Here is a 144,179-nt window from a genome sequence, read left to right on the forward strand (position 1 = left end):
TCCTCTGAACACGCCAGTGATCAAGAACTCACCAATGACCCGTCCATATTTAGTCCCATACCAAAAGTATTAGTGCCATTATAATGTTTGCTAGTGGGTTGATGAGATGGTTCTCCATCCTCACACTAAATGAAGACAATATTGCTCCTCTCTTGGGCCATATAAGGAATCTAGATCTTGTTTTGCTTGAATATTTTTGAACTCCCTTAAGCTACAATCTATTCTGTTGCAAAAAGTCCTGGAGATCTTCCTAAAACTACATCAAGCCATTTCTCTTCTCAAAACCCACACAAAGTCCCACTGCACTGGAAAACACAGAAAACTTCTTACTCCACCCTACAACTTTACATTTGAATCTGTTGTTTACCTCTGAATCCCAGAATGTCACTCTTCTACTTGTAATTTTCTTTTACCACACATGTGTTCCTTTGTTCCTAAGCTTTTTTTTTCATTTCACTTCCCACTTGGCACTTAACCGATACTGAACCAATAATCATGAATTATTCTAAAAACACTTTCATAGCTACTTTCTCCCTATCATATATGACTCAGCTTAGAAAATCTACCCTGATTAACCCATCGACGGTGACTACTTTGAAGCAAAAAGAAAAAAAAAAGTTTGTATTGTACTGGCTTGTTCTACGTGCTCTTATCATACTTGAAATATCATGTTTATTTGTGGGAATTTGTATCTGTTTTTCTGTAGTAGAATTCAAGGTCCACAGGAAGACCTCACATGGCTCGAACACTATGTGGTGCAGATTTTTTGATTTGTGTGTATTAGTTGAAAAGATAACTACTGCTTTTCTCTTTGACCTTTTTCCTCCTTCAGACTGTATGTTCCTGTTCTATCAAATACTTAGCAAAAAGTGCTCTGTAAAGGGAGTGTGAGTTGGTTAACTATTCTGTGTTCCCTGGTAACCCACAATCCATTTTAGCCAACTTTCTATAATTTCCAATTGCAAGAGCTGGTCCTCACCTTCCTTGGAAAGCACTCTGAGCGTTTAGTGCAATATTGTGTACATAGCGGGTATTGAATAGATGTTGATGAATGGGCTATATAATGGGTTTTGGGCTCCATAGATCAAGATTTTCTTGAAGGGCAGATAATTACTTCTACTTTATATCTGACATTTTAATATAACTGGTTATGGTCATTATCCTTTAGAATTGCATCCTAGTCAATTCTTTCAAAAAAGAGAAGAAAATAAGGCAAAATTACACTGTGAGCAACCCACAATCGGATTTGCATTTAAAAACTGCTGAGTGAGCACTCCTGCCTGATGAAATTAATCTCTCGTAACTCAAGGTCTCATCTATTCAGAGAGTGAGTGGAGCTTAGTGTAAGGCACGCTGCTGGTTTCTAAGTGGTGGAGGCCATCACTCTCATTTATATTCACACGGCGCCTACAGTCTTCTCTCTCACTTTGTAGAAAGTGGGATTGCAGAAACATTTAAAATAGCATCCAGGTTCTGGAGCCCGATAAATTAAAATAAACTCTAATTTATGTGGTCAAGATCCCTGTCCAGGCGGAATACCACTTCTTCCCTGTTCCTCAGAGTCCTCTTGAAGCGCAAAGTCAGGTATCTGTGATGTTCATCTACTCCCTCTCCTAGACATAGGTTGTTGAGCTACAGCTAGACATATGGACAGCTGGCCTAGTTACTGGTTTTCCAAATAATGAGTGAAGAGGCTAAAGACTAGGCGAATAGCATTTGCCATGGATTTGGAGAGATGATCTAATACAGATCAGATGTCTGTGAGTTCCTGGTGCTCTGGGCCTTGAGAACACCTCGATCCTGATTTTCTTAATGACCATTGCATGGTTTTGGCTGTATATTGAAAAGAGACCTAACGTGAAGTACAGGAGGCTTTTGATCAGCGCTTTTGGGCAGGCAGCTCTGTAAACAGTTTCTTAAAGCTGATCAAACATGGTCTGAGAAAATTGGAAGGAGTCAGCTAAACTCAGTCACAATGGAAGAATAATAATTAAATAATGAAGAAAAATATAATATAAATATGAGCAGAAGATAGAAAAGTTTATTTAGCATGATCCAAGTGTATAAAAGCATATATGTTGCAGGAAATAAAAGTTTAGTGTGATTGATTTTTGCCTTTCTTTTTATTCTTTATTAATTTTCTTTGAGATAGGTTGTCTTTGTAGCTTTGGAGCCCGTTCTGGAAGTAGCTCTTGAAGACCATACTAGCCTTGAACTCACAGAGATCTGCGTGGCTCTGCCTTCTGAGTGCTGGGATTAAAGGCATCCACCACCACCCAGCTGGTCCGTTTAATGTGATTGAAATTCATAGTAAGATATAGCAAAGTAACAACCTTAAAATATGGAGAAGTCAGACAATGGTGTCTTTCATAGGATATTTTGGAGTCTGAGATTTGACTTGTGTGTTTCTCATCTTCTCAGTGATCAGTTTTAATCCTTTCTCTGCTGACACCCAAGTCATAGCCTCAGACAGTATCATTGTGTCAGGTGTGTGTGTGTGTGTGTGTGTGTGTGTGTGTGTGTGTGTTTGGACTGACAAACATATGAAAAGAAATACATGAAATGTGGGGTTAAAAACAAAGTCCCAAGCCAGTAGTTCTAGGATTGACCCCGCTACTCTTTTGATTCTCACTGGTTAGGTGTGAATGATTCAACTCCTTTCTCTGCTGTGATATACTATTAACCACCCTGACTCATAGTTCATATCCAACATATGTATTTGTGTATAGAAAGGAACTGTCCATGGGATGTGCTAGGATTGGATACTAGCCCAATTGTCATCAGAGAGCCCTCATGCAGTAACTGATGGAAATAGATGCAGAGACCCACAGCCAAGCATTGGGCTGAGCCCTAAAATTTCTACTGAAGAGAGGGCAGAAGGATTGTCAGAGACAGAGGGGTCAAGGACATGACAAGAAAACCCACAGAAAAAGCTAACCTGAGCTTATAGGATCTCACAGATTCTGAACCAACAACAGAAAGCCTGTGTAGGACCAATCTATTCCCTCTAAATATACGTGACAGTGGTGTAGCTTGGTCTACTTGTGGAACTCCTTAACAGTAGAGTAGGAGCTGTCCCTAATGCTTTGACTGGCTTTTAGGAACCTATTCCTCATATTCAGTTGCTTTGCCCAGTCTTATAATGCTGTGGGAGCTCCTTCAACCAATGGCCTTTAAGATACAAGTCCACTTGGGCATGGTCTCTTATACCATAATTGCCGAGGTAAAGTGCAAGCTAGCTCTCTCTCTCTCTCTCTCTCTCTCTCTCTCTCTCTCTCTCTCTCTTCTGGCTGCAGGATTTGGTTCCTGTTCCCTATTCATGCACAGGACTGTGATCTATCAGTCTACCTTTAAATAAATTACCCTTTATTATATGCAAAACAAAACATGTAGCCCAGGCTGGCCTCGAACTCGTGATCTTTCTGCTTCTACCTCCTTCAGCAAATCCTACAGGCGTCGTGCACCACCACAACCAGTTTCTCTCTCTCTCTCTCTCTCTCTCTCTCTCTCTCTCTCTCTCTCTCTCTCGTTTTCTGGACTTTATATAGGTGGGGTGACTGGAATAGGAGAATTTTGGGAAAAGGAAAGGTTCAATCTGCAGTCATTACCCAGACGTAGAGGAAGCAAAATGAGAATGCCTCACTGATAAAAGGTACCAAGTTATGTGGCTGACACAGACAAGATTCATGGGTTAAGATGTAGGAGTTAGTTAATAAGAAGCCTGAGCTAATAGGCCAATCAGTTTATAATTAATGTAGGCCTCTGTGTGTTCCTTTCGGATTGAACGGCTGCAGACCAGGCAGGACAGAAACCTCTATCTACATTATAACAAGGGGAGAAAGTTAGACTTATGGCAACTTGATAAGCCTTGTTTTGTTGATACCCTAGTGAGGTTGCCCCTTTCTGAACAGAAACAGAAGTGGAGTGGATGGGTAGGGAGGGCAGAGAGGAGGTGAGGGAGGGAATTGAAAGAAAGGAGGGGGGAAACTGAGATCAGGATGTAAAATAAATATGTAAATTTAACTTTAAAAGAAGTGAAAAGAATATTTTTGCAAAATCAATATTCTAGCTAAAAATGTTACACACATAGTCGTGGCCCTCTTTGTCTGTGAAACCAGTGTCTGCCAGACTCTTATTTTTGTTTCAGAAGGATTTTGTTCCAAGTGGTCTGGGGCATATCCTTTCCTAATGTAGACAAAAACACTTCTGCACACTCTGGGGCTGTACATGGACTGTGCTATCCAATCCTACAAGTACCTTGCTAACTACTCATCCAAATGCACCCTTTTCTCTTGTTATTTTACTATAAGGTCTTTTTAAAAATCTGAACAGAGATAAACCATATTAACTTATTTTGTTGCCTGACACTGTGGATTTCCTTTTAATCATAGATTCCTTGAGGATTAACCCAGACCTTTTCAAAGCCATTTTTTTATGTTAGTGTAAAGCGATGTTCTGTCCAGACAGGAGTTATGGAGAGCCTTTGTACAGGCTAGCATAAGCAAAGACTGAGCAGAACTCAAATTAAAACAAAGCAAAACAAAAACCAAAGCCTTGAAAAATTGGCTCTTGTTTGACTACCAGTATTTTTTGTGGGTCACTTGTTAATATGTAATAAAATTACCACTCTACAAAACTACCCTCTGGCAAGTAATGACTGGTGAAATCCAGCTTTTGTGGAAGGTTGGTATTATACCACCTGAGGAGTAATTTCTGTGAGAATAGCCCTGCGGGTACACTGTTCAAACAACATGTTGGCAGCGTTCTCTGGGGTAGATCCAAGCTTCGTTGGACTCAAAGATTATACAGTTGGTAGGGAGCCTCTAAGAAAAAGAAAATAAAACCATGAATTAAAATGTGGCGTTAGAAGTAGTCTGTGTGGCTGAAGAGCCCTCTAGCTTCAAATTTATTTCCATTATTTTCATCTCCTCAAAGACTGACTTTTTCAAGGCACTGGAAGCAGCCTTGGATGAGATGGCCGGGGAGCAGAGGCTGCTGTCTCATCTGTAGCTGTCATCTTCTTGCCATGTGTCAGGCTCTGTGACTGTCGATCAGTCACTTTATTTCTCCTTGTCTAAGGTTTGATTCTCTTTTAAGCGGAATAATGACTAACCCAAAGATAGTGGATAATCATTTTGAAAAAATAATCATCTCAAAAAGATAATTAATAAGAAAAAAATTTAAATATGGCCATTTAGCAGCATGCAAATAGAGGTTATGATTCTTGTGAAAATGCTTATTAATTCTAAGAGCTACACATATGTTACCAATCATTAATACTATTGCTGTTCAAATAAAAAATCTCTACGCTTAAGCAAGCAAAGATTTTTATAAGAATCATAATAAGGAAAGGGAGACAATTACAGTAATCAAATATTTTGGTTTTACGATCTGCAAGCTTCTCATAGACATGTACAGGAAAGGGCTGTTTTCTTTAATAAGTAGACAAAGAATGCTATAAAGAACTGGTATGGGAATGTGACACTGATGTCCCTGTTCTTCTTATCCTCATGCTTGACTGATTCTCAGGAGGGACGCTTGGTTTCTTGGAAGCACTAATAAAGGGGGAGGTGCTCCCAAATTCAGGGTATGTTTGTAGCAGGCGGGGAGTTCCAGACTGGAGGGAGCAAGATATTGTAAACTTCTAAGGAGTCCAGTGAGTTGTTCAGATGGGTGAGTGAGAAGACACCCTTCAACTCACCAATCCTGAGACAGGGGTGGGTCTGCATCTACCCCTGCCATAGAGAAACAAGAATTTCACTTACTGGTCACATGTCAGTTATGCAGAGAAGATTGATACTTTGTAGCAGCCTACTTTTAGGACATATTAATTTGGGGAGGCTTCTCTGCTCTTTTCTTGGATCATATGTTTCAGTTAAATTTGACATTGTTAAGTATTTTCATTGTTCTTGAATTTATTAGGTCTTATTAGTTCCTGAAAACTCTCTATGAGCTGTGTGTGTGTGTGTGTGTGTGTGTGTGTGTGTGCGTGTGTGTGCATGTGTCTGTGTGTGATACTCACACAAGAGGCCAAAGGTGTCAAAGTCAAGTGTATTCCCCTACCATGCTCTGCCTTATTTGGGGACAGTATCTCTCAATGAACTCAGAGCTCACCATTCAGCTATACTGGTTGACCTGGATGTGGCCAGGATCCTCCTGCCTTCCTATACCTAGCACTGGTTACACTGTGCCTGGCTTTTTTCTGGGTGCTGGTGATCTGAACTCAAATTCTATCCTTGGACTGCAAGTATTATAACCTCTGAACGTTGTCGTGGTCATACACTTGATGCAGCAGTAAATTGGCAGGGACAGGCATCCAGAGTAAATAGTTCATACTCACTAAAGTTAAGATGTGTGTTTACTGTTTCTCCCCAGTAAGATCCGTGCCCTGAGCTGACAGACACAAGCCCGACAATAGAGGCTAACACTTAGCTAGTAATATCTGACTCCACCCTGCCTCTGACCATGTGCATAGAGCATGGGGCAATTGAGAGCACAAAAGAGCCCTATCCCATCCTAAGAATCCAGAAGAAAAACAGAGAAAAAAAAGGCCTCTCTCTGACATATGAATGTTAATAATTGGTTTTAGTTTATAATGGAAACAGCGAACTTGTGTTCCTGTAGTTTCTTTGAAAAGGCCTGAGAAAAAAGATAAAGAGGGAAATGTTCATTAAGCCCATATTGCACGTTGGCTGTCAGTGGTGTTTCTTTTAGAAAAAAAAATGTTCTGCTGTAGATTTGTCCCTTTTGGAGAGATACAGGAATTGCAAGGAGAGTGCCAGACAGTGCTAGCATATGCTTGTTTTTCTAACTCAGTGTGGGCAGCCTTTCTTAAACATTTTGTATAAATATATTTATTCTCCCACTGAGACCTTGCCTGCCAGGTTCAGGAACAACTGAGCAAGCAGATGAGTTACAGACCCAGGAAAGCAGAGGAGAAATTGCACTGGAGATGCTGCTGGCCCCTTTATTCCAGTTGAGCACATTGCTCCAGTAGAATGAATTAGTGTTGATGAATTAGTGATAAATTTATATCAGTTTTTATATTCAAAGTAAACGATAGCCTTGCTGTTGACATATTCATAAAGCAAGGAAATGTTGACATCCGGTGGGCAAGATTGAAACACCCCCTTCCCAGCCTCATGCTCGCAAGCAAGCACACCCCCGTGTGCTCGCACACACACACACACACACACACACACACACACCCTTCGGTGCTCCATCCACATTTGCAAGCTGTCTGCATTTCTCGTATTGGCCTCAGCTTTGACAAATGCAAAGAAGTCACTAATATTTTGACACTCTCCCTGCCCAAGTCTGATACCAGCTGGCTAGGAAGCCACATATTCATTGTTCTGCTGGATTTTAAAGACTGGGTCCCAGCCAAAGGACTGGACCGGATCCATTCATTCATTTTCAAGATTGAAGTTGCAGCTTAACTGTAATGACCATTTCTCAACTCAGCCTGGAAACCTCTTCCAAATTCAACAGATGCCTGAGAGGGGAATGTGCATTTGGATGTGAAATGGCTCTGCCTGAGAAAGGAACAAAAGGTGATGTTTGAGCTGAAAACAATTAATATTATGTACACTGGTTGTGTCTTTCAAAAAAAATTAAAATTCGTATGGTGTTTAGAACAGTTGGCACGTGCTTATTTTAGCACTTTCAGTGAAAAAGAGAGTTTAAGTTTCAGATGTAACTACTATGGAAAACACACCCTCGTTCACATTTGCTTTTAAAGAGAAAAGCACACAAAATATCAAAAGAAAGAGCCTTTAAGATCGGGGTGAATGGTTCTGTTCTGCCTTTGCATACTCTTTTCCTATATCAAATTTTATATTAAGAGGTGAATAAAAGGAAAGGAAGAGAAAGGAAAGCACTGTGCTTTCAGTTCTGGTGACCATATTGTTCTGGTAACCACAATCAACAACTGTCCAAGTACACCGCGGATGGGAAAACCAAAACCACGCAATAATCTACAGAAATATCTCTGCTTTCTGCATCTGAAAAATGTTCCCCTGCTGTGTGTTCCTGCTGTCCTATTTTTCCGTTTCCTTAATAATTGGAGACATTAACCCTGATTATTTACAAATTTTCCATTTCAATCTATTCTCAGGTACACATGCTTTAAAAACTACCCCACAGGGCTGGAGCAGTGTGATTTGATCCTGCAGTTATGTGTAGAGATCTTCTCCAGGCACGAGGGCACGCATATGTTTACAAGTGTCAGAGTGTCCACATTACGAGACAGCATCATGATTAATATTTTCTTATAATCTTGATTTAGTGTTCCTACTAAAGTGTGCAACTATGGGAAGGATTCATTTATACTGTCTTGTGAAATGCTCAGATAACTTTTACAAACATATCAGATATAATTCAGTATGTCCCCTTTTTATTTGGGGAAACTGATCCAGGGATTAAAATCTGAAGTTGCACTGAGTTGATTCAGTCTACGCTTGGATTTTGAAACACAAGTTTTGGGTGTTTTGAGTGACCTGCCTTCTTATTTCAAACTACCTACTCTAGTCAATGGCTGTGTTTTATACCCCAGTTTCCTGACCAGTAAAATGGGAATAATAGAATCAAAGACCACGAGTACGGCAAGGATTAACATAGTCAATGCCCCTCTGATCTTAGGGCCTCTCTTACAAATAAAAACCACTGCAATGAAGAGTGAGGTGTCTCTGAAATCCTGTCCTTATTCTGCCTGTAAGCAAATGGCCTCTTCTCCATGCCTGTAGCCACATTCAACTCTCAGGCTTGCACAGCCCTGATTAAAAAATGGATCGCCAGCAGTCATGTGTGATTGCCTGCCATGAAAGTGTGACTCTCCTCATCCTCTACCAAACTGCCCCATGCACTATTCATGAGTGGTACAATATTCCAAACTTAATTTCCACTGATTAATTCTCACTAATTATTCACAATGCAAACCTTCACAGGAGAATTCCACTGAACGCTCTTCCATCCTGAGGCAGGGAAAGCAATGTCGAATCGTTTTCTGATTTCAAGTGGAAAACAAACTAATTATGTGGAAATATGATAATAGATTGTGCTGTAGGGACTAGTCCTCCACAGGCTTCAAAATGTTTGCTTATGATGGGCTCTTGATGTTATTTCTTCCAGGAGGAACTGCCCTTTCATAATGCATCAACATTATTGACTGGACTGTGATTCCTTACTCGGAGTTAAGGTAATTTGCATAATTGTACATTACTTCCGTCTGGTGGAAACAAACAAGATGTTCGGGTGCTAATGATCAAGCAGGCAGCAGTGACTGCTGGGAAAAAATTGCCTTAGCAAAATCCCCAAACAATGAGGAACAGCTTCTCTTGTTGGTGTCTTTCAGCATCTTTCTTTGACCTAGCTTTGTTCTGCTTGGCCACAGGCTTTGTTTTTGAATCTGTCTGTCTATCTCTAGCCCGGGAGGTGGTAATTCTGCAAGGACAGAAATCTATGGAGTTCTGAGAACTTTCCTAACGTTGTGTATTGGCTCAGAACATTTTTTTCTTCCTGGATGTCATCATCTCTCTGTGTGTTCAGCCCTTTAAGACCCGGTATGAATTTTTCTCTTCTTTTTTGTCCATTCCTCCAATATTTCAAAAGTTACCATTGTTCATCCTCAAAATGAAAAATCAAAGAATATCAAATCATCAGGGTAAGAGCTCACAGAAAGTACAGAGTCCATGCTTGAACATTTTGGTCCTTGCATTTTCCAGTTCAGTCTTAGACACACTCAGGAGAGAGGAGCAGACACACAGACAAAATAAACACCCATTTCCTTCAGTTCTCCAACCCTTTCCCTGTCTGGGCTACTCCACACCTGCTTAGCAGTTAGTCATGGCGCCTGTCTTACAGGTAGACAAGGTTGTGTTTCTTTCTCTGTATCTCATCTTCAAAACCCGATGACCTGGAGGACAGAGGAACTTCTACACAAATGCCTGCTGAGGAAACATGGCATTTCAGGAGCGTGGCTCATGCAGAACGACGCTATACACGGAGGATGCATATGAAGCCCTGCCAAGTCTTAAGGATTTACAGTGGCTTCAGGAAAAGCTGTGAACAGGATTTGGAGACTGCATCTGCTTAGTGGGAAAGTTGTCTGTGATAGGTTAGTCATGTCTGAAATGAACATATTAATGGGGAATAGCAAATCAAATATTTTGTATTTGTATTCTTGCTATGGAGACTTAACCTCGGGCATTTTTAAGACATTTAGGGGCGATGCACATGTGTTTATTGCTGGAGCTGATAAGTATACTTCCTGGCTTCCCTCCAACTGAATCAAGCCCTGAATTTATATGGTCTACTTGGAACACTATAATACTGCGTTTTTAAACATTGGATATGAAATTTTTAAATTTATTCTTCAGGAAAGTTATCTGACCTGCTGTTCTTGCTATTATACTATTTAATTTATCAAAGCAATTTTGTGTGTACAGTATTTTTAATACAAATTTACAGGTGTATAAAACAAACTCACAGAATTTGACTAGAAGGAAAAGGCTGTGAATGGCAAATCCTAAATTCAAGTGAATCATTCCTGACTCCAAAGGTTATGCTTTTTCCATGACTCTATAAAGTCTTATTTAATGTGAATGCAAAGTATATAGCTTTGGACTTCAGAGAAAAAAATATTCTCCAGGCTGACAAAGGAACAGACCAACGAGAGGTGTTCTAATTACGTGGGATTTGTGGGAATTAGAGGAGCAGGGGCCTTGTCTGAGAGTCTGTGCACAGACAGAGTCTAGAGGGAAAGCGGATTCCATGGGAAAGGGTTGAAAATGAAAGGGAGCTTCTTTTGTCAACTTTGTTTTCCATGCCAGAGGTTCTAACTGATGGAAACATTTAGGGACTGTCCTCGTTAGCTCCATTTCTCAAAAAAAGAAAATGTGGTCCCATGTAAGATTAGTAATGGCATCAAAGAAGAAAGACAGTCCATGAAAGATTAGTAACTGCATCAATGGAAAGAAATAGTCCATTTTTCTCCTTTACCGTGTTTGCATTTCTAATGTTACCGTTGTACAAGCTAGACATGAAATGAATGACTATGTGGACACACATTTTTATGAATGATACTCTAAGGTAAAGCAGATATAAAACTTGAGATGTGTGACTCTAAAGTCTATGCTATTCCTCTCATACTATGCTGCTCTGGGGAAGTTTAAACTGAACTTGAGACTTTGAAACAAGTTCCATTTTTCAAGGAAAACTTCTTACAAATCTGCCTCAGTGCAGCTGGTCTTTTAGGGAAATGTGTTTACAAGAAAGCTTGGCAGGTTCCTTAGACATTAAGTATCTCTTACAAAATAATATTTTGATGGATTACATGTAAATGAATCAGAAACATGTGGCTTCCATTTCCTTTAGAATATGCACGAGAGTATTTTATGTTTGGCAAAATGAATTTCCCTGAATGCCACCTCCAATGCATTCCTCTCTTTCCTTCCCCTAGTTCAGACTTCTTAAGAAGAACGGATGATCTGAGAATCTCCCCCCCCCAAATAAAAAACGTGGCGCTTTCATTTTCTGCTTATAACCTGGTATGCATACACAGGACATTTCTTTTTTATTTCAATCAGTGAAGTCAGCTGTTATACATCAAGGAATGCTGGGAGCCTATACATGTCTTTTCTAGAATGAGGATTTCTTATAAAATATACCCTTTTCCTGCCTTGGGTTTGCTGAAGGGCAAGTCATTGTGAAGGAAGAGATTTACTATATCTGAAGTTAAGTGATGTACATTGTGAACAAATTCATCCTTTGAACTTTTTAAAGAAAACGATCTTCCAAAGGAATTTCTTCAAAATAGTTAAATGCTATTAAGTAGTTGACTTGGGAAATGCACTGTATGCTGTCTGTGACTTTATATACAACAGCAGTAACTATGCTGTGATTATATATATATATATATATATATATATATATATATATATATATACTCACTCTAGAAGAGCTGTGGAATGGAATGCTGCCCAGCAGAACCTGAAAAAGCCAGGAGGACCCATCACGTTTCAAGTTGCTCTTGTTACTCAAGGTCTCTTAATGCCAGGCTCTCAACATAACAGGTGTCCTTAATAATATTCATCAAAGATTAGCTGAATATGTTAAGTACCTGTGTTCAATACTTTGTAGCAAAGGAACACTTTATTATTTAGGGTTCTCTAAGCGAAATAGAAAGTGTCTAAGACAGAAGGGATGATTCAATTTAGATTTCAAAGTCATGCATTTAATATAAAAGTGTATGTGTTTGATCTAAGCTTACAAACACCAGTAGGTCAAATATGTCAGGATCAAAGTAGATGGTTAGGGTTGTTTTGATGAAAGTCAAGCAGGGTTTGGATGGCTGTGGGATGGGCTTGAGAAGGAACTTAATCCACTTATAACACTCTCAAAGCCATTTGTTTTAAATCTCTGGATGCAGATACACATTCCAATCTCAGAAACACCTTTGGATGGTAGTGTTTAATCTTTTCGACCAGTCACATCTGGTCACTTCTCTTTCTCTTACACCTGGCAAACATTACTCTGCTGTCTACCCTAGTCTGCTTCCTCCCTTTCTTGACCTGCCAATACCTGGACATGACTGGGTAGAAGCAGAGAGGTAGCCAGCCCTTACTCTGCAGCCAATTTGAGATCCTACCACTTTTAATTTTTAGTTATTTCTTTTATTTTTGAGATTATGTGATTACTTCATTTTCTCCCTTCCTTTTCCTCCCTCCAACACCTCTCATATACCTGCCTTGCATCTATTGGTACTGTATTGCCAGGTAGTAAGATATCAGGAGGGCTGTTCTTTGCAGGTGGGAGGGGGATTTTTATGTTGAGATGAGGTCATAAGGGTGATGTCCTCATGATGGAAAGAGAAGGAGACCAAAAGCTTTTCTCTCTATTTTGTGACACTCTAGGAGAAGGTGGGTTTATGCAAATCAGCAGGAGGAATCTTATTCTGAAATTAATCTGCTCACACTTTTATCTTCACCTTCCAGCTTTACAGACCCACAAGAAATAAATGCTGTCATTTAAGCCACCCAGTTCATGATGTTTTGTTATAGAATATTATAAAATATAGAAAAGCCTCCAGAATTGTGAGGTGGGCAACTTCCATCAAGTAAATGAATCTATGTAAGTTTGTAAGGAAAACTATAACAATTTCTATTAAGAAATTAATAAGCCATACTGGAGGGATAGCTTAGCATTTAAAAGCACTCTGCTCTTTCTTCACACCTTAATTCAATGGGTAGTATCCAGAAAAAGTGGCTCACAAGCCTCTATAACTCCAGGACCCAATGTCCTCTTCCGAGTTCTACTGTACCACCACACTTTCCACCCCCCCCCCCACAAAGAGAGAGAGAGAGAGAGAGAGAGAGAGAGAGAGAGAGAGAGAGATTATTTTTAAAAAACAAAGTTAATAGATTAGATTAAATGGCATTTTGGAGCTGGGGAAAGAAATGTATAAATGAATAAATATGGATAATGGATAAATGTGCTGCAATTACAGGCAAAAATAAGATGTTGGCGGCCGGGCAGTGGTGGTGCACGCCTTTAATCCCAGCACTTGGAAGGCAGAGGCAGGCGGATCTTTGTGAGTTCGAGACCAAGCCTGGTCTACAAGAGCTAGTTCCAGGACAGGCTCCAAAGCCACTGAGAAACCCTGTCTCGAAAAAACAAAAAAAAACAAAACAAAACAAAACAAAAAAACAAACAAACAAAAAAAAAAGTTGGAGAGGAGATTTTTAAAGAACTACTGGCTGAAAATTGTCCCAAAACATAAAAAAAATAGCATAAAGACACAGAAACTTAAGTAATCTATAGACCTCTAGAAGCATCAATGTTAAGAATTTTGGTTAATATGCCATACTAGTTTCAATAGCAAACAGCTGAAAGCAAAGATGAAGGGAAAGTTTGAACAAAATCAGAAGGATAAAATACTTGCTACCACAGCTGTTTTTGCCTCAATTTTTATACAATTGAAGGATATTATGCCATATGTATTTAAAGTTTGCAATTAAATCATTTCCAACATATGAATACATACTACTGAAATCATCACTACATAAAAATTTCACACAACTCTGTCATTCATAAAAGTGTCTTGAAACTCTTCGTAATTCAGATCTACTTACCTTATCCTTATCCGAAGATCAAGGAATCTCTCAATAGTCACCGGAGAAATCTTTTCTCAATAAATGATGATAACATCAACACTTACACTAGCCAACATGCAGAGAACACGAGACTGCTGAATGTCCAGCCCCAAAGGGAACATAGATACTGTACCACTTCCTTGAAAGACTCAGAGAACATTGCCCAGAGTGTGCAGAGACAATATAGAGGTTCTAGATGGCCACAAGTCAACGGTGCTTTCTGGACACAGCAGGGTAGCTGCACAGGAACTTACGGTGGATGTGACAGACTGCATATATATGACCTGTCATGTCCAAGCCAGGCCAACTCGCAACCCTGAGAGAGGAGATAAACTTGAAGTTCTATCTCTCATCATGGAGCTAATGGTACTTGGTAGCTGCTGGAAAAGAAAGAATAAGGTTCATCTAAGGATATAATCTCTGATGAGTGGACAAGCTCCAGTGGAAGGCCACACATCAAAGAATGTTTGAGTGGCTCAAATTAGTCTCTATAGGGAAAAGAAAAACAGCATAAAATGGATGGGAAGGGAAAGGCATCGATCTCAGAAGAGTTAGAGAAAAGAGATCAAAACTCATTGTATGAAATTCTCAAGAAGAACAAATGAAAAATATAAGGAAAACAGATTTTTAATTATATATTAGTTTGTATATTCTTTATTTTTATGTGGCTGTAGCAGCAGAGAGTGTTCCATTTTGCCTGGCTTCTTTTATTCAATGGAGTCATTTTTTAGATCCAGTCAAACTATGGCATGTACGTCACTGGTGCATTTCCTTTCATTGCTCATGTTTCTCATCATTTAGTTTGTACATACACTTGGGATATTAACAAGCATGTAAGTGTAATATGTTTCCACTTATTACAAATGGAACAGTTATAAATATTTTCATGATAATTCTATGTGGTTATATTTTTAATTATCATGGGTATATGTACCAGTAGAATAGAATAGAAAGGTGGATGTGTTTGCTAGCATATTAGTGTGTGTGTTTATTTAAAAAGATGTTAAACTGTTTTCAAAAGTGGTTACATTATTTTATACTCTCAACAACGGAATATAGTTTCACGCATTCTATGTTCTCAACTTTTGATCGGGCTAAATTTTAAAATTCTGCTCCCTTCAAGCGCATACAATCTCTTCTACCACAATTTTCCTTTCAATATCCTGTGTGCCCCATGGTTTTGACCAAATTTTAAAATTCATATTGATGAATAAAAGGAATGAAGAGACTAGTAATAACTATGCCTATTCTTGTGAGTTGTTTGCATTGTTATTTAAATTGCAGTGGGACTTGAATGGCCATTTCTTTGTTTGGGCTGTTTCAGAAAAAAATACAACAAAACAAACAAGCAAGCGAAAACTTCTAGTCTCTGAGAGTAAAAGGAGTTTTTTGACTATACATTTTGAAAATTTTTACCTTACACTTAGTTGTATTTGGAGAATATCTGTGTGTAGAGTAGAGCAGAGTTGATGCTCACCTTTCCGTACCCAGTCCATCTAACACTATTTGCTGAAATGATTTCCCATTTCACATTTAGTTGTCTTATATAAGTCTCGGAAATGTTTGTGGGGCTATTTTTGTCTGGATAGAAACATTCTTTCTGGGGGAAGAAGGCTTCCAAGACTCAAAGAAGCTCAGGAGCCTCACGAAACTCAGCAAGCGGTGTTCCCCTCCAAGAATATCCAAGCAGTAAGCAGGTGCTGGGAAGAGGGTATGGTTAAGCAGAGTTGTCTGAAGTTATGCAGGGAAATCAGGGCTGCAGTTGCTCTGGGTCCTTACCTGCACTGGGGTGAACTTTTCAGTTGTGCAGCTATCTATGAGTTGCAGATGGTCTTGCCAGTACCCGAGGAAGATCACTGGTTCACCAGTGAGTGGAAATGAACCTCTGGTCTGTCATCTATGCCCTACCTAGGATGAACTGACATTTGTCCATGCCTGCCCAGTAAAAGTGAGACAGTCATCAGCCTCTATTTGTTGCCATGATCTACATGCCCATTTTCAGGTAATTCTAAATTGTATGGAATAGAGGCGCTTTACAATACATTTCGAGATCAGGTCATTTAAATCTCCCAAGTTAGTTGTTTGCTACAAAGATGATCTGTCTATGTCCTAAATATTTTAGAGTCTTCTTGCTCTTTCTATAAAAGAATCATTCTGGAACTGCAATTACAATTCCATTATGGATGCTAATTAATTTTTGAATAATTAAATGAGACAATGTAGAAGAAAGTGAAGTAAAATAACATAATGTTAAGAAAAGAATTCTTGCTAATGCTGAGTTGTAACCACAGGAGTATATTCTTTTAAAGTATAGGTGAGAAGACATTTTATACAAATATATTGAAATTTATTGTCATTATATCAACCAAAAATATATATCAAGAGGAGTACTTCAGATAAAAAGAAAGTGCTGCTAGAAAAACATATTGGAATTCACACACAAGAGAATAAACATAGTAGAAAAGGAAAATGCAGACGATGAATTATGAAAAGCTTAAAATAATAGTTTCTTACTTAGCATAGGTATAGCATGGAAGTCCATAAGAACAGTCACATCAAAGATAAGATGCAGACAAATTGAGTGTCCAAAGTTCTTGATTATTGTCCGTTACATAACAAAATATTAGTTATAAGAATTCTGTTAGAAATATGTATTGTGATCTCTGAAAATAATATAAAAATAAAAAATAATCATCACACTAAAAGTAAACTGATCTAATAGTATGTTATACTATAACCCAAAGAAGATATCAAAAGGGGAAAAAAGAATAAGACATATCAAAATCCAGAAAATTAATAGAATAGAAAAAAATCAACCACAAAATGAGTAAACCCAATGTTAAATTAAATAAAATTAGACAAATATTTGAATAAAAAGTCATTTCTTATAAAAGCAAGCATTTTTTAATGTTAGTTTTAGAAGACATATCTTAAATATGAAGACAGAATATTTGGGGTTAACGTCCAAGAGATAGACTCTGATGAAGCTTATCACAAATACACCAGGGCAACTTTACTAATATCAGACAACTCTAGGGCAGGATACAGGTAGAGATATATCATGGACAAATTCATAGCTAGATATTTCATTTCAAAATGTACACACATCCAATAATACAACCACAAACGTATACGGACTATAAACTACCAGAAAAATCCCTAATTACAATAGAGACGTTTCATGAATTCTCAGTCAACAGCAAAAGCTGTGTATGGAACACAAGAGATACACAGTCATTAAAGAACACATGTCTTAAGTGACTTCTCCAATTACACAGTACACATGATTTTTCAAGTGTTCAGGAAAATTTACCAAAACAAATCCATATGTTATGCTGGAAAACAATCCTCAACAAATTCCAAAAGCTTGGAATCATGTCAAGTCCACTCCCGATGATGGCAAGGTTAAGTTAGAAACTAATAGTAAGAAAAACTAAAGCCCAGCAAATCCACTAAACGTTTAGATACTTTGCTAGTTACATTTGAAAGCTGGATAAGTTGAAGGAGTCACAGTCAAAACTGGAAAATTTTAAGCCATTGGACCTTGCAGAATGTAGGCTGCATTTTATGGAGAGGGAAATACAGGCCCTTGGTGTCTGTGGCAAAGAAAAACAGACTGAGTCCAGTGGCTGTGAAACCCTTTCAAGAAGACTTTAAAAGTAATAAGATTCCAAGTCTCAGAAAAAAGAGGGGACTATTAATAGTGGCAATAAAACTCAACACCTGAGATGCAGCTATAATACAAGGATCGAACAAGTCAAAACATATTTATTTGATAAAAGTGGATAGCCTTTAAACAACAAAGTGCTCATGGAAAAGATAAAATAAAAGTATACATTATCAACAGCTGTGAAAAAAAGAAACATTTATCCCACATAAATCCAGTAATCACAAGTAGATAGCATAAACAACTTGTCTTAAAAAAAAATACAAAATTTAAATAAAATGGATGCAAAGTTTCCCTCCTGGCAGGGTTCAGAGGCAAAGCAATGCCTTCCTCTTCGGATTGACCAGTGTTTGTAAACACTAGCAGATTCAGCTTTATCCTCCCAGATGACTGCAACTTAAGACTGCTCTCCTACAGAGACCTCCTACAGACGTTCTTCTGGGCTGTACATAATAAACACGATGAGGTTCCAGGTTGTTGCGGAATACTCCACTAGAGCAAGCTTGGCCCGCTGGACCTCAGTGTTTCTGTATTTGTGTCCATGTATCGGTCCTTTGTTTATTCCTTTGCTACCCCTGTCAAGTTTCCAAGACTGGGCCTTGTTGGACACAGTTGATTCATTCAGTATATATCCTGGGTTATACACAAAGGCAGTTTGCTTATTTGAAGCCAAACAGTTCACGTCTTCTCCTTTCATAAATATGGAGGCCAATAGGTGGAAAGGGAGACATATTTAGCTCAGTGTGGTTACAAACCTCTTCTGGATTCCAGGGTAGAGGGTGGAGAGATCAAACAGGAGAGCAGCAAAGAAGCTACTTTGGTAACCAAATGAGGTGGTACTTTGCCAGATTACAGCACAAATTCCTAAGGGCTCGAGAATGTCCCGGACCATAATAGCCTTCTTGCTTCATGCCCCGAATTTGTGCACTCTAATAATGTGGCCCGATTATGTCACCTCCCCAGTGTTTCCAGCCAGGAGGCCTTCATGACAGTAGGTTAATGTTGACAAGAGAAATGTTTTTAACAGTTCCATCTTTCCTAGCAAGTGAGTGACCGGTTGTATTACTCTGCTATGTTCCACACCAAACTTAGAGTCCTAGAAACCTTTTAAGAGTTTGAGGATGAAAGCAAAGAAACCATGAAATCACATGATAGTTAGTTATGTTTATCACAAAATGTCACAGCTTAGTTAGGGCAGAAGTTTTACATAACCATTCAAAGAGCACGGGCTTGGCGGCAGGGCATACTTATTTTACCTTGGTACCACCTCAGCCTATCTACACTCCTGAGTTACTGCTTCAGATTCTGAAAACTGTTTCTTCCTTGTGAAACATCAATCACAATTGGAGTAAGGGTTACCTGCATAGTGACAGGATGGTCTTGACGAGCTAGATCTTGACAAGCTAAGACATATGCCCCAGGACATGCCACACCATCTGGGTAAAGAGACATGGTAAGTATGATGTTCCTGCCAATCTCAGTGACCGGTACTTTGCCAGCAGAGACTGGTCAGTCCCACTCAGTTCATTTCAGATGCAGCTAAAGTAGCTAGCAAAGGTTTCCAGAACATAATGAAAGTGGAGAGAACAAAAAAATTGGTCAGTTACTACAGCTCTCATCAAAGGCTAATTCCCCAGAGGTCAATTGATTACAGAAGATGATGAGATATGCGTACTACATCTGGTCTATCTGGGGAGCAATGTCCATTAACATCCAGCTGTGTCTTGTACCTCAGTACCTTTGCATATACCATCTGAAGATAATGTCTTTTCTGCCCAATGTCGTCAACTCTGCTTGTTACATAGCTGGGCCTGAAGCTACCTGATGGTGTTCTGTAAAGTGCCGGGGCTCATGCAGGGGATGGAACCCCAACTACACTGTTTTAAATAAAGACGGTTCTTAGTGACTTGTGGGTAGAAATGGTTCTGGTCAGGAATCTGCCTGTTATGGAATGTTATTTTGACTATGTAAAGATGGTCACATTTGCTTATGCTGCAGAGTATCACTTTAACCCTGTAAAGGTGTGGTAGGTGCTTAAGCTGCATTTGGTTTAACAATTTAAGAATGTGTGCTTACATATATAAAGATGTGTTTTACATTTGTTTCACCTTTAGGCAGCTGTTTGGGCTAATAAAAAGCTGAAAAGCCAATAATTAGGCAGAGAAAGGATAGGCAGGGTTGGTGGGCAGAGAGAGTAAATAGGAGGTGAAATCAAGGCTTGGGAGAGGAATGGGAGAAAGAGAAGAAAAAAAGGGGGGAAAAGAGGAGGACGCCCGAGCAGTAAGTCAGGCGGCTGCCAGCCAGACACGCGAAGCAGGTAAAGTAAGATATACACAGGGAAAGAAAAGTAAAAAACACTGAGGCAAAAGTTAGATATCGAGAAACAGGTTAAGTTAAAAGAGATAGCCAGAAAAGAGCTAAGCTAGAGCTGAGCATTCAAAACTAATAAGAAGTCTCCAAATAATGATTTGGGAGTGGGTTGGGGGCTCCAAAGAAAAGCATGGTACATCTCTCCTTCACCGTCTCCTGGTTCTGTCTCCTTCTCAGACCTCTGTTCCAGGTCTTGCTCTATGTCCAGCAGCAAGACTCTCCACTAGTATCACAGAAGTTTGAAGACTTGACCTTTGTCATTCACTCCAAGAAATGACAGTGTCAATTTACAGTAAGTGCAATCACTCAGACAGTCTTTGTAGGGTGACAGGATGCATATTATAGTATATTATTGTCTATCATGTCATATAACATACAAACATTTAATAAAATTACTTAATTGCATAAATATCTAAACACATAGATAAAATATAGATGTATTTGTATTATATATAAATTGTCATATCTTTATTTATACAATAATTGCAAAGCTTTTTGCTTAACATATTTTTAGACTCTAGGCCAGTTCTTGGCATATGGCAAGCATTTTATGTTTTTAATGAATATAAATCTTTCACTTTTCGTAACAATCTTATTAGCTAGTTTTTGTGAATCTTACTTTACAGATGAGGAGAAGAGGTGAAGGAAAGGTTACTTAATTTATTCAAAGTTATGATACTAGAGATATTTAAGTGAGTCAGCATTAATCTCTCATGTTCAAATAGTCTGTGTTCTTTGATACCTCGGTAAGCAGCTTCTAAGACTTAGTTTCATTATGGAAAAATCTGGACACGTTTGCATGACAGAAGCAATTGCCCTAGAGAGGGGAGCTCTTTCTTAGTGCTCCCTGCATCCGATGGTCTATCTGATGCTAAGGTCTGTCCCTTGTGCAATTTGAATCTCTGGCTTCGCTCCTAGCTTGACCTGTTAGGTCTGTATTTGTTGGTTCAATATATGAATGCTGACTGTGAATTCCTCTTCTTCCCTCCTATACTCAGCAATTCTTCCTTTGGGAACAGAACTGTGATAGAGGTAGAGTCTCGAAAAACATTTATTCACTGCAGAAGGGTTCTGCAGCTTTCCAGGTCGTGAGATTGATGAAGGCATCAATTAGAAGGGTTCTTAGAGACTTTGAAAACCCAATTCTGTATCACACAAACTGGGAGAGATTACTGGAGAGAAGACCGGAGTGAATCCATTTTCTTTGAGCCCCCATCCCTTGTGGTGAACAGTTCCAGGAAATGGGACAACTCACTAGCCTCAAGTGGGTTGAAAAAAAGTAGAAGTCACATATTTATGTAAGAAAGAAAAGTTTATTAACAATGACGTCATGAAAAAGGACAGGGAAAATGTACCTAGTTTAGATTATGTTGAACCCCAGTCCAGCGTTGTTGGACCTGTCTTTAGATAAGGAAGAAGGTCCTCAACTGTCCTTGATAAAAACAGACCCCTTGGGCCGGGCGATGGTGGCGCATGCCTTTAATCCCAGCACTCGGGAGGCAGAGGCAGGCGGATCTCTGTGAGTTCGAGACCAGCCTGGTCTACAGAGCTAGTGCCAGGACAGGCTCCAAAGCCACAGAGAAACCCTGTCTCGAAAAAACAAAAACAAAAACAAAAAACAGACCCCTTGGATGCTTTCAAAGCAACATGGGCTAATAAAAAACCTTAGGAAATTGTTTAAGAACACTGTGAATCTTAGACTCTCAGGACACTCGGCATCACAGCCTTCTCCCCCGGAATAAGGCATGTGCGTTCCAAGGGCTGAAGGTCTACCCACTGACCTAAAAAGAGTGTAGTTGCTTCTGCTAACATGATTTTACTATTTTCTAGGTCCATGGCATCCCACAACCTACTTACCCTTTATTTACCTGCAAACAAGAGACTGCAGTAACTTGGATAGCCTGTCAAATACCTAGGGAATGGCAGTCACAATATTTTCCAAAGGTGATGGTGCCTACTCATAGCAGTTTAACCTTCTGCCATACACACAAACAAACCACTAGAAGAAAGAAAACTGATGACTGTGGTACTTTCCATCACCACCTTTACTCTGAAGACTGGATTCTGTAAGAGGAGGGCGAGGCAAATGAGGAGGAAGAACCGAAGGAGGCATCACGCTAGGAGGGGATTCCTTGGAATTTGTACCTAGCATGTTTTGTTTTCTTTGATGGGTAGAAAAGGGACTCCCTTGAAATCAGAGAGCGATCTAAAAGTTTCTAACGATAACTGGAAATCGTTCGATCCTTCCCTGATTCCCTAGGAAGGAGCTGTGTTCTGTCGACCACCTTATTTTGCAGTTCTAGCCTCCAAAACTATGAGAGAATACATCTTTACTGTTTCGTGCCATCGTGTTTGTAGACACTCATGGCAGCCCTTGGAAGCTAACAAAGTTGCCACATAGGAAACATGCTGCAAGCTTCAGTTCAACCAGCCATTAGAAGAGGACACATGCCTGTGACAAGGTTGAAAGCTGGACTGTGACCAGGGTAGGAGGGTTTGGATTCTGATTCTGAAACTGGTTCATAGATTTCATCTCAGTCGATCATTTGGCCTCCCTCAACTTCATTGTCCTCATTGCCGAAGTGAGGTCACAGGAGCTGATTTATGAAGATTTTAGAGCAAATGCCTGAATGTGCTTTGTATATACACTGAACCATGAATGCTCAACCCCACACTCAGAATAACACAACAGTTCTCCTGGTGTGGTTGGGATGAAAGAGAAAGACTGAACTCTGTTCTCCAAGTCAAATGACCTACCATGTACCAGAAAAGGGCATTAGGAAACATAACCAGATAAGGGGAGATATAGTCTCTTACCTTAAAGAACTTTTAGTGTAGACTGAATTCACACCCCTTCCCACCCCACAGGAGAGTAAGGCAGAGAATGAAGACAAAATAAGCATAAGAAAGAAATCAGATGGCAGAAGGAAAGATTTCGAATTATAAAAGCATACAATTTGGGCATTTTTTTCTAACCTTTCTCCCAGCTCTGGCCTTCTTCCTCTCTTGAAGTGCACCATTTTCTTGATGGAAATGCCTGTTATGATATTTTCCATATGTCCCTGTCCCTGGACAAGAACTTGGAAAATGCTGGTGAGCTCCCATTAGAATCTGTTACCTGCTCATAATATTCCAACACACCCATTCATAGGCTTAAAAGTCATCGACAATGTGACCGGGAGAGCTGGGTCTTTAAAGGACAAATTGGTGCTAAATGAGGTCACATGGTTGGGGTCCTCATCTGGTAGACCTTGTGTCCTTTGCAGTAAGAAGGGCTATCAAGAGCTCACTCTCCCCATGCGCTCATAGAAGAAAGGGCATGTCCAGTGTAAGCACAGAGACAGTGGCCATCTGTAAACCAGAAAGAGAGGGCTCACCAGTCCCCAGCCCCTTTACCCTTTTTTTTTCATTTTGCACTTAGAGTAACAGAACTGAGATGTTCCTGTTGTGTAAGCTCTTTCGTGTCCTTTTGTTAAGGCAGACAGGTAATAAAACACGGGGAAAGAGGGAAGTGTATAGCTAATGTGGCCTTGTCACTTTTCCCTGTTTTAACAGGAACAGCAAACTCTGGGTGGAAAGGGTGCTTTCGTGGTGCAAATTCTGTTTTACACTCTAACTTGAAGAAGTTTGTTTAAACACACAGTGGGATTCGGGAAATTCAGCAGCTTTAAACGAAATGTTCCCTAGAGGGAGACAAGCAGGAAAGAGATTAAGGTAAAAAAAAAATAATCTTTCTATTCAAGGAGATACTTTGCTTTTGGAAAAATGTGTTGGCTCCAGGGACTCCTCTTGCTTTTTAACCTTCATTTTGGAAGCCAATTAGAAAAATAAAATAAAAATTATTTGGATTCTTTTTTTCTCCACTATGGATGAAGTTGACCCTGAGGTAAAATGCGTTTCTTTCGCTGCAGGAGGAAATCAGGCATATGATTCTCTTTACAGGTCTGTCAGTCAAATTCCAAGGGCACACTTACACTCTGTGCACTGTGGAGCTATGCTTCCTCTCAAAGTACCCCTAATCTGTCCAGTAGCACTCGTAGTCTAGTCTGCAGTGGACACATCACGTTAGGTTCTGAGAGCTCCAGAATCAGGCACAGTCTCTAAAAGTCCTGGAAATAGGTTCTCTCACCCCTCCCCCAACCCTTCCCCACACATGGGGGGGGGGTACGTGCACACACGTGCGCATGTAGTTTTGTAATATTCTATTTAGTATGGTACATCTTCACCACCCCTAGACTTGCAGAAGTAGCCTCGACTTGAAATGTCTTAAATACACATTGCACAGTCTGGTCCAAGCTGCAGCAACTGTCTGTGCTGGAACAGCGGGGATGGTATCAGGTGTGACGCCCAAATGAGCCTTACCAAACAGAAATCTGAGAACCACCACTACAGGAAGTTCATCTGATTTCTCCACGCCCTCAACTTTTGACTACATCCAAGCAGACGGTTTCCAGCTTGCAAGTCGCTTTGGAGGTTTACGACGTGCCTTAGCTCGTCATCTTCCCACGTAGGTAAGGCGCTAAATAAACAGAGTCAGTCTGAGCCTTGGTCCTGCATTAGAGCCTCGGAGCCGAGTGCCCACACTTCTGCAGGGCTTTTGGCTCCCATGGGCCTCCTGCACCTGTTTCCTCCGGCTCTGTAGCAAGCTCCCCCTCACCTGGCACATACGCCACACGGAGTCTCATCACACCTTGGTGAAGGGCCCATATGTCAGCCAATGTGTTTATGTCTCTTTCTATGGAAAGGGGAAATGTGTTTCATAATAAATATTTGCATACTTTGGAGCAGATTTGTAGACTTTTTTTTAGAGGAAAGAATGGAAAAAATGAAAGAGGTAGGAATTTTCAGTGAGGCACTTGAGGTTTTGCTACTTCGAAATATTTTTGTTCCCTTTCTCTTTGAAAATGGTCTTAGTATCAGTTGGGAAGGATTTGTGCTGAGGTTTGGGGCCCTGGGGGTATAACAACAGTAAAATGTGCTAGATGAATAGGCAGGAGGGGGAAGAGTCCATGGTCAGAGGTAAGTACCTTTGGGACCCAGGCAGGCAAGACTAAATTTAAAAACTACCAAAGCCTACAGGCTAAGCAGTAGGGGAAGTGCAAAGGATCCAATAAGTGTGCATAAATGATTTAGGAGACTTCTAAGGGATTACCACAGCTTCCACAGAAATCTTAAGTGGCTTTTATGTAAGCTATACAGAAGGTAGCTTTTAGCAACAGTTTAAAAACCTATTCATCAAATTAATTATAATTGGATAATACCAAGAATGGGGTATCCTGAGGGTTTGTTCTCCCATTTGGTATTGGTGGGAAATGGTGAAACTTCTGGTAAGTGGGGACCAAAAGGAAGTTCTTAGCATCTGCCCTCAGCATGGAGTATGGGGTGCCAAGCTCTTCCTTGCTCCATCACTTCCTGGTGTCCTGCTTAGCAAGGCAGGCTCTGCCATACATAGTCCCCTGCTGGGAAGTTAATAGCCGAGAGTCCCAGCCTCCCTCCGTAGGTCACAGTGGGTCCGTGTGTCCTGCTCAGGTTTGTTGTATGCAGCAGGAGAGCCTCTGTCTTGGGCTTTGCTCTGAAATGAATACTCTCAGTCTTGGTCTGCAGAGACTGCTGCTTCACTTCTTCGCGATGCAGGTGTCCTTCCTTACCTGTGAATCTTCTATAGCCTTGGGCAACCATGATGCTCCTGCAGACCCTACAGTGGTATGTTCCTAGTGGACAAGATGGAATGTAGAGCTCATGGTGGGCCCTGTGTGGAGCCAAACACAGGATGCTGAAAACCAAAGCCATACCATGAGCAAAGAAATGTTGGCCATTTGGGAAATGGCTCCTTTAATGTTAGAGAGGCCTACTAGAAACAGAAAACTTCAATAAGAAACAGCCATACAACCCGTGTCCTGAACTGCCCTTTGTGACGTGGATTATATCAGAACCACCCATTTTTAAAGCTAGCTTTGACCAGAAACGACGCTGTAGTAAAATGGCAAATGCATATTTAGGATTGACTAAAAGTGTATGTTTAGCAGAGGAAGGGTACTATAATAGAAAGGAAGAAGTCAAGCCGGAAGATCCATGCAGTGCACCGTGACTATAAGGGAGCACCTGATGGAAGAATGTCCTGACAATGCCAGTGGCCCAGCTCTAGTATGCTGCCGTGTTCCTTCTGAAGCTAGGCAGTGCTTGGCAAACTTGGCCTCATGTGACTACTTTGCCAAAAATTGACTTGAGACATTTCAGTCAACTATGCCTCTCAGAGAAAAAAAAATCTCTCATATATTGTATCCTCTTCACAGCTCTCCTTCCCTTCCAGCCCCCTTCTTCAGCTCCCTCCCCCTGTGTTTTCCTTCAGAAAAGGGCAGACCTCCCAAGGATATCAACCAAACATGGCATATCATGTTACAATAAAACTAGACACATCCCTCATATTAAGGCTGTATGAGGCAACCCAGCAGGAAGAAAAGGGTACCAAGAGTAGGCAAAAGACTCAGAGATAGCTCCTTGCTCCCACTGTTAGGTGTCCCACAAGAACATTAAATTACACAATGGCAACATATATTCAGGTGACCTAGGTCAGATCCATAGAGGCTCCCTGGCTGTCTAGTCAGTCTCTGTGAGGTCCTATGAGCTCTGGTTAGTGGATTCTGTGGGTCATTTTCTTGTGGTATCCTAGACTCCCCCCGGCTCCTAAAATCCTTTCTCTACCTCTTCCATAGGTTCCCTGAGCTCTGCCTAGTGTTTAGCTATTGGCCTCTGCATTTGCTCCCATCTGCTGCTGGAGGAAGCCTCTCTGATGATAATTATGCTAGGCTCTGGTTTGCAAGTATAGCAAAGTACCATTAATCATTTCATTGACTTGTTTTTTGCCATTTGTGTCTGGCTATACCCTAGGTCTCTGGGCTAATCACACCCTAGTTTCTGGTCTCCAGACAGTAGCAATCATGGGCTCTCTAATCATGGCACAAGTCTCAAGTTGGATCAGTTATGGGCTAACCACAAGTTCTGTGCCACCTTTACCCCAGAACATCTTGCATTCTGGTCAAAGGTTTTATGGCTTGGTTAGTGTTTAATCCCTCACTGGAAACCTTGCCTGGTTACAGAAGATAACCAAAAGGTTAAGGCTCTGCATCCCCCATTACTAGGAGTCTTCACTATGGTCACCCTCACAGATTTCAGGATGTTTCCATTGCACTAGGTTTCTGCCTCACCTCTAAATGTCTCCCAATACTAGCTGTCTCTCTCTGTCCTCTCTCCCGTAAACTCCCCCCATTCCCCCTTGTTCCCATCCCCACCCACCCCCAGCCTACCCTCATAATATTTTATATTTCCCCTTCCCAGAGAAATCTATAAATGTGCTTTTGAGCCTTCCCTGTTTCCTAGCCTCTCTGGGCCTGTGGATTGTAGCATGATTATCCTTTGCTTGCAGCTAATATCCACTTATAAGTGAGCACATACCATATTTGTCTTTCTGGGTCCTTACTCAGGATTATTTTTTTCTAGTTCCATCCATTTGCTAGCAAATTTCCTGATGTCATTGTTTTTAACAGTTGAATAATACTCCATTGTGTAAATGTACCACATTTCCCCCAGTCTTCATTTGAGGGGCATCTAGGTTGTTTCTAGATTCTGGTTATTACAAATGAATAAGGTTGCTATGAACATAGTTTGTCCCTGTGTTATGATTGAGCATCCTTTGGGTATATGCCCAAGAGTCTTATAGCTGGATCTTGAGGTAGATTGATTCCCAATTTTCTGGGAAAGCACCATATTGATTTCTAAAGTGGCTGTATAAATTTGAACTCCCACCAGCAATGGACGAGTGTTCTCCTTTCTCCACATCTTCACCAGCATGAGCTCTCCCTTGTGTTAGTAATCTTAATCATCTGACAAGTGTAAGACAGAATCTCAGAGTTATTTTGGTTTGCATTTCCCTAAAGGCTGAGGTTGCTGAACATGTCTTTAAGTGTTTCTAGGTCATTTGAGATTCCCCTGTTGAGAATTTTGAGAATACTCTGATTAGATTTGTACTTCATTTTCATAAAAACAAAAACAAAACAACAACAACAAAAAAACCAAGCTGCTGGGTGGTGGTAGTACACACCTTTAATCCCAGCACACAGGAGACAGGGTGGCTGAGGCAGGCAGATCTCTGTGAGTTTGAGACTAGCCTGGTCTACAAGAGCTAGTTCCAGGACAGAGAAACTCTGTTTCAAGAAAACCAAGGAAAAAACAAACAAACAAAAAACCCACAAAAAACCCAGCTAACCAAACAATCAAAAAAAAAAAAAAACTTTTGCATGTAAACAGGAGGTAGATTTTCTGTTCTTTGTTTTTCCTGAGATGTCCTACATGGTCCCTCTGTGTTGTCTTAATGTAATCTGTTTCCCTGCCTGGAAAACCATTGTCCTCCTACTCTCCCCCAATGTGAATATTGAAACTGCAGTACAGGGAACATTTCTTTGAACTGTGGGAGATGTCAGGGTTGCTTGCCGGTTTCAAACTGTTCATGCCTTTATTCAGGAAGGAACTTATCCAAGGTCTGTCATTACAGATCAGTTGAGTGGCTTTCTCTGAATCTCCATGAAGCTGTAAGCTTTATGTGAATAGAGTCTACTCTGTATGGAAGCCTCATCTCCTCTCATTGTCCCAGCACACAGAATAGATTCATTGTATGCGTTTAAAATGAATAAAAAATGACTAACTTGTCTGTATTAGTTTCAGGCTTTTTTGTAAGTATTCAAGAAACTCTTACAGTCTTTGACTCATAATTTGGATGTGAATTACCATAATCCCATGGATAGACGAAAGTGTGGAACGTTCTAGGGATTGATGCCAGGAAATTATAGCTTATGAAATATAAATTTTCTTGGCCCCTTTTCCTGAATGTGGGTTTAGTAATAAGAAAATATTGGTATTTAGGGCATTTAGCATATTTGGCATCGTGATCTGTAAGATTTATGAATAACTATTTAATAAATATAATACCCTAGTAATAAAAATAGTAGTGGTATCAGCATAACATGGTTTCTCCCATGTGGTGTTGAGCCTGACCATCATGTAGTATCTCCATGATGTGCTGGGTACTCATGTGCTCATTTTGTGCATGAGGATTTTAGCATTTTATGAGATGACATATTTGCTTAAGGTCTCAGATATACCATGTGATAGATATAGGTTTAGACTTATTAACTTTATCTGGCTCCAATGGCCATGAACTTCCAACAGTTTAATAACTAATAGTTTTAATTTTTATCCTAAAATTTAATTTTATATTTTTTCTGGGAGGTTCCCTGAAGCAATAGGAGCCTTTGCATCTAAACTAAACTCTGATTCAAATTCCCTTTAGCAGTACACAATCTTCCTTATTAGCACTAGACAGCTCCTATTCTCTATTTCTAAACGAACAGTGGACTCTTCCATCTGGATATCACATACTCCTGAAATACAGTATGTCCAAGGGCAGGCTGATATTGTATTCATGTTTCCTTCCTTTTTCTTGAATCCTCTTACCAATAAATTACATCATTGCCATAGTGGGCAATGAGACTCAAAACCTCAGAGCTACTCAGTCCTCCAAATGATACTCACCCTGCATTTCTGGAAACTATGGATCCTGATGCATCTCCTCTGTGCTATTGAATCCTGTCTAGTATCTGCAAATAGCTAGAATATAAAAGAAGTAATTTAAAATACTCCCTTCTCTCTAGCCTTAGGTATGCGGTAGAGAGAAAACAGTGAGGACCTGCCGCCAGAATCTTCAGTAGGAACTGTTTTTTTTGTTGTTGTTTGTTTGTTTTTATTTTTATTTAGTATCACACTTAGGTAGTGGGTTTCAGTGGGTGTGCCTTTAAAGATCCTATGAAGGCTTTTTTCTCCTTTTTAAAATTATTTCTTTTACTTTTTGAAATTATGGAATGATTACATTATTTCTCCTTTCCCTTTCTTCCCTCCAAATTCTCGCATATATCCTTCCTTGCTCTCTTTCAAAGGCACTGCCTTTCCCCCCCACTAATTGNATATATATGTGTGTGTGTGTGTGTGTGTGTGTGTGTATGCATGTATTACTAAAGACATGACTGGCTACCTACAGTGTTTATGTAGGAAAAAGCACATTCTTCAGACTTGAAGAATCTCCTAGGATAAGCGTTTGGAGTCTTACAGTGTAGAGATCAGCAGAATGAATGGAAGCAGCTTCAGTCAGCGGTAGCGATAGAACCCATTCTCAGCAGAGTGGATAGATGGAAAGAAAGGAGATGAGGAGATGCAGAAGTCATTCATGTAAGGGTTTGAAAAGTGTGAGGGGGAAGCAGCATAGAAGGTGATATGGTTCTGGTACAAAGTATGACCTGAGAAGTGGATAGAAGAGCTACTACGTTCATGGAATACTCCTATGCTCTGCAACAGTTTTGTCTCTAACTGTGTGTTGTTGATGACTAAATAAATTGGATCTTGAGTGTCATAGAGTTGAGGGAGAGGAACTAGAAATCAAATGGCAAAGTGATCTTTAAATAGCACAAGAGGCAGGGTGTCCTCTAAGATGCTAAGGTAAATGGAGGGATATGGAGGCCACAGTTGGTTCCTCTTGATAGCTTCAATTTCCTTTGACAAATATAAGGTAATATCTTGTAACAAAGTTCAGAGGGATGCTGAATACAAGAATGGATGAAATTGGGGGAAATTTTTGAAAATTAAAATTTGTTAAACATCTATTATGTAGGTGTTGAGGATATAGGGTCCTTGTTCCTAGGATCTGGCCACATTTAATAAGTTATAAGTTCCTCAAGGGTATGGACTATGCTGTAACTATTCACATATTCCCCAATAGCATACAGTCTAGCACTATTTGTGCAGTAGGTAAACATTAAAGTTTTAGGCCAACTGAATTGAATCCACATGAACTATTTATTTTAAGCGAAGCCTGGGGCTCCTTCATCCATGAATTATTTTGGTGGGAGTTCTGTACAGCCAACTCGCAGTCTGCCGTTGCTTGGGAATACATCTTGAAGGGCTTAGGAGCTACAAATGCATTTTAGAATAGTGATTCTGACTCTCAGCATTGTTGACATTGGACTGGGAAATTCTTGGGAGAACTAACGTCTCGGACATTTGGTGTTTAGAGCAGGATCCTCAAATCCTGCTGATTGTGCCTCTGTCACTCTCCCAGCCGTATCCAGTTGTGACAAAAATATTTCGAGATACTAACAAATGTCTTCTAAGGCACAGAGAGTCTCCAACCGTGGGAACCTCAATTCTATAAATTTTATGACTAACTCATGTGAAAATAGTTCTGGGGAATAACCATCCACAACTGGAAAATCTGAGTACTGATGGATGAGCTGAGTCTGCTGCTGCCGCGTGCAGTGATGGATGTCTGCACAGTTCCCTCTTCTCCAGCTGGAGCCGAGCATGACTTCCAAGTGATGGTCGGCCTCAGCTCTTTGCAGCTGTTGGCTTCTGCAGCCCAGATTCCTCTGGCCCCTACCTTCTTTTCTCAGGGTTAGATAAAGGAGACTGTTTGGTTATTGGTGCTGTCAGGTGCCTGAACACAGCCTAATCCAGAAAGCCAACATGGAAAGCCGGTTTAACCACCAACCTTTGGGTAACTGATGTGAAATTTTTTTTCTATCATTGTTGATGCGGCAAATGAGTGATAAAGCCTTAAGTACTGTAAAGCACTGTGAAAAAAATAAATCAGCATTAACAGTTCTTGTCCTTGTGCTTATATTCAGGATGAAGTAGGGGATCAGAGAGAGAGAAACCCTGCAAAGAAAACTATGTGTCTTACATTGTTTCTATGTGATGAGCATAGAAAGAATTAAAGGATTGCAAAAGGCAGGAAGATGGATCAATAGAAAAAGGCACTTGCTGCTAACAGGAAGACATGAGTTGGATCCCGGGGGTCACAAAACTCATGGGGAAAAGAGGGAACCCATTTACTTAGGTTTCCCCCTGGCCACATACATGCCTTGATATGTGCACAAATACAGACAAACACAAAATAAAATTTCAAATGTTAGTGGATATAATAGTGATGGTCTAAAATATTGAGATGATAGGAAAATGAATTTAAATTCTTTGACGTATAATCCATATACCATAAGATCCCCCCTTTGAAACTATTCAATTTAGTGCTTTTAGTATATTAATGAAAATGCGGAACTTTCTGGGATATAAGGTGATGTCTCCTTTGGGAAGGGTTTAATTCACTGGCGTTCTGTTAGTATGTTACTTCTTTCAGAAACGTGCAAAGACATGTGTGAGGCTGCCCACAGTAAACCTGCAAGCGGCGGCAGTCAGGCTTCGTGATGAAACTCATATGTTTGAGAAAGAAACTTAGAGCAAGAGCGTGCATCCCTCTTTCTCTAACATGCAAATAAGAGCCACATGTGGTCTGAGGCCACATTAGTCTAAGGATCACTGACCTTCCTTGTAGAGGAAAACAGACCCCAACAGTTGGAGCTGCAAGCCATCTGTCTTTGGCTATTTTACACTTTGTCAAAATTCATCAGTATAGCTGGAAAATAGATGGGACCAACTAAGATACTAAAATGTGAAGTGTGATTAAGTGGCACACTCAAACTGTTTATTGAGAGATAAAATATTATACGCCCTTTGAAATCTGGAATAATAATAAGAGTTATTGAAGTTATTCATGTTGTAAAGGTAATGCAGAATACCCGACAGGTTGCTGGAAAAAAGTGGATTTATGCTAATTTTTATAGGTATAGAATCCTAGTTTCTTACATTAAATCTATAATTGAATTTAGAGACCATGAACTCAACTCTGCTCTTTTATTAGGAAGGAAAATGATGCCAAAGAGTGTGAAAAGGTTGTCTAATATATAATGTACCAGAAGAAAAGAGCCCTAGCCCTTCTACTGTATTAAAAGAATCAAATGTTAGTACTACTATTAATACTGCTGCCAATTGAAACAGCCCAGATTTCGAGAGTTTCACCTTTACTAACTTACTTAATCCCCACCCAATTCTACATGGTGTTATCACCTTTTTGAACAAATGAGACTCATGATGGTAAATAATCTTGTAGTACAAAAACTTTCATTTTGACTAATTAAAAATATGGATTTGCAAATTTCTGTGTAGAGGATTCTTAGTTTCATGAGGCCCCATTTATTAATTGCTGATCTTAATATTTCCACTCTCAGGGTTCTCCAAAGGCCACTATCATTTGATCATTTGAATAAAGCCATAGCCTAAAGAATGGGAAACTTTATCAATTATATATTTGACATAGGTTAGTGTCTAGAACAGACAGAAAATTAAAGCAACTAAATATATATTCTTTAAAAATACCCTAATTAAAAATGGGTCATGGACCTAAACAGAGAGTTCTCAAAATACAAATGGCTGAGAAATATTAAAGATCCAGAGCTCCTGATTGACAAACAAGAGAGAACACAGGAGAGCAATTCTCTGGGCCTAGGTTACCATACTCTCTATATTATTTTGTTGTTTTATCCATTTATCTGAAAATGGGCTCAGAAAGCTATATTTATAAACACACAGGCATGTGCGTTAATAGAGAGGCTCTAATAGTGAAAAGCTATCAAGTTTCCCCAAACTTAGTGGTTCTTAGACCTTCACTACAGCTTTTGTAAAACTTGATAAATTGATTCTAAACTTCTGAATTGATTCAATTTGAAATAGTAACTAAAATTCTAATTTATTCTATTTAAAACAGTAATTCACTCTTTGGTATCATACAGGTACAGGAGACATTCTGGTCACTCTGTCCTATTCCTTGAAATTCATTCTCCCATTATGGGGTCTTTTGTTTTCATTTTGTGACCCAAGAATCTAACCAGGGTCACTGTCAGGAAAGATGGTGCACACAGGAAAGCATGGGGGACTCATCATTGGTTACCTCACTGAACACAACGACTCCTCTCCTAAAGTAACTGTCCACTGTTACTAAATATCCCTTACATACAACCTCCCAGAAGATCAGGCCCCAAAGGACCACCCCCAATGCCCCAATGCATAGCTGAGTGTTGATGCCCAGCTTTCTGCAGGCTGTGGATGGGCAATGATAGGTGCTGTGGACCTTCCACACTTTCCTGCCTTTCCTTCTCCAGTTCTTTCTGTGCTCTACATTGATGCCTTGCTGAAGGCTAAGAATTCACTTATGCTGGTCACTTTGACGAGGCAGGAATCTTTGAATTAACTGCCATCTGCTGCAAAAGGGTAAATAAATAAGAAATATATTAATTTGAGAAAAAGATGTTTTGGGTTCTGGGAAAGTTGTAGATATATTGGGTACATGTATAAAATTTCTGAAAATTCAAAATAATAAATAAATACATTAGACTCTGTTTATCTTGAAAATTTTGTAAAGTAAAAGCAATGAGCAGCCAAAAGGGTTCAAGAAAGCAAATAAGCAGAAAGTGAGGACATGATCCAACCTATTGAACATCAAGATTCATCTGTAAAACACAGAATGTATAAATATAGTACGGGCTTGAAGTTGGACAGGATAGCTCACTTAGAAAAGAAATACAGAGCAACCGATGGCCCTGATATAGAGCATAAATTTCCCTGATGCCAAGGGGAAAAAGTTAAACCGAGTCCCTTTCTATCTAAAAACTGATCTCAATTAGAATAAAACCTCAAATTTAGAAGAAACCATCAAAGTTTGTAAGACTATTATAGCAAATGTATGGCTATAAGGAGGTGGGAATGATTTTGCAAGCAGTGCATATATATGTATAAATATATATTTATACTGGTATAAATTTATGCACACTCAGAAAACATATTATTTTATACTTGTTAGAATGCCCAAATTGAACTCTATAAATATCAAATTGTGCTTACAAAGCAGATATCTTTGCTTTCTATTGTGATAAACACCATCACTACAAACAACTTGGGAAGGAAGGGTTTATTTTAGCTTACAACTGTTAGGTCACACTCCATCACTTAGGAAGCTCGGGGCTGAAACTCAAAAAAGGATCCTGGAGGCAGGAAGTGTGGCAGAGGCCATGGAGAAATACTGCTTACTGGCTTGATCTACAGGCTTTAATTTCTTTTGCAACTCCATCGCCATCTGCCCAGGGATGGCACCTCCCACAACAGGCCGAATCTTTTAAGATCAGCCACTTACTAAGAAAATGTCCTACAGACAGGCCCACAGGCCAACCTAGTGCAGTCAGTTCCTCAGCTGATATTCTCTCTTCCCCCAAAAAATTTATCTGTGTCAAATTGATAAAAAAACTAACCAGCACTGCAGACTAAGATATCTTGCATGACTGTTGGCAACTTACTGTTTTTCAATCAACTGGAAAAATGATTTAAAAATTTCTCTTATCTTGAAGATATAAATAAAATAAAATAAAATCATATACATTATAGTATAAATACCTGTTATAGTTACCTTATTTTGTAAAATTAAAAATTAGAAGCAAATATTCTAATCCTTACAAATAAACATAGCTTTGTACTTTAAACTCTTACATGTGTTCATGACAAGCCAAGAGCCTATAAGTTTACAATTTTTAACAGCCAAGAAAAAAAATCTCCACGTTTGTGATCGTGTTGTGCAGGCTTTACTCCCAACACATATGAGTGGAAGAAGAAGGATCATGAACTGCAAACCATCCCAGGCTACATGGTGAGACCCTGTCTCAAAACTCACAAAAGTAAAAACAAAAAGAAAACCAAACAAATCAATAAGTGAGCAAAAATTCAAAGAAATTAGGAAATAGTCTAAATATCTATATTGGTAAGAGAAGAGAATTAGGTAAATAGGACTAGGGAGATAGCGTAGTGGCTAACTTTTATGATTTGTAGCCAAAACCATGATTCTCTACCTCAGTGAAGAGATTCTCTCATAAAACACAGGGTGAAGAATGACAGAGGGAGAAACCCAGATGCCAATTTCTGACACATCCTGTTGTGTGTTTTTCTTCCTGGGTAGACAGAACAATTGTGTACTCACTCCAGATAAAGAATGAATGACAGACCAAATTAAGGATACCACCACATTTCAAATTTATGAGGCAGTAAGTTCATGGATCTACTAACAGAAACACGAGTGACGTTTAGTTATTATTGAAACAGGAACTCAAAGGTAGCTGCATTAGGAAAATTCTAAGTCAGATGGATGACAGCTAATAAAAATTGGAACTTGAAAGCTTAGAGCAAGACTTATAAGCAGCTGAAAAGGTCATAGAGTACTTGCAGACAATGTAACTGATCTCTCTGCCTCTTCCAGGAAGCTCCAAGGATCACATCTCCCCAGTAGTCCTTACTACTCGCATAAACTTGGGAAAGGTGTGGTTTTGGGCTGTTAGTCAGTTTCAGAATCTTCCTAAGGCTTCTGAATTATTTCTCGGTTTGAAGAAGCCTCCCTTTAGAACATTCAGTATCTTGGGCCTGGAGAGATGACTTAGTGGTTAGGAACACTAGTTTTTAAATACCTGGATTTAATTTCTAGCACCCACATAGTGGCTTATAACCACTCTAGTTCCAGGAGACTACTCAGTGCCCTCTTCTTACCTCTGTTGGTGTCAGGTACAAATGTGGTGCATAGGCATATGCACAGTCAATAGACTCATATGTATACAAGTAAAATATGTATCGAAAAACAAATAACTTCTTAAGTCTTAAGGAGCTTTCGTGCAGGACAGAATGGATCACTTCCTTTTAGAACATCCTGAATCTTAGTAAGTTTCGCTCTGGGATAAAATGCTTTATCTTGGAGGAAATTGCTATGCAACACATCCTGGCACAAGTTCACATAGACACATACCAAACTCAGACAGACAGACACACCAATAACAATAATAGTAATAAGGAGGTCAAAGAAGAAGAGGTCATGAATTTGAGAGGATGTGGGGGTCCATAAGAGGAGTTGGAGAAGAGAGAAGAAAAGGTATAAATGGTGTAAATATAGTGTATATGTATAAATTGTTTAAAAAAACAGATGAAAACCATGGTAGTCTTTAGAAATAGTAACTTTAAAAAACAATTGCAAAAATTAAGTAATGGCTATAAAATTCAGGCTCAAATCAATGGTTGGGAGTAATAGTAGTAATGGGATCAGGAAAGTACAGATATTCTCAAAGAACTCGTAATGAAATTTTCATCAGCCAGTTAGTAGTCATGAAAATGCTTATCTTAGTGATTTTTCTAACTCATATATTTGCAATTAATATTCAGATTGAATTAACTGGATTATAATTTATTTCCTTAAAAAGTTATATGAAAAACACATTTACTTTTCTTTCTTTCTTTCTTTCTTTCTTTTTTTACTTCAAATGACTTAAAATTAGTTACAATGAACTAAGGAGTATATTTTTGAAGTTAAATTATTATATTATTTATAAATAAATAATATAAATTATTATATTATTTTCCCTTCTCTTTTCTTCCTAACCCCTCATATGCACTGTCTCTACTTTTACCTCAAATTCATAACTTCTTTTCTTCAATTGCTTATATATAAACATATATACTTTTATGTATATATGTGAACACATATATTAATAAATAAATACAGCCTACTTAATCTATAGACTGTTACTTGTATGTACACAGCTTCAGGGATTACCGCTTGCTACTGGATAACAAACAGAGGGATCTTCCCAAGGAAAGACACTTTTTCATGATATCAACATAGTTCTTTTTCTAGAGTTGGGGATTCATTAGATTTTTCACTTCCTTGTTAGCATATCTACTGGTGTAGTCTTTGTTCAGGTCTTATTTAGGCAGTCATATTATTGAAATGTTATGGCTTTAGTTTTCATGACATTCCTACAAGACACAATATTGCAGCTGACTTCCTATGCCTTAGGTATAGGAGTAATGTTGATGTATCATCTGGGGTTGGGCACCACATAATCACTGGTTTTCTCCATTGTGATGAGTTATGGTTTTTCTGGAATGATCTGATTCTGAAGATTTGGATTTAGATACCACAGATGAGAAAGAACATGTGATATTTGGCTTTCTGTATCTGGGTTGCCTCACTCAATGTGATCTTTTCTAGTTCCATTAATTTACCTATTACATCCTGGTGCAAGATATCAAAATAACACTTTCACTTAGTGCTTATTCATGATTTTAGATTCAGTGATTTTATCATTTTATCAATGTTATCTGTCATCAGCAACTCAAAACTGGTACGTTTCTAGTTTTTAAAGATCAAAAGAAATTCAATATAATAATATTGCAAATGAAATCTGACATTGTAGGTGCTTCAAGGTATATCTGTGTCACTCTAGTCCTTTGTGAACAACAATACTAGTGACACTGCCTTTTTCTCTTACCAATAAGCCATTAATGGCTAAAATTCACTTCCCTATTAGGGAAACTACAGTCTTGTCATATCACACCATAAGTGGGTGTGATATGTGACTTGATCAAAAGCTGTGTCAAATGATGCTGGTGTATTTTATGTGTCAAATTGACTAGGTCACAAGATATCCAATAGCTGGTTGAATATTGATCTGGGAAATATTTGTGGTAGTATATTATGAAAAGACAAGAATTTGAGTTGGTATACCTAGTAGAATGGCTGTCCTGCCACACTGTGGGTGGCATCATTTAACCCAGTGAGTCTTGTGTAGAGTGAAATGCTGGAGAGAGCGAGGTTTCCTAGCACTGACTGCTTGCTCTAAGACATTGACTTTCTCCTGTTTTTTTTTTAAATTTATTTATTTATTAAAGATTTCTGTCTCTTCCCCACCGCCGCCTCCCCTTTCCCTCCCCCTTCCCCAATCAAGTCCCCCTCCCTCGTCAGCCCAAAGAGCAATCAGGGTTCCCTGCCCTGTGGGAAGTCCAAGGGCCACCCACCTCCATCCAGGTCTAGTAAGGTGAGCATCCACGAAACTGCCTAGGCTCCCACGAAACCAATAGGTACTGGGTCTGAAAAAGCCCGGGTTAAAACCAGTCGCGCTGAACATAGTGGACAATGAGGACTACTGAGACCTCAAGAACAATGGCAATGGGTTTTTGACTTTCTCCTGTTTTTAATGCTCTTGTTTATTAGCTCTTGAGACTCAAAACTGGAATCAATATCCTTTGTTCTATGGCTCTTAAGTTCTCAAATATTTTAGATTACACAGCTTTCCTAATCTTCAGCTTGCATGTTACAGATTGTATGATTTATCATTCATGAGACAATTGTGTGTGATTTCATAAATTAATCTATCTATCTATCTATCCGTCCATCCATCTATTATCTGTCTGTCTGTCTATCTGTCTGTCTGTCTATCTATCTATCCATCTATCATCTATCTACTCTACTATCTATCTATTACTATCTACCTACTAACTATCTACCTGTCTTTTTCTAGACAACTCTGACTTATATATGTGGATAGGAAAAGGATTGAAAACTCAGAACACAGTAAGAGAAAGAAAGAAATTGTCTTAGATATTTACCAAAAGCCCTTACTGCACACTGTGGTAGGCAGAACAATGATTCCCTAAAAATGTCTATGTTTTACTCCAAGAAACCTATGGATATGTTACCCTAAGCAACAAAGGGGTCTTTATAAATATAAAGGCTCTTAATATGGGAAGACTATGAGGGAAGCCCTAATAATCACAATGCGTCTCATAAAAGAGATGTAGGTATGTCAAGGTTAAGAAGTAAGTGTTATGAAGGAAAAAAGATCTGAGCAGTATTATAGAAGGAAGCGAGAATCATGAGCCGAAGAATGAAAGTCAGCTATAGAAACGGACATAAAGAAGACATGGATTTTCTCTTAGAGCCATCATAATAGCAAACCTCCAAATACATAGGAACCATTTTGGAATCTGATTTCCATCACTCTTAGAGGTATGGTGTCACTGAAGAGCATTGTGAGGTCTATCTTTTAGTGCAACTGTGATTTAGTGACCTGTTCTGAGTAGCATCATTCAGAGCAATCAGGTATACCATGCTCCTTTCATCTCACAAGCAGACTTTTCAGTAGATACTGGCTGACTACTGCATATATCCAGGAAGTACAAAAAAAACTGTCCTTGATCAGTGGGGTGTGGTTGCTGATGAATATATGTTCTCCCTTTTATTTTGTAGGTTAAGAGTTCTAAGACACATTCTTAAAGGTGTAAGGAATGAAGGAAGGTAGGGGACCAGCAATTGGCACCAGTGACAATACCCATTGTATCAGGATTCCCCTCTTTTCCATTCTTCTCTCTAGATTGTGTGTTTGCCTCGGGTTCTGATCTCTGGGCTCCCAGAAAGAGAGAAATACACTCTATGAGAATTGAAGTATTTGGTAAGATATTTATTTGTATCCCTGTGATTTCATTAGAAAGTATCTGAAGCTTAAATAAATTAAATACCCAATTAAGGTAATAATTACTTAATAAGACCTGAATTTATCCTCCAATTTAAGCAGCTTGTATAGTGATATTTTATTTATGTTTTATAAATAACGCTTGCCTAGAGACAAGAAGGTAAAACTAAACCACTAGAGGCCAGGAAGTGGTGTCATATACCTTTAATCCCAGGATTTGGGAGACAGTGGCAGTAGAGCTCTGTGAGTTCAAGGCCACCCCCGGCTACACTAGGTCAAAGAAGAAATAAATCCAGGTGGTGGTGGCTCACACCTTTAAGCCCAGCAATAGAGAGGAATATAAATTGGGATGAGATAGGAGCTAACTCTCTTTCAGTCTGAAGATTTCTTAGAGGTAAGAGCTCTCTAGTGATTTGGCAGCTTTGTTTTTCTGATCTTTAGGCTGACCCCCAATATCTGCCTCTGGGTTTTCACTAGTCATGCTACAAGCTTGCAAAGCACGTTTTAAAAAGATAATACTCAAAATCTCAAATGAATGACAATATAGCATAATAAATGAGAATGCCTGACCAGTCTTCCACCTGGTAGAGTACATTTCCAGGACTATCTTCTGGAAGGAGAATGACGCAATCCTGCACCTCATCCCAGGAGAGTATAGATAGACTAATTTAAATCTGCATTTAGAATATTTTGTAGCTACAGAAGAGAAACTTTACCAGATACATGTCACCTAAAAGACAACAGAGAAAGCATAGAAAACAGTTCATCCCTTGAAATTCAGCGGAGTCTGATGGCCTTCCCTTTTCATGTGTGAGGACATTCTGGGGCTTAAATCATCTGTCCCTGTAGACATGTCATGCTCTGTTGAAGTAAAGCAAATATACTATGATTTTCCAAGTTCTCATGTAGAATCTCAAAATGAATATAACCTCTGTTCTTGTGATTCTATTTGAATTTTATTCAACTCCAAAATGTGAAATACAGGGAAGGATCTTCACATTGGATGCTTATGGCATCATTATTTAATCGCTAAGAAAATTAGAAGTAACAGAGCCCTCCAAAATCAGACTAATTGCTAATCATCATGATAAGTGACAATCCAATATTCACAATATTTTATATAGAAAATAAGCATACTTTAAGATTTAACTGAAAATGATGTTATACATGTTCCATAAACCGGGACTTTTTGAACCTAAAGAATAAAGAAAATATATTTAATTGCATTGTTGTTAAGATTATGGATAGTTTAAATTTTAATATTTTTCTTCTTTGAGTGACCTTTAATAATAATTTACAACAACAAAGATACATGCTTATAGGAAAGTAACCTCCCTCTTTTTGTTTTATTATTGTTGGTAAAGATAAATTTATGACTCAACATTTCTTTGAACATCCTGGAGTGTTATTGAACTATTCTCACCTAAAGGAGTGTGTCCACTTGATGGTACACAAAGGAAGTACTGCAAAACCAAATAGATACCAACTATGTCTTGTAGGTAAATTTGCAATTCTTTTTTAATTTTTTGACATTCTTTCTGCTTTTCTTCAGTATTTTTAGTTTCTCTTCACCCCAAAGCTGCAGGAAGCATACAACTGTGACCAGGACACTGGCCTGAAAGAGGTATTTTGATCACTCTTTGTTGTTACCAAGATTAAAGCTAATGCTTGCTTTAGTTATTTCTTTACTAGTTGAAAATCTCAGACTTAGTGCAAGTATAATTAATTTAAATAAGAATAACTAATTTCTTACCCTTGGTGGTTCCTAAAATTGAAGACAGTTTGATTGCAGATAGATAGGTCTTCATGTCTCTACTGGGCCCTCATGGTTCCTCTTCTTTTTACTATGTGAATTCCACATTGCTACTGTTTCTATTCTTGTGGATTTAGGTTTTATCTCTATGACTGAACTCAGGTCTTCTCATGTGCTGTGGGATATGATTGCTCTTGGCCTTAAAGAACAGTAAATCCTTAGGAGAATTTGACATTTAGATCTTTACTAGAAATACTTATTTAAACATTTATATTTTTAATCACAGGAGAGGATTTTAGTCAAAGTTGACTACAGCTTATGTTCACCCCTGACTAATGTCTGTGTCCTAAGGCCTAGGATAGTGTGGTCAAGTCTGGGCCCCATCATTCCTGCCACCAGGTCACAATAGTACAAACAACCTATTAAGGAAATGGGAGTGTATTGAGAGATACGAGCAGTAAATAGGGTAGCCCTGGAAATGAAAGGCCATGAGAATTCTTAGCTCGGGTCTTATCTGCTTTCCCAACTCTTGTGTCACATTCTGTAGGAGCATTCTAAGATGCTCACCTGTGCCTTCATCGGAGGTGTCTCTTCAGCTTAGAAACATCAAGAAGCATCCACCTTCTCACACCAGAAAGTGGGTGTTCTTTAATTCCCTTTGTCAGGCTTTCCTGACTTCTGAGGGGAAGCATCCATCTACTTTCCTTGTGGGGGCCACCATTGAAGATTCATTTTGTTTTTCTATTATGCTAGAAGCCTCAGAAATGTGAGTATTTTTCATATTTATCTTTACTCTGGATTTATCTCTTAAACCTTCTATTCTTAAGAGCAAAAAAACATATGAAAATAATATAAAAATGTAGACTAGACCATGACCTTTGTGAAAAGATACCAGTGGATAAAAGAACAACTTCTCTATAAACCCAGTAGAACAAAATAAAGAAGAAATAAAGACCACAGTTCCCTATCTCATGCTGCTTGAAACAAAACAAAAGACAGAAATGCCAAAGTGCAAGTTAGAAATACTCCCCAGAACTTGGTCTGAGGAGACTATCTATTGGTCACAGCACTTGTCAGCAACCCTGATGAACTCAGTCTGATCATCAGGTCACACATAGTTGGAGACACCTGACCCCTATGAGTTCTCATATGACTTTTACATGTGTGTGCTGGTGCATGATCCCTCCTTGAAAAAAAATAAATGCAATAATTCTTTTTTATTTTTTTTAATTAATTTATTTATTTATTAAAGATTTCTGTCTCTTCCCCACCGCCGCCTCCCCTTTCCCCCCCTCCCCCAATCAAGTCCCCCTCCCTCGTCAGCCCAAAAAGCAATCAGGGTTCTCTGCCCTGTGGGAAGTCCAAGGACCACCCACCTCCATCCAGGTCTAGTAAGGTGAGCATCCACGAAACTGCCTAGGCTCCCACGAAACCAATAGGTCCAGTAGAATCAAAAACCCGTTGCCATTGTTCTTGAGGTCTCAGTAGTCCTCCTTGTCCGCTATGTTCAGCGAGACCAGTTTTGACCCAGGCTTTTTCAGACCCAGACCAGCTGGCCTTGGTGAGTTCCTGATAGAACATACCCATTGTCTCAGTGTATGGGTGCACCCCTCGCGGTCCTGAGTTCCTTGCTTGTGCTCTCTCCTGCTCCTGATTTGGACCTTGAGATTTCAGTCCGGTGCTCCAATGTGGGTCTCTGTCTCTGTCTCCTTTCATCGCCTGATGAAGTTTAATATTCAGGAGGATGCAGAAAGATAAAGAACAAACAAGGATATTTTTTCTTGCCTCTTAGGTAAGGAAGGATTGCTCAGTAAAGAAGTTTTCAAAAGAAAGTCCATATGCTTAAAATAAGTGATAAATCTCATGTCAGGAAATGTTCAATAAAAGAAAGTTCTTTCATGTGAATATCCTAGACACACTACCAAAGATAGGAATTTTTGTGCAAAAGACTGGCTGAGGACGTGCTCTCAAGAGGAACCTGCTATGAAACACAGGAAGTAGGCGAGGAAGGGGAGCGAGCTGAACAGGTAACATCTAGCGAGGGCCTGTTTCCCTGGAGATCTCTGGGTAGAGCAGATAAGATAGAGGTTTTGGCTTGAGGTGTGTGGGCAGCTTCTTCTCTGGAGCCTGAGTACTTGGCTAAAGCTTTCTCTGCATACAGAAGGTTGACCTTTTCTTAAAACAGACACCTATAACTGGCAAAGAATTTATCAACATTACGTGAAGTACTATAAGTAAATTTAAAAAAAAATCAAAATGCGAATGTGTAGAGGAGGTGATCTCAGCCTCATTGGTAATAGAAGGGGGGTGCAAATTTAAAGCAAATGGGAGATCAGTTTGTTCTACACGATTGGCAAAATGCTAAAAGCTGATAGCCTAGTGTAGAGGCTCATCTCGTATACCTTTCCAATGTGTTTACAGATTGTTATAACCACTTTGTAAAAGCAATTTGGCATTTTCCTACATAGATAAACATTTCTGCAATTTACAACCAAGCAGTGCTACCCCTACATATGCTGAACAATAACTCCACTCTCAAAAATGTGAAAAACATGTAGATAGAAATATTAGTTATTACAAAAACAAAGAACTTAAAATGAATCAGATTCCTTTAAATAAAATGACAAGTGAATAAATAATGACATATTCATACAAAACTATATTCTAGCAATGAAAATTTAAAAATGACAATCATGGATAACTATTTGTAATATAATGTTGACCTAAGAAATCCTAATTTTAGAAAACTATATACTTCTTGATAACATTAATACAAAATCTGAAAACAAGCTAGAGCAAATGAAACTAAACTAAGTATAAAATAAGGACATGATAAGCATAAAATTCAAAGTAAATCACTTCAGAGCTACGCAGCACAACAGAGATTAGGGAAGGAAAGCACATAGTTATAGAGAGTAATAGAAATGCTTTCCTTCTAGGTCTGAGTGCTAAATCCATGGGCATGAGGCATTGTGTTACTACACAAATACCTTCATACACACAGCATCAGGGATGTGAGTGAATTGCTGCTGATAAGCCGAGAGATAGGATTTATTCAATTCTAAGCACCTTAGGGCTTTTCAACAAAATAATATTTTGAAGAAATAAATTTGTGAACACATGGGCCTAATTATTTTTTTACTTATTTAAATGGAGCAATTATATTTGGAGTCATGAAGAAGGTATTTTCTCATCTCCTATTTACTTCTGATAGTATGTCTGGCAAGACTAAGATTTCTCACCTTCCTTATTTAAAATATGGATTAAACATACCTGTTCTTAAAGTCCTATGAAGTATTGTTGAGACTCAAAAGAATATCATAAGATGAAGACTTGATGGAAAACTGTAACGAATAGAGTGGTATTGTTGAAGCCTATTTGTTTGTTCCTGGCTGCTCAGTCCTGAAATAATCACTCAGAAATCATATTATTTGCAATACTGTTTGGCCAATAGCTTAAGAGTATTTCTGGCTAACTCTTATATCCTAAACTAACTCATCATCATTAATCTGTGTATTTCCATATGGCATGGCTGTAGCTTACTGGGTAAAGTTCTGGCATCTCTCTCTGACTCCACCTTCTTTTTTCCCAGAAATCAGTTTAGTTTTCTCTATCTACTTATATTCTGCCCTGCGCAGACCTAAGACAGTTTCTCTATTAACCAATGGTATTCACAGCATACTGGTGTAGGAAGTCCTTCTGATTATGTATTGCTTTCATTGGTTAATGAATAAAGAAACTGCCTTGGCCTTTTGATAGGGCAGAATTTAGGTAGGCACGGAAAACAGAACTGAATGCTGGGAGAAAGAAAGCATAGTGGGATAGAGCTACCATGGAGCTGCAGAGTCAGACATGCTGAATCTTTCCTGGTAAGCCACTGCCATGTGGTGATATACAGATTAATAGAAATGGGTTAAATCAAGATGTGAGAGTTAGGTAGGAAGAGGCTAGAGATAATGGGCCAGGCAGTGATTTAATTAATACAATCTCTGTGTGGTTATTTTGGGGCTAAGCTAGCCGGGCAGCCATGACAGACAAGCGGACCCTCCTCCTACAGTATACAGAGGGGAATGCTACATCAGGGTGGCCTGGGTAGATGGCGTTTCAGTTAATAGCACTTGTTGCTCTTGCAGAGGACCCAGGTTCAGTTCCCAACATCTACATGGTGACTCACATCTATCTATGACTCCAGATTCAGGGGATTTGTTGCCTTCTTCTGGCTTCTGTAGGCACCAAACACATATGTGATGCACATACATAAAACACCTATATACATAAAACATGTAAAAAAAATAAAAATGAGAGAGTGAATTCAAAGTGGCTATGCACATATGACTATGGTCAATGGGTTGGTTAGGCATAGAGCAAGAAACAATGGAATGCACTGCAGAAGGCATCACAGGAAGCACAGCTGCACCATCCTGAAGCCTGAAAAGTCTGTAAAGATGAGGAGAGATTGTAGGAGCTCCATGAGAATGTGCAGAAGCATGCTTAGGACATAGTGGCTTGCGAGTAATGAAACAGAAGGCTGCAACCAACATGGAATTTACATTGCAGCTGAGTCCTGTAAAGCTTGTATTATGTTTATCATGGCCTCTTAAAAAATTGCCAACTATATCTCATTTATCCAAAACCAAATTTTTCACTAGTCAAAATTCCCTCCCTAGAGAACACATAAATTGCTGAAATGTACTAAGCTTTGTGAATATAAGGAGTGACAGATTTCATTGATAATTAATTTTGGAAAAAAGGAAACATTTCATGAATACCATAGTATCACTCTGAGGTCATTTCCCTTGAGTAAAGAAGAATAAACTTCAAGGTTCCGTCATCCCCACCCAACTTATTAAAACTTGTCTTTGATCCATGAGAAACATTTAGAGGTTTTTCCTCTCTTCAAATACCCTCCTACCAAATGAATTCTTAAATTAGACCTTGGTCTTGCCTTTTATTTATGTTGTCTAAGAAAAAACACAGTACCAACACCGTTGGGTCGTTCTTACAAAAATTCTTAAATCAACCAGTCATCAGGATTCCTCAGTGCCACTGTATGCACAGGGCCCTTCTGCCTGCAGTTGGGGCACTTTTGTTTATAGGAGAGTCCAGTGTTTTGCATGCTTACCAACTGTTTCAAGTAGAACATGAAGTGTCTTATTTTTCCATATTAATAGAATAGCGAAAATTTGAGATTGCCATTCAAAATGGTGGTTACCACATTTTTTAATTCTTCCTTTTAAAGTTAGAACTAATGAATTCTTTGTTGCCTCTCAATTCAAAGTGGCTCCCTATGGCAAAGAAATCAGACCGCTTCTGGAGCGCATTGTATGTACATCATGCTACCATTCAGGTCTCCCAGCCATTCCAGGCTTCATCTGGTACTTGGAATGGCCAGTGGCACTCATATCGTATGTGGAGTAAAGATGTTGATACGGTACTCATAAGTGCTGCCTCCCCCATGACTCCCTCCTCTTCAAACATTAAAGGTATTGGCTGTGATACCTCATGTAGTTTCAGAGTTAAACTTAAGCTCTTCTGAGATATTTCCAGCCTCCTTCTTGCTCCAACCTCCTGCCTCTCAAGGGATCGTCTTCCCCCTTTCACACACCTACTTATTGCACTCTGCTGCAGTCTCTGTTATATTGATCTTGCTCATATATTTATGTCCCCTATCTATGATAAGAATTTAAATATTGGAGGTCATATATCTTATTTCTAGAACCCCGAACAGTCTGACCTAGAATAAGAGTATGGTAAATAACTGCCTGACGTAAGAATATTTCTAAAAGACATAAAAGGAAAGCACGGGCTTTGAAACTCCCTGCTTCTATTCTCACTTCAGCCGCAGATGAGACATTTCCCATAATTATTATAGAAAAGGCCATATTCTTTATGTAAAACACCTTTTTCCAGCAGAAGTACTGTCTGGCCCTGGGACCATAGTTAGACACCACCAGGCAACAGCCCAACATCAATACTGCTAAAAGGCTTACTTATTTACCTTCGATTTCACTGCTTGCTTGAGGTCACCTTGCTAGGAAAGGAAAGAGTAGAGATTCTCATTCAGTCCAGTCTAGATTGCCAAGCATATGCAACTTGGTCAAAACAAGCAATAATTTCCAACCGAAGTTACTTAATAAAGAAATCTTCCTCTCACAGAAGCAGCCAAATATGCAAAGGAGGAGCTTTGCTAAAGCAAACATACAGTTTGCATTGCCAAGTAGCACATTGATCTATGCATTCAGAAACATGTGCATTCAGGTTATTCGCTGTTTAGGGAGGAGGAAGGCAATGAGGTGGGTTGGACAAACAGTATATACATTTGCATAGCTAAGTGTACATATACAGATGATTCTTCAAAATGCAGGCATAATATACTTCAGATATAATTAAAAATGCTTTATACTTACAAAATTGAAATGCTACCAGCTCTGCTCTGATACTTTTTGAAAAATTTCTGCTCACTGAACTTATAAACAAGAAGAAAAAATATTGTCAAATATGAAGTAATTCAAAACAATTAGAAATAATGCTATCAGTCATAAACCAGTCATACAATGAAAATAACAATAAATAATGTAAGACAGATCATATTTTTTGGGTTTAAGTACTTTCATAGTTACGAATCCATTCAATACTACCCTGTAGTATTCATAACTACCCTGGTGGTAGGCAGAATCACTACCCCATTGTAGAGAGAAGATCAATGAGGTTAAATAACTGTTATAGAGTTATATAGTAATGAAATGAATTATAACCTGGAATGCAAAGTCAGAGAGTCCGATTCTACAGTCCATCCTCTTATCCACTAAAATGTATGCATAAATGAATGATAACTATGAGTGCTGTATTATAAAACATATAAACACATGTGTGCTTGAACTCAAACCATAACTAACATACATGTGTATATGTGTAAATGGCATTTAAGTATATATAATATGAAGATACATATGTTCACATGTTATATGCATAGGAAGAGAAAATGGAGACATACATATTTATATATACAAAAATGAAAATATAAAATATGCAATAAATCTAAGCTATAATTGTACCATACTATTAATAATTCTTTCCACAAAGGTACAGTAGGTCCCCAAAATTCAACATCATGAAAATGAGGAAAGAATTCCCCTTATGATTATATTTAGAAAATGTTTTCCAAGAAATATTGTTTAATCACTTCAGGGAAGCAGACTTTCTGAAGGCTGAAGCCAAGTAAAACTTTTGAAAATTGTTTTTGTAATGTTTACTCAGTGAGATCATATTTTCATTGCCCTGATGAAATACAGGTGCAAAATCTAAATACATCAGCCCCACAGAGCCGTTTCCTGCCGAGTTCCTTTCTCCGCACAGCAGAAATCCCTCTACCTTTCTGATCTTACCTCTCTCTTCCACGCTTGTGGTTCTAACACGCTTTCAAAAGACAAAGCAGAAAGAAATTCCTAATCACCGAATAGTACTACTAGGTGCCTGTAATTTACCAAGCATTATTTCACTAACCTCCCTCTACAATATGACATGGCTTCATTTATTGCCCTTGGAGTACCCTTACTTATCCCATTGTAATTGCCTGTTTACATTGTGGTGATGAAGGGAAACACATACATTCTTATTCAGATTTGAACGTCCAGACATGTACAAGCTGTTGTTATTGGACAACTGTCTATTTTTTACAATATATTACAATATTTAGAAGCTCACACATGTCAAACATTTTGGCATCCTTATTGTGTACCGTGTACCCTAGAATAACTTCCTGTCCTTGCCCTTGGAGAAACAGAGACCCGGGGAGTTAATGTACTTCATCCAAGGCTCCCCAGGGAGTTTGAAAGTGGCCATTTGGTATTAGTCCTCTTGGACCAACACGGGAAATAATACTTGATGATCAGCGCTTTTTGTGCTGTTCTTGTTTAGAAATCAGTGGAAGTAAACGGATTTGAACTAAACAGAAAACTATAGGTTTCTTGCCCCTCTGCGCTAGGAGTGACAGTTCACAGACCAGATGGAAGGAATGCTTCTTCTAGTGGTGCTGGGAGGTGAAGGTGTCGTCTTGTTTTCACAAGCAACACAGCAGCACGCTTGCCTGGAGCCCCTGCTCCCTCACTGAGGGCCAGGGCTGTCAACTGTTTAACAATCAGAAAGGTAAGGGCTTCTGCGGGAGTTTCAGATACACATATCGGAATCCTTGGATGGAAGCTACAATCTTTTTTGGCTTCTTAATTCAATCACATACCCAACTGGCAATCTTGCATATCAAAATGGGAATCCTGGGAGGCTGTTGGAATATGCAGATCAACAGAAGCTAATTAGCATTAACTTGCAGCCATCCTGAACTGATTGGCAGCACAGCTGTGGGGACCCAACAAAACATGCTGAGTCGCATGTTTGTCAGGCCACCTGCCACTTGGCAGAATCCAAAATAGTGCAAGCACTGTGCCATAATAACTAGGTGACCCTAGTTTGGGAGGGACAGAGAACAGGCACATTTGGATTGCACGGTAATTAGTACTGCCTTCACCTGACATGCGTTCAACAATAGGCTCCATAGCTTACCTTCCTCATCTGAGGTGTTGATGTCTTAATTCGGATTGACGACTGCTTCTTCCTAAGGCTGTTGGTTTGCCACGAAGCTTGTAATCCTCACTCTTGATGCCTGAAGCCTGCCATAGTTTCAGGATTAGAGAATCCCAGTGTATCTTAAGTGCCAGATTCTGTCTCCTCAACCTTGCTTGGCTGATATTTTTTTAATTGCATGAATAAATACAGAAGCTATTAGGGCAGGTAAGGAGAGGATGGGTATCCAAGATTGTCTGAGATATTGTAATCTTTTAGTATTGTGACTTTTCTACTGTTTTTAAAAATATGAATTTGCTCGGATAGCTAAGGGTCAGCAGGAACTGCATCACCCTTAGCCTGTTTACAACCACTGCTGGTAACTTCCTTCTCTCTTTACATCTAGCTTGGAAGAAGTCTAAAATCATATTGTACTTACAATGGATGAAAACCAACGGCATGATGGCCAAATAGACTTCAGTTTGTGTATGTACTCTGGCCAGGTTGCGGCTGGAGTTTGCAGTTGGAAGCTGGAGTCTCATATAGAGACAGCTTTAGAATCCACATTCTAGCTTGTGAGAAGATAGAAGGAGGGTATCAAGGTGCTAGTAACCAAATACATGTCTTGTTGGGCGAGGCTGCTTGTTCACTTCCCAGCCACCCAGACTCCTGAAATAATCACACAGAAACTATATTATTTAAATCATTACTTGGCCAATGACCTAAGTGTATTGCTAGCTAGCTCTTCTATCTGGTCAATCCATTTATATTAATCTGTGTATCTCCACGTGGCTGTGGCTTACTGGCAAAGTTCCAGCATTTGTCTCTGATGAAAGATCCATGGCTTCTCACTGATCCCACCTTCTTTCCCCCAGCATTCAATTCTGTTTTCCCACCTAGCTCTATTCTGCTAAGCCAATGGTCAAAACAGATTTATTCATTAACCAATAAAAGCAACACATAGGCAGAAGGACTTCCCACAACATTTCCCTTTTTCTGTTTAAATAAAAAGGAGGGTTTTAGTTTTAACATAGTAAACTAACATATAACAAGACAGGTGCCTCACGCAACAATGTCTCCCATAACTTTAATTGCTGTTAACTTTGGTTGTTTTCTTGCAGTAAGTTTGTATAGAGAATGGTGAGGAGGGAAAATATAATGACACTGTATGGCAGAAAGGGAAAAATACAGTTATGCAGATAAATGAAAAAATTAACTGGTAGATCTCTTAATGGCACTAAAAATCTTAAGCAAATATTATTTTTTAAAGCATTCAAGGTATTTTAAGCACCATTCTAGCAGAAATCAGTCATTTGTTAGATGACAAAATCTGAGGACTCAATCTTTTGCAGTGATGAAGTCAGTGAAGGTCAGTCCAAGATTAGAGAAGCCATTGCATCTGCTTCTGTTTCTGCCCTTGCCATCTTTGCTGAATGAGTCTGCCTCACTGAGATTGCAAGATATAACACAGTTCAAGATGGGCATATCTAATTCTCTCTTGGTTCTTAATATTCTTGGGATTGTTTAGTAATGATGAAAGTTCTTTTTCACTGGGTTAGGTCATGAAAAAACAGTCACCACAATTGTTCATTCCATTCTTACTGTCCTCTATGAGTCAGAAATCATTGAATTAATTTAATGGACTAATTTATGAGAGGCTAACTAAACTTTCAAAGAAACATCCAGTGAATTTTCAAGATACAAGTTCAAGTCTATGGGACTCCAAACCTTCTGCTCTTAACAAGAATATCACAGAAACAATAGAAAAAATGATAGTCTTAGAGATAAATAAATGCTGAAATGAAATGAAAATGTGAGAGGCAAAATAAAACGAGGAGAGGTTGAGATTTATGGACTATTTCACTTTTGTGCATGCAAAACTGTACGGCAGTGGGATAGAACATAAATTCTACATGTAGTTAAAGTATGTATACACTGCACAACGGGTAATAACTCTGGATTGTGCTTTCTCTCTGAATTATGAGTTCCTTCCTCATTTCCATCCTCATGCTCAGGATATTTCTACCAATACTCACCCACAAATGCTACCTTAAATTTTTGATGGCAGGTCTCTGTAGAATTGTCTGTGAGAGCCAGACTCTGCCACTTAAGAACATTCATTAGGAGTAAAAAGGTAGGAAAGAGAGGTTCAAGCATCCGGAGTCCTCTAGTTTATCACAGACACAGGATTCACAGAGACAAGCCTGATATGAGATAGCCATAGGGACAAGCTGTATGACTACTGCATGAATGGGGTGAATAAATCTGGATAAATTTTGAAATGTCTCAAGTTTCACTTGTATCAATCTATCTGAACCATATTTTGTGATTTTTAAAGAACTTTTCTGGTGTGGATGGGAAGAAAATCAAATGATTAAAAAGAGCTGACCAAGGAAAAGAAATGCTGGCAGTTAAAGGACAAAAAAATTCTACCCACGCTAGTTGACGAAAGACACAAGGCTCCCCCAAAGTCATAGAAAGACTTGGGCCATTGACCCCTCAACCAAGTTCAACTTCTTTTCATGTATATACCCTATAAATACAATGATCTAATATTTGAACATTTTTCCTGTCATATTTCACCAACATAAGGTTGTCTGAAGTTCACTTATGTTAAAATATTTTGTTACTTTTTGTTACCAAATATTTTTCCACTGTATGGATGTACCACATTTTTCTATTCTCCAGGTGATGAGCATTTATCTTGTTTCCGCCCTCAGTTAAAAACAATGCTGTGTGTGATATTTGCATTCAACTTTTGAGAGGTATTTGTTTTCACTTCTCTCACATAAATGTCAAAAAGCAAATTCGTTTTTGTCATGCAGAATTATATGATGCTTTAAAGAAAATACCAGAAAGTTTTATGACGTGGTTACCTTATTTTACATTCCAGTTTCCATTTTTGCAAGTTCATATACAGGCTTCATTATTTTCTTTCTGTCTCTAACTGTAGCTCTCTTAGTGATTATGGCTTTAATATTTATTTATTATATTCCTGTAGATATTAAACTTGTGTTTATAGCCTTATTGGTCATTTATATGCCTTCTTCAGTGAAATATCATCTATTTAATAATTTACACATTAAAAACTGGTTAATTTGTATTCTATTAAGGTATAAAAAGTATTTTTTTCCTGGATATAAGTTCTTTATCAACTACACAATCCTTAGACATCTTCCCACATCTGTCTTTCCCGGCTGTTATAAACTGTGAAGATTTCTAATTACGATAAATTGAGATTTTTTTTTTAGTTTTATCCTTTAAAGTTTTTCTGCCTTATGTAAGAAATATTATCACATTGCGTCACAAAAAATTTCCTCCTAAGTTTACTTTTTAGAGATTTGTAGGGTTAGCTCTTGTGCTGAACCCTGGATATGTCATATTAAGGGAGGGGATACATTCATCATTTAGCATGTAGCCTTCTGTTGTTCCACAATGCTTTGTTTAAATGATAACCCTTTACACTTTGACACTTCTTCACACCTCTGCTAAGAATCTAGGGTATTGTTGAAGGTTTTCTTTTAGGTTTAGGCTTTCAGCTCAATTCCCTTGACTTACACGATTCCTTTTTACGCTCCCCACTTGTTTTGGATTATTGTAGCTTTATGGTAAGTTTTGTAATCAAGAATGTGAAATCTCTGTTATGTTTCATGGTTATCTGATCTTCTGGGTTCTTAAAATTTCCATAGGAGTTTTAAGACTATCTCGTCAACTTTTGCAAAAGTGCTAGTTAGGGTTCTGATGGAAATTTATTAACATTTTTAAAGTGCAAAAACCTGGGTTTCTGGAACTTGAAAGAATGGTTTTTAGGAGAAACATTTGTATTCTAGTTTGCCAGTTCTCTGTTGCTTTTTATTGCTACCTAACATATGTACATGGCCAGTAGCGTTCAGGAGAAAGCCATGGGGCTTCAGAAAATAGGAACACTGCAGCCAGTGACATCAAAAGTCCCCCAAAACATTAGGGGGTGTGGGTAGGGTATAAATGTCCTGTGTATGTACAACTGTGTATGAAATAGGAAGAGTACCTGCTACTTTTTAGATATAGCAATTATGTGTAAATGGTGTGAATTATCACCAAACGTGTATTTGCTGTCCTTTATATTAATAAGTTGAAACAGTTGCTAATAGGCCTTAATATAGGTTTGTTTGTTTTTTTTTCCCTGAAAAGATAATGTATTCACGTAGTCCTCAATGACAGGAAATGTTCTGAGGGCTGTCTTTTTATGTGTTTTAACCTTGTTTGAACTTGGTGACTGCATTCACAGAAACTATGGTAGGTATAGCATTATATAATGTTATATATTACATATTGCTCTTATGCAACCTGCCATGTGTATGTTCAATTCTAACCAGAGTTATTTTGTGGCTCATTATGGGGATTCAGATGTCACTAAAAGATAAACACAAAAAAACTCAAATAGAGGATTTGGACTACTAGGAAATCTCTTTTTATACGCTGATGAGAGTTTTTAAACAAATTCTAATATATCAAATTTTAAATAAATTCTAATATGTAGTTCTCTAAATGTCATCTGAAGATGACTATCCCATTGGCCAATAACAATGTCTTCCTTACTGGCATATTTTTAGAAAGCATCTTTTCAGAGATTTTGATCATTCAAAGAATGACCACCGGTTCCTGATACTATTCTTTTCTTATCCCTATCTGCTTGTTACAGAGATATAACTTTGCTTGAATCACACTGTCAGAACTTCAGTATGGGATTTGCTGAGCTTCTCCAGTCTGTTGTCCAGTGTTTTCTACTAAGATGGCTGGATGGATTAGCTTTACCTTGATGCTACTTTTACTCTGAAGAACAGCAGTTGGGAAGTGAGACCATGACTTGTATGTTCTGTTTTATCAACTTGTTTGTTATGTTAGGTAAATGAAGATTGCGTTTTATAGGATTTCAAAGCTAAATAAATATGAAAATTGAGCACCAAATTGTTGTACTCTCAGTGATTTTGTCTAGGCTACTCTGAGAACACTGTGAAATTGCAGCAGGAGGTGTTTTGGAATTGCATGGACGCTAAAGTGTGTGTGAGACAGACCATAGGGCCCATCATACATCAGTCCTGAATTCTGAACCTCTAACATGGAACCTGCTATATGTTTGTTCTCACACAGAAATTAATACTTCTTCTCTCCTATTTTCTATCTTGTTTGTTGTCTTCATTGTTTTAATGTGCATCCATATGTCTATAAGCTTATCAAGTTTCACATGAAAAGTAGAACTGCCACTAAATGTTCCTGAAGGTTCCAGAAGCACCTTCCTGCATGGGTGATGCTGCTGCCCAGGGATATTGGGATGGTTTCACATCTCATTCTGTCCCCAGTGTTGCCACCAGTAGCTGAACCTCACTTTTCAGGAAGACTTCATATTGGTCCTTGTTTAGGACAGGACTTTAATGTTGGACTCCACTCTGTTATATGGACAGAACCTTTGAAACACTTTCAAATCTAGGTACCAGAAAATGCTTTCATACTTAACGAAGCACTAGAGATCCACATGAGACCGCTACATGTGCCGGCACTTACATTAGGACCTGGGGCCAGCAGGAAAAACACGATCACTGTCCTCAAGAAGCTTGAAATACAGTAGGGAAGCAGGACACTCAGCAGGCTCCCCGAGCCGCCTCTCAGAGTGCTCAATGGGAGGAATAAATAATGTGTGTGCACTGGGAGTCAGGAGAAGGAGGAGTGGTGTTGCCTGGGGCTGGGGAAGTGTGTTTATTTTGCTGGTGAGATACTCTTTCCTCACTGGAAGCCCCGAGGACAATTTTTACACATACTCATTTGGCATAATAATATTTGTAAAATATTTTACTGTCCTTGGATCATAAGGGAAGCGATTCATATGGCATAGCAGGACACGCAGCACCAGCCTAACACTGGATTAATACTTGCAGAAAACTTTGCAGGCATTGCTGTGAAAGGACCCAGAAAGATTCTAATTACTTGTGATGGGGGATGCAAATTGAAACTCGCTGGACAAACAAGTCCAAGAATGTCTTCCCCTCTGTCAGTGTTAGGAAAATCTTTTTCATTTCTTTCTTTTCTCTCCTTTCCCTTATCCCCCCCCCCCCATCTTCAAACGATTTTATGCATTTGCCATGAGTTAGACCTTATGCTAGGTGTGGGTGGCTAAAACGGGCTAGCTGGGGAGACAGAAATAAAGGAATCAGCTACTCACTAAGCACAGGCCGTGGCAGAACTACAATAGGCTTGTGGTGCTTCAAACAAGCCTAGGAATTTCTGCTTCATTGGAGGCCGGTGAGGCTTTTGAGAGGTGGAGAGAGTGGAGCGGGTTCTGGAAGGATGCATTGTCTGTTATTGATTTCATGTTCCGATCTGGCTCTTCACCTACAGCAGCACTACTTGTCTGTTTTTCCTTCTACAGCTTCAGTTACTCTTGTTCAGGAAGTGTGAGGACAGTGAGATAAGCTATTTTAAGAGGGACTATATTCACATTATATATATATATATATAGTTTTATATATATATATAACTATATATATATATAGTTACATCATTCCTCTCTTCCTTTCCTTGTCATCAAATATTCCATTTACCCTTCCCCCAACCTTTCTTATGTCTTCTTGCCCCATCTCCCTCTTAAACTGATTGCTTCTTTTTCTATGATTGTAACTGGTGCATGCACACACATGCATGCACACATGCGTGAGCACGCACGCACATGCACACACGCACACACACACACAACTGCTGAGTCTATCTTGTTGTTTGTGTATATATGATTTCAGGGCAGATCACTTTGTATCAGATAACTAAGAAGATGCTCAACCCTTCCTCTCTTAGCTGTCATTAGTTGCTTGTAGTTCTTTGTCTAGGGTGGGTTTCCATTTTTCTCCCTTCTGCGTTAGCATGTGTATCAATATTTGTCATTGTTCTGCTCTTGTTTAGGCAGCCATTTCTTAGAGCCACAGTCTCACAAATAAATTCCTGGCCTTCTGGCCCTGGCAGTCTTTCCATTCCCTCTTCCACAATGTACCCAGAGCATAAATTATATGCAATATATATTAAATATGTGTGTATGAGGAAGCCTCAAGAAAGCATATCATTTTCTATTTACCTAAAATCATACACAATATACATAAATATATAGACTGACACATATATTACTGAATATTATGACAGTTGGGATATGAAAGAACTGTGTTGTAGATGTATCTGTTGGGTGTGGCTGCCTATCAACTGCTTATTTCTGCATTGTGCTTAGTTGAGGTTCTATGATGCTTTAAAAAGAAGCTTCATTGATGAAGGGTGATAGATATACTTCTCAGTGGATATTAGAATAATCTTTGTAATGTAGTTAGGAATTATGCTGGTCTAGTAAAGTGGCAATGATATACTCTTTTCTGAGATTCATGACCTCACTAGCCCTGCAAGTGAGGTTCCCAGGCGTGGTTCCTTTCCTGCTGAGTAGGCCTTAAGTACCATTGGACAGTTATTACCAGAATATGAGTGCCACTATTACACCTTTAGGGATACCTTGCCATGCTGATCAGTGTGGTAGTTCACAGCATCCTAGATGGATAGGACTAGTGATTACTTCCTTCTTGGCAACCTGCATAATACTTTCTGGCACTCTGAAAACTAGACACAGGAGGGAGACTTTCAGGTTAGATCCATCTAGAAACATATAAGTCTTGGGACCTAGAGTACAGTGTTTTCAGCAATAACAGTTTACCTTCAACCTCTGAGAGATAACTAAGGCCAACACCAATAGCCTATATTGTATGTGCGTGATATAATTTTAAGTAAATATAAAAAATGATACCTTGAGGCTTTATTAAACAACAATGGTGATATTTGTCCCTTTCCTTTTCTTCTTTGTTCAACTCAACCCCCCTCTCAGCTAGAGCTACCTCCCAGTTTTGAAACTTACCACATACCACCCAGACCATACTATTACCAGAATGTTGCTTAAGTTTGGTAAACTTGACCCAAACTAAATTCATCTGGGAAGATAAAACCTCTTGAGAAAATGCCTCTATCAGATAGGAGGCATTATGTAAACCTGTGTGGTATTTTCTTCATTAATGATTGATATAGGAGGGTCCAATCCACTGTGGGTATTACCATGCCTGGCAGATGATCCTGGGTTCTATAAAAAAATGCAAAACTAACAAAGTGTGTGGGGGGAGGCAAGCAAGTAAACACCAATGCTCTGTTCCTCTGCAGTCTCTGGTTCAGATCTTGTCTTCATGCTTCTGCCTTGACTTCCCCTCTCATGATGGAAGATAAAATAAACCTTTTCCTCCCTGGTTGCTTTTGGCTAGTATTTTTCAGTGATGGAAACCTAAAACAATGACGAATTGTTAAAATTGCTCTGTTTTCACTTTAGCTACTATTGATAATTTGATGTAGCTAATTTATTATACCTTGTTATGGTTTAAAAATCCTGTTTTGTTGGCTTTAAAAATTATTTATTTACTGAGTGTCTCAGTGTGTAAACACTTGTGTGGAGTCAGAAGACATCCCATGGGAATCTTCTACTATATGGGTTCTGCAATCAATTTTACATCCTCAGAATGGGCAACAACTACATCTACATGCTAAACCATCTTATTTGTTCCATTTTTGTTTGTTTTCTTTATTTTATGATTTTTGGGAACACGACTCAAAGATGTTTTTATTCAAAGGTTGGGTTAGTTTTGTTCTAAAGAGTGAAATTCACAGATAGAAATGTTCCAAACTTCCAACAAAATCTTTTATTGCATATTGGTAAGATTAGAAGCTCTGTGGAATCTGGTGGGCTCTGGGAGTTAGTGGCCTCATAGTTTTCGGCTAGTTGCTCTCTTCCATGACTGTTGGCTTTTCTCTGCCTCTTATGATACCGTGTATTCATGAAAAGCTTAGAATTTAGTCAAAGACTTTGAGACTCTCTATACAATTTTCTTTGATTAGATTTCCTCCCTTGTTTAGTGCTTACCAACTCTAGCTATAGCTGAATCCTGAGTTCTAGTCTTGCCTTTAGCTTGGTGACTGCCATGTTCTACTTGGATTCCTTAAGTAGTATTCAGAGTATGCCTCAACTTATAGATACTGGTTAAAAAAACTCATCATATCTTGGGAAACAAAGCATTTCCTACCAGCTCCTAATATATGAAAACAATTGTTTTGTACTTTTTTCTAGTATTTATTTGGAAGCAGAACTGCCCAGTCCTTTTTTTTTAAATTTTTTTACTCATGTTACATACCAACTACAGTAACCACCTTCCATTCCTCTTCCTGTTCTCCCCTCCCCCCTGCCCAGCCTCAGTCTACCTACTTATCTACTCCTCTGAAAGGATAAGGCCTCCTCACATGTGTAGTCAACAAAATCTGGTACATCAAATTGAGGCAGAACCAAGCCCCTTTCCCCTAATCAAGGCTGAACAAGGTATTCCACCATACAGAAAGGGCTCCAAAAAGTCATCTTCATATACCAGAAATAAATCCTGGTCCACTGCCAGGAGCCAATCAAACCAAGCTCTGGGAGTCCAGTCAAAGAGAGGGAGGAGGGATACAGGCAAAGGGGGATCAATGTGATGATGGGAAAATCTACAGAGACAGATGAACCAGGCTCTTGAGAACTCACGAAATCCAGATCAACAGCTTGGGAACCTGCATGGGACACAACTAGGCATTCTGCATGTATATGACAGTTGTGTAGCTAGGACTTCCCAGTCTTAATGATACCATCATGACCAGAAGTAGATTGTTTACTTATTTACTACTTCACATAACTCTGTTCATGCAGCAAGTCTCTCTTGGTTGATGCTCTCTTTCACTACATAATTTATTTGTGAAGTTCCTTTATATTTTTCTGTGCATGATAAGATTATTCTCATTACTTTATAGTATGAAATTGTGTGAACAAACCATAGTTCTTTTGTCTGTGCAATGGTGTTTTTTGTTTGTTTGTTTTTATTTTTTCTTTCACTTTGAAATGGACTCTTACTATGTAACCCGGAGTACCCTTGAACTAGTGAACCTCTTGCAATGCAGGCTGGCTTTGACCTACCTAGTGATTCCAGCTTCTCAAGTGCTAGGGTTTCAGGCTTGGACTATTCTACCTGGTTTCTTGCTACACTGCCTATGATTGGAGCTTTGAATTAGGAAAGGAAACAAACCAGAGGAATTTAGTAAATGATATGACAACGTATTTCCAAGTGCTAGGCACTGTTCCAATACCCTTACACATATTAATGTAATAAATATTATTAACTACTGTATAAAGGAAGGGATGCTAGTATCAGTATCTAAGACCCAGGCTGAGTATAAGGCAATATCAATTTTCTGTGAGTGATGGCTAGCTGTTTTGTTTGTTTGTTGATTTTTTTTTGAGACAGTCTTTCTCTGTATAGCCCTAGCTGTCCTGGAAAAAGTTCTGTAGACCAATTTGGTCTTGAACTCACAGAGATCTACCTGTCTCTGCCTACCAGGTGCTGGAATTAAAGGTTTATGCCACCCTGCCTGGCTAGAGTGATGGCTAGTTTTATTTCAACTTGATATTAGCCAGAGCAATTTGAGAAGAAAGATTCTCAATTAAGAAACTTTTTAAAAAAAGATTTGACCATAAGGAATATTCTTATTTAGTGATTAATACAGGAAGGCCAAGCCCATTTTGGGTGGCACCAACTCTAGGCAGATGGTCTTGGGGTGAGTGAGAAAGCTGGCTGAGCATGCCAGTAAACAATGATCCTCCTTGGCCTCTGCATCAGATGTACTTCAGGTTTCTCTCTTGAGCTTCTTCTCTGACTTGTCTGGATGATGAACTATAAGCTATAAGATAAAATAAACCCCTTTCTCCCAAGTTTCTTTTGGTAGTGATGTTTTATGACAGTAATAGAAACTCTAACTAAGACACTAGATCATAGATACAAACTTGCACGAACTCGAAGCCCACAAGTAGAGTATACCATTTCACTTGTCAATGAGCAAGCTAGAGAACTTACTTTCATTCAGCTGTAACCAGAGCTAGCAGCTGTCTCGACTGTAGAGTTAAACATACAGAGGACAGAAAGTTTGGCTAGAGAGGAGTCATTTCATCATTCTAATGTGTTTCCTATATTTACATCTTCGAAGCCTGCTTTCAAATGTGCTTTAAAATAAATTTATGTATACAAATGATTTCAACATATGGAAAACAGGAGAGAGAAAAGAGAGGAGAAAGAGAGAGAGATTGAGATTATATATCCTTTGTCTTTGTTTGATGAGGGAAGTGCTCAAAACAAGAAGGTAGGGGCCTGATGTTAGTGCAGTCCACAAATCAAGTCTTATTTTCTAATGGCTTTCAATATTCTAAAAGTTATGAACAGAGAGAGAGAGAGAGGGAGAAAGAGAGACTTTTTTTCAGTAGACAAAAGGATAATTAACTAGAAAGTGCCAAGAAAGCACAATGATTCCAGAAATATCAATTCTTCGTCAAAGAAAATGGTTGGACATCAGGAAAATATGAATTAATACTGGAAATTCATGCAGGTCTAGTGCATCTGGAAGCCCAATTCCGATGAAGGAAATGAGTTAAACTGTGAATCTGTAAGAATGTAGTAAGTCATATTCACAATGTTTGTGTGAGAAACTATTGAATAGGATATCAGATTCTGGGAGAAATTTTTGGTCAGGCACTAAGAAAATTGATGACTGGTTGCTTTCTGAAATCTTTCCATTCATCCTATGGTGCACGCATTTGTTCTTCAGCATTCTAACTCTGAGAACCTTGTCACGGAATTCACTAAAGAGAAGAGATTCATTGCTTAGAAATGAGTGTGAAGCTACTTAGTCTGGAAGGGAAGACAGAGCTGCGTTTGCTCTCCTGGGGCCATAAAGCAGCCTCTCCTCAAGCATCCCAATAGCCTCTGTGGCATGATGATGAGAAGGGTGATGCTCATGTGCATAAATCTTTGCGTTTGCAAGGTGGAAGATGCAGACTAGTTCTGCATTTCTTTCTAATTTAAAAACCAAATACTTCCCTCTACTGACTCCAGAGCCCACATGGCCATTCCTAATCCTTATTTATGTATTGTGTATAAAGACAGCCTTTCCTTTAAAGTAACATCTTTCTCACACAATGCTGCTGGTGCAGAGTCCATCACAAGTCTGCTGTGGTGCCTGCCAGGTGAGCAGACGGCAGACACTCCTTCATAGTAGAAATGGGGATGCCTTCCCGGGATCTTTAATGTCCACTTGTTGGTACACCCCCATTTCAGGGCAGCTACTGTGTAACCGTGCTAAAGTCGTGAGAGAAGCAGAATTCTTTGAACCATTTAATATATTTATATCCCTAAATATGATGGATTGAGTGCTAAATCATCACAAACAGAAAAGTTGAGTAAGACAAGCTTCTTTTACTGATTTATATAACATAGAAGAAAGAAATAGTAATGACCTGCATATTTGAGATTGAGCTTGGTAGATGAGTCAGACATTTTGATTTGTAGAGTTGCCCTTTAGACTTTCTAAGCTCCAACACACCTCCTTTCCCAGAACATTCAAAAAACAAAAAAATTGAAACTTTGTGAATCTACTTGAGATTTAAGATTTGTTATAGAGAATGCAAGTTAGATATTTGAGAGTTGTGAACAGAGAAATGATAGAATCAAAGCTGGTGATCAAATTTCCATATTCCACTAGGAAGTGAAAGCAGTTAAACTCAGAGAGAGAGAGAGAGAGAGAGACAGAGAGAGAGAGAGAAAGACAGAGAGAGAGAGACAGAGACAGAGAGAGACAGAGAGACAGAGAAAGAGAGGAAAGAGAGTACATACTAGATACCCAACACTATGCTGTTATTTAAACATACCCAAACATGATATTGAAAATGAGGTAATCAGTTTCATGAGTAACAGGAGTTTATAGACTAAGGAATTTAATAAAAATTGAGGTAAAAAGAATTCAATTGCTTAATAAATTGCAATTTTATAAAAAACTATGAGGGTAAAATATACAGTATTTTGAGAGCACAAAGTAAAATTTGACTACTGAAGCCATGTGCACGCTTTGTTGAATTTTGTTTAAAATTCTCCTATTCTCTGGAAGCATGTTTTTCTCATGCATAGTTGTTTTAAGGAAACCAGTAAGTTCACCAGCTCTTCTTTGGAAAGAATCCTTCTGTGCTCACATCTAAAACATTGCAGACATGATGCAATTTCCCTCATTCTAAGGACATCTGAAGTCTTCATTCCCAGACTCAAAACATCACTTGTGTGCTGGGATAATTTTGTTGTTCTTTGTTCCTGTTTGAGTTTTCAAAGATGTTGATTTTTAAAAATTGTAGAAGATTGAGGTAGTGTTTTCCTTCATAACAGAAGGTGAGCTTGCTCATGGCCTTAAAAGCTAAGATAGCTTTCTTATAGGTAGTAGGTGGTCATAGTAAATGCAACAGCCCCCACTCCCTTACCTAGAAAAGCAACAGGGCCATGTCATTTAATAATGAAAGACAGGTTCTCTGTCTCGCTCTTGGTGTCTCTGAGGTAGCACAGTTCACTGCACATACGGGTGGCAGTTGGCCCTCTTCTTACTAGACTGTGTCAGAATTGTCAATGGTCTGGCAGAGTGTGAGGGAGCCGAAAATGCTGAATTAGGAGATTAAAAAGTGTCAGGTGCTAACTTGCCCTGGGAAGCCTGCCTTGAGTTCTCCATGCTGGTCTAAAAGCCCCCACTGCATACAGTACCGTGCTCTGAAATGTCCCTCTGCCAGAGTGCTCAGGCTCTGGGCCAAGGGATTCTGTGAGCATCACTGCAGTTCTTGGTAAACTAGGGCCAAACTAGTGTGCATTTCGGCAGAGCTGTAGTAGGTTTTGCAACCTTGCGTTCTGACTGATTCCCAATAATTGGAGGGGTACACTTAATATATATATATTATTTATAAATATACATATGTATTATATAATTTTATTTTTATCTTTATTGAGGTTAAAATCACAAAACTATACATATATGAAATAATTCTTTGTGGCAATCTTACAATCTGAAACAATCACCATGATTAAACTAAGTGATCCATGTGTAGGGACATGGAACTTTTTGTTATAAGAATACTCATGACCTATTGTCCTGGTAAATTTCAAGCATAAAATTTAATAGACTTTAAAAAAAATCCATTGTGGGGACTGGAGACATGGCTCAAAGGATAAGAGAATGCGCTGCTCTTCCAGAGCACCGGAGTTCAGTTCCAGCAACAGAGTATGAGGCTTCAATACAACGCGTTTAACTATACTAACTGTGCTGTGGATTTTCCTTAACTTCAGCATCTTGGCTGCTATGATTAGTGATACTGGGAACCACACTTGCTGAGCAGGCTTTACACGTTTGGTTTATCATCTAGCCTTTGCTTGGGGGGAGATGCTAATGCGGATTTCCTCCAGTGAAATTTTACACAGCCTCACCCCCCACCCCAAATTAGCCCATGTCCTTGTTGTGGTCTTATTACCAGCATGCTTGGTTTACTTCCATACTGTTCTAGCACGCGCCTTGGAGAAAGTAAGACTGTGGCAAACTTGTCTAGACTTCAATTAAAGTGTCTATGAGATGGTCTCTGTGGTTGATCTGGGAGTGAGAGGTGAGGGAGAAGACAGACAGGACAGACATCTGCCACCAGGCACAGGTTAAACCCCCTTCTTCCTTCTCTTCCTCTCAGGAAGAAGTGCAGTCAGTCACATAAATAAGAAAGGCAAAAGCAAATTAAAAGTGTTTTTCTTAATTTGATGAAGTAACCGGGATTGATTTGGCTAGTCTGTTAGTGAATGCGAGGAGCCTGTCTTGTTACTGTTTTTGCACTACCTGGTAATAAGCTGACTGCGGCATTTTCATGGCAGGCTGTGTCCTGCTTACATTTTCTCGTAATACCAAATAATATGCAACAGTTCTAAATACTCAATAATTATTTTTGTAATTATTGAATCGGTTTGTAGAACTCAATTAGCTGTGACATTCTTTATATTTATGACAAGCAAAGATCTCAGTATCAGATTAGAAGGAAATGCACAGTTTTTCCTGTAAGATGAGCCAAGGGGGGGGGGCATTATTGATGTAATGCAATACCCTTAAATGAAAAATGTATCCATTGGGAGTACTTTCTGTTCTTTGAGACAATGATTCCATAAATTGTATTTTCGTCTTTTCTGGCAATAGTTCCCTTACTGCTTTGAAGTGCAAGGGTTTTACAGAAATTACAGAAGAGAGCTGAGAAGAAAAGCCAAGACCAAGTTGTCTACATTGCCTGTCTCTGGAAGCTACAGTAACTTGTGCCTATCTGTTGAGCTGGAAAACTTCTGTCTGTAGTCGATGACCTGTAAGGGTATGTCATTGATCACAGTTTAGTCCACAGCATCTTAAAAACTTGCCAGTGAAGGTGTAGATGAAAGGATTACTGTCTCTCTAAATGCCATAAGCTGTAAATGTTGCTTAGAAAGAACCTATTATTTTATGAGCTTTACAAAGTTATCTCGTATCGGAGCCTTGTAATTGGAAAGGATGCTCCTCCTTCCCTCAGGCTGAGTGTGTCTCCTGCCTGAACCTGGAGTTGCTCTCCAGAGAGCTTTTACCCCAACGGTTTTCCTCCTCTCTCCACTCTTGTCACTGCTTTAGTCTAGTGCCATCCCTTGTTATCTGGAGCACCATCGCAGCTTTGCTGGGCTAGCCAGCTTGGCAATGCCACCCGAGTGATTCTTCTTGGAAAAAAATCATAAAAAATACCTCTAGACTAAGTTAATCCAACCATTTCGCTATGCTTTTTATCAAAGTAAACTGGTGGTTTATGATTTCAGTTTAGCCTGACTGTCCTGTTAAATCCTCCGAGGATTCTGTTGCCCTCATGGAGGTTCTGATTCTCCTATGTTGGTTGATCTGTTTTCTCCATATTTTGCATCTATTTCGCTATTCAGCATTTGCATGGGCTGTGTTGCTCTCCTCCCCTCCAGTTCCATTCTTCTATGTTAAATTCATTTACCCTTCAAGGTTCAGAAGAAGTATTGTCTGTTAGATTGGGATTTCTCCTTACCTCCTGCTATAAGTAAGATTCTCTCCACATTATTGACAATTTGAGCTTTTTAAACCAACTGGAGACATCTACAAGGATGAATACTACATATACACTGCATTTATTATCCAAAGAACAGCTGCAAGGAAAATACAAAGCATTGAAGTATTGTTAGTGCTTTATTCTATAGACAAGAAAATTGTGATCCAGTGTGTTATAGAACATGCCCAAGAGGTGTGCAGTTAATTCGCACACTCATAATTCTAGGCCAGATTAATCTAACTCAAACTGCTAAAATCCTAGTACGTTTTTGTGTTGCTTGTACAGTTTCGGTTGTGAAAAAAAATTTGTATCCCCATAGTATCCTTGAGAGATGGAGAACTCATTGTTGTAGCACTTAACAGGGTGCCAACATCTTTCTTGTTAAGTGCTTTGCTGATCAAGTATGCTGTGGTCTAATTCAAGATAGTGAGGCATCTCATTTTAAAACACTTCATATATGCCTGGTGTCTCTTGAGACGCCAGTGGGGACGCAGGATAAATTTATGTTGCAATGTTCTCTGCCTTAATGCTTACAATAAATCTGGAAAGGAAGATAGATGTTGCTCCCACCAGCATGGACAGAGTTAAATCATTGTGTTGCAGCAAGGCTCCCTTTTCTTGTCTCTATATAAGCATTTCTCTCATATAGTTTCAACTCCTTCCATGTTCATGGAGAGTTCCCAGCATTGGTGTACATTGTGACAGTAGATGTTTTTCAAGGAAGGAGGAGACAGATATACTTATTGTGCAGGGTAGAGTCTAATAATAGACAATTTTTTCACCTGCTACTCTTGGAATTGATATTCTGAATGTATTAACTGTTTTGGCAACTAGTACAGTACTCCTAGGGAAAAATAAAAACCCTAAAGCAGTCAAATGAAGAAAATAATACAAATCAAAAAATAATAATGATGCCCAGAAAATTGTTGATTCCTTGTAGCCAGACACAAAAGACACCACTTGCAGCATTGCTGGCTTTAGTGGGATTTTACTGATGTGTGTCTGGGTCCAGCCACTTTACCCCTCAGAGGCAGTAACAGTACATCACTGCATGTCACCTTTGTTTCATTTCTCCTCCCAAACCTTCTATATCACTTATATTCTTTATTCTAATTTTTCAAGTTCTCAACACCTTTTCCAGTAAACTCCATTTCTATAAAATAACTGAGAGTCTTTTCACATTTAACCTGGAATCTTAAGACATTGAGACTTTTACATACCACTGTCTTCATGGGAACAACATGGCAGATTTCTTAGGAAGGCTGAAACAACCAAAATAAGCCTGGGAACCCTTGTTAACCTGAATTATCCTTCGTAGAGAACATCTCAAACACACCCTTTAGTTGTTCCTTGGGAGATCTACAATTTCATTAAAATTAATTGTACAAATTATCCCTTGAGGTTCCTTATCTTTCAAACTTTTTCATATCCCCATGCCTTTGTTAATGTCCTTTACCACTGTAATTCTTTTTTGATATTTCCACCAGTCTGATAATACAAATATATTAAAGTCACAGCATTGTCAGCAGACCTGCTTATCCATATGTCTCTGAGTCAACCATCATTTTCATTAGAGAAGAATGAACATACTAAACATCTGTATGTTCATGGAACCCATGAAGTTTCTGGAATAAATAGGTCAGTAATAAAGAGTTTAATGAATGAATGGGTGAATTGTTGAGTATAGTCAAATTGGAATGGAGAACCTACTTGATTCTGTTCATTCCCTACTGATTTCCGTCAACCCTCAAGCTTTTTGGGCTATAGACATTCTTTTTGAAGTCTCATTCCCACAGTCAGCATTTGCACCATGGATAATAAATTAGCATCACTTCGAAAACAAAAATGACTCCATTTTGCACTTGGAATGTGCTCTGAGAATTAGAAAGGGCAGGAGGGATACACTCCCCGAGGCCTGGAAAGTCTGTTGGTGTTTTATTAGGTAACAATTTCTGTTTTTTTCTAGATTTACAAGTTCCTACTTTGTCCGTGGGAGCCTGAACAAATGCCAAGAGGAGAAAAGAAAACAGAACGTGTCTTGCTACCTGGAGACCAAGTGACGCACAAGTCAAGAGATGTCAACTACTGAAATAAGAGGCACCTGTTATTGTGATTCTGAGCATGAATTTCCCAGAGGGAAACTGTAAGCAAGCAGTCCAAGACCAGTGTTCCTGGCTTGGCTACAAGCAGTTATAACAGGTTCCCTTTCTGTTAGGCTTACTGGTTGTGGCAAAGTCCTAAATAAGAGAAATAGAAAAAAAATCACTTCTCTTGATAACTATGATCTTAGAAATATTAATTTTATAAATGGTGGGGGAGAACATAGATTACCGTTTTAATAACAGTGTTAGCTTCAGAGGAACTGCCTTCATCTTTAAAAACATTAAAGGGAGATTTGAGTGGCAGTCACTATCTCATCATCTCTAAGGGTCCTCCATGAATTCCTAGCGTTTTGCTTCAGGGTAGAGAAGTTCCACATCCTGAAATATAAAAGCCACAGCGTTAACTCAAGGAGCTGGGAGAACTGGGTGACGTGCATCTCTCTACCCTTTATCCACAAAAGACACTAGTGAATACCTTTAAGTTTCTCGTGTTGACCTGCTTGTAAGGGGTCCCAGCTGGCTGCCCATTGCCTGTGCTATTCAGAGCCACCGAGGAGACAAGGCTGCTCCTAATTAATATCTAATTAGCATAAGGACACAGGCAAGTGGAGAAGATGGCAATAATTCATTAGTGTTTCTATTGCTGTGATGAAACACCATGACCAAAAAGCAGTTGGGGAAAAAAGGGATGGCCAATGGTTGGTGATGGGTGGTGCCATCCCTGGACTGGTGGTCCTGCATTTTATTAAAAAGCAGGCTGAGAAAGTCAGGGTGAGTAAGCCAGTAAGCAGCACCATTCCATGGCCTCTACATCAAATCCTGCCTTCATGTTCCTACCTTGTTTGAGTTTCTGTCCTGACTTCCTTCAATGATGAACTGGAAGTACGATGTGGACGTATAAATCAAATAAACCTTTTTTCCCCAACTGCTTTTTGGTCATCAGTCACTAATTGAGAAAATATCTTATAGCAGAATATTGTGGAGGCATTTTCTCGATTGAGGCTCCCTCCTTTTGGGACTCTAGATTGTGTCGAATTAATATAAAACTAAGAGAATAAATGGGGAACAGGGTTACCTATTGTCTCTCATCTTTTCCAACTGACTTTCTAGAAATCTCTGGGAATCCATCAGTCTTCTTGTGAGTCCCTGAAAGCCAAAGAACAGCCCAAGCTCTGGTCACAGGAAGACCTAGACTCTAATCCACACAAGCTCTGGTCACAGGAAGACCTAGACTCCAGTCATCCCAGATCAAGCTCTGGTCACAGGAAGACCTAGACTAATCATCTCAGATCAAGCTCTGGTCACAGGAAGACCTAGACTCCAGTCATCCAGATGTCATCTTTTGTGACTCCTCTCCTTCCATCACTAACCTAGAGGGCAAGGGCAAGGAGTTAAGTGAAGTAATGAAGTGGAATTGACTAAACCTTGAGGATCTTTGTGTTTCCTCTCCCTTCTTCAGCATGAGAGTGGGGTGGAGAAGTTGAGTAAATGCCTGTGGCCTCTGTTTTAGCTCCATTTATTTTAACTATAGCTAGAAATTGGTGAATAAAAAAGTATCTTGAAGAAATACAAGTTGTGGCAAAAATTTATCCTTTTTTTGTGTGTGTTTCTTTGATATAACAGGAAAGTAGCCAATCAACAATGGGTTAAGGCCCGGATGTAAAAACTCATCTGAATGAACGACACCTGTTTTACCATCCCGGTTAAACACATTCAGAGGCAAGGAGCTGCATACTTAAAACAAGGACAAAAACAATAAGAAGAGTTTTTGTTGGTCGCTCATGGAAGGACCTGTTTTTATTTTCATCCTTCTGTTGGCTGATATGTGACAACGCTAATAAAACTGGATTAAGAATCATTTGGAAGACTAGGGTTGAAGGACTTTCTAGAGTGCTTGCTAAAGAAAATACATCACTAAACATGGCTGTCACCATCCTATGCAATGGGTTCACAGACTGAATCAAAGGTGGGAATGGAGGAAGCCAGCTGAGCACCAAATTTAATATCTCTCGGTTTTCTGACTCTGGCCACAATGTGCCCAGTGGCATGGCCCTGCCACCATAGCTATAGTTCACCCCACTGCCATGCCGTCCTCGCCATGACATTATCCAAATTTAGGCAAAAATAAACCCCTTCATGCCTTAAGTTTCTTCTTGTGCAATATTTTTTCATGTCTATATGAAATGGATCTAATGCAGTCTTCATGAAAACATCTTCGTGAGGAGAGTCCAAGTGTGACAGAACTCACCACAGGAGTCTAGAGCTGAGCAGTGCTATGTGGAATTTGTTCCCCAGGACTTGATGTTTATATGCCAAGTACTTTACTGAATGAACCATCTCTCCAACTCTGCTAGCTTAGTTTCTGGACCTATTCCGCCTTCAAAATTTCTGATTACTTAGCTGTTGGGTGGGGACCAATTATTTATTCTTTATTTTCATCATATTCTCAAATGATATTAATACTGCTATTGCCTGGGACCTTTTGATGATTGCTGCTTTGGAATGGCTCAGAATATTTATAGTCAAGGACAGTTTTTAAAATCTGAAGGCACCTATGGTGTATCTGCAATGCCTTGGTACCATGCTGGGTTTTGGATATACAAGAATAAGCAATTACTAAAAGACTGATAAATAAACCCAGGTGCCAACATCGACAAAAATTAAACTGGCACCACAATTAAGTTGCTCTATTTGGCTGGCGTTTTCTTTCAAGGAGAATATGAATTTAGTCACTCAAGTAGCTTCTTGGGAAATTACAGTGTGAAGCACAGGGGTGTAGAGAAATAGTAACGAATAGGAATGATGCTTGAGTCTCTGTCTACTTCTCTGACCTTCTTTAGTGATTGTTCCACAGAGACGACTTTCCAGGCTTATTAGCCAAGTTGCATTCCTTTTATAGACACTGTTTGCTAAAAGATTTCTTATGTGTTGCTTTGCTTCCTGTCACTACCTTTCTCTTTCATGATTTGTAATGGAGATGTTAAGACAGGATTGACTTCCTAAGGACACTTCTTTTCATATTGACTTTTAACAATAAGAAGAGGAAGCTCTTTGTTATCTTTAGGGCTATAATAAGTGTGTCAAACATGAAGCTACAGAAATTTAGATTGGATTTTATTTGAAACGAGCTTAATCAACTATAGTATTGTACCCTATTTCTTACTGTACCGTGAAATTTATAAATTTATTTATATATTACTCTGTGTGTGTGTTTGTGTGTGTGTGTGTGTGTGCATGTGTGAGTTTGTTGTATAAAGGCTATGGGTGTATGCAAAGATTAGAGGACAACTTTGTAAAGGTGGGTCACACTTTCTACCTTCATGTGGATTCTGGGAAGTGAACTCAAGCCATGAGGCTTGCATTTCAAGTACCCATGGACCCATACTGCTGGCCCCAATTTTTCTTTTTATTAGAAGTACTTGGGATTATGCACTGGGTGTCATGGTATCTAAGTACTGTGCCACAAGTTACATCCCCAGCTAAAGCAGGTTTTTAAAAGAGTGAAGTTTAAGGGCCGGAGAAATGACTTAGTGGTTAAGAGTGCTTGCTGATTTTCCAGAGGACGAGAGTTAGGCTCCTATTACACTCAGAAGCTCACAACAAAATCAGTATTGCAGATTCAACATTTTATATATATGTATATATGTATGTATGTATATATATATATATGTATGTATGGCCTCCATGGGCACCTTCACACATATGACACACATACACACACATATGAATAAATAAAAAGCAGAATAAATATTTTTCAAAAAGTAAGAATTTAAAAAGAATAGTTTTCTGTGTATTGCAACTGAGTTGAGTGGGCTTTAGACCAGGCACCAGAGGGCATAAATAAATATACAGTGGTAGTATTTATCATAACTGATAAGCTACATTAACTCATCATTTATACCTAAGGGCCATTCATTATGTTGGTGTTGTATACTCCGTGAACTTTGATAAATACACACTGCCAGGTAGCTGTAATTTCTCTGCTCTAAAATGCCTGTGTTCTCTGACTATTCATTCACTTCACTTGCTAACTCTTGGCCACAAAGACATTACTTTCACTTTAATTTGCTTTCCATAATGTTATGTAATAAGAATAAACACTGCTTATTATATGTCATATGATTTAAAATGCTGTGGCTTTTGTAAGGAAGCATTTCAGACCCACTTTTATTACTTTAGACAAATAATAGCTCCAGAAAAGTGAACCCATAAAAAGGAAATGTAGTTAATTACTAGGTCACATTCTGAAGCAAATTAAAGCTGTGTCAAATTCTTGTGGTTAGCTGAAAACAGCTCTAGATGCTGCAGAACACAAGCTTTGCTTTAGCCCCTTCTTTCTGGGATCAGATAGGGGATATCACAGAGATAGTGAGTGCATTGGGAATGGGTTAAGACCTTTAAGGAGACCATCTGTGTTCGATTTCTGCTTGGAGCTCACAGCACAACAGATGCTGTTCAGAAGGAAGGAGTGGAACTAGAGAATGAGCATGTATTAGTTACTTTCTTCATCCATTTGGAAAGAACGGATTCAAGCAAGTTAAGGAAAGAAGGTTCATTCCGGTCATGGTTTAAGAGGAGATGGGGTTCAGTATTGTGTGGAGGCAAGGTGACAGGCATGTGAGGTAGATGGGCACATTGCAACTTCAGTCATGAAGCAATGAGCATCAAATGCGGGTGGTCGGCTAGACCCTTCATTTGGTTTTTATTTGGTCTGGGAAGCCATTCCATAGGATGGTATTTCCCAAACCTGGGATGGTTCGCTCTTCCTCAGTTAAATGTCTGTGGAAATACCTTCACAGACAGACTTCTGTGACTTTAATAACAGTTTAAGCTGACAATGACTATTAACCACTGCAAGTTTTGTGAAGTCAGTATGTAAACACATTGCTTTTAATGACAATTTTCCATGTCTTGCCCTCATGTTGTTTTATCTTTGTTACAGCTGGTGAAGTTACTGATGGTTCAGCTATGCACTGTGGCTCCGCAATCACTGCCCCACTACTCAGGCCCAGGCCCAGCAGGACTTCTGCATCCTGCTGGAATGTCTCTGACTCTGCAGCCAAATGTTGTTTTTAATTAAGTCTGTATCATTCTATTTTACCAATAAAGACTCAGGAGTCAGACACTGGGGTAAATGATTGCTAGCTCAGAGAGACTGAGAAGCAACCAGCTGACTTTCCTCCCTAGCCATTGAGCCAGGAGAGAGTCTCTCCTTCTGTCCCAAACCAAAAAAGACTGCACAAACAAACTCCCTCCCTACTACTTCCTATGTGTTTCTTTATCCGTTTTCCAGTTTTCCTCTAATTCTCTATGGCTTCTTCTGGTCAACTAGTATCTGGCTCTGCTTCCTGACCAAGGTTTTATTTAATTAAAACAAACTCAGGGTTCACAGTGTGTGGAATATCTCACAACACCCTCATAGCCTCAGGGTCATTTAATAAGTCAAAATGCAATCATTCCAACTTCTAACATTTCCAGAGTCTTGAGAACAAAAACACCTAGGAAGAAATTGTGTCTGCTGAAGCTGATTAATTGATTAAAACTATAGCTATATGGGGACACTGGAATGTTGCAGCTCCAGGGACCAGTTACCTTATCCTTGAGTTAGTTTTAGTCTTTAGAACAGCCATTCTTTGTTCAAGTCTAAGCTTAATAAGCATCTTGTAACTAATAGAAACCTTTTAAAATTTATTAACTGAGCAGACCACTAGCTTTCACCAACTCAAAATCTAAGAAGGTCACCAGATAGCATTGTGGGCCTATAGATCAGCTTCTTCCACCTCACTGTAACTTTCTACTATGTGCCCAAAAATGTATTTTAAAACTGCTGTGATTTATGACTTTATTTGTTCTTAAAGCTACAAAAATTTTTTTGAAACTGTTTTCATTTGAGGGCATAGAATCTGTAATCTAAATCTGTGTTTCAGGTCATGGGAATTCAAAATGACTCCAGAATAAACTACTTCTCATTCCTTTTAAGACAAGAACTTTGCTTTTTGCACCAATTGTGGTGTCACAGCATGGGGGTCCACTTTTTTTACTGGAATAATCCACTGAAAACCAGGCACCTGCATGGACTCATTGCATCCAGGCCATGTGGTATTGTTTCCTCAGGTGGATTGTTGGTAGCTCTTTCTGGGGCTTAGGAACTCTCTTGGTTTGCTCAACAGCCCATTTTGCTTATTCAGAGCTTGCTAACAAGCATTTTTATTGTGATAGATACCCTTTCAAACTGCTTTCAATGTATTTAGCTTAAGGTGTCTAGTTTGCTTGTTTTGAAGATGTTTTGGTCTGGACATTTGGTTAACTTTGTTTACTCACTTGCTTTTGGATCTCTAATGCTATTTTGGATTTTGCTCACTTTCAGGACTTTGAAGGCATTTTTGCTTTTATTTTGTTGTAATTTTCTTTACATTCGTTTCTTCAAAATATTCTTAATATAAACTGTTATGTGTAAGGATTATTTTATTAAGGCTGGAATATATATATATATATACATATATATTCATATCTTTTTTTCTCCAAACATCTTTGTGTTATCTCCTTTTTATAATGAAGATCATAGAAAATACAATCCCAACAAGCATTCATGCTCAAAATCTTGGTTTATTTAAATATATATATACACACATATATATGTTATATATCCACATATATGTATACATATGTTTGATTTTATACACGCACATGTATCATATATATGAAAGGCCCAGGCCCCTACAGATTTACTGGGTCCATAGTGCTAGCACAACCCTTAAGCAGCCTAGCTCTGGGTTCAGAACCAGGGAAAAAACACACCTTGAAAATGGGAACAGAGCCAGGGGATAAGAAACTTTGTCCTTAAACCTAGAACTAGGGAAAAGCCCCTGACCCCTGAAACCATGATGGCCCCTGAAACCAGGATCAAAAGAATGTGATGGAGGAGGGTCATCTGTCTATTTGTTACTTTCATTGGTTAATAAAGAAACTGCCTTGGCCCTTTGATAGGACAGAAAATTAGGTAGGCGGAGTAGACAGAACAGAATGCTGGAAGGAAGAAGGCAGTGGGCAGATGCTATAGCTCTTCTCTCCAACATGGATGCAGATTAAGATCCTTCCTGGTAAGCCGCCACCTCATGGTGCTACGCACATTAATAGAAATATGTTAATCAAGATATGAGAGTTAGCCAGTAAGAGGCTAAAGCTAATGGGCCAAGCAGTGTTTAAAAGAATACAATGTGGGTGTTGTTATTTCAGGGCATAAGCCAGCCAGGCAGCCGGAGCTGGGCAGGAACGCAGCCCACAGATCCTTCTACAGAGTGGCGCCCCAATGTGGTAGTGTACAGTTTGTGTGTTGTTATTTCTGGGCATAAGCTAGCCAGGTGGCAGGAATGCAGCTCGTCACTCCTTCTACAAGAATGCAGATTAATAATCCCCTAGATTCAGAGCATACCAAAGATATTCACCCTGGTCCCAAAATTAGAGTAAAAAATGTAAAAAGAACCAAAGAAAGAAACAGTTTGGCACCAGAATCAGAGTCATCTCTGCCACTGACACAAAACGAGCCAATTGTTCAACAGGGAAAATGGACCAATTGCTGAACTCCTGGAAGCTTGGATCCCCCTCAGGCAGTTACCAGCAGTTGGGAATTCCCCTCAGGCATGGAAATACCCTTATACTATAGAGGGCAGCCAATCACAAGCCCAGAAGTCTGGAATTCCCCTCACCCCACTCAGGGCAGCCAATCACATGCCCAGAAGCTTGAAATACCCAAAGCCTCTTCCCCTATGTAAAACTCCCCCCCACCCCCAGCTGACAGATTCTCCTGCTCTGTTCCTGTTGCTGCTGATGACACCACTTCAGAAAGATGAAGAAACCAGAGTTAACATACAATAAAGACTCTGTTTTTGCATCGGATAAGGTTTTGTGGTGATGTTGGTGATGTTTTGGGGATCTGGACACACACACACACACATATAAAAGCAAATACTAATCACACACACAAACACACCACAAATATATGTGTTGTGGGAACTTCTTCAGTCAATAGCCTTTAAGATACCATTCCACTGTGGGTGCGTTCTCATGTACTATAAATGCAAACAAAGAGTGTGGTTGCTGGATTCAGTACTCATCTCACATAGAGGAATGTGGATCATTACTTTTTCTGTGAGTTTATCCCCAGATAAATAAACCTTTGTTATACTCCATTCTGAACTATTGTGGAGCTTTGCTGTATGCCAACAAATTGGCACCCACTATATGGGGCATGGATCTACTTAAGACCTAAAAAGAATGTTTAAGAAAAGAATAGGGCTTCTAGATCCACAAAAAGCTTCTTTGTAGCTGTTTTTTTTTTTTTTTCAGATAGGCTCTGTTTGCTGGCCATAAGCAGAGGAATGGCTCTTTTAAGAACCAGCTTCCTGGTTTATGCTGGTCCTGTTATGGAGAACTTAAACGGGGGTCTATGAGCAGTGTGTTACACATTTTTGATAGCAACATAGACCTGCCACTTTACTGGAGTTGGGGTGGTGGGCATGGCTCACAGAGGCAGTGATCATTCCTCTGCCATGTTAGACTGGGCAGAGCAAGCACAGGGTTGATCCTAGCCATGCCTGCTTAGCATTTTTTTTTTAAAAAGGCACTCCTGGTCATAAAATGATTACAGTACACAATAAAGACAGATTTGGGTGAATGTGTGTATGTGTGTTTGTCTGTATGTTTATTATTTGTTTGCTTTTTCACAATATACTTAGTACCTAATGAGTTTATAAATTAGTGATCATTTAGACTAAGCTTAATTTGGCTCAGATTTACTTGGCTCATAGTAAGACTAAAATTTTTAAGTTACAAGTAATGATAAAGGACAAAAAGTATATATAATCAGTGTGACCACATAGGCAAAACAACTAAAGATGGCTAATGGACAGGAATCTATCTTTGGGGCAATTGATGTGAGTACACTTCTGCTCCCTTCTCTAAGTTGTAGCTAATGAATATCCTCCTTCATACTTGTTTTTACACATCCTGCTAAATCTAGCTCATAATCCAGAGCCCTGGCTTAGTTTGAGTCACCTGTATCTTATAATAGCTAACTTGAGGCTTTCACAATGTCGCAAATCCCTTGCCCTGTAGTAGCTCAGGGGTAAGGGAATTCTTGTTCACCATTGGTGGGATTGCCAAACTGGCGCAGTCATTATGAAAACCAGTGTGGAGAATTCTCAAAAGATCCAAAAATAAATCTACCATATGATGCACTTTAACTACTCTTTGGCATATTCTCAAAGGATTCAACATCCTACTCTTAAGATACTCCTACAGTTATGTTCATTGCTACTCTATTCACAAAAACTAGGAAATAGAAATAACCTAAATTTCTTACAACAAATGAATGGTTAATGAAAATATGATACATATACACTATAAGATGTTATTTAGTGGTAAAGAAAAAGGAAATCGTAAAATTTACAGGTAATTGAATAGAACCAGAAATTACCAAACTGAATCAGATAATCCAGATACAGAAAGACTAATGTCATATGATCTCTCTTACTGAAGAGACCTAGCTTCAAATACTCAGATGTTGAGTACATAGGCTACAGTAACTATAGAAACCAAGAAAGTAAAATAGGACCATTGCCAGAATAGGGATTGGGGAGCAATGGAAAGGAGAACTGCAGAATACAATCAGGATCTGATCTATGAAATGGGAAAGGGGGACACCTTAGAGAGGAGGAGGGAGGTAAATACAAAAGAAAGCAGAGAGTAAAGGGGAGTATCAGGGTACAAGTTATCTGATAAAGGAAATAAGAAAATAGAGACTTCTTAGGGAAAAGCAAGGAAGATAAATATAGAAGATAAGATCACCTGGCTGCCTAGACTCTCAAAATAATCACACAGAAATAATATTATTTAAACCACTGCTTGTCCTATTAGCTCTAGCTTCTTATGGGCTAGCTCTTACATCTTAATTTAACCTATCTCTATTAATCTGTGTATCACCACATGGCTGTGGATTACTGACCAGGTTCTGGCTCATCTGTTTCAGCAGTGGCTACGTGGCTTCTCCTTGACTCCTTCTTCTTTCTCAAAGCATTCAGTTTAGTTTTCCCTGCCTACCTCTATTCTGCTCTGCACAGGCCCAAGACAGTTTCTTGTGTTGAAAAATCAACACAAAACACAGCAAGTAAACAAACTATAACAGTAACCCAAACAGTAACTATCCAATCTAAGTCAACTGAGATTGATTATCTGTCAGTCATTCAGGGGGCTGCAACCCATCTGAATAGATGGTGATTGGTACGTTTGCACTACTTGAAGATCCAAAAATCTTTACTTGGGTTATAAAGCATATCTTTAGTGATTAATGAAATGATCTAAAGTCTCTGAGCTGATATAAATTAGTCTAGTGAGTGAGGCAGTGAAACTGCTAACCGTGTCAGAGAGTGATTTATTATCTTCACATCTTCAAATACTTGGAAATCTATGTGTCTTCTTAAGTGTGTGTGTGTGTGTGTGTGTGTGTATATAGTATGTGTGTGTATGCATATTTGTCTCTCTGTGTATACATTAAGTTTTCTCAATTACATTTTATTTTCTTTTGTCCTCAAACAATTGAGATATTCTAGACATATGTGTTAGACATGGCTTTATCCTAGAACGTCTCAGCTATTTCTCATATGGTCTTTCTTTTCTATGGGTTTTTTTCTCAACACATGGTCATTCCAAGTCTTTATAGTGACAGGTGTTGGTGATGGTTTCCTGTGGTGGAATGATAAAGCTCTCTGAGCTGGGAATGGGTTAAATCTGGACACAAAACTTCTAAACCCCACTGTAGAATCAACTGTTTTTCTTTTTACCTCAGCCAAGTTATTTTAGCATTTGTCTTCAGGTATAAATGTTATCATTTTAAACAAGGAAGAAATAGAAATAATCATCCAACAGTGTAGTGATGATAATTAGGTGTCGGTATAAGCTAGAATATTTTATAATTGGGTTTTTGGTGTTTCCTGGACTACAGACAACATTTTGCAGATCTTGGTGCAACAGTCTGGAGATACTTTATCTAGCTGTTGTGATAACTTACACATATCAGCCACTCCTCATGAAAATATCCTCCCTCAGCTATTTCTGACTTTTCTTCATCTTTTTTTTTTTTTTTTAGGACATGCATTGAAGGGCATAGTAAAATGTATTTTGTACTATTACAAGCAAAACATCCTTTGCCAGGAATTTAGCTCTGATGTGCTTGGCACAGCAAAGCAACAGAGAGAGAAATGAAGGATTGCAGCAATTATAAATGGGCGAACATTCCACCGTACTCCAGAAGAATAGACTTCAGGCCAGGCAGCAGTGAAAGATCTGGGGGAGGAGAAAGTGCACAAGCGACTCCATTCAAACATAGGAACAAACCCTGCTAAGAATGAGTGCAGAAAGAAACACCTGCCACCCAATTCTTCACATGAGAGTTTGGCAGAAATACAGTGGGAAATTTGGAACAACTTTTATTTTCCAAATTAAAGAGACCGAACAAGAGAACTATACAAATTAATTCCTGAAAATGAACTCTTATACTTCCAGTCAGAGGTCAGAGCTCATCTACTGCTTCTTGCATCTCAAAAATATGTTTTCATTTTGCTTCAGGATTTTGTTTGGCCTCTTTAAATAGCTGCAGGTTCTGGAAACAGTCTGACTTTTCCAAGGCCTGCTCTCGTCTTTTCTCAATGGTTGCCTCAGATACTTTAGAATTTATGGGGCCTCTATCATCCTCCCTGCTATCCCTTCCCTTTCTTTCCCCTTTCTCCTTCTTTCTTTCTCTTTCTCTCCTTCCTCTCCATTTTCCCATTTTGTCTTTTTATTTGGATTGGCATATATATTTCATGCAACAAAATGCATGCGTATTCTACAGATCCATTAATCAACTAGTATAAGTGAAAATGCTTGTGTAGCTACAACTTTGTACAATTCAGAATCCTTCAGTCATCTATGATAGTTGCCATTTCCACTCCAATTCCATACCAGTTGTCCCCAAACAGTGAATGACAGCCATTTTTCTGGCTATTTTAACCTTTAGTTATCAACTTTCATGAAATTAGATGTTTAGATATATACTATATATTTATGTATTTTGTCCTTTTTTACATGGTTGCTTTTTAAAGTGCACCCATAGCATTGCATGTATCTGTAATTTATGATTTTCTCAGTGATCTTACATTCAGTAAGTATTAGAATGTATTTATCCTTAAGCTGCTTGTGGCACATATGGGTAGTTTTCAGTTTTGTGCTCTTCAGAAGGAAATTTTTATAAAATTTCTTAAATTTATTTAGTGTATAATTATAAATTGTATCATTATATAATTTTAGGCAGTTTATTTGATTATATACTTATAGATGATAAGATAGATAAAAGTTTTAAAAACTGAAATTTTGTATATAACTTAATAACTACTACACGTACCTTACATATCCTTAAAACTTCCTGTAGAACAGTGGTTTATAAATAAAGATGGCTTTATTTGCTGCCTTCTAACATGCCCACATTTTATTATTACTTTTTCCAAGTTTGACTGCACTGACTACACCCCTTCCGACACTACAGAAAGAACATGATACTTCACAGGAGGAATCTTTCACTTTCGTTCATTAAACAAAGCTGCACATGTGCCTTTTCCAATACCACTTTCCATAACATTTACAAAGTTTCTAGGTAACTTAAATTTTTAGACTTTAATATGGATTAGAGTTGAGTTTAGCTGGATGCTATTTCTTTACCTAATCAAATTACTTTTAAAATATTCTTTTAAAATTGAAAATAGGCATTTTTCATATAATACATACTGGTCACACTCCCCCAACTCATTCCAGATTGTGTAATTTAAAAGCATTTTCTTTTATAATTTACTGCATCATTAAATCATAAAACAAATCTATAGTTACGAGAATGGTGAGTAGGCACACATTTGACTACTTACTATGCCAAATAAATTCTAAGTTTTTGTTCAGTATTCTTTCATTATGTGATATTTGAGCTAGCTCCCTGCTGGTAGAAATATTCTAGCAGAAATATTCTCTTATGTGTAGTCATAGCTAGGAGCAAGGGTGGATACTTCTAGAATCTCTCAGCCTTGGGTATGTGCACACCCCCATACAGCTTCCTGTATACTTTGAATCTTCTGAAAATACTGTGATAACCAAATATGTTGGACATAGTAGTTACACTGTCTTAGGTAGTGACCATTCATTATATATGCATGTATATATGATCAGTTATACATAGAGAAATGCCTGTAAATTCCAGAATACATGAAATTTTATTCTCCATGAATAATTTAGACTGCTCCCACCATTAGCAACCCTCTCCTGACATGATTTGTAGATCACAGAGTTGCACAATCCCAGGTGCTAATGTGAGGTCAGAGATCCTCCCTCCACAGAAAATGAGAATCTTTTTGTGTTTTCTGCTGGTGAGGTCAGAATCTGTTTTCTATTTTACATGTACTTACATAGTAAGTATACATTTGTTTTATTAGTTAACCATTGCCACTTCTTACACTTGAGTTTTCCTGTCTGTAAGTGCTTTGAGTCTCATCACTTCTTGACTTTTGTTTTCTTAACATGAACGTGCATCACTTTAAACACTGGTAGGTGGTCCTTCCACTTCCATTAGTGTCTGGGGATTTGAACACTTCCATTTTCTTCAACAAGTCAATCACTCTTTTCTGAAAACAAATTGTTCAGTCTCTAAGTGTTTGTGTGTTTTTTTGAGATTGGTCTTGCTATTGCTTTCTCTTCTTAATCTGCTATGGACTAACAATATACAGAAAAATACTTTACTTATTTTATATTTGTCAAGGCTTGCATTGTGGCCTTACACATGTTTACTTTTAGAGAATGTTTCCTGTCCTACTGAGAAAAAAAAATTGTGTGTTCCACATTTGTTGGTGAAACGTTCTGTAGATGTCTTATATCCAATTGTTATAATCACATAATTTAACTTGAAAGTTTCTTTGCAATTTCTTTTGTTTGTTCTTCTGGTTGGTTTATTCTTAATTCTTACCAATATAGCTGGTAGTATTAGATGTTTATGGGATTTCTCTGCTTGGCAAGATTGATTCCTTCCTGGCTATCCTCTGTTTACATTGCTCTCATTAGATGTATGCTTTTCTATGGTCCCATGTTGAGACTATTTGCTTCCTGTGCATATGGTGTCTCTTTAATCATTCTCTGAAGTGTCGTTGGCTTAGTTTCCATGAACTATCTTAACTTAGGTCTTTTTGGAATATTTCTCTACCAATTTAAATAGCTATGCTTTCTGGGTATAATCGTCTCAGTTAACAGTATACTTTAAAGGCTTCAAGTGTATCATGCTGTGCTTTCCTGGCTTTGAGAATTGCTAATAGTAGTCATGCTGTTATTTGCATATTTTTGCCTCTCTGTGTTAAAGCCTTTTCCTTGTAGTAGTTAATATTATTTATTTGTTATTGAGTATTTATTTTTATGTTTAACATTCTGACTATGGAGAAGTAGCAAAATATCATGTCTATTTCTTTATATAAGTTTGGGGGAATTCTCTTCTAAAAATTTGATTCATTTTTTTTGTTGTTGTTTTTTTGAGACAGGGTTTCTCTGTGGTTTTGGAGCCTGTCGTGGGACTAGCTCTTGTAGACCAGGCTGGTCTCGAACTCACAGAGATCTGCCTGCCTCTGCCTCCCAAGTGCTGGGATTAAAGGCGTGTGCCACCACCGCCCGGCCATAAAAATTTGATTCAATTATTTGTCTATTTTTTCCATTTTTTACTCTATACCATAGATTCATAGACTGGGTCCATTGAATATATCCCAGACTTCGTGGAAGTTCTGGTCATATGTTTCTCTTTATATGTTTCTCTGTGTATTGATTTTCACCTTGACATCTACCTTTAAGATTCATTCTTCTTGATTTTGTATGCTGATGCTGTTCTTGTCTGCTGTTGTTTATTTATGGAGGGTTGTTTGATTTTTTTGTTCTAAGCATTTGTGTCTACTTTTGTGTACCAGCTTCTTTTCTGAAAATTTTCTTCATATATTTTAAAATTTCTACTGATTCATCTACTTTGTTAACTTTTTTAGCTATGTTTTAAATTGATATAGCAATAATATTGCTTAGACAATGAATTAAATTTCTTACCTTTGTATTTGAGTCCTATGTTTAGTAATTTGTCATTTTTAGAGTAAGACCATAAAATCCTTTTTAGCATTTCATCATCTTTATCTCCCAGTATTTGAAGTTTTATAGTTTGTGGGAGTGTCATAACAGAGTGTTGTTTTATTTTTTTTTAATTGATTTTTTTCATACAATATATCCTGATTACAGTTTCTCCATCCCCAACTCCTCCAAGATCTTCTCCACATCTCCTTATATCCAAATCTACACCTAATTTTCTTTCTTTCTTCCTTTCTTTCTTTCTTTCTTTCTTTCTTTCTTTCTTTCTTTCTTTCTTTTTTCCTTTCTTCCTTTCTCTCTTTAGAAAACAAAGAGTAGTCTAAAAATAATAAAAATGTAAAATGCCATAAAATAAAAACAAACAAACCAGTCAAGGAGAAAACAAACCAGTCAAGGAGAAAAAAAGTTGTCAAAGAAAAAACATAAGACACACATAGATGTAAGGACATACATGTTCTCACACAGAGAAATCCCATAAAATCAGAAAACCAAAAAACATAATATATATGAAAAGACTTGTAAGAGAAAAAAATCTGACAAAGCATTATGAGAGAAAGAACGTACAAACACTCCATCGAGTTCATTTTGTGTTGGCCCAGTGCTGCTGCTGTGCATGAGATCTGCCCTTAAGAGTGGTTTGTATATCCAATATAACTTCATAGGTGAATATCATATTTTTTCCTTTGTGAGCGGTTATCAAACCGGTGGAGATGATAGCTTCTGGGTTGAGGTTGGAGGGATGTGTTCACTTCCTTTTCCCACACTGTGACTATATCTGAATTAGCCCTGTTCATGATTGTGTATACTCACAGTCTCTGTGAGTTCATATATGTATTGTTCCCCCTGTATTTAAGAGTCCATTCACTCTTACCATCTTTCTGTCACCTCTTCTGCCAAGTTCCCTGAGGTCCTTGATGGAGGCATCTTATTTAGGATGGAGTGGTCAAATGTTTCTAATTCTCTGCCCAGTGTCTAGTTGTACATCTCTGTATTTGTTCCAATTTACTATGAAGTTTCTCTGGTGGTGGGGAGTAGGGCACTTACCTATGAGTATGGCAGAATGTCATGAGGAATCATTTTATTGCGAAGTTCCTTTAGCAGTGTTTGGTTTTTCTCTCATTCCTGACCTATCTAACCTTAGGTTTTTGTCTGCCCTAGAAATGTTGGGAATGGATTCCTTCTTATAGAATGGGCCTTAAATCCAACCAGATATTAGTTGGATAATACCACAGGCTTTGTGTCACTATTTTACCAGTGGCTGATTGCCATTGCAGATCAAAATGTTTCTAGCTGGATTTATGTTTACCTTTCTCCTTTGGTAGCATGCAGAATCTGTTCCAGTACCATGAACACCTGTCAGTAGGGATGAAGACTTGTGTAGGCACCGCTCCATTTCAGTGTTCAGTGAGTTGTAAAGGTACTATTTTCAGCAACAGGGCCTTACCATTGGTTTCTAGAGACCAATCAATACCATTGGTAATAGCATCATTGTTTAGGGTTTTCCATGGGGCCCTTTGGCCAATGATTTAATTAGACATTACCCATTCACAGAACTAGAGGTTTCATTTGGTGATGAAAGATGTCTAGTTGGGGCTTTGTCTCCCCTGCTATTTGTTGACCCCGTTTGGTCTTATTTCATATATGTATATGATTTAGGAAGTTTCTGTTATAATAGGTTTCTATATGACTCTTCACATGGCTCTTGGTCTGTACTGTCCCTCCATGTATTCTATTCCCCTACCCCTTTCTTCTAGCTCCTCATTTGACCCTACAGTTTCAGTGGCCTATTATCACCCCTCAGCCATCCATTTTTTATTTATTTATTTATTTATTTATTTATTTATTTATTTATTTATTTCTCTTTCCTAATCTGTCCTCCACAATCATTTACTGCATACCTAACATCTGTGGGTCTACAGATCAGAACTACTTATTCAAGACTTAACAGCTAACAGACACATACAAACAAATATATACCCTATTTGCCTTTCTGTGTCTGGGTTATTTCACTGACGATAATTCTTTTAGTTACCTCCTTAACCTTGGAAGTTTCATGTTTTTTAACAGCTAAATAATATTTTTTGTTTTATTTTACTTATGTGAGTCCTTCTAAGGAGTTATCTACATTTGGATTATTTTTAGTTGGAAATCCATTTGGCAGCAGCTCTGCTGGTTTTATGGATGTGCTGGGTTGGCTGCAGGAGAGGATGCTGTGTTTCTCAATTATGTTCACTGTGAGGTTTGGTTTGAAAGGGGCTGATAGGATCCTGAGAGAAATAAGAGGTATAGGTTTTTGTTATTGTTTAGGACATTGATGTTTATGTAAAAAATGAAGAGTTAAAGTGAAGAGTTGAAATAGAATAAGAAATATATATATACATCCTACGTGTATGTAGGTTAGAAGAAAAAAATCAGATCTGTTAATAGTTAACTTTAGATTAATTGCTGTACATCTTTAAGCCTTCATTTTCCCATGTTTGCCCATTTGTGAAATGGAGAGAGTATATATTCTGAAGACTTGTTGTGTAAATTAACTGTTGGCATTGAAAAGTACGGAAGCTACTCCATGAACTTAATCAATCACATTCAATCTGAATCAGTGTGAGAATATCAGAAGAGTTTGTTCTACAGCAAGTGTCAATGTGAATTGTAAGATTGGCCAATGACACCTGGGAATTTGCAACTGGCTTAGGGAAAGTAAAAATGATCTGAAAATATTAATGTTATGCAATATGCTAGCAGGGAAGAAATGTGGAGGATAATGCTTGGAAAATTTATATAACATTTCCTCCAACTCAATTTAATTACTTTCAATCCATTTCAGTTCCTTTTAAATATTAAATGCTATTGATTCATAAATAAAAATGTAAAATTACTTCATGACAGATCTCAGAGTTTAATAAGAAACCAAGTAAGTGATACTTAGCTAGGCAGCATGACATCTATCTAGATGTGCAGATTCTGTCATGGACTCAACTTACTTGGAATCTTTAGTCCAACACATAGTGGTTACAAAGCTCTAGGCAACTCTGTAATTTCACTATGAGCTTTTGCATACATGATGTTAAATTCTGTTGAAGATAAAATCCCCATGATTTGCCATATGAAAAGTTTAATTTTTGCTTATACATAATCCAAGTGATGCTATTAGTGGGATGATATGAGTACCCTGTACCATGAAGTCACTCAAAGACTAGAGATAAGCAGTTACTACACAGGGAATTGGCATCCAGAAAGCTGATAGGAATGAGGCAGGGAAGACAAAGGTTCATATTACTGGTCCATGTGGATGAGATTAAAGACTGAATCTTTGTTCTCATGAACCAACTCACAGAGGGCAGTAAGTTCAGGGAGGTGCTCACCACTCTGTGCTATACTACGGTTCCCATGTGTGTATTCCAGATAATAGCATATGTCTCCAAGAGTTCCTGTAGGCATTCAATGACATAATGCCATGCTGTGATTATGTCAGAGCCTGACTCATGACTTACACTAGTTAACTTAGCTGTTTTGTTTGTAAGTGCCATGGTAAAAATGCGGGGTTAATTCATCCAGTGGTGAAGCAAACCATAATGAGCCTGGGAAGTCAAGTAAGATTAAACAGGGCTTGATGGCTTAATAGTGCTGTGACTACTTGTTGGGCTAGGCTCTTCAGGTACCAGAAAAGATACATGAAATGCTGTGCTCCAATCCTGTACCATTAGGGTTAGCTGCATCCTATCAGGCACCCCCCACACACTGAATCTTGCCACCATTTTCACTTCAGTATAAAGGGTAATAGATTTTTCAGGGAGGAAGGAACTTTTAATTATTACATATTAACATATTACATATTAACTACTTGTAAAATGTTGAGTTTATCTTGCTGAAATTCAATCTGTAATATCTATGTATTTTGAGTTACAATCTTATCTAAAACTTACAATGTTCTTAAATTTTTCAAAGTTCAAATTAGTCATTATTTTAAAGATCTCTGTTTTGCTAGAAAATACAATCTAAGTTTGCATAATGGTTAGTTTTAATTATTAATTTGACACAAACTAGTATTATCTGGAGAGGGTATTCTCAACGAGGGATTATTTAGATTATGAATTATGAGCTGACTAGCCGGTCTGCATGCATTCATTAACCTCCGCTCTCAACTGTTTGTGTATCGTAACTAGCTACTTCAAGTCCCTGGGCCTTGACTTACCTAACAGGATGGAGAATTTATTTTATTTAAAGTTAGTAACTAAAGTTTCAAACATCTATTTAGAATTTTGTTTTCTCTCCTGTTCTCTAGGATTGTATCTACATTCTAATTGTCAGTGGTGGGACAACTTGCATTAAAGGTATTATCTCTGTCCCTATGGTTGCCATGTGGCAAGCATGAGATTCTAGTTGGTTCCAGTTCATTTTATTCCCCTACTCTACAGGATCAGGAAACTCAGTGTATATTTGCCCAGTGACAACCTATTGCCTTGTAATTCTGTTAAAATTGCCTCAATTTAGAGGATAGCACATAATCACCCTAGCTGAACAACTGAATTGCCACAATGCCTCTGCTTGCTGGTCCTGATCTTGGCATTCTTGAAGTCCTCTAGCCTAACTTCTTTACCTCATAGGGACTTGACTTTTCTGTGCCATACACCACTGGAATGTGGTGCTGGCAGCTTTAGGTCTCTGGGGTCTTAAAAATCCTATGCAGTCATCTCTACCTTCCAAAGCAATTTTATTATTGCTAAGCTTTTACTTTTCGGTGTTCTCATTCAAGTAACTCAAAGAACCATACTTCCTAGGATCCCCAACTGTTGGAGCACATAGGAGCAAAAGAAGATGAGATGAATCATTAGTGATGTCATTGGACTTTCCCTCTTCAGTATGAATCTCTTTTCACCTCCTACAGCCCAAGGAATGGATGAAGCTACTTCCACAGAATATTCCCTTATATATGCATCACCAGTCAAACAGAATTGTTTCAGCTATAGTTAGAGTACATATGAGCCCAAGGGGAAAAAAGCACATAAAATTTGAATTTAGTGGTAGAGGTTTCTATATTTGATCGACACTAAGGAAAGAAACACTGATAGTGCTGAAATGGTTTAGATTTTAATGATTGGAAATCTAGGAATTCTTGGTACTTAGGTATAGACAGAAGACTGTGGGGAACCCATCAGGTATGTTGACATTCCAAGACAAAGTGAGTGAACGTTAGCAAGACAAACTTGTTGCAGACACAGTGTTTGCAGTGAGAAACTTTTAAATTTGTATTATTGTTTCCACCTCTTATCAACTCTGAGAGTGGGATAATTTATTTCACTTCAATAAATCTCAATATCTTTGTTTTCAATTGTGTGTTTTCATACTTACCCTGCAGGTTAAATTTAAACAGATAACAAACTAAACCACATAGAACACACTAGGTAGGTTGCATTCTTGTTTTTATTACTAATGGTGTTAGAGAACTAGCAAAGGCAGATGTTTATGAGAGAGTAGAGAAAATTATTTGTTTATGTTTCAATTAGTACATCGTTCTGCATGTTTTTTGCCCCATGGCTCACCTCCTAAAGCCTTCTGGTTCTGTACTCTGGTGGGATTGCATTCTTGTATCTGGAGTAATTGCACTATTTGGACCATTATAGTGTTTCACTAATTATCTTTTTCCAAAGAGAAATGAGAAAGAGAAACATACTAGGTAGATTAGAAATTGCTTACCAGATAGATAAACTACAAGTGGTATTTATTCCCTCCACTGTATGTATTAATTGGTCAACCAACATCTGATGTGGGATACCCTTCTGTATATGTATCATTTTTATTGGTTGATGAATAAATCTGTTTTGTCCAATGACTTAGCAGAGTAAAGTCAGGCTGAAATTCTGAACAGAGATAGGGAGAGAGAATAGACAGAGTTAAGGAGATGCCATGTAGCCTCTGAAGGATTATCATGCTGGGCCGGTAAACCACAGTCTCGTGGCAATGCACAGATTAATAGAAATATGTTAATTTAAGATGTAAGAACTAACTAGGAATGTGCTTGAGACATTGCCCAAAACAGTATTGTAATTAATATAGTTTCTGGGTGATTATTTGGGTTTGGGTGGCCTGGAAACAAACGTTCAGTATCTGTGTACAAATGTCTGCAAGAAGATTCAAGGGATTTTGAGGGGCAAGTTGTGTTGCCCAACTATAGTTCTTTGACACTGAGGTAACTCATTTAAGGATTTTGACAAGGGAACACAGTTGTTTTGATTTTCACTCATGTCCATTATATTCATAGGGAAAATATATGTAGCTGTTATATGACTATTACCTTAAACGACATTCAGACTTAAGAAACAATTGTACATTAAGTGGGTAATGCTTTATCATTAATTTTTTCATTTTTCCTTTATGTAATGGCTTAGCATTGCTCTTTTATTAGGTGAGTCTATAACATCTACATTTTAAAATTCGTGTCAATAGACAAGGCACTGAAAAGATGAAGCAACACTGATAGAAATAGGAATGTTGCAAAACTCTTCAGTTCATTACTTCAATGATACCTTGTAGTTTTTCAACTCTGTGGGTATTATAGTGAACATTCTGTCCAGAATGCATCCTACCTTTGTCTACCAGATAGACTCTTTCTTCATTTGTCAAGAACTCCTGGGTTCTTCCTGGACTGTGCTCTATTTTCATACAAAGCTTTGTGGCCACTTATATCACAGAACTGGCATTGTGGCCTCAGAATAATATGAGCATGTCAGCTTCCCTATGTCTTCTCTCAGAAGTTGCCAAAATGCAACACCATAAAATTTCACAGATTTATTATCTTAGAATTCTGTAATGTAGAAATTCCAAATGGGTCTCCCAGGGTATAATGATGATGCCAGCATGGTCCACTCTATTCTGGAGGCTCTATGGTCAGTTCATATTATCCCTCTTCTAGCACACAGAGACTTCCACATCCTTAGCTGATGATTGCATACTACCATTTGTGAAACAAATCATGCTGTGCTTCTGTTTTTCTGCATTTTTCTTTTAGCCTGACTCTGTTCCCTCTTTTCCTCATCAGTTCCATTTGCAAACCTCATTCTCTCCTGCCACGTGACCTCACTTATTCTCAGGTTCTAAGGTTGGGTTATGGGTACCTTCGGGGGACGTTTTTCTTCCTACTACAGTCTTCTCCACTGCACTGAGAACTCCTCCATAGGAGATATTACTCTAACTAATCTCCGTGTCTCAGCTCCAATCACAGTCCCTCACATAGTAGATGATGCTCAGTAAGTCCCATGAACAGATGACGAGCTTAGAGTGCACAGAGATTAAAGTACTTGGTTGGAATGAAAACAGTGGCTGCAAAAGCTTACTTGGGTTAAAACAGATTGCCAAGCTTAGATTTTGAGAGATGGATAATAGTTGATAAAGTCAATTTAGTTAAATGTTAAATATGTGACTTGAATGACAGGAATGTAGTTGTTCAAAGTAAAAGATTTTCAAGTTTCCTACGAATTTGAAACTTAATAGTAAGATGTTGGTGTATGGGCTGGATAGATGGCTCTGGCTAATAACATTTGCTATACTTGCAGAAAACTTGAGTTCAGCTTTATGTTTTTAATTTAAATTTTATTTTATTATTCTTTATTTTTCTCTCATATAATACATCCCAATCCCAACCTCTTCTCCCTCCACTCTTTCCAGTCTCCCTCACCTCTCCTCTCCCCCTAGATCCACTGCTCCCTTGTTTCTCTTCACAAAAGAACAGGCCTCCCAGCAATATCAACTAAACATGGCATAACAAAATACATTAAACTATGCATAAATCCTCCTATTAACACTGGATGAGGCAAAAAGAATCAGAGACATCTTCACTCACACTGCTAGGAGTCCCACAAAATTCCAAGCTATCTAATCACAGCATGTATGCAAAGGGCCCAATAAGGAGCTATGGAGTCTCTGTGATTGCCATACAGTCTCTGTGATTGCCATACAGTTTCTTTGAGCCCCAGTGATTCATACTTAGTTGATTTTACAGGCTGTGCTCTCCTGGTGTCCAAAACCTTTCTGGCTCTTACAATCCTTTTTCTTCTGTGGGGTTCCTCAAGCTCGGCCTAATGTTTGGCTGGGTTTTTGCATCTACTTTTATCAGCAGCAGGAGCAGGAGGAAGTCTCTCTGATGAGGCTTGATTAAGGCACTGATTTATGAGTATAACAGAATATCATAAGGAATCAGTTCATTGACTTTTTTTTTTTTTACTTTTTATTTTGTCAGTCCTGTTAGGTTCTAATCTACATCTCTGAGCCACCCAGTTTCCAAGTCCTGGCTATCCAGGCAATGTTGTTCATGGACTCCCTCTCATTTCTTGTGTCTCAACTTAGATGACTCATTGTTTGGCCATATTCACTAGCTCTGAGCCACCATTGCCCCAGGGCATCTTATTTGAACGACAGGATGTGGGTCCAAGGTTTTGTGATTGGATTGGTACCCCAGACTCATCTATAACCACTGGGGGCCTAGCCTAATAATAGAAGATGACTTGCTCAGGCTCTATATCTTCTGTGAGACAATGGTCTGTACCTTGTCACTTATATTTTAAATAAATGCTGTTTGGCCAGTAGTAGGCAGGAAGTATAGACAGGGTGACCAGGCAGGAAGTAGAGGTGGGACAATGAGAATTCTGGGAAGAGGGAAGTGCAGTCCACAGTTGTGACCCAGCCTCAGAAAAAGCAAGATGTAACTGCCTTGCCAAAAAAGGTACCAAGCCACACGGGTAACTCAGACAAGAATTACGGGCTAATTGTAAGTTAAAAGAATTAGTTCATAAGAAGCCTGAGCTAATGGTCCAATCAGTTTATAACTAATGTAGAACTCTGTGTGATTTCTTTGGGGCTAAATGGCTGTGTAAGCTGGTGGGACAGAAAACCTCAGTCAACATATATCTTCCAATACTTGGAGACCTCACTAGTGTCACCCTAATATGTCCCAGGAGGTATCCACTGCACTAAGTTTCCACATCACTACCTAAATGCCCACCTTTTCCAGTTGTCTTTCCCTGTATTCATTTTTTCTGCACTTCTCTCTCTGAGCTGATTCCCCCTCTGTTTCCCCCCACCTGCCTCCAGTTGGCATACAAAATCTATTTTATTTCCCCGCTGGGACTGATGAGTCCTGGCCTCAGCTGGATTTTGGGATTAATGCGTCCTGGCCTCTAGCTGCTCTTCCCTACTAGAACCTTCTAATTAAAGTTACTAGAACCTGTACCTAGCTTAGAGGATCAGAGGATGGGATTTTCACCTGTTGGCTATTGACAGCAGTGTATTTAAGCCTACATGGTGCTAATAAAGAAGGGCTTTTGGTATCAGTGTTAAAAGGTCTGCATGTCGGTCTGTCTCTGCATCTGTATTCTCAACCTCCAGTCCCTTGCCCGAAGCTTGCGAACTGGGTTCTAGCGCATAGAGCACAGAGATTCATGCTTGCCTCCTAGAGCCCTTCTTGTTGCTTAGCCTCTCGTAGACTGTGAATTGTAGTATGATTATCAATTATTTAACAGCTAATATCTTCTTATAAGTGAGTACATATCATGTTTGTGGGTTGCCTCACTCAGGATGATTTTTTTTCTTGTTCCATCATTGTCTGTAAATTTTATGATGTCATTTTTCCCCTAACAGTTGAGTAATACTCCATTGTATAAATGTACCATATTTTCTTTATCCATTCTTTGGTTGAAAGACATCTGGGTTGTTTCCAGTTTCTGGCCATTATGCATAGGGCCATTATAAGCAGGGTTGAGCAAACTTTTGGTAGGATAGAGAGTCCTTTGGATAGATGCCCAAGAGTGATACAGCTGGGTCTTAAGGTAGATTAATCTTGGAGCAAATGTGAATACAGGCTTCAGCACACCAAATGATCTCCATAAAAGATGCTGAGAGAGGATAACTGTAGGGACAATCTGCTTGCCAGTTAGTAATAGTAGAAGATGAGAACGATATGTCCATGCTGTCTCTGGTGTGGTCATCCTCTTCTGGAAATCATGTGTTATATGATTGATGCTGTTTAGTGGTGCTCGGGGGCTGAAGGAGCAGTATCTACAAGAAGCTAGTAGATGAGCAGCCTTCATACAGAGAGTTACAGCAAACATTGCTGTTGTTGAACATGGACTGTAAAGCAACAGGTACCTTGTTGTCTAGGGTCTATAGGGACCCTTATGATTATTGTGCATTACAGAAGATAGACTTTATCCACTGTTGTGGGATATTTTGATCACATTCTGATACTCCAGCAACTTGAAAATAAAGAGAAACCTTGAACTGGGGGTGAAACCAGTGACTAGATGTAATTGGCCAGAGAAACCAGAAGTTTTGATAGAGAAGATGCACAGGCAAGAAATGATGGGGGACATGAGTTTGGCTTTTCTTTCTTTGGTTCTGGGATGAGAGAAGAGATGCATCTCTTGCAGTGTACCCAGCCAAAAAATGAGGTCAGTAAGTTGCTACTCAACCACTCAGAGTTAGCAGGTTTTTACTCCAGCCTTTGACTTTTGAGACTTATTGATGAATAGGATGATAGAGACTAATTTAAACCTACATAACACGGTTGCTACAGAACCAAGGCCATGGGAGTGGAAGCTCTAACAGGTCATGGCCTGAATGGGGTGCTGATTGGGGCACTGTGGGGTCACAAATAATAATTACAATATCAGTAGATTTAAGTGCAGCCTCTAAGCTTACAGAAAAAAACACCAATCCAGTTATACAGGTGATGCTCAGATGGAAAGAACACAAGCAGGGAGCTAGTTCAGTGATAGTCAAGTCCAATTATAAACATAAAATCATATGGTTTATGACATTTATCTAAGAAAAGTAAATAAACTTTTTGCCAGGGAGCAAGCCTGCAATTCCTTTAGCTAGTCATTTAACAAGCATTTTCTGAGTACTTAATACAGATCTGGGCCTAGGATAGGAATAATGATATATGTGGACATAAGTTAGCAGACTATTGTTTTATTTTATTATTAGTAGACTATACTATTTTCTAATAAAAGAAATCAATATGATTACCATTACTGTAATCTGTGGGGAGATTATCCCTCTTCCATGCCCAAGTCCCAGGGCAAAAAGGTCTCTGTTCTGGTTAAAATAAAAATTTTGAAGTATATAAAATAGGGAGTCTTAACACTTTTAGGTAGAGGCAGCTAAGTATGAACCCACCTTGCAGGTCATTTTCCAGTCTGTCCAACTAAGAACAAACTAACATGGATATTAAGTCTGGGAGTAGCATCTTGGGGATTGATTTTGCCTTGAGAAGACAAATGTAGCAAGAAGAGATTGAAGATTGCTTAGAAAGAGTGGTATAGAAATCTTCTCTGAATATAAGGAAGGGGCAGAGAGTGTGACATATGAAGTAACAAAAGGCTTTCATTTATGTATTAACACTGTCCTGTTTAAGACAATGTAAGTGCTCTGGCTGACCATGGGTATAGTAATAAGTAGGAGTATCTTTTTAGATATACATACTTTTATACTGCTAAAGATTTTTTTGGATAGGTGGAGTATCTAAAGAGATAAACACCTAACCAAAATTCTAGAATTTACCCATTGTTTTCTCAGAAGACACATTTTATAATTAGTTCAAGGAGCATAACCTTCAAATGGAAAGTAACATATGTACTCTTATCAACACCGATCTCACCCATTATCCTTTGCTGTGTAAGTTTGCATCCTTGTCTCCTCTTCTTGTTTTTGGTCTTTGAGTTAGGTAATTATCCTTTATTTTCCTGTCTGTTTCTAAGGTCCAGTACCATGGCAAATAATTAATTAGTATTTTTGAATGATGTTTATAATTACCAGAATCTTTAAGAAAGTAAATTTAAAATGGTCTAAAGACTAAATCCCTGATCCAATGACATTAATGTTCTCATTCATAGTCGTTAACGGTGTCAGCTGTCAAGAAATGTCTTTGTGTTGTCTCTCTTCTCTCTCTCTCTCTCTCTCTCTCTCTCTCTCTCTCTCTCTCTCTCTCTCTTTTGCCACTGAAGGATGACCACATGAAGTCATAGTTGGAAGATAAAGACATTTTTTTTCCCCATTCAACCAAAGCTAAAGCTACTATTGCTTGAATAATGAAGTCCTTTTTTTTACAAACACTTTTGACTTTCATGAGATCCCATTAATGAGTTGTTGGTCTTAGTTCCTGTGTTATTAGCGTCCTGTTCAGAATTTCCTTTCCTGTAACAATGAGTTCCGGTGTATTTCTCTATTGTCAGACTCAAGGTGTCTGGTCTTCTGTCTTTGACCTACTTGGAATAGAGTTTTATGCATGGAAATAAATATGGATCTATTTACAATCATCTACATGAAGTCATCCAGTTTGACCAGCACCATTTGTTGAAAATGCTTTCTTTTCTTCAGTATACTTTTAACTTGTTTTTCAAAAAATATGTACCTGTAACTGTGTAGATTATATCTGAGTCTTAATTATACTCTACTGATTAACAGGTCTGTTTTATGCTGGCAAATTATGTTTTTTATTATTGTATCTTTATAGTACAACTTAAAATCTGGGATCATGATACACCAGCAGTTCTTTTATTATTCAGAGTTGTTTGAGCTACTTTATTGTTTATTTTGCTTTTTGTTTGTTTATTGCATGTGTTTCTATATGAAATTATTTTTTTTTCAATTTATGTGAAGGATTGTTAAGAAATTTTGATACATTGTACATTTGTAGACTGTGGCTGCTTATATATTTCCTAACCACCCAGACCCAAAATAACCACACAAAAACTGTATTAATTAAAATGCTTCTTGGACAATCACTTAAATGTATTTCTAGCTATCTCTTACAGTTTAAATGAACCCAGTCCTATTCATCTGTGTGTTGCCACATCTTTGTGGCCTACCAGTAAGGTTCTATTCAGCATCCGACATTATCTCCTGTGGCTCCTACATGGCTTCTCTCTGACTCCATGTTCTTTTCTCCTTTATCTCTGCTTGGAATTCCTTCCTTGCTCTATTCTGTTCAGCCATTGGCCAAAAGCAGCTTCTGTATTAACCAATGGCCATAAAACACATGCACAGCATACAGAGGGGAATCCCACATTACCTCCCCTTTTCCATCTAAATAAAAAAGAAAGTTTTAACTTTTACATAGTAAAATTACATATAACAAACAGTTATCAAGTACAAATTATAATCACATATTTAGTCCACTTACATTTGATAAATTAAGGAAAACTCTCTATTATCTATCCTATTTCTGTGAATCTAAAGTTTTATATCTAATCTAACTTTTTAAATTATAACTATCTTTCTTCAACACCATAAAAGGCTCGAGAAGAATATAATATTACCTAAGTAAAAAGGAAGTACATTGTAAGCAACTTCCAAAACTCTAATTCTTAGAATTGACAGAGATATCTCACTTTCTGGAGAGTCACCCAAAGTTCTTCTGTAACACTCTGGCATTAATCTTTAGCCTACAGACCCATAGTATCTTGCAGACTTTTCCATGAAGCAGGAAATTTCAAAGACATTTAAGTTCTGCCTACATTGGCAGTTTGTCAGTCACTTTCTTCTGTGTCCTGCAGAATGTTTGGCAGACTCTTTCATGAAACAGGAACCCCAAAGGACAATCTCACCTTTAGGCAAGTTTAGCAGTCATTTTTCTGTGGATCCTGCATGACCAGTTCATCAAGCAGTACAGGCAAGAGCAGTTTCTTGTCCAAATGGCTAGCAAACTCCATAAGAAGCCTCTTCGATACCAAACTTGTTTTTGAAGTAATTGGTGCTGCCAGAAAGAGATGAGTCTCATTGTCATGAAAATCCTAACTTCTTAATACATTTTAAATGCTATATTCTGTTGGTCTTTGAAAGATTTGAAGAATATTTAACTATCTGAAATATAACTCTGTACATCCAGAAAACCTAACTAACATAACTACAAGCTTGACTTATAGAGATGACTATCTATTAACATTAATTTCTTAATTATACATATATTTTTTAATGAGCTGCACAAACACAATACTTTAATCAAGAGCAGAAATATACATATAAGGAAATTGACCTTAAATTTGTATTAATAGACCAAGATCTATATCAATACAAAGTATTCATCTCTATAGCATACCCCCTCTTTAAATGTATTCAAACATTTATAAACATTCATTTAGGGAATTTGGGCATAATTCTCTCTAAACTGATTCCTGCTTTTTGTTGAATGAAATAATTTTGGAGTGTGTGGAGACATTTCAGTGGGTCTTGGTTTATCAAACCACATTAGTCTAGAGGGAATTCACAGGTTCTCATCTTTGGTGGAAAGAAAAGCAGAACCTCTTTTCAAAAGCAACATATCCTTAGACCCAAATTTTGAAGTCAAGATACTTTTAAACTATATATGTTGGTTTAGCTTAGCAGCCCTCTGAGTCAAAGATCTCTCTGTAGTCAAAAACATTAAAGAAAATACAATAATATACACAATACATACTGTCTGTTTATATTCCATCTTTATGTGGCTTATTTTTCTTACTGTATTACTTTTTCTGCAAGTTCAATAGTTATTTTATTATCTTTACTCCTTTAATCTTTGATTGTCTTACTTTTTAATATTATAACTGTCTATACTTTTTTATCTCTCTCTTTCAAGCCTACATCCATTTATCTAACAATGTGACCCATTTAGAGATTTGTTTTTGTCTGAATCTGTCTTTATTTTATATCTATGATTATTTTCTGACCAGAAGTGCTTTAAAAGAGTAAGCAGTTTGGTCACAACAACCACATTGGTCATCATTCTGTAGACTGTGGCTGCTTGTTTATTTCTGGGCCATCCAGACCCAAAATAAGCACACAGAAACTGTATTAGTTAAAATACTGCTTGACCAATCATTTATACGTATTTATAGCTGGCTCCCACATTTTAAAATAAACCATTTCTATTAATCTGTGTATTTCTATGTGGTTGTGGCCTACTGGTAAGGTTCCATTTGTCATCTGTGTCTGTCTCCTGTGGTGGCTACATGGCTTCTCTCTGACTCTGCATTCTTTTCTTCTCTCTCTCTGCTTGGAATTCCTGCCTTGTTCTATTCTGCTAAGTTACCAGCCAAAAGCAGCTTCATTAATCAATAGCAATAAAACATATTCAAAGCATACAGAAGGGAATCCCACACTATACATTTACCATGTAGATTGTTTTGGTAGGATGGCCATTTTTACAATATTAATCTTCTTGATCTATGAGCATGGGAGATCTTTAAGTCTTTTGGTGTTTGCTTCAATTTCTTTCTTCAATTCTTAAAGTTATTATTATATAAGTCTTTCACTTACTTGGTCAAATTAATTGCAAGATTTTTTGAGCATATTGTGGGAGGTATTGTGCCAATGGCTGAGTAAGACTTAAAAATGATCAATATCTTTAGATATTAAGGAAATATAAACTAGAACTACTTTGAAATTATCTCTTACTGAAATAATACTCACTAAGATTAATAAAAGATGGCAAGCCCTGTATGATGATATGGTAAATGGGAACAGTTATTCATTGCTAGTGAAAATACAAAGTGGCAGAGCCTTGGGCATATTCCCAAAGGATTCTATAGCTGCTTCTCAAGGTATCATCTCATCCACATTTGTTGCTGTTCACTTTATTGTAATCCAAATAAGAAACAGAATGCATATTCATCAATAATGAACATATGACTGATGAATCAATAATGAAAATTATGATGCACTTATTATGCAGTGGGATATTATATATATATATATATATATATATATATATATATATATTAAGAAAAATAAAATTATAAAAATTTCAGAGAAATAGATAGTGTCAAAACAATTACTCTAGGTGAGGTAACTCAGATCCAGGAAAACAAACTTTGTGGTTTTCTTTTATTTGTGGATATTGGCTTCTGAGCTTTTTATATATGTGCTTCATTCAGAACATCTGTAGAGATTAGTTAAGTAATAAGCATCTAGGTTGGAGAAGTGATCTTCCAAAGAATGAAAAATAAAACAGTGTTATAAAGACACCAAGTGGAAATTAGAAAAGAAAGATTAAATGAAGAGGGATCAAGTAGAGTAGGGTAGAGAAGAAAATATCAGGAGAGAAAATTAACACTGAGAGGCCTTTTGAAAATCTGTATCAAAACCCACTATTTCCTAAGGTATATACATATAAGAAAATAATTTAAATGTAGTCATCATATAAAGGGGGAGACAATGCCCCAACTAGATATCATGTGCTACTAAATAATACCTGTTAAACCAGAAGTAAATTTCATCTTTTTGAGTTGTTGATCCAAGGGACCCTATAGATAACCTCTATCTTAAAAATAACAGGTAATTTCCAATGCTATTACTTACCCTCTACAACCTGATCAAAATACCCTATTGACAAAGGCAAGGATTACTTAAGTAATTAGATATAGAAAAATTGAGCAGGTACTCAACTAGAAGCTTTGCCCCTATTGACTAACATTTATGGTGCTGGAAAGTACTATGCATGTTGCCAAAGGGGGAAAAAGTAGTCATCAATTTCATCTAGTTACAAACCTTATAAGCTAAATAGAAACCTGCCTATAAGATATACCCACTGGTACAATAGTGGCACAAGTGTTATAGAAGTTACCAACCACTTTACAAAAAATGAATTTAAAGGATGCTCCATGGGATAAATACAATACCTGATGCTGTTAATAAGATCAAGAATGTGAGATTAGATAGTATATGGGCCCTTAGGGGGAGACCCTCTACTATTATTATGTTAAGTAAACATATTAAAAAAGCAAGTCCAAATGACTTATTGGAATTCTCATAGATCAGAGCAACATCAACTCTTATCAGAGAAGCTCCTTGTAGTAGATGAAAGTTAACATAGAGCCCCACAATTGGGCAATTTTGAGAGAGTGAGAGACATTAGAGCATTCATCTCTAAATGGAATATCTTTATTACAACCCTACCCTAAAATCTCAAGTAAATATATGCAGAAGAGGTAGAAATACTGTAAGAGCCAGGGATGGTGGATGACTTCAAGGAGACATTGTTTTCCAGACATATCATCAGGGCTGATGCACGTATGAACTTACAGAGACTGTATGCTCAGTACTTGCACAAGTACCAGGCATACTGAGTCACCACATAAAGAAAGGGAAATGAACACAAAGTCCCAAACTAACCCAGAAATTCTTTGCAATTGATAACTCTTAGGGCAGAGAAAAATTAGCTTTCTTTAACATAATAGCACTGGATATATCAACCACATTCAGTATAGGTCTCATGTCCAGGAATAGTTGGTCAACACAAAGGTGTGTGTCTCTCTGTGTGTGTCTGTATGTGTGTATGCTTGTCTGTATGTGTATACACATGCATTATCTTTTTGTTTTGTTTTGTAGGCCCCATGACCAGCAGTAGATAGTCAACACAAAATGATCTCAATGTTGTTTTTGTAAACCTTGTTTTGTTTGGGGAATTTTTTTATACTGGTATTTTGCTTGTATATTATGGTTTCCAATTTTATGCTTCTTTGGGTTTTTGTGTTTGTGTGTGCATAGGGTTTTTTTTGATTTTTTTACTCACTTAAAAATTATTATTGTTGTTTTTTTTTTTCTAGAGAGAGTAAGAAGATAGTATGTAAAATTGGTTGAGCAGAGAGTGGAGAGGATCTAGGAGAAATTGGGGGGAAGATATCATGATCAGAACATATTGTATGAAATATTTCTCCAAAAAAAAAGGAAAAAGAGAGACAGAAAGGGCATTATGTTGAGTAGGGAGGGAGCCGAACATATCTGGAAAGACTTGGGGACAGGAAATAATATGATCAAAACATACTGTACGTAAAATTTTTATAAAGATGCTATTTCCAATAAGGAAACCTCAAGGAGCTGGAGCTTAAGGAAGGAAGTATAGGATGTCAGATTACAAGAGAAGATGGCATTTCTGAGACTAACACTGAAAATTTCAATCTTAGAATATTCTCCTGTAGAAGCCTTTGTGTTTACTCTGTTGGTAGAAGATGACAATCACGTGTCAACAGCAATGCTAGTTTCCTCATGAACTGCTTTGAGAAAACAGTTTCTGTGTTCTGATCTGAGGGTGACTGACATCAGACATGACCTCACTACTGACAGTCCCAATAGGATAATTCCATCCTGTGGTTAATACATCAGTCGCTAACTTCATATGTGATACTCCCACAGTAACAGGGATCCATTCCTTACATCAACTCTGGTACAAAGGTTACTTTGAGGCCAGTGCTTATCCAAGCAGTTTATCAACTCAGGGTGCAAGGAATCCATTGAAAGTGGAAACAGTAGCTCAGGAACCTCTTTACATTTACTATTGGATTTATTTCCAATTTCTTTGTAATCTCTTCCTTAGCACAGTAAATTCTGAGCTCTCGGGGCTTTGCATTTAATTCCAGTATTTGGATTGTGAGAGCTTCTAATACTTGTGGACTTAGCTATTGGGGGAGAGAAATTCATCCCCATTAATCAGAACTGGACTGACTCATGTTACACAAACCACAGATTTCTACAAGAAAATTAAAAAGCAATATCATTTCAGTTCTGCTAAATGTTTTCTTGTGATTCCAGTGGGAAAATTGGGACACTCTATATTGTGTCTAGTGATGCTGCCAGAGACACAACAAATGAACGTATAGATAGGAACTGCTCAGAAGAGGGAAGTCATAAATCACTGAAGGAGCCGGAACTCAGGCTTCTTTTTTTTGTGTGTGTGTGTTGCTTAAAATGTGAAACATTATTGGTGACTTCCAGAAAAACAATTCGATTTTTGTACAGTTACATTAGAAGATTGTGGGAAATAGGGTAGTATAATTTCCCTAGGTGAAACCAAAGGCAAGAAATAAAATCTTCTGGGGACTCTAGGACTATAAAAACTACACTGAAAAAGTGGAGTGGAGTTTGGTAAAGAACAGCGGTAGTCTCTAGAATCTTGTTTTCATCTTGAACTTGTATAAATCTGCAATATGGTGATGGGATGGCTACAGGTCAAAAATACACTGCAATAAATTGAACTGAGGCAGTGGCAGCTAAAATCATGGACCATTCTGCTGGGGTCCTGTAATTCTCTCATAGTATTCTGGAAAAACTTCCTCCATGTTTTCAAAGGAACTGCTTTCTGGCATCCTGAGTTATAGCTGAACAATTATTTTTCCCAAGGACTAAAGAAAGTGAAATACTTTTTTTTTCTTTTTCTTAAAAGTTATTAGAGACTGTGGGGCTATAGAAAGAGACTTTATGACCTACACAGAAGTGGTAAGCATTTTAATAAAATTGTCCATGTTGTTAAACAGTGTTTAATATTTTACTACAGTTGTTCCTATTATGAGTGATGTCATTTTAATTAAAATGACATATTTCCTTTTGTTCAAGAGTGTAGTGATTGAGATTAACACTTTAATTGTCCAAAGACCTACAAAAAGTTTTGGATGGGAGTCACATCAATGTTTATCTTAACGATATGGTCCCAGTAGAATAGATCCATATGTAGTAGAATTCCTTTAGCTATATGGTTTTTGGAAAATTCCTTAGTTTATCTGGCTTCATTTCCTCATTACCCTCATTACATTGTAGGACTAAGAATAGTGTGCACATCATAGGCTCACATATAAATGTATTGAGCTAACATGAGTCATGATATAATGCTTTATATGTAATATGAACTCAATAAATATTAATCATAGTTAATATCAGTTTAAGCCGCAGACTTCAGTATCAGTTCCCTATTACTGCTATAGCAAATAACAGCAGACTCAATGGACTGAAACAACATACATTTATCATCTTGTTCTTCATGGGGTGACACAGTAGACTTTGACCTTCACTGGGCTAATCTGTCCTTGTGAGAGTCTGCTTTCTCCATCCTTATCAGCTTCTAACTTTTACACACATCCTTTGGTTCCTGCTGTGTCCTTCTTTCATTTTCACTATTATAAATACTCGCCGAAGTCTTTCTCCCAACACATCACTATGACTCCTCTGTGAGATGCTCCTTTACTATAAGGACTCTCCTACCACCCAATTTTATAAAGATCATGACATGAAACTAAATCTAATAATCCAGGTTAAATCTTTCCCTAATTCTTTAATTTAACCATATAGTCAACATACCCACTCCATGTGAAATAATATATTCAGAAATTATGATGATTAGAACACAGACATATTTGATGTTACCATAATTCTCTCTGTCCTGAAAATTATCGTTTTGGAGCTTGACTCATTCCTAATGAAGCAAAACATGCTAGGAGTTTTTCCCTTAACTACGAACTTTAGGGAAAGGTTCTCGTAATGAAAAGCTTATATTTTTACAATGATGAGAACATCTCTTTACATTCCAGACTGATAGGAAGGAGACTAGACATTTTTAATGATGAGAAACAAAATGGCTAGTCACTGCTTATTGGTTAGTCTATGACAGAAAACATCAGATATTCACCAGAGCTATTTCATAATTTCTATAGTCATTCACCTCCATCACAGTCCATTGTACTTGGCTGTAAACATGGTCTTTTAGGCAAACTCTTAGCAATGAAATGGTAGTGGCAAAAGTCAATGACACAACTGAGAAAAGGCAGTTATGTGCAGGCAACCTAACATGTTGCAAATTCTCTTCAAACTGGTTGCATGTGGGAGATTTATCAGAGAACTCTGAGCCCTGTGATGAGAAGCATTGAAAATAGATGTCTTTATACCCTAAGCTACCATATGGTACTAAGTACTATCTTCTTGTTATACTACTAAGAATTGTGGTAGATTCCTTCAGCAACTGTCCTGCTGTGAATTATACAAGGAGATACTTAAACATTGGTCTGAAGAATGTTCTCCAAACTTTGCCTTGCACCTTTAGGGAAAGGTAAAATAATTTGTGTTCTACCTTGACCACATTTTCTTTCCATTCCTGGGTCCAAAATCAAGGCTTTAAATACCTGACCAGATTGAAATACTGGATTAGAAAATAACTGGCCAAGGTTAGAGACTCTTGATCTTGCCAAACTTAAACTTCTAACCAGAACATTATCTAACCAGAAAATTATTACATTACAAGATTTAAGGAACCAAAATGTCACCCACCTAGATTTCTTACTCAGACTAGGGGTTTAGATCCAGAGTTTCAATGATGTTCTCAGTGTTAGAGAACTGAAAATCAGTGTGAGAATAGAACTGAGACTTGACACCACAGTGAGCCTGGGGTGCCAGAGGGATCTTAGTTTCTTTTTTTTTTTTTTTTTTTTTTTTTTTTTTTTTTTTTAAAGTAGGTAATGATCACTCCTTATTTAATGTCCAACTCAAAGCTACAGTCTGTGAAGCCTTTCTGAAAACTCTACTTCAAATACATCTTTCCCACCATCTCTCATACTGAAAAAAGAAATTGATTCTCCATACAGCATTTAACAAAATTGGTCTGAAATATTAACTTGTGTGTATCCATGTCATCCTCTGTGACAAATGTGTTCTTTCCGCTGAACCATGTGTAACACTGTATCACAATATTGAAATAAAGTATGAGGCCTTGTCCAGTGCAGTGTAGAAAACCAATAAAAGCAGCTAGTAATGTCTGCCATGGTAAAGGGATTAGGAAGTAATGAAATATCTGCTCTGTGCTACTCAATTTTTGTCTCTTGTTTACTAGTATAAAATCTTCTTTAGGAGAAAGGAACAGCAGATTCATTTTTCTCCTTCCAGTGTATATACTAAGAACAAAAAAATGCACAAAAACTTTTGTTGACTTCTTCTGAGAAAGCAATTATGTGATGATAACTCTATGTCAATGCTGAAAACTTATGGATTCCTCAAAACTTAACTTTCCTTCTTTTATATCATTGTTAAGGAGGGCCATGTGCCTCTGAAGTTAATTTATATGCCAGTGACTGCCAAATCTACTGACTAATGTACTGAGTAAAAGGTATTAAAAAGAAGAAGAAAAAGAGGAGGAGAAAGAAGAGCAGGGAAAGGCAGAGGAAAAACAAAAGGATGAGGAAAAACAACAAAGTATTAAAAGAAAATTGAAAGTGGTAGAGATGAGAAAAATTAAAATACCAACTGATAATTCTTTAAGTAGGCTAAAGAGAAACAAGGTGGATGTACTAACTAAAGTATCTTTCAAAATCAGGACAGAAAGACTTTTGTTGTAGTCTCAAATTTATATGCTTTCCTGAGAAAGTGTAAATTATTAGTGAGGGCATGCTTCTCTACATATTTGGAAAAGAAAACAACTGACTTATAGGCCAAGGGCAGGAAAGTAATAGTTTATAATGATGTAAACCTACTCTGACCCTCCATTTAAAATTAGCGGTGGAAGCTGGACCGCATTATCTGGTGTTCAGGAATTTTAACTGTTGCCTTAGTGCTGAGAGGCAACTCTTATATCTGCCTTTGAAGTCGGAATGTTTCTGTCCATTTTCATGATCCATCTCTGGTTTGCAAGGCATGTGGGGAAATGTCATTATGGCTTTCCTATCCCATTTAAAATCATTTCTCCAATAGATGCCTATAAATACCTCATGAGGCTTCGGAACGGTCAGGGTGCTCTGCCATGTCCCACTCTCCCGTCCCACAGTTACCAAACTCTCAGCCATCCACACACGAAGCCTGGCACTTGACTTAAGCTCTTCTCCTCTCCCTTCATGTTTCACACATCTTTAAAAGGTAAATCTTACTCACCTTACCTCTGACATGCAATGGCAAGAGTTCTGAGGACCTTGAAATTGCATAGCAGTTCTACTGTCAAAAAGTATAATTTTTTTTGGTGGCCCTGCAGACTTGAGGTTGGTATCTCCCAAAAGGGGAGACTGTCTCATAGATGATCTAGGTCTTTAGTGATCTGTCATATGCCAAGGACTCAACTCTATGCCTATCAGAAGTCTCAGGAAGTCTTTGGTGGATAATTTCTTGCATTGCACTAAGTTCTCTTGCTGCATTATCCTTGCTTTTGTTTCTGCTCTCATTCAGGATGTCTTGCCTGTGATTCTGCAGGCACAGGCTTCTTTGGTTTTCTTCTCACAAGTTTGTTGTTATGACCATTTTCCATATAGCTTTCAGTGTTGTATCCTTGGAGTATAGCTCTGATGATGCCACCAATCATCCAAGAAGATTCTGCATCTCTCCGATCTCATGGTTCCTAGTTGCCAGCTTACTATAGTCCTCATAGTGAAAAAAAGAACATTCTAGATTATACTCCTTACACCTGTACTGCCTCCACAGCTACCATTAGGAGAAACTTCAAATATTTGGAAAACAAAAATCAGCTTTCTACTCAATGCCTAGTCTCACTTTTTTGAAAAGGAAATGGGGACATGGGTCCAAGTCTTTGTGTGTGTGTGTGTGTGTGTGTGTGTGTGTGTGTGTACCACCTCTTACATAACTTTTTATAAACCCCTTTTCTCAAGTAGTAATGGTAATAATAATAAACCATATTCTTAACATGCTTGATGTGGGAGTGATTTCTTATTAATAAAGAAACTGCCTAGGCCCATTTGATAGGCCAACCCTTAGGTAGGCGGGGAAAACAGAAGAGAATTCTGGGAGAAAGAAGCTTAGTGAAAGAGTCGCCATGATTCTCCCGCTCCAGACAGATGCAGGTTAAGATCCTCCCTGGTAAGCCAGCTCGTGGGCTACACAGAATATTAGAAATGGGTTAGAACAATATGTAAGAGCTAGCCAATAAGAAGCTGGAACTAGCCGGGCCAGGCAGTGTTTGAAAGAATACAGTTTCCGTGTAATTATTTCGGGCATAAGCTAGCCATGCGGGCGGCCGGGTGCCGGGGACGCAGCCCTGCCGCTCCTATTCCAAAAGATGCTTAATGTTTTGGGTTCAGTTTGATCACCATAATATAAGAACAATAATAACAACATTAAGTTTCCTACTACAAACACATCATTTGCTTCTTTGGTTCATTTTCTACTAATTGCCTCCATGAGGATCCAATGATGAAACAGAGAGAACTTGGTTAGATCTAGGCTAATGACAAAGAAGTCTCTGAACATAATGTACCTAGATTTCAAGGAGAGGTTGTATTGGCCAAAGCCCTATATTGATAACCAATGTGAATTTCACTGGGGGTTAAGATGCTCTCACACCTCTTTCAGCTGTCTTCTGGGTTGGCAGTAACTAGTAGCTGATTCTTGGAATGGGTTCATTCGAATAGCATTCTGATTTATCCTAAGTAAAGCTTGTTCTTAATTCAGAGGAACTTTGCGAGGCACTACATTTTTGGCAGGAACAGTGCATGTTCTAGGAAGTAAAGGACCAGTCTCTTCCTTGGAGCACTAAAGCTTAACAAAACAGACAAAACCCAAAAAAACAACATGGCAAGCATCACCAACAGAGAGAATATATTTATATGAAACAGAAGAGAAAGTAGTCTGTAACTTTCAAGAAAATAAATCTGAATGAAGAGAAGAGAGAGTGGAAATATGAGGCAGAAAGAACAAGACAAAGGTCAGTAATTGAGGACAACATATTTGGAACCAGTCAGTGCTGGGAAAGGCTGATTAAAAATTAAATATGAATAATGTGTTCTCTTTTACACGTGGGAGTATTTAGCTTGACTGTTCCAGTGTCTGCAGGTCTCTATGCCACAAAGAGACTTTCTATTAACAGTAACTGTGGACAAACTTCTTTATAGGGATTTAATCTTAGCAAGCTGATGTTGGTGGAATAGCGGGACTCCACTGAGAAACTGCTTTCCCTGTGCTGGAGGGGATAAGATGGTAGAAACCAGGACAAAGAGAATGAGAGCAGGTGAGAAGGTATGTCTTCACATGGCAAGCATTTTAATTCCGCTATTACAAAGACTTAATATTGATAAGCTATGAAGATGATAACACAAACTTTATGAGGCTTATCCTATAGGCATTTTGGTGTTTGGAGAGCATGTAAATGACCCAGAAAAGCAGAAAAATAAAGTTTGAGGAATGTTTTGCTTTGTGCTTTGAAAATGGTGAGCTTAATGAGCTTTTGCCCACCAAATTATCTGAAAACCTAGTGGGAAGTGGGAGATTTTAGAAGAAGCTGAGGTTGATTGATTGGAGTAGGCACTGAAAGTGTTACTGTGCTAACGATAAACAGAGGGAACATGAAGAGCCAAGAACTTGGAGAAGAGAGTCAGGGAAGTGGTCTGAGAAACTCAGCCTTTTGCAGGTAGGTGCTGTTTCGATAGCCTTTACAGTTATGACTTCCAGTGTGGGTCTCTGATGTTTTTCATTTTGAGCATATGCCTTGAATTCATCTAGTATTTTATTTCAAGGAAAGCTATAGTTTCCTTTTAAATTTTCTTTGGTAAAAATGCATATCCTTGCTTCCTTTAAGAGTTGGTAACTTAATGGGGTAGGGTGAACTGAACCATGATTTCCACAAACTCACACTTTAGATGAGTCACATCCGCAGGCAGTTCTAATAAAATATGTAAATATGCCAGGTACAAAGAAGTACATATTGAGTTCTCTTTCAGACTAAAGATCAACAATTAGTTCTGCCCATGGGAAAGGCTTAAAGTGCCCCTTCACCCAGGTCTCAGAAAGCACCATGAGCCTGTCGGAGACTGAAAGAAATGAAATCCCACCATGGATTTAGGTGAGACCTCTTCAGGAGGAGAGGTGTCTTCAGAGAGTTGCCCATCAGCATCAGGAAATGTCATAATGATTCAAGATTGCCCATGTTCATCTTTTATTAGGCAGAATCTGTGGTGCCTTGGCAGTTCTTAACCCTGAGTTCTGAGGTCTTAATATTTCAGGATTTGAAAGGAGCCAGTCTTCATTAGAAATCATGGGGTATCTTTAACTATAGCTAAAATGCCAAATTCAAAGTAGGCAAATGCCTTCTCTTTTCTGTGGACCTGGATGGAAGCTAAGAGGCAGGAGAGTTTAAATTGGGATTTCTTATGCCTTTGTCCAAAAGCCACAGGCTTCTCTTATTTACTCTAAATCATTTGCTCCAAATGAAACTCACAGTTCAGATCATCCAAAGCCCTAGTCCCAGTGTTCTGCTTTTTTCCCCCCATGGTCTTCTCAAATCCACTGTTTAATATCTGGCCAAAGATTGACTACTGGAATTTGAAAATGAAGATTATTTTATAACTAGAAAAGAAGGTCTCTGGTCTGTAAGTCTTAACCGTGTTGTCCAATCTAGATTAATATATCTGTAACTTCTAACTAAATCTCTTTATTCACAGAGAAGTGGTAAACAGTAATGGGAAAAGATTAAAATGGCAGGCAGAAACCACACCTGTAATCCGACAGGAATTGTTGCTTTTAAACTATGTTTTCTTGGAATTGTCTTGTGTGCTGGTTGTTTGTAACTGCAAAATATTTTTCCCATTATGTTTTTGTATCTCTTAGCTATCTTCATTCATAAATGATTTTCTAGCTCCATAAAGGTTGGAATAACGCATTTATCTCACACAGCTAATTCACAATGTGGTTGGATTCTGAAGGTAGGTTCCCTGGCCTTATGTCTACAGCTATCTTCACTGCCAGCATGACTGCTACATTTTGTTGCTGGAGTTCTTCCCAGTGATAATAGTCTCACGTTTCAAGTAGCACGTGAATGGATGACACAGACTAGACACTTTGGTGTCCACAGGGCTTGAGATTCCATAACAAACTCTGGTTGCTTTGCCCTCTGTGGACTTCTTTCCAGAGTAGTTGTATTCCCACTTTCTTGCAAGAGTTGGTCCTGCCCTTGATGCACTGGTTCCCATGTGATGAGCTGTTGAAATGCTTTCACCATGAATGCTAATGCAAACTGAGCATAATATTTGCACATCATCTTGTAAGTAGGTAGGAAACAGCCAGAGGATTTAATGAAGAGGTTAGCACTACCTTTGTTTTTAATGAGCTGTAATTTTACAAATTTAATTTGAGAAGCTTGCAGTCTTCTGGTTGGAAACCAGTACTAGTGAACTGTTGATCTACGTTAGGCAGTTTGATCTTGGCCAACTCTTTGCTAAATACTGGTTTTGTTTGAATTAACAAAAATTAAAGACAAATTTCAGGGCCATAAATAGAATTTGCTTATTTATTTTTCAAAAGTGAAAGTGCTTCCAGTCCAAGATTCAGGTCTCCTGTTCCAAATTCTACTCTAATCCACATTATTGTAAGGGAGTTATGGTCCACAATGGCTGGATTTTATGTGGCATTTAGAAACTACTCTTTCACATTGCTTATCAATGATACATTTTCTGAGAAAGCGTGTTAATTGCCTTCTTCTTTCCCAGAGTGCCATTGTCATGGAGGAGCTCGGCATTGTTTGATAGGGTTGTTAGAAAACACTGACAAGACAAAGAACACTTCCCCAGACTCCTTTTTACTCATCTTTACTGAGGACCAAAGTTGTAGCTGAATATGTAATGCTGTAAAATATTGCTGGTCTGTGTTTTCCAGAAGAGGTAATGTCTCCTGTGAGCCTCTGGACAGAACTCAAGAGAAAGAAGACATCAAGACACTTACCTTTTTGCTTCTCTTTCACTATGAGTCTGTAAATTCAGTTAGGTATTTTCCCAGAAACATTACTTCACTCGAACTATGCGCTAGATAAAATAATAGATCATTTTGCTTAACTTTCAAATTTTCTCATATTCTAGTTTCTCTTTAGGCTGAATAAATCTTTCACACCTTCTACTTTCAAATTTAGAGTTCCATGGTCAATGTCTTGCATTTAGATTTGTACATAGAAAATTACATCTAAAGCAAAATAAAGTTTAATCATTTTTCTAAATATATTATAAAATGACACAGTTTATTATGTATTTGCCTATTGAAAAACACAGAAATATCTATATCCCATCATTCACAAATAAGTTAATGTTTATTGTGTTTATTTCTAGTTTTGTGTTTGTGCTGTGTGTACATACATTAAAATGTAATGTTTTGCATGAGTGTTTTATATTCTGCAGTGACACATACGCTATTTTTTAAGTCTCTAAAATGTATAAGCAATTATAGATGGCTTAATTAAACCATAATTTACTTAGCTCTTTTCTTCTGTTTGTTATTTAAGGGTTTTGACATTTAAGGAAAATTATATTATGGCAATTTAGAACTAAATATAGGAAATATTGGTAGTTTGTGGCCAGATTTGTTTATGTTAATGAAAGTTGGCCTGGTCATTATTTTAAGAAGGAAAAAATATAATACTTGACAAAATTCTTTTGTTTGTGTTTCTTTTAGTTACTATCCCTATCCAAAGACAAGACCCAGAAATTGAATTTAAAGCAAAAAAATGTCTTTGATCTTTGTCTTTTATAGTTCATTATAAGATTACTGGAAAGTTGGAAAGTTCTCCAAGACCCTGAGAAAATGCCAGTTTAGTGGAGAATCTATGACAATTAGAGAGATAGTGCACGTCATGGGGCTTGAAATCAGGAGTGGCTCATAAGACAAGTGTGTGGGTGATGCTGGGCAAAATCAGACGAGCCAGGTCAGGATGAGTCTGGGAAGTAGAGAAGTGAGATTGCCAAGTACAAGGCAGAGTACGAGGGTGAGATCAGGGAAAGCCACTTGGTAGGCAAGTAGGAGGCTGTCCAGAGCAATAATGAGAGTTAGATGTTTTCTAAAGAGTGAGCGAGGATGGAAAGCCAGTTTTGTACAGAGAGGTCTTAGGAAAGCAGCTTGAAGTGAGAAGCAGGCAAGACATTTGCTTACAATATAAGGGCATGAGTGTTTAGGGTGCAGAATGTATGGGGAGCATGTTTGTGATTGCACTCCAAGGAGAGGGTTAGCAGCCATGTGCTATCTAACCGATGGGCTCTTTGTTCCACCCATGATGTCCACAAGGAAAAGTAGAGGGGGGTTCATATCATACTTCTAAGACCCACTCTAACCACAAGCATATTTTGATATTTAGGGTATGTTTCCAAAAACTTGATTATTTTTATGTTTTGATCATTCTATTTGTTTATAATGGCATGTTTTCCAAATTCATGTTCTGCTGAAAACATATTACAGCATCAGTCCTTCAAAAATCATTTATAAACAATTTCATAGTATCCAAGCATAGAGATTTACTGTAACATATCCAATGATCTTGTTTAACTTCTAAGTCTAAAACAACCATTTTCTATAGTCAATACTCATGAAGGTAAGGACTTTTTATCATTTTCCGCATTTTATATTAAACCCTTGAGTTACCTAGAATTCCCAAGAAATAAATAAAATGCATTTTAAAACATTAGAATTGCTAGCTTCTGCTATGGTGGAGTGCATGCATTAAGGGTACAATTTGTGTAATATAAGAGCAATGACTGCCCACCTTGTCTTATACAGATATCAACCGTAATGACTGAACTTTCTCAAAGTGAGTGGTGCCTCATCAATAAGGACAGTGAGAGCTAGGACAAGTTACTCCTTATGAGCCTCCCCTCCCTGTGCTGTGGAGCCTGCAGAATCTGTGACCATAGCCAGAGTTTGATGACACAGTGAACAATACAGTGCTTCTGCAGGCCTAGGGGCCAGCGACCTGACTTGCTTCCTGCTTTATACATTGGTTTTTAGCATGATATGTTTTTTTTTGAAAAATTTTGAAATTAAAATTTAATTATGTCATTTTTACCTTCCTTTTTCTTCAACCCTCCCCATATGCCTTCACCTCCTCTCTCTCTCTCTCTCTCTCTCTCTCTCTCTCTCTCTCTCTCTCTCTCTCTCATTCATGGCTCTGGATTCTTTTGCTTCAATTGTTGTGTTTCTAACCCTCTCTACTCCCCCTGCTCAGACTGTACTTTCACATTTTGTATTCAATGCCCACTTTTGTCTTACTCCTGAATATCTACACTTTAGAATAAATCTAGAATATTCCTATTCCTCATATTCCAGTTGCTTCCCAATGTGACCTCTGGATAGTTCTCTGCTTTTGAAGTCCTCAACTTGCCTTCATTCACACCTTTCTTTAAAAAAAATATTTTTTTAAATAAAACTATCTTTTCTCACTTTACATACCAACCCCAGTTCCCATTCCCTCGCCTCCTCCCCTTCCCTCTACCTTATCCCCCAACCCACACCCTATCCACTTCTCAGAGAGGATAAGACTTCCCATTGAGAGTCAACAAAGTCTAGCTCATTGCTTTGAGCCACGACCGTGGCATTGTTCAAATCTGACACTCCCCCTCTTTAACAGTTTCTACTTTAAGGTTCTGCCTAAAACTATAGATAGGGCCAAATCCTGCAACATATGGATTCCCGTACACATACAAGCCGTATAAATCAGGTACAGAGTCAGACCATCAGCAATAGAGTAGACCAGGATAACACTGCTCTGTGAGGAGCTGCGTATACGTGCTCAGACACTCTCAACTTTTGTCATAGCAGGTTAATCTTCCTATGCACATGGGCAGAAGATAGCCGCACTTCTGTGTGATGAGCTCAAGCGAAATGAATGATGTGGGGATATATTTACACCATAGGGGTAGTACACATCTGTGACCCTGTCACAGTTCAACCCATAACTGAGGACTACTAAGTAAGCATCAGGAGGGTAAGCACATTCAGCAATATAATGTGAGTGGATTGCAAGAGAAGAATCTGCCACAGCTTCCTTCAAATGGAAACATTGGCTCTTGGAGAAAGGAAGGAGGCTCAGATGGCTAGAGGCGAAGTCTCAGACACAGTATACGATTCATGAGTTGTCTCCCTGAGATTATTCAAATAGTAAACAGTTGCTGGCAGAGAAGAGATTTTCTTCCATGGGTCTGTCCACAAACTGGGCAGAGAGTTGCAGCGGTGCAGCTTTTGTAAGATTGACTAGGAGAAGCAGAGGAGCCTTTAGGTAAATCAATTGCCTTTGACCATGCTTTTGTATGCCCCCCCTTTCCCATGCTCCTGTTAGCAGACCTAAGAAAGTACATTTAAGTGGTTTATTTCTATTTTCTCTAACCAGTAATGTATCTGTGATCAACAACAGTTTGTTCATGTTTCCTCAAGACACGTATCCAACACATATTATAAGTGGACCTGCATGGGATTCCAACAATTTTCTCAATAGAGCACACGGTTTAAAACACATAAGTTTTTTTTTTTTTTTCATTCTGGGAATGTCTTTTCTTTTTTCTTATTGATTTTTATTGAGCTCTACATTTTTCTCTACTCCCCTCACTGCCTCTCCCCTCCTGTTCAACCCTCTCCCATAATCCTTCCCAATTTACTCAGGAGATCTTGTCTTTTTCTACTTCCCATGTGAATTAGATCCATGTATGTCTCTCCTAGGGTCTTCATTGTTGTCTAGGTTCTCTGGGATTGTGATTTGTGAACTGGTTTTCTTTGCTTTACATATTTCAGACCTTCATTGAACATGAGTACTTGGTACTTGGAGATAAGATAATGTGGCACAGGAAGGAATGCTTTTCACCGTTTTCAGAGAGATGTTTTGATTGGCAAATACAGCTAGCATGCAGCATTACATTCCCTCTTGTGCCCAGGGGTGTATGGACTTCCTTCAGTGGGAAGTGATGTGGGAGTGATTTCTTATTAATAAAGAAACTGCCTAGGCCCATTTGATAGGCCAACCCTTAGGTAGGCGGAGAAAACAGAAGAGAATGCTGGGAGAAAGAAGCTGAGTGAGGAGTCGCCATGATTCTCCCACTCCACACAGACTCAGGTTAAGATCCTCCCTGGTAAGCCACCTCGTGGGCTACACAAAATATTAAAAATGGGTTAGAACAATATGTAAGAGCTAGCCAATAAGAGGCTACAGATAACGGGCCAGGCAGTGTTTAAAAAAATATAGTCCTTGTAATTGTTTTGGGGCATAAGCTAGCCAATGAGGGTGGCTGGACGCTGGGGATGCAGCCCCGCGGCTTCTATTTCAACAGGGAAGATCTGGAATATCTTCCACAGAATTATTCTCAGCAATGAAACCAATTTTACTCAGCATCTTCCAAATGCCACATACTGTGCTTTCTGTTTTAACATGTTATTACTTTATGAACACCTTACAACCATGCCAGGAAATATTATTTTTTTTTATTTCACAGATTTAAAGAAAAATGCAAGTTCATTTTTGGAGTTTCCTGATGCTACAAAATGTTTTTATAATTCAAACTCAGGCTAAAATAACTAATTATTATATTCTTATGAAATATCCAGAAGAGAGAGTGAAGAAATAAGACAAGTGGTTGCCCAGGGCTAAGAATATGGGTTTGGGAATTTGTGTGTGATGGGAATGGGAATGGATAGTATTTGCTGATGGATGTGAATTTCTGTGAATATACAAAAAAAATTTGACAAGTTTCACATTATAAAATGTTTAATTTTGTGGTTGTAGACTCTATTTTAATAAGACTATTTTTTTAAAGCTCCAACTTTTTAGCCTAAAGGATACTTTAGCAATGAATATCTCTGCTGGAAATGTAATTCAGAGGATTGGGGCATGTACCAAGCTGTGTGGGAGAATGTGTTTCTTGTGGGATTGCTTCTCTTGGAAAAATATGACACCTCCCAGGGCTACAACACCAAGCCCTGTGTAATGTGTCAAGGCCAGGTGAGGATGTCATTCAAGTACAGCCTTCCAAGATCTAGAGCGAGGCTAACATATGATCTCCCCCCACAGGTGTCTCTGCAGGGGGCAGTGTTAAAAAAAAATCTCATGGCATTCGGTAATGAGGGTGTATTCCTGGGAAGAATGAAGGATGGAGGTCCATCCTGAGGAGAACCCTTCTGAGGATGTGATGATTTCCCCGGGAAGGTCTGAAAGAGATCCACTTGTGATTTGAACCTACCCGCTGGATTTCATCTTCCTTCTCCTAATTGTTTGATTGCCATGGAACCTCTAATCCAGGCCAGAAATTCCTCACTGCCCACATTTCTTTCTACTTAGAATGCATAGCTAATAGCAACCAATTACTTTTCCTCTTTTCTCACTTGAAAACTGTTTTGGGAACTGGAAATTTGCTATCTTACAAAATCAGTCCCATCTGTGACAAGGAACCAAATGGAGTTGGTAGCAGGCTGGAGAGCTTTCTGCACCCTGAGAAACTTCCTTAGGAGGCATGTCCTCTGGGGTACTTGCAGGTAATGCTTCCTTGGAGTTTTCAAATTTCTTTCCAAACTCCTTCCTTTTTCTAGGAGGGCAAAAACAGTTCTGAGGTCAAGCTACTTAGAGGAACCTGAAGAGCCTTCTGGGAACTCTCCGTTTCAAACACATGAGCATACCTCTGAAGGTACACCAGCTCTACTTCCTAATCAATTTCACGTTATCCACATTTGCTTCTCACTGTGGGACTTAGCACCTGAAGTTTGAAGCCTTTTGTTTGTGTCCACACAGACCTAGGGATGTAACATTAAAGTAGTCATTCCTATGTCCTTCAGCCGTGTCAAAGAAGTTGTGTTCCAGGTTCAGAAACAGAGTTTTGCATTGGGGAAGATGCCCACAGTACAATGAGGTTGGATGACTTTTAAAAGGCCAAAAGAAGGGAGTGAGCCTTTACATTTTACTGAACGATTTGCTTAGGATTATTTTCTCTTATTTGTTTAATCAGAGATTTCTGTACTCCCTTTTAAACTCTTTGGTAAGGACTAGCACTCTAATATATCTGCCGTTTTCAGACTAGAAAAGTTCAATGGTGAAAAAGACAGTTTTATTTCTGGGGAACTAATTTTGTTGTTGCTGGAGAGCCAGCCCCTCTGCCCTTTGAGCAGTTAACAAAAGTGTCATTATCTGGGTTTAGGAACAGCTGATGAATTATTCATGCCACCAGCTATGACACTGAGTCTCCACGCAGGAGGTAGTGGCTTGTTTTTCTTTCTCATAAAGCTTGAAAGTGCTTTTGTAGACATTTCTGGTACACCTGCATGCTTGAGGCAATCAGGTGTGATGTCTTCTTGACACACGTCCCTTTCCCTCCGTTCTCCAGGCTGAGATTTTAAGATAGAATCCTCTGAATATTTTGCCATCTTTTGTATGACAGACACAATTTTTAAATGACTGCACTAGGTTAATGGGGGGGGGAACTTACTTGTAAGCTATGTATGATTAAAGATCTGACACTAAGGATCACATTAATATCCAAATTGGTGCTTGCAGGTGCACACACTGAAAATGAAGAACTGTTAAGATTTGAGACAGTATTCAGCAGGAGCCTGAGCTATCAAGGTGAAACTCAATGAAGAGTCTTTCCTGAGAGTTTGCTCTGTGTTGAGCTCTTAATGCATATAGTCTTCCTTAATCAACATCAACACCCCACTAACAAGGAAATTGGGTCTTTCATAGGCCGAACACTTTTCAGTAAGTAATACCACTAAAAACAATGTAACATTACTCCAAAGCCCATGCTGGTCATGATACAGCTGCCTTTTAAATCCATATGTTGTGGAAATCTTGGGAGAATAAAGACAATATTAGCATTGCTCTTGTCCTGTGGGAAGAGGCACTTGGGATTTATAGACTTTGATTACATAATTCCTTCATCTACTAGAAGAGAATCAGTGAAACACCTATAGACTCCATGGTTTGATGACTCTAAATTCAGAAACAAGGTTAAGGATATGGACATGCCATCCAGCATGGAATCTGAATGATGAGATAGGGTGAGATAAATGAACTGAGATGTTTTGACACTACTTATAGAGTGTAAAGGAAGGAAGGAGGCAGGAAACAAACTATTAAGAAAAGAGAAGTTCTCAAATTTGGACAAATGGAACATAAGCATTTTTATTATTGAGAAAACCTTACAAAGAAATAAAGGAACTAACAGATGTTTGTGACTCAAATGGGCTTAACAGACATCTATAGAACATCCCACACAAACACAAAAGAATATAGAGAATGGAACCTTCTCTAAAATTGACCGCATACTCAGTAACAAAGCAAACCTCAACATATTTTTTTTAAAGAAAATTGTAATAACCCCCTGTATCCTATCAGATCACGCTGGCTAAAAGTTAGAATTCAACAACGACACTAACTGCAGAAAACCCACAAACTCATGGAAATTGATTCATGGTCAACTAAATCACCCCTGCATCAAGGAAGGAAGGAAGGAAGGAAGGAAGGAAGGAAGGAAGAAAGAAAGGACTTCCTAGAATTCAATAAAAATAAAGGCACAACATATCCAAACTTTTGGGATACTTTGAAAGCAGTGCTAAGAGTAAAATTCAAAGTACTAAGTGCTGACATAAAGAACCTGGAGAGATCTCAAAATAACAATTTAGCAACACATCTGAAAGTTCTAGAACAAAAAGAAGCAAATTCACCCAGGAATAGACATTAGAAAATAATCAAATTGAGTGCTGAAAACAATAAAATAGAAAAAAGAAAATAATACAAAGAGTCAATGCGACAAAGAATTGGTTCTTTGAGGAAATCAACAAGATAGACAAACCTTTATCTAATCTAATCAAAAGGCAGAGAGAGAATATCCAAGTTAACAAAATAAAAATGAAACTGGGGACATAACAACAGATACTGAGGAAATCCAAAGTAAATTTAAAGGGAATGGACAATTTTCTATGATAGGAACCACATACCCAAGTTAAATCAAGACCAGATAAACAACTTAAATAGACCTATAGCACCTAAGGCTATATAAGCAGTCATCAAAAGTCTTCTAACCAAAAAAGAGCCCAGGAACAGATGGTTTTAGTGCAGAATTCTACAGGAACTTCAAAGAAGAGTTAATATCTATATTTCTCAGATTGTTCCACACAATAGATACAGAAGGGACATTGCCATACTCCTTTTATGAGGCTACAGTTATGCTTATATCCAAACCACACAAAGACACAAATAAAGAGAATTACAGAGCAATTTCCCCCCGAACATTGATGCAATAATACTCAATAAAATAATAACAAATTGAATACAAGAACCAATCAGAAAAATCATCCACCATCATCAAGTTGGCTTCATCCCAAAGATGGTTCAACATATGAAAATCTGTCAGTGTAACCCAATATATGAGCAAACTTAAAAGAAAACACATGATCATCTCAAATGGTAAAACCTTTGACAAAATCCAACATCCCTTCATGGTAAAGAACTTGGAGAGATCAGGGATACAAGGAAAATACCTAAACATAATAAAGGCAATATAGTGCAAGCCAACAGCTGACATCAAACTAAAAGAAGAGAAAATCAAAGCAATTCCACTAAAATCAGGAAAAATATAAGACTATCCACCCTCTCCATATCTATTCAATATAGTACTGAAAGTTCTAGCTAGAGCAATAGACAAAAAAATGGAGATCAAGGAGATACAAATTGGAAAGAAAGAAGTCAATATATCTATGTGACCCAAAAATTCGACCAGGAAACTCTTATAGCTGATTAACACCTTCAGTAATGTGGCAGGATAAAGGATTAACTCAAAAAAATAAGTTGTCCTCCTACATACAGATAGTAAATAGGCTAAGAAAGAAATCAAAGAAACACCACTCCTGAGTGAGGTAACCCAGATCCAGAAAGACAAACACAGTACGTACTCACTCATAAGTGGATATTAGACATAAAGCAAAGGATAACCAGTATACATTCCAGAAACTCAGAGAAGTCAGAGACCAAGGAGGATCCTAAGAGAGACATTCATGGACCCCTATGGGAAAGGAAAATATACAAGATGTCTTGAGTAAATTGGGATTATGGGGGGAGGGTGGGGTAAAAAGCGAGTGAGGAGAGGAGAAGAGCAGTGGGAAGGAGAACATGAGGAACAGGGAAGGTCGAGTTGGGGTAAGAACAGAGAGGGAATGCTAGGAAAGAGATATCTTGATAGAGCGAGCCATTATGGGGTTAACAAGAAACCTTGCACTAGGAAAATTCCCAAGAATCTATAAACATAACCCAAGCTAAAAATCTAAGCAATAGTGGAGAGGATGCCTTAACTGCCCTTCCCCTGTAAACAGATTGATTACAGAACCTTCATCCTGTAACTGAGGAAAGCAGATGCAGAGATCCACAGCTAATCACTGGGTCGAACTCCTGGAGTCCAGTCATAGAGAGGGAGGAACGATAATATGAGAAAAGAGATCAATACCACCATGGGGAAACCATAGAAACAGCTGATCTGAGCTAGTAGGAGCTCACTGACTCTGACCTGACAAATGAAGTAGGATCTCTGAATTTTGTGAGTGACAGTTGTGTGGCTTGGGCAGTTTGTGGCCAAGGAAGCAGTATTTACCCCTTTTGTATTAACTGGCGACTTGGAGCACATTCTCTTTGGAGGGATACCTTGCTCAGTCTAGATACCGTGAGGAGGGCATTGATCTTGCCTCAAGTGATGTGGCAGACTTTGTTGACTCCAGGTGGAAGTCCTCACCTTGTCTGAGGAATGGATAGGGAGTGGAGTGGGGGGGGAGTGGAAAAGGAAGGGGAGGGAGAGAAAATTGGGATTGGTATGTAAAATAAAAAAGATTGTTTTAAAATAATAAAATAAAAAAAGTAAAAAGAGAAAGAAAGAAAACTTGCTATGGCAAAGCTATCATAGAGACAGTCTTTTAGTTCACGCTTTGTGTAACCTCTGGTTATTATGAACTTTCCTCCTCCTCTTCCACATAGATCTCTGATGGGAAAGGTTTGATTAAAATGTCCTGTACAACTGGAAAAGTACAGAAGGATTTTTATTTTTTCCTCAACAAAAGGTTTTTTTTTATTTTATTTTGTTCTTCCTCACTTACTAGTATTTTCAGAATTTTGTATGCTGTATTTTCATCATTTACTGTGATAAGCACCCTGATCTAAAGGAACATAGGACGAAAAGAGTATATTTCAGATTTCATCTTAAAGTCCAACATGAAGAGAAGTCAAGACAGGAATTCAGGCTGGAGCCTGGAGGAAGGAACTGAAGCAGAGACTATGAAAGAATGTTGCTTACTGGCTTGCTCAGTCTGATTCTGAGAGGGCTAGGAAGCCAGACCAGAGCCATGACAGTTTTCTCAAAGCACCTGCCAGGAACTAGGCATCAGTTTTGGTTTATTGAGGCTGGATCTGAGAAAACAGTTCTCAGGGAAAACCACAACTCAGGGGCAATCAATCAATCAACAGGCACCCTCTTGGTCTTCTGCTAACTCAGCAGATGACCGCAGTCTCCTGATAACTAATGGCAGCTCTTCCTACTCTGCTTCTGAAAAGTCCCTGTCCAAGTGGTTATCCAATCCTCCCCCAGACTTTTTTTTTTTTTTTTTTTTTTTTTTTGGTTTTTCGAGACAGGGTTTCTCTGTAGCTTTGAAGCCTGTCCTGGAACTCCAGGCTAGCCTCGAACTCACAGAGATCTGCCTGCCTCTGCCTCCCGAGTGCTGGGATTAAAAGTGTGTGCCACCACTGCCGGCTCCCCAGATTAATCGTTCCTCCGCCAATCAGTCCTAGATTAACCCCTCCTCCCTGGAACTCCCCTAACTCCACTTAAAGGGAGCTTGCAATCTTATTTGGGAGTCGCTAAATTTTTGGCATTAATAACGTGTTCTTGTATATTTTGTCTGTGACTGGTCTTTTCTTAGGGGCCTCTCTCGTACCCAACAATCCCCCATACAACTGTACTCATCCACATCAATGCTCAGACTGGCCTACAGTCCAGTCTGGTGTACACATTTTTAAATAGAGTTTCCCCTTTCCAAGATGACTCTTCTTAGGATCAATTTTACAAAAACTAATCAGACTACCCACCACCTAGTTTTGTGTATTCTTTTTGCTTTTTAAGTTCATCAGGTGCAATTTGTGTCAATATTCTTTTAATTGTGTGGCCTTCCACTCAAGTATAGTTGAACTAATAGAGGTCACATCCTTAAAGAAAACTAAACCATTTGTAGTCAGAGATTGCTCTTTCATTCCCAGCCATCCAGACCTGGATAGTCACACAGAAACTATATTAATTACCACACTGCTTGGCCTATTAACTCAGACATCTTATTGGCTAGCTCTTATATCTTAAAATAACTTATTTCTATTATTCTGTGTATCATCACAAGGCTCTGGCTTACTGGGTAATGCTCCAGTGTATCCTCCTTCAGCAGCTACATGGTGTCTTTTTTACTCTACCTACTCCCCCCCCCCNATATCTATATCTATATATATATATTTCCAGCCTGGCTATATTGTGCCATGCTGAATATATTCAGCCCTGCCCAGTTAAAGCATCTTCTTTATTAACCAATGGTAATAAAACATATTCATAGCACACAGAGGGCAATCCCACATCACACATATCCCCATCACAGCACATGATTGTGGAGAATGAGGTCAGGAGGATAGAGAACATCCATGTAGGGAAGCTGTTTCCTATCTCACTTTCTCTAGCATGCTTTGCTAACTTGTTTATACAGCCCAGACTTACCTGTCTAAGGACACTACCACCAACAATGGTTTCAGCCCTTCTACATTGTTACCATTCCCACAGACATGTCCAAAGGCCTGTCTGATGGAGGCAGTTCTTTAACTGAGGTTCCCTATACCCTGATATGTCAAGTTTACAACCAAGATCAGTCATTACAATTCATCATGATTTATGGTTTCTGTACTTATATATGGAGAGGCTATGTTTTTGTTTATACACATTTAGTACTTTATATATTTGGTTTCTCAATATTTTGTTAAATAACAAGCTAAATGAACACTCAAACTGATATTGTTAAAGTGTATTGTTTTGGAATCAACTTTATAAATATGTATTATATCTTAAAAATCAATCAATAAATGCAGATAACCAAAGGTTAAGAATAACTTAGTTAACTTACAAAGACAGACCTATACACAAATGTTTGAATGGACGTAAATAGCAGGAATTTATTACATCATGACATGTGTGAGAAATAAAATTCTGAAACGGAAAGTGTATTTTGTGTGTTTTTTTTAACAGCTTGAATTTTAGATATTTATCTTTAACTAGAGATGTAAGACATGCATTTTCTGAGGAAGAAATATGCTGTGTATGGAGATCTCAGATTCTATGGATGCTCAGTAAGTGACAAGTCTTATAGTAAGTCCCTTTACATTTTCAGAAACTGTCCAAAGAAGTAATCATTTGGAGACAAGTAGATTTTGTTTTGCTGTGTTTTTGTTTGTTTAGTTTAGTTTGGTTTTCTTTGGGGATGCATTAAGACAGGGTTTCTCTGTGTAGCTTTGGCTATTCTGGAAGTCTCTCTGTAGACAGGGTTGGCCTTGAACTCACAGAGATCCACCTGTTCTGCTTCCTGGGTGCTGGGATTAAAGGCATATGCATCACTGTCTGGCTAGTTTTCTTTCTGAGGGGAGTAGAGCTCATAGAATGTTATGTAAACAATACTAAATAATCAAGAGATTGTGTTTTTGAAGAACTGGGCATGTGACCTCCATCACTCAGTCAATATTATTGGTACACAGAAAACAAATGCAAGGCAAAAGACACACCTAGTCCTCCTCAGCCTTTCAAAATGGATCAAGGGTCCAACAATTCTTCATTTCTTCCAGAGAAGCCTGACATTGCATGTTCCTGCCTTCCTTGCTTTCAGAAATAATTAAGTGTTGAAAGCTCTGACTAGAAAGATTAGAGATATGAATAACAATTTGACAGATCAAATCAAATACATTCTGATTTGATTACATTACTAAGTCAATTATTATTTCTTGTCACATTAATTATGGCAAGAGTTATAAAAAGTGTCTTCCAATAATTTCCAAACTAAATCATGGTGTCCATATCTTCTTTGTGAATCTGTGTGCGATCAAAGCTGCATGTCTGTGATGACAGCAAAGAAGGAACTAGAAAGGGAAAGAATTTTTCATATATATCCATTCATTTGAGTATTGTTCCATAGGCACCCCATGACAGACAATAGACTTAGGTGTTTTTAAAATTCAAAAATTGAATGGTTAATCTTCTGGTCCTCTTAAGAGTTTTAAGGTCAGAGGGTGAAAGAGATTAGATAAACAAGTCTGTGAAGACACAGAGACACAGGGGAGGGACAACAGGACAGGCAACACAGTAAGAGGAATCCTCAGAGAGAGTTGCATTTTGACTCTCAAGTCTTTTGCATCAATTTTATATTGAAACTAGGAAGTACTTTAAATTATTGAGAATGATATTTTGAAAACAATATTTGTTTGGTGGATGTCTAGTAGAAGAGATTTTGCTGAGTAGGAGATAGCATTGCTACAAGAACAAATGTCCCAGAAACATACTTAAACAATCACTACAGCTACTCCCATCATTTCTCTGCCCACACCAACACATAAGCTTGAATTTTTTAAATGAGGTTAACCTCGGCAGAATTAGTGTACTTATTTGGGTTTGGAAATGTGATTGAGGAAAGAATGCATAGGGGTTCATGCTCTGAGACCGAGTGTCCATTTAACACATGTTACTGTCTTAACTCTCTTATGTCTTACATATTTTTTGCAGAGGCAGTTAGCATTCACAGTGATTTACTCATAAGTTAATTGGACATTAGAAAATATTAAAATTTTACCAAGAGTTCAGCTAATATATGCCTCTACTAAGATTCATACTTGATTTCCACTGGCTAAAATGTTACATTCTGACCAGGGAGTAATTTAAAGAATATCCCTATTTTCCCCAAAGTGGATCAGAACAAGTGTGTGATGTGTGCATGACAAAGGAAATTACTGAGACTCCAGCCATACAAGCTATTTCTATGTAGTTATTCATTCATATTTGCATTGTACTACATAAGTATAACTAACTAAAATTATAAATTACATAGAAATAGTATAAAAGGAATATTTGAGAGTAAATTCAACAGTTCTGAGAGGACAAAGAAAGAAGTTTGGCAAAAATTCAATATGATGTTAAATTCCATACACTAAAATCATTTTTTAATTCTTTTTATCTTTGCTTCTTGAGTGTGGGTGTTTTGTCTATATGTATGTGTATGTACAGTTTGTGTGTCTGGTGTCCACAGATGCCAGAAGAGGGTAATGGATTTCTTATAACTGCAGTTACAGATGTTGTGAGCTATTGTGCGTGCTGGGAATTAAACCTGAGTACTCTGGAAGAGCAGGTAATTCTCTTACAGTCCCATCCCCTTTTATAAAAATTCTTACATGCATGGTGCTTAGCTTGGAAATCCCACCTGGTTTGTCTGCAAGAGCAGCTACTGATTTAAATAACCAAATCATGCCTACAACCTTTGACTTTTATATTCAGTGAACTTATGTGGAGGACAAAGAGAATCAATTGATCACTCTGCTAGTAACACAATAGCAACCATTTGGAATTTAAGTATGGACTATAACATGTAGTCTTCAGACTCACATAACACCTAGGAAATATCATAACTGGTGAATGTGGACCTAGCATTTGAGAGGTTTGGGATATGGTGCTAGTACTATAGAAAATAACAACAAAACCAGAAAACATCAAACCTATTAAAACTTAAAAATATATAAAATAGTCTTCATTATGATTTTTAAGTGCAAATCTAAAAAAGGAGAGTGATCAAAGCTCTAGATGTAGGGTACAGAACAATGACCACCACCACAAACACAAAAACAATACGCAACTGAAATCCCAACCTATACATTCTCTACCCAAACATCTCACTTTTAAAAGAGAAGTTGTGTGTTGATTAGTTTTTATCAACTTGACACAAGCTAGAGTCATCTAAGAACAGGGACCTCAGTTGAGACCCTCCCCCCCACCACACCAAATATGACCCACAGTTAAGTCTGTAGGGCATTTTCTTCACTAATGACGGATTTTTGGAGGGCCCAGATCACTGAGGGCTGTGTCAACACTCAGCAGATGGTCCTTCGCAGTGTAAGAAAGCAGGCTGAGCAAGCCATGAGAAATATGTGACTGTCTTTTCTCCTTGGTGTCTCCTTTAGTTTCTGCCTTGAATTCTTGCCCTGACTTCCCACAATGATGAATTAAAACTGTTATCCTAATAATTAGTACTTTCCTCCCAAAGTTGCTTTTGGTCATGGTGCTTATCACAACAGTAGAAACAAAACCAGAATATTTCCACTGCCATTTTCTATATGGAAAATTTGGGGCTTAAAGAAAAAAATCACAACCATATTTTCACCAAGAATAAAAATTAAAGTTCAGAATTTAACTCCAAAACTTTGGATTTGTTTGGGGAAATAGTAGCTTGCTAGGTTAGATGTATAAAATGGTATGCCTGGATATCAATAAGAGTATCATGAGACCTTACGACTTGGTGGAAACATGGAAGGTGGCTTCTCTGGTTGTAGGATTTACAGGTCACTTGCATCTCTTAATTAGTACTCTGTATCCCTAACTCATTTCAGGTTTGGAGGCTAATGTTTTATTTCAAGAGGTGGGCAAGTTTTACCTGTCAGCAAAATATCTTTAACCAAACATCTTTAAGTCTGCCTACCAGTCATCACAAGTCAGATATTAGACTTTCCCTTACTCCATCCAACAGGCAGCCACTATGTGAATACTACACATTTGAAATAACCGAGTATGTTCAGTTCTGGTTTGCTGTATCACTATCTGTGTAACCTTGGCAACCACTGATAATTTCAGCAGGACTTGAAGAGGATGAAAATGAGATTCTTCTCCTATGGCTGTCTGCAAGAAAAAAAATTGTAAATGTTGCAAACCATGGGAAATGCCTAAAACCTGGTGCCAAGTCACTGCTCTATACCTTCAGCTTTGGGAGACAAGAATGTGTCATTTTTGGTGTTTATCAATGTGAAGGGTGAGGTACCACTTCTAGTCATGATCTGAAACCCTGGATTGACCGCCTAGCTCCATGTAGAACTACTAGTACCCTTTGCACTTTTTTTTTTGGTTTCCTTTGAACTTTGCCTTCTCCGTATCTGGGTTATGGCCTGGGACAGCATTAGGCTGTACTGAATTTCCAATGATCATGTCATTAAATACTGAAAAATCCTTCAACAAAATTCAAGAACCCTTCATGATAAAGGTCATGGAAAGACCAGGGATACAAGGAACATACCTAAACATAATGAAGGCAATATACAGCAAGACAAAAGCCAACATTAAACTAAAAATGAGAAACCCAAAGTGATCCCACTGAAATCAGGAACAAGACAAGGTTATCCACTCTCTCCATATTTATTCAATATAGTACTTGAAATTTTAGCTACAGCAATAAGAAAAAAAAGGAGATCAAGGGGATATAAATCAGAAAAGAAGACGTCAAACTCTTGCTATTTCTGACACTATGATAGTGTATCCCAAAAATTCTACCAAGGAACTCCTACTCATAAACACCTTCAGTAATGTATCAGACTACTGAAGAATACAAGATTAACTTAAAAAATTGTACCCCTCATTTATAAAGATGATAAATGGGCTCAGAAAGAAATCAGAGAAACATCACCCTTCACAATAGCCACGAACAACATAAAATATCTTGGGGTAATTCTGAGTAAACAAGTGAAGGACCTGTATGATAAGAACTTTAAATCTTTGAAGAAAGAAATTGAAGAAGACACCAGAAAATGGAAAGATCACCCATGGTTTTGGGTAGGTAGAATTAACATAGTAAAAATGGAAATACTACCAAAAGTAATCTATAGATTTAATGCAATGCCCATCAAAATCAAAGCAAAATTCTTCACAGACCTCAAAAGAACAATACTTAACTTCATATGGAAAAAAAGTAAAAATCCCAGGATAGCTGAAATAATACTTTACAATAAAGGAACTTCTGGAGGCATTACAATCCCTGATTTCAAACTTTACTATAGATCGACAGTAATGCTATTGATATAAAAACATGTAGGAGGACCAATGGAATCAATTTGAAGACTGGGTATCTATCCACATACTCTTAGACACCTGATTTTTGACAAAGAAGCTGAAAATTTAAAATGGATGAAGGAAAGCATATTCAACTAATGGTGCCTACATAACTAGATATCAACATGTAGAAGAATGCAAATAGATTCATATCCATTACCATGCACAAAACTCAAGTCCAAATGGATCAAAGACCTCAACATAAAATCAACCACACTGTACCTCATAGAAGAGAAAATGTGAAGTATTCTTGAATGCATTAGCATAGGAGATCTAAATATAAACCCAGTAGCACAGACACTGAGAGCAACAATTAATAAATGGGACCTCTCTAAACTGAGAAATTTCTGTATTACAAAAAAATATGGTCAGCCAAACAAAATAACAGCTTACAGAATGGGAAAAACATCTTTTTCAATTCCACATTGAACAGAGGACTGATCTCCAAAACATATAAAGAAGTCAAGAAACTTGACACCAAAAGAACAAATTATTCAATTAAAAAATGGGGTACAGACCTGATATGGGATTACCATTGATTAATAAAGAATTTCTTTGAGCCTGTGGCAGGGCAGAACAGAGGTAGGTGGGGAAAACTAAACTGAATGCTGGGAGAAAGAAGGCTGAATGGGAGAAGCCATGGAGCTGCTGCCAGAGACAGAACGTGCTGAAACTGCTTGTAGGCCACAACCTCATGGTGATACACACATTAATGGAGATGGGTTAACCTAAGATGTAAGAGTTAGCAAATAAGAAGTTAGAGCTAATTGGCCAAGTAGTGATTTAAATAATATGGCTTCTGTGTGATTATTTCAGGAGTCTGGACAGCCAGAAAATGAACAAGCGGCCTCCTTATAACACAGACCTAAACAGAATTCTCAACAGATGATCTCAAATGGCTGAAAGATACTTAAGGAAATGCTTAACATCCTTAGCCATCAGAGAAATGAAAATCAAAACAACTTTGAGATTTCATCTTATGCCTGACAGAATAATCAAGGTCAAATTCACTGATAACAATTTATGGGGTAAGAGGGATACACTTATAATTCTGATGGGAGTGGAAACTTATACAGACACTTTGGAAATCAGCATGGTGATTTCTCAGAAAACTGGGAAACAATCTACCTCAATACCCAACAATACCACTTTTGGGTATATACCCAAAGGATATACAATCATACCATAAGGACATGTTCTGAACTACATTCATACCAACATTATTTGTAATGGGCAGAACCTGGAAACAACCTAGATACCCCTCAATTGAATAATGGATAAAGAGGATGTGATGCATTTACACAATAGAATACTACATGGAGGTAAAAATAATGACTTTTTATAATCTGCAGGCAAATGGATGGGTCTAGAAAAAAACAAATTGAGTGAGGTGAACCAGACTCAGAAAGACAAATATAATATGTACTCATTCATAAGTGGCTTTTAAACATAAAGAGAAAAAAAAGTCAGCCTACTATCAGCCCATAACTCCAGAGAACCCAGACAACAAAGAGGACCCTAAAAGAGACATACATGGATCTACATAGGAAGAAGAAAAAGACAAGATCTCCTGAGTAAATTGAGAGTGTGGGGGTCATGGGAGAGAATAGAATGGGAGAGGAGAGTAAAGGAGGGTAGCAGAGAAAAAATGCATAGCTCAATAAAACCAGTTACATAGATTTTTTTTTTATGTTCATAGATGTCAAAGTGAGAAAAGACAAAGAGTGGTCATATATTGCTGACCAACATCAGCTATTCCTATGGTATTCTTTGAGAAGAACCCTCCCCAGAGTAGAATCACTAGAGCACTTGGATAACTTGCTTTTCATAAATTTTTCCCGACTTGCTGCAAGGTATAAATGTGATTTGCATTAAAACTGTATATATTTATGGTACATAACATGATGTTTTAAAATATGTCTGTGCTGAAATGGCTAAATCTATGTTGTGGATTTTAATATCTGCTTATTGACCTAGCCTATTTCAGAATCTAAGATTATGCAGTAAATGTTCACTTTCTCTTTAGCATTTATATAATAAGTACCCAACAGAGTTCATTTTGGTTCTAATTTTCCAGATTTCATACAGTAATTCTGTAATTTGTCAAAAGTTGAAATTCTATTCTACTCTTATAAGGGTAACAGAGACTTCTATGCAGAGTGCCTGAAACAATTCAGTCCAAATGGTCGCTACTACAAGCAAAATATCCACAGATTGTACATTTGAAAATTATGATCCCCCATTTTTTTAAGATTTTACATTGCATTATTTGTTTTATGGTCTATTCAGTATGCATTGTACCAATAATAATTACAGCACTAATAAGTCAGTGTTTTACCAAGATGGTTTGCCATTATAATTACAGCCACACATTGTTATCCTTCCTCAAATACTCCCAGCTTAATTGCATCATTTTTCCATAGAATTTATGTGATTTAGTTTATTTCAAAATTAGTACATGAATAAATGAAGTATAAACCATCTCTGCACTGCTTAAATATAGAAGTACTCTAAAGAGGAGAACATCCAAGACTTCATTTTCCAGTGTCTAATAAATTTTATGACTTCCTAACCATGGTAATCCTAACATTAATTGATGGGTCCATTGTGTAACCCCCTACACATAAATATCAGGAGGATTCGTGAAAAAGAGTATTTGAGAACTATAAGAATTATATTACCAGGATGCTTGCTGTAAGACTGTCTTCTAGACAGTACAGGGATACTACTACTACCACTGAATCTCAACAATATGGTTGCTTAAACAATGACATCTCCAGTTGCCATTCCAATGTGGATGGTGGCTTCATACCTAGATGAAGACTATGAATATTCAATGGCTGTTGAGAGGAAAAAAATCACTATTCTCCAGGGAGCTTCCTGATAGTTAGCCACCACCAAAGAATCATCCCTAAACATATGTAGTGATGAGCAATATTAAATGAATACCTTGGTGTGTGTGTGTGTGTGATAATAATTAAGCAAAAAGAGGTCATGAACTAGAGAGGAAAGGAGCATGAATGATAGGACTTGGAAGGGAGAAATACAGGGGTAGAAATTATGTTTATATAGTACTTAACTATAAAATGCTTATATGACCCTTGAGTGTTGTTTTCTTCTTCTAAGCCTTAATTTCTTTATATTACAGTGGGTCAGATGATCTCCCCTTCTCTCTTCCTGTCTTCTTTCTTATTATTTGGCTTCTACCAGTATCATTCCATGAATTTTTGTTAACAGCACGACAGAACTAGAATGATTATATTGTTTCTTCTAGTAATTAGCTTCCAGTCACTGCAATAAGAACCCCAAATAAGCCGGGTGGTGGTGGCACATGCCTTTAATCCCATCACTTGGGAGGCAGATGCAGGTGGCTCTCTGTGAGTTTGAGGGCAGCCTGGTCTACAAAAGCTAGTTCCAGGACAGGAATCCAAGCTACAGAGAAACCCTGTCTTGAAAAAAAAAAACAACAAAAAAGAACCCCAAAGAAGTATATCAAATGAATTTGAGAAAGAAAAAGGGGGCTGAATGGAGGAAAGAGAAAGAAAAATTGTATTTTGATTAAAAAAGTGCTTTGTCTCAAACTTTTCTACATTCTATTTAATCTATATAATGTCATCTTTGCTTTTGGGTCTCTGGCCAGAAAAATACTCTTTGCTTTGTGGTTGGGAGCCAAGTGAGAGAAGAGGCAGATAATTCGTACTCTCCCTTTGAAAGGAATACCTTCTAAAGCCTTCATCCACCTTAGGGTAGGCCACCACTTATCAGTAGCATCAAGATAGGACCAAGAATTTAACACATAGGGGACATTTCATATCCAAACTTCAAGAGGCCAAAAAAATCAAAACAATATATACAGAGGAAATAATCATGGTCATCTAAATTCTGCATCCTGTAACCAATCCTTTGCCAGTGCTTACTTATAGTATCTTACAGCTAGTCTTTCTCTATCACACTAACTAGCTCCCAAATCATGACATAGAGACTTATTTTTAATTATGAAAACTCAGCCAATAGCTTGGCTTGTTTCTGATCAGCTCTTATAACACAAATTAATTCATTTCTATTAATTTACTTTTTTTTCCTCATTGCTGTATTACCTCATCTCTGTAGTGTCCATACTGCTTGCTCTGTGTCTTAGGTCATTTCCCCTTTTCTTCCCAGTGTCTTTTCTGTCCCCCAAATCCTGCCTAGCTGTGGGCCATTCAGTGTTTTACTAAAGCAATCTGAGTTACACATCTTCATATTATACAAAAAGATTATTCTACAACATTTTCCTATTTCGTCTAAATAAAAAGGAAAGGTTTTAACTCTGACAAAGTGAAACTATATATAATAAAAAAATTACCAAGAAGGAAATACATTTACAATGTCCAGTCTGTTAGTATTTGGCAAATTTACAGAAAATATTCCATTACATATTCTCTCTCGAAGAGTTCAAATTTTGTATCTAATTACTTTTTATCATAACTAAGGGAAACTATCACTATAACTATCTTGTCTTCAATTCAGTCAGAGACCCAAGAAAGGTTTTCCTGAGTGAAAAGGAAGTGCAAATCAAGCAACTTCCAAACTATGAAACAACAGAGACATCTTCACCCTAGGGTTTCTCTTTAAAGTTGTGTATCCATCTTCAGCCTATGGGCCTAGAATATCTGACAGACTTTCTTGTGAAACATGAATTTATGAAGGACTCTCATACCCTGTCTTGGCAGAGTTCAGCAGTCACTTTCTTTTGTGTCCTTTTCCAGTTTGGACAGCATGCTCTCAGAAGTTGAGGTAAGGGTACCTTCTTGTGCAAATGAATATCTTTTGCCAGAGAAAGCAAACTCTTTATGGTGATACTTTGATGTCTGTCTTCCTTTTATGAAGTAGATTGATGCTGCCAAGAGCAGACCAGTCTCACTGTCGTGAAAATCCCTATGCTATGTAAATATAAAAATGCCATATTCTGTATGTTTCTGAAGAGTTTGAAGATAATCTATTTAAAATATGTCTCTGGTTGATCTTGAGATGACTAACTTACTAATCTGTGTTTCTTTATTATTCTAAATAGCTTTCAAGGACTAAAACTTGAAATTACATTTGTAAATGAGCTTCATAGGTACAATACCTTAAAGAAAGAGTATAAATATATGTATAGTATGTTCTAACAAAAATAACTTTGAATGTTTATCAATATGCCACAGTTCATACCAAGGTAAAATATTTGAGACTAGGAGTTGTTCAAAAACAGACTTAACAATCTACCCTTTTATCTCAACATTTTATACTATATGCCCTTTTTTCTTTTCAGAAAGAGGTTCTTGAATCTAATCTCCCTTGTTTAGCTTTTTCTCTGACCATGACCAATAGCAATTTGTAACAAGCCCCTTCAAATGACGACAAATATCCATAACACACTGAATGAACAAAAACCACCCATCTCATCTCTGAGGAATGTAGGTGTTGGGATCTCTAGACTACCTTCTGTTGTCTGGGGACTTTGAAATCTTTGAGGGATACTGAGAAAATCTAAGATCATGGCCAAGCTCTGGCTAGAATAGTCTGTGTGACTGGACCATCTCAGTCAGCAGCCTTGAAGCTGTGTTGGATGCAGAACTCTGAGGAAACTGTAACAAAAGCACTCTGAGAGGTTGGATCACATGGGATACACATTTTCATTGGTTTCTGAAATACACAACTTTCATAAGTAACATATATATCTGCATCAACACAAGTATAGAATGTGCAGTGTGCACAAGTGAGTTAAAATATTTTTTTGTTTATGATTGAGTAGATAAAATATACATCATCTATTTCGTATTTTTTTACATCAATTTCTTCCTATCTGTAGCAGGATTTTCAGGGGGTCTTCCACTGAACAAATCTGATCCTCTTTAACCTTGAGTGAATCCATAGCCTTTTACTCTCTGTGGGAAAAAAAAGTATAAACTATTCTCCAATGCTACATATTTTTATTACAAGTTAAGACATTTTATTTATTATTTTAATTTATTTTTAGTAATCAATAATTAATTAAGCCTTTAATATAAGGAAAATCAAAAATTATTAATAAATTTGTACTTCTTAAAGAATTCACAATGCAATGCAATTATTGGGATAATGGAAAAAGAACATGTGAGTTTTTAGAGACAGCAGATAAATGTTTTCTTATTGACTTCATTGAGCTATACATTTTGCTCTGCTCCCTTTCCTCTCTCTCCCCTCCCCTTCAGCCCTCTCCCATGGTCCCCATGCTCCCAATTTACTCAAGAGATCTTGTCCTTTTCTACTTCCCATGCAGATTAGATCCATGCCTGCCTCTCTTTGTGTCCTCATTGTTGTTTAGGATCTCTGGGATTGTGATTTGTAGGCTGGTTTTCTTTGCTTTATGTTTAAAAAACACTTATGAGTGAGTATCTATGATAATTGTCGTTTTGTGTCTGGGTTACCTCACTCAATATGATGTTTTCTAGCTCCATCCATTTGCCTGCAAATTTCAAGATGTTATTTTTTTCTGGTGTGTAGTACTTCATTGTGTAAATGTACCACATTTTCCTTATCCATTCTTTGGTTGAGGGGCATTTAGGTTGTTTCCAGGTTCTGGCTATGACAAACAATGCTGCTATGAACATAGTTGAGCACATGTCCTTGTGGAAGGATTGAGCATTCTTTAGATACATACAGAAAAGTGGTATTGCTAGGGCTGAGGAAGGTTATTTCCTAATTTTCTGAGAAATTGCCACACTGACATCCAAAGGTGCTGTACCAGCTTGCATTCCCACCAGCAATGCAGAAGTGTTTCCTTTGCCCCAGAACTTATAGAGCATAAGTTGTCATCAGTGTTTTTCATCTTGGCTATTCTTACATATGTGAGATTTGTATTTTAGGTTGACTATTGTTGTGATGAAACACCATGACCAGAGCAACTTGAGAAAGAAAGGTTTAATTTGGCTTGCATTTCCGTATCACGGTTAATCACCAAGAAAGTGAAGGCAGGAACTCAAGCAGAGCAGGAACCTGGAGGCAGAAGATGGTTCAGAGGCATGGAAGGATGTTGCTTACCAATGACAACTTATGCTGGAGGCATTTTCTTAATTAATGCTCCCTTCTGTGAGATGACTTTAGCTAGGGTCAAGTTTACATCAGACTCTCTAGAGCATCTTATATACAGTCAGAAAATGGTTTGGTTTTCCCATGACTTTTTTGCCACTATTACACCAATGGGAATGACTTTCTAGGCTGGTCTGTATTGAGAACCTAGGGTTCTCAGCTAGGTAAGACTGATGATTACTTTTCTCCTCTAGAGGTAAACATAGCACATTCTTGGAAAATGAAAACTAACTAGGAGGATAAATCTAGGAGAATATGCATTTGATGCTTTTTATGTTCTATGATTCAAGCATATGGTATTGTCAGCAATAGAGTCTTAACATTAAATTCTGAAGGGTGATCAAAACCATTGGCAATATCCTGTGCTCTGTGGGATCTCAGTGGCCAACAGCTCCAAAAGAAATATCCCATTCTTGGCACTGAAATCTTGTTACCCCTGTGGTGTTGTCTCATATGGGCATTGTCTCCTCTTTAAAGGGTCACTCAATTTCAACTCTTTTTTTTTTTTTATATATTTGCGCATTTATTTTAGGGAACTTTTACTGCGGTAAGTTTCCATATAACTTTTGGAAAGTCTTCAGTGTTAAATTATCCTTTCTGGTAATCCTTTCATCCTGCACAAAACTGAACTCAAAATGAGTCAAGGACATCGGTGGAAGACCTGGCATTCTGAAATGGACCAAAGAGAAAGCAGTAGTTATATTTGAGTTTCCTTGCAAAAGAGAGGTTTTCAAACACTAATAAATAGCACAGGCATTAAGACCAGCAATTTACAAGTAGGACCTCATGAATTCAAAACAAACAAACAAAAAAGCTTCTGTACCGTAAACAACACAAAATTCAAATAAAGAGGCCTACAGAATGGGAAATTTTTTTTAACAGCTATACATCTGGCAGACGTATCTAGAATATACATAGAACTCAGGAATCTTAGTATCATGAAAACAAAGAATCCAATTTGAAAAACGTGCACAAAACCAGATTTCTCAAAAGATGAAATGTATATAGCTGAGAAACATTTTTACTATATTCAAAATTCCTAGTCATGAGAAAAAATAGAGATTAAAATTACTTTGTGATTTCATCTTATCTCTGTCAAAATGTCTAAGATACAAATAAAATAAAACAGAATGCAATAAGATAAAAATCTACCAACTAACCAAACAAATGACAGTAAATTATGGCATGGCTGTGGGGCAATGGAGCCATTATTCACTAGTGTAGGAGTATAAACTCGTGCAGCCACTGTGGAAATCAGTGTGGGGTTTCCCCCAAAGGCTAGAAATATATTTGCTACCTGATCCAGCTATACCACTCTTCCAGTTACCCCCAAAGGACTGTATATCCTAATACAGAGTTTCCTGCTCATCCTTTATAGTTGCTTTTTTTGTTTTGTTTTATTTTATTTTTTATTTTTCCATTCAAATATTTACACTTCCTTCCCTCCTCCCAATCCCCTCCCGCTCCCCCACACGCCCTCTTCCCTCTCCTTCCCTGCTTGAGAGAGGGCAGGGAACCCTGCCCTGTGGGAAGTCCAACCCCCCCTCCCCATCCAGGTCTAGGGAGCTGTGCATCCATATAGACTAGGGTCCCAAAAATCTAAAACATGCCATAAAAACAAGTCCCAGTGCCTTTATCAATGGCTTCTATAGTTGCTTTTTTCACTATAACTGGGAAATATAAACAGCTTAGCTATCTAAAACTACAAAATGAAAATGGTAAATTTTCTCTTAAAACTCTTCTGCTCTCTTTTCCTCTGTGTTCCCAAAGCCTTAAGAAAAAGAGTTGTCTTGTAAATGTATTAATTGGGGATTGGTTTCTTGGGTCAGTTGTCCTCTGTTTTTTGAGTAGTCATAATTTCCTGTATTACGTCACTGTTAGCTATAAAATGAAGCATCTTTGATGAAGGTGAACACTACTCTCCCCTGTAGGATAGGGGGTTTAAGGATGCACTTAGGAATTTTACTGGTTATGAAAACTGACAATGGAAGGTATCCTCTAGGTTTCATGGCATTACCAACCACAGTTGTTTAGTTTCCTTTACATTTGAAACACTGTTTTACCTGAACTCATTACCAACAGCTGCTTCGTTTCCTTTACATTTGAAACACTGTTTTACCTGAACTCTCTCCTGCCTTCTTTTTCTCACTCTTGGTCTTCTGGCAATTCCCCTATTGATCCTTTATCTTCAAGTCTTCCTTTTTGTCTTGTATATAAATGTCTTCTCTCTTCCTTAAAGGGATCTCAACACAAATTGTTAAGGGTATGGATTTAAAGCTGTGAGTACAATTGTGGAGTCAGACTGCTCAAATTCTGGTTATGCCACTTAGCAAAGTCAACAGTGAAGAATTTGGCAAAGTTTTAATGCTTCTTGTTCCTCATGAGTGAAAGGTGGTGCTTCTTTAGTGTACTAACATCAAAAGTACCTGAAACAGTAAAGTACCAAGGGCAGTGGCTGCCACCTAGAAAGCTCAGCACAGCATTTAACATCATCGTCACTGATATCATCTTCCTGGTCATTTTCTTACCAGTCTCTGTCATCATTATCATTTCCTTTTCTAGACACTACCACCACACCCTATATCTCTAGCTTTGGTCAGTAACTTTCCAGACTTCTGTCTGACAGCAGGAGTTGACAAGCGTTTCTGCTGATGTATTAATTCATATACCTAATTCCCAACTCATTCTTTTATTTTCCAATTAATAGTTTTCTTCAGAAATTCTATGTGAATTTAATCTAAAGATGCTTAGGGTCACTGTGACAAGGACTTCATAACAACTTATTGAGAACTTGGAAAAGGGTGTCTGACTAAGTAATGGTACCCACAAGAAGTGAGGGAATGCAATTGGAAGGATGTGATGATCACCAAAGATATGAATGATAGGCACAATGGAGAAGGCACGGTATGGGAATCACTAGCTATTTCTAGTACTACAGCATTCTAGTATGACTGGGATATATGGGCATCTCTACATATGTCTAAATTTTGACAGTAGGCCTCCATGGTACTACACGGTGTCTCAACACAGAGTGGGGCTGTGGGCTGACAAGACCAGCTTTTTCTCAGTCTCAGAAGCAGCACTGGAGCAGAGAGTCAGATTATCACCGGGCCTCATTACATTTGATGAAATTTCACAACAGAAGCATCAGGTGGAAAATGAACCTGTGAAACCAGTGACATTTTTTTGTCAACTCAGGAGACTTCCATCCTTACCAATAAAAAGTGTTATCTTTCAATGTAACCTGGACTTGATAAGATTTTTAAGATGGCATTTTATTCTGTCCTTTTGAATTATTATTTTTCTGCCAATCTGAATTTAAATTCATTACTGCCGCCTTTACCTAAAGTCCTGTATCTTTTATTTTTTTCAATCAGAAAAGCTGAAAACAGTACAGATAGGGATTGTGGATCGGGAGTTTGTGGACTCTCATCTGAGGATGAATTTAATTAGTGAGCCTTTTAAAATGCCCAGTGATGTTTAAAGTGCTTGCAGGCTGTGCCATGGAGCATGAATACAATTAATTACTGATGTATTTTTTAAAGAGATGAAATTGAGGAATGGAATAATGACCAAGTGTGTAACACCTCAGTTCTGTCCATATGTCCATGTCTTGGGGTCTTCAGTAGAATCCTCAGAAAACGGTTTCAAAGTGACAAGGGAACTGTGACATCCTTGATAAAAACTTGAATAATAATAGACAATTGACTGAATGTTCTTCATCTCACAAATGAGGTGCAAGCCATGGAAACAGCACAGACTATGAAACTAAGAGTAGTTAGATTTTCCAAATGTCCAATTTATTATATGATAAGCTTCCTGGAGCAGGTCAGGAAGATAAAGTGGTAGAGGGAGAGAGGGAGAGAGAGAGAGAGAGAGAGAGAGAGAGAGAGAGAGAGAGAGAGAGAGAGAGACAGAAACTTTGTATGTTATGCAAGTGTATTCTTACTTCTAATTCTTATCAATAATGCTATCCAGCAAGCGCCCAAGACTGTTAGCCTTATCTGCCTTTGTTAGACACAATTGAAAACCCATACTGTCATATTTAAATTATAGACTGGTTCTTACAGCTATGTCAGGAATGGAAACACATAAACCTTTGTTTAATTAATTTTGTAAAGTGCAGCTGGGAGCTTTTCAGTTCTAGGAAGTCTCTATTCATATTTATAAGAAAAATGTGATTGTGAATGTTGGACTTTAAAAAAATCCCATTGACCATCAGTGAATTAGGAACTCAACATTGGTGGTCACTGAACACACATTACACTGACCCACTTTGGAAAGAGTGATTTAAAAAAAAAATTCTAGGGAGTTTTGTAACCTGAAAATGTCTTTTTTTCTTTTCTTTTGTTTGAAAATATATAAAATTATTCTTTTATAGTGTTATTTGATATATGAATTGTATTGCTGTGCCCACTCAGTGTGCCTTGCACTACTGAATATATACCTCTGCAAACTCTTTGCCTCCCTAATGTTACCCTGAGCCCAGGGAGCTAAAGCTTAATCATGGAATTGGAAGATGAAGTTAACTCTCCTTGTCCTTCCAAAGAGGTAGAAGCATAACCCAGGCAGAGTTGTGGGCTCTTTTCTTTCTGGGTTTGCAGATTTCTTCTCAAGTAAAAGCAAACAATTCATTTTTTCTGCTTGTTTTTTTTTTTTTTTTTTTTTGTGTGTGTGTGTGTGGTTTGGTTTTTCTATGGGACAAGAAAATGTGAAATATTTATTCATATAATTTAAAGTGTTATTGTTTCAAATGGCACTGATGGAGCTTGGGGTGGCTCAGTTGGCAAAGTGCTTGCTGTGAAATTATAAGAACCTGTATCTCAAGTATGCCTGCAACCTCAGTGCTTTGGGGGAATGGAAATATGAAGATTACTGGGTTTCATTGGCAGCCAGATTAGCTCCAGGTTCAATGAGAGACCCTGTCTCTAGGGAAGTAGATAGAACTGAACACTGGATATTTTACTCTGCCCTCTGTGTTCATGGGCAGGTATCCCCCCCACCCCACCCCCACACAGTACTCATACTATAGCATTTAAGGAACATAGAATATTATTCTGGAAAACATTAAATAAAATCTTATTCTTCAAAACCCTTAAAATGTTTACTCCCATGCTGAATCAGTAGCCACAAATTGCTAAGCACTGATTGTAGGTGTCTAAGCTAGACAGCGAAGGTTGTTGTCATTGTAGACGTTATGCTTTAGTAAGAGGAGTGAATACATGACCAAAGAAATCAATGAAAATGGCATGAAGCTGTAGAGAGAAAAAAAAAATAGGACATGTTTTACTAAGTAAAGCACAATAGGTAAGATGGAGCCTGACAGGCCTTCTAGATGACATCCGGAAGGGAGAACAACGGATCTGGAAAAAGCCAGAGACGCTTTCCTGGTAGAAGGAGGAACAATCATGGGTTAAGAGTCAGACAGAAGTTGGTGTGAAAAAGGATGATAATCAGGATAACTGGAACGGTGTAAGTTAGGACAAAAATTATGGAGAATAAAGCTGTAGCCTTAATGTTTTTGCTGTTTCTCCCCCTTGCCCCACTTCCATCAGTATAAACTGCATTATAAGTGCCATTTCTAAACAGTAACATTTTCCTAATGGTCTTCACAGCCTAAAAAGGTCTCTGGGTATGCGTCATCTATTGGACTCTTGTCGGAGTGACCCTGTGCAAGTCATTGTTCTGACCTGTATTCTCCTGGTGTGCTTGGCCACTAACTGTTGAATGCCCTGGGAAGAATGTGATCTTGGACAAGGCAACTCCAGAGTAGTGGAAGACCCCAGAGGAGGTGGTAATACCTGGATGTTGTTTGGTATAGGTTCAAAAGTACCTAGAAGAATCAAGTTAGGTACGATATAAGAAAGTATACACTGCTTAAACTTCAGGTGTTTACCTTTGTAAAAATAATAATGACATGCATATCACACTCAGCTTTAGACCCAATCACTAGGCTTGCACCAGTTAGTTTATGCGCAAATCTCAAAAAAATAATGATTTAAACAACAACCATTTAATTGTACAGTCAGCCTCTCAGCTGGGTTAGTCTGATCCAGGACAGGTGTGACTGCTAGCTGTTGGACTTGCCTGTATGTCTGCCAGCAGCTATGGTCACATATACACAGTGTAGCAGAGCCTTATATATCTAAAATTTAGGAGAGAATTGTAGGTATATGAGAGATGCGTGTCCTTTGTTACCAAGTGGACATGAGACGTTCATATGGCAGGGTCATAGAGTAACCAGTGGCAACTGGATAAGCCTTGAAATATAGGTACTTTGCATGACTCTGCATGTATCATATTCATACACATCTCCCTTGGGCCAGAGCAAGTCACAAGGCCAACTGAAATTCAAGAGTGGAAGGACATATTTACTTCATAATTAAATGAGGACAATAATGACCAGTTCTTGCAATGTATTAGAAGGATTTCTCAAAGTACACATACACACACAGGCCAGCTGTACCAGTCAGTCTCCCAGCTGGAAGCCAATTCACCACAGATGGTTGCAATGAAGAGCATCTAATGAAAAGACTGTTTGCCGAAACGTGGGCAGGGTTACAGAAACAAACAAGGAGTGATGAGGGGCCCAGAGAATCACAACAGCTAGAAGCCATTATCACCTCTAGGACTGAAGGAATCGAGTGACTGAGATCCCTAAAAGTGGAGCCCCATGGGGACTTCCCCTTCTGTCTGACATGAGGTGGTAAGGTGGGGAGAGGAAAAGTTCTTTGCACCCAGTTTTCTTGAAACAAAGTGCAAACTGAGAGGTTAGGCTATTCAAGGCATCTTCTCTTGTGAAAAGCCGGAAGTAGGTGTTAGAGGATGGGTCTAATCTGGAGTCACGCTTCACCCTAATGTCATAGACAGTTCAAAGAGATCAAGTTAACTTGCTGGATGGGGGTTAACCAGATCCGCCACCTGCTGACCGAAATGAGGTCACTTGGTCAGAATATTCAAGGCATCTTCTCTTGTGGAAAGACAAAAGACAAGAGTTGGGTGGAATTGGCCCAGCAATCAAACCCCGGCCGCAAACAACAACATCCTTTTACACTGACTTCGCTCTTGCAGCGAGCTTCAGCTGAGGCTGACATGGCCCACACAACCAGGCAGCATGGCTTTGTACCACAATCGTGCAAATTCTCACGCAAAATGTGTTCCAAATATCTATCAATAAGCTCAGGAGAGGTTTTGTGGCCCTCTCTGGTATCCACACTTGTCAAGGTACTTTGGAAATCATGGAGTAGGAACTCTCTCTTAGTACAGCCTGGAGATTTGAGAGGTTGGTGAATACATAAAACACCAAGTATGAAATATGGCCTTTCTGGTCAAGGCTACCATTTTAGAATGCAGTCTACTATGACTTTAGAATACAGATAATGATATACATGTGGATTTCTGGGTATTAAAAGTAAGTGGGGCTTGGGTTTGAGAAGAAGGGTGTCTGGAATGTATCTCTGCTTTGCTTTGTCAATAGGCAAAAGAGTGTTAGACCACAGCACGGATGTAAAGGATGTTGTGCTGTTAGAATAGAGACGAGAGGAGAAAATTTTAATTGGTCTGGAAAACCCTGCTGCTCTCAGAACAATTTAGGAGATTCTTTCCTTCCCCTATTGGAGCAGGACCTCATGCCTTATTTATTTAGGTTATTTTTTCAACATGAATAGAAAAACTGGTTATCCAAAAAAGTGTGACATATGGCTTTTAATATTTTAATGTATACAATACTTGTTTCTGACACCTCTAAAGTATAAAAAAAAACTTGTGAATTTATTTTATCTTGCCTATGAAAGGATAACTTGCATTTGGAAGAAGGCTTGAATTCCACCCTTCATTGATTAGTACATCAATTCTCTGTGTTAGTGACTTTGTTCTGTGCCTCAAATGCCTGACAGGAACAATGTAAGCCAAGAAAGGTCTTTTGGCCTGTGGCTTTGGAGAGATTTCAGACATCCAAAGGCGTGGAGGAGGGATCTGTTTTATCCATGGCAGGGAGAGATTGTGCAGCCAGGACCATAGGTAAGGATTACCTTCAAAAATTCACTACTAGTGATCTCCTTTCGACAGCCAGGCCTCACCTCATCAATGGTCCATGGCTTTCAAAATTGCCCCTCAAGTGAGAGACTGAAGAAACAAACCCTGAGACTGTGGGGAACACTGCATATCTAAACCAAGGCATTCTGCAAATGGTTGCCTACCTCTTGCTTGTCTTTTCCATTAAAGGAAGAGAAAACATACCAAGGACACTTACTTACTTATGATAAGTCTAATTTATCCTTCTAGATCCACCATCTATTTTAGAATGGCTTTATTTTGATGAAGATGTAGCAGTCTACAAGTACTCGGAAGCCTTTCTCCACATAGCTTAAAAATTAAGGACGA

This window comes from Alexandromys fortis, unplaced genomic scaffold (assembly GCF_014885135.2).
Source record: "Alexandromys fortis isolate MF-2015 unplaced genomic scaffold, M_Fortis_MF-2015_v1.1 scaffold_13, whole genome shotgun sequence".
NCBI lineage: Eukaryota > Metazoa > Chordata > Mammalia > Rodentia > Cricetidae > Alexandromys > Alexandromys fortis.